The 144,179-nt window shown below is 33.1% G+C and overlaps 1 protein-coding gene across 2 annotated transcripts; it reads right to left on the reverse strand.

Moving 5' to 3' along the window:
- Positions 1–12,780: 12,780 nt before the first annotated feature.
- ADGRL4 (adhesion G protein-coupled receptor L4) lies at positions 12,781–117,660 on the reverse strand. Of its 2 annotated transcripts, XM_019743359.2 has the most exons (16): positions 117,476–117,660; positions 115,959–116,108; positions 67,729–67,881; positions 60,762–60,911; positions 60,301–60,371; positions 59,298–59,477; positions 59,007–59,190; positions 57,800–57,916; positions 51,570–51,775; positions 46,735–46,908; positions 45,309–45,512; positions 43,060–43,280; positions 42,863–42,929; positions 16,096–16,187; positions 14,602–14,770; positions 12,781–14,236 (listed from the first exon to the last, which is right to left on the reverse strand). In XM_019743359.2, the coding sequence occupies exons 1-16, from the start codon at positions 117,495–117,497 to the stop codon at positions 14,174–14,176; spliced, it is 2,223 nt and encodes a 740-aa protein (XP_019598918.2). In that variant the 5' UTR covers positions 117,498–117,660; the 3' UTR covers positions 12,781–14,173. The 2 variants fall into 2 exon arrangements, with proteins under 2 accessions (XP_019598918.2, XP_074191099.1); XM_074334998.1 differs by lacking the exon at positions 67,729–67,881 and having other exon boundaries at positions 117,476–117,630.
- Between the last annotated feature and the right edge of the window lie 26,519 nt (positions 117,661–144,179).

Consider the following 144,179-nt stretch of genomic DNA (forward strand, 5'->3'; position numbering starts at 1 on the left):
GACCTTTAGTCTCCAGCTCCTCCTAGAGATTGAGCTAATACCTTTAATCTTTAGTCCCTCTGGAGCTCAGAACCAATATGGTGTGGCCCAAATCTCCCATGATAAATCATGTTGTTATGCTGTCTGGTGACCAAAGTCCCTGGCAGAACATTCCAGGAACTTGAAGATCACCTTCCAGACACTGATGGCAAAGCTCAGACCTCTCTTTGGGTAAGATTAGTTCTTCACTACACATCATATAGTATAAGACAAAAAAATTATATTAAGTTTAAATGTCATGAAATAGAATTTAAATATGCATGGTAGTGACAATATTTACCGGTGCTATAAAAATATAGACTTTGAGACTTGTAAAAAACTTGTTGTATTTCCTTTTCTGTCAGAAAATTGATAGTAAGTTAAAATATGTTTAAATATTTTGGAGCAGAAACTTTTTAATAAGAAAAATGGTATGCAATATATGGTGATGGAAAGAGAAATGTCTCTGAGTGGTGAACACATATTGTGATAAATAGATGCTATATTACAGAATTATACACCTGAAATCTATGTAACTTTACTAACAAACTTTAATTTAAAAAAAAGAGAAAGAAAGAAAACTGGTTAATTTTTGTCCTTAGGCATTTTAGTTGGTAAATTATTTCTGTGTTATTACATACCAGTCTGTACAGGATATTGTTTATCTCTAACATGGTAAGAAAATGAAGAACCCCACACATGGTCTTTCCCTCATAAAAGTATTCTTCTCAAAAGGTGGCAGTTCTTTAAAGTTAGCTATCCATTCCTTGCTTATAGTATATAGTATTATTTTGTGTGTGTCTGTTTTTGAATTACTATATAAAAGTCTTCTCATTGGTATCCGTCAGCTTACAATACTTTTAAATAGCACCTCAAAACAAATTTAATTAAAATCAAAATAGCTGTCTTCATTTCACTCAATCACATTAATTTCTATAGTGCCACAAAAAGGCAATCACCACTTACTTTAAGGTTTAGCTTATTAGAGAGAGAGTGCTAAAGGAAGCTGGCTAATTTTTGAGTAGCGGCTATTTTTCCTTTAAAAATAAGCGGCTTAAGCTATGGCTGAAGCCACATGATGATGTGTGTCATGCTCACTGGCTGTGTTACTTGGATGATTTCAGAGAAAAACACTATTTGAACATAGGATTTTTCACTCCTCTGCCTATTATCTCAAGCTACCCATGCTGGGTCTATAGGGTGATTATGTCTGATTCAGTAGTCTGTAATATTCTCATCTTACATGGAAGTGTTGCATACAAATCATCCATTAATAGGGTAGAATAGAAGATATCATTGAATGCTAATTTAAGATTCGGTAGATGCCTTTTCAATTTTGCATAGCTTCAGGGGAGGCATCCCTGAAAACTGCTTTCATTTAAAGTTTCTTTCATTTCCTCACTAATTCATAAATTTATTTTCCCTTAAACATAACTGCATCATTTTCCTTTCTCTTTGGTACACTGTTGCAGTGAAGCAGAGACTGAAAAGGTCTTTAATATCATGGATAGTACCCATATTATTTTTGAGTCAGTCATTTTGTATTGAAAAAAATTTCACAACTAGATCCAGCCTTGATGAAATCTAGTCGTAGTGCAGTACAATCTGTTTTAGTTCATAGCTTTTTGACTCAGGTTGTCATGTAAAGGGAAAATATGTCATAGTTTAAGTTTGGTCTCTCTAAATAACCCAAACTTTTGAAATAGATACCTTATATTTATAAACTTACCCTAATTTTTCTAACAGTAAATATTTGTCCTTTTTTTTTTTTTCTAGTCAAAATACTATGAAGAAATAATATTCTTTAAGCAGCATCAATTAGAGCAGTCTCAGAGCTGGCTACAATTACATAACATTAAATATACTGGAGCATGCATTCATTTATTTACTAAATATTAGTTAATTCACATTAGCTTAGAAAATATTACATTATTGTTAGTCTTGTAATTATTAGATTTAGAATCATAATTATATTAAGTAATACAACATAATCCATATGCTATTTATGGAAAGAAAATATGTTCACCTAAATTTTAGAATTATAGTGTTTTGTTTTGTTTTTGCGAACTAAATATTTGCAGGTATGTTCTAAACTTGAAACTGATGTTTAGCAAGTGAGTTAAAGAAGGACATTTGTAGATTTTTATACTTATTTTAGTTTTTATACTTAAAACTTTGAATTTAGTATTAAGATCAATTTCTTTGCAAAAGTTTATCTTGCTTGATATTTGTCTGTATATTGACAGGGAGGATTTTAAATAAACTATTTTTATGCTATGTATACAGAGTTGAACTCTGGGCTCTCAATCATCCAGTCATTTGTTATGTTCTCTGTTAAAGATTTCCTTAGTTTGCCTCTTAATAAAACTATTGAGTTCCCTTTTGTTATTGTTATTTTTACAAAGGAACACCAACTATATTCCTGGATTGATTGAATGCAAAGAGATATTATTTCATATCTCACAGGTATTTGGCTTAGAGTTTATTCTCAAATAGAATATCGCTCAATATTTATGAACAACTCAACTGATGGAGTCAGTAATTGTGGATAAGTGACAGTAGTAGGATGTGAAAATTCGGTATGGTATCACATCAGTACTCTCCAATCTTTGTTCTCTGAGGTATCTCGGATGTTAATTGGTATACACAAGGTGGGGAAAAAATATTCTGAGCTTAAAAATATATGGCAAAACTATGCTAAACTAATGTCAACATTTTGGTTTGTGTGTTTTTTAAAACAGCAGTAATTCTCAAAAGTTTTTATCTATTAAAAAAATTGACAGGCTGATTCAGAGTCAGTGGTGGAATTGGGCAGTAGATATGGACAAAATTTTACTTAGGGAATGCCTTTATTATTTTATTTTTCAAAGATGGCCCTATCCGTTTTAATCAGATAGTAGTGTTCAGAATACTTGGATATAGTATGAGAAATACTGATATTGGCATGAATTTTTAAATTTACCTCTGGATTAGGATATAATAGTAAAAATAGTTACCTAGGTCATATAACTTGAGACTTTTATAGCTTTTATTGCTTTAACTGAATTGTTCTGTAGTATGATTTCATTGGCTTATATTCAAGGGCACTTCGGAAAACTGTCCTATGAAGTTCATTGCTTTGTCTAATGTAAGGATATTATTATGATATATAGATATTGGCAAGAACATAAAGCTGTGGCGGGTTGTATTTTCCCAAAATGACCTCAATATATTTCCCATCTCCATATGCTCTTATGCAATGTGACCTTGTCATTTCTCCATTAAAAGGTGAATGTCTTTCTCCAACCCTTTAAATCTGGGTGGGCTTTGTGACTGACTGCTTTGGCAGAAGTAAACTGCATGGCTTCAGAGGTTAGGTGGTAAGAAGTCTTTCAACCTTTACGGGGACATTTTTGGAATGTTTGCTTTTGTAATACTCTCTCAAGGACCCCAGAATCTATGCTGTGTGAAAGCCAAATGGCATGGAGAGTCCATGAATGGATGTTGGCTGGCAGCTTCTGTTGAGATTGCAGTGGACAACCATGTTAGATGGCTGCAACCCCAGTGGACATCTGACTGCAGCTTCATAAGAAACCCTAGGTGAAGGATACCCTACTAAGCCCAATCAACCAACAGAAATATGAGAAACAATAATACATCATTTTTAAGGCACTAGGTTTTGGAGTGGTGTTGTTACAGAGGAACAGAAAACAGGACAGAACTTGAGTGAGTAAAACACTCCTGTTTTACTAAAGTTTTTCCCTCTATTTTTTGACTATACCTTTGAATCAACTCTCATGTGCTTGACATTTATTCTATCTAGTTTACAGTTTATACATCTTTTTAAAGGGCCTAAAATTCATTTTGTAAGAAGTTTGAATGTACAAAATTCTTTGTGCGTAAAATTCATATCATGTCCAAGTCAGAAATTCTATATTTTCCACATACTATTTCTGAGTTTTATAAAAGCAGTGGAGGCATTCTAAAAAACAACATTGTATTTCTGGTCTCAAGGAAACAGAGATTTGGTGAGCAGGAAGGTGTTTCTATTCTACTTTTGCAACAAGCAGAAAAAAAATGTTCCACTATGTATTCAAGCTATTTATGCAAATCTATTTGGAGAAAAAAAATCACACAATGCTAAACATGTCTTATACTTTAACACAAAGAAAAATAAACAACTACGTTTCTGACCTCTGAGGCATTCTTTACCAGAAGGATGAGGTATGCAAATGAAGGTGACAGATATAACAAAATGTCTGAATTCCTAAATTAGCAACTAATAGAATTCTTAGTTCATTTATCTCAGAAATTTGCAATATCTAGTTTACTAAATGTGGAAACTAGAAATTACCTTTATATAATAATAAAGACATCTTATTGTTCAGGAAACAATGCTAAACATTTAAATAACATTAAAAAAATAGGTAAAAACCAAATGCTTTCTACATATGAATAACAGGCATTTATTAAAGAATATTTTTTTCTACTGAAGATTCCTATATTATTTTTTTCCCTCAAGTATTAAAATAGCTCATTTGCTTTTGCTCTTAAAGGAATCAAGACTGTTTTAAAGGAGCATGGTTTCCATGTTTTACATTAGGCGAGAGCAAATGAAATAAACATGCAGAGTCCTGAACAAAGAATATGAAACACCCAAACAACGCCAGTATACATTTCTCTCTCATTTATAGAGATATATGAAAAGGGGAGAATACCCGATTATCATTGCTTATATACACTGTTTAAAGAAGAGATTTTAATTTTTCAAGTTCATGTCAATGCTAATAGTGTGTATATTTAAATGTATATATATATACATTTAAATATATATGTATACATTTAAATATATAGATGTATATATACACATCTTTGTACAGGAAAGCCGTTTTAATCAAATTGTAGGACATTATCTCTGCAGGCGCAGAGATTTTACATGTATGGAACAGCATGGGGCTGGGGTAGGCCACCCCAACTCCAAAGAACTCAATAATATTGAATATTTTAAATTCTCTCTGAAGTCCTACTAGCTTCACAATGGATGGCAGTGAGATTTGGGGTTAGAGGTTTTGAATGAGGAAAGACAGAGGTTGGGAAGGTAGATTGGGAGGTGGTAGAAAATAGAGAAGGTAAACCTACAATTTGATTTTATCATTACTGATTTTTAATTTTTACTGTTTCCTTGCCTGTTTCAGAAATAACTTGCTGATAAATCAATAATGTGGAATTCCTCCCTCTGTGCAAGAGATTTGTGCCTATTTTATATTAGTTTGCTTTTCACTAGTAAATTCCACTATATACCTAGAATTGGTACCTAGTAGGTGCACAATCAATAGCTGTTCACTCAGGTTATAATAAAAATAGCTAATACTTCGATGTCACTTGCTATGTGCTAAGCACGGTTATAATTATCTTCCATTTATTAAGTGATTTTATTCACATAACATCATTATGAGGTAGGTACTATTGTTGTCTGCATTTCCTAGATGAGAAAGCGAGGCACAGGGCCATAACTTGCCTGAGATCACGTATTTCACTGGTGGTAGAAATGGAATTCTCGCCCAGGCAATCCGACTGCAGAGACTCTGTGTGCATCTGCAACACTGCACTGCCGCTCTGAAAATGAAAGGTCTAAGATGTGAGGGGTGGTTGTTTATTTACACATTCCTTTAGGAGAATCTGAGAAATTGATCTGAGTGGGAAGATCAAATTGGCAAGCATTTAGGTGGTTCTGCAGAGGAGTTGGCGGCACTCAAGGAACAAGAAGCGATGTTTTGAATAATTACTTTCCTCACTCGGTCACCTAAGGTCTTGCAGAAAAGCCTCCTGCATTAGATTGAGTGAAAGATGTAGTTGTCATGATTGCCGAGTGGGTTGAAGTGACAGAATAAATGACCTCGCCGGAACAGTGCCGCTCTCCAGGAGCCAGGCTGCACAGAAGACCTGGGGAATTTTAGGGTAATTTGAACAATATTTGCAGTGGTGGCAGCACATGGTTCTTTCTTCCCAGCAGGCAGCAGTAGCAGGGAGTCCTTTTTAGGCCTCTGTTCTTATCACCTAAAACTTCCAAAGCTTAACTGACTGCCAGGATAATTAACCCCCCCTGCATACTGAAAGTTCTTTTAGATCCACTTCTGATACATTAAGGGAAAGAAAGAAAATAATCATTTTCAGGTTGAGCAGGCCGGCCTTGGATGCTGATATATAGCAAATTGCAGCCCAATAGGAGATGAAACCACATTTCTTAGGGACAATTTTGAAAGAAACCTATTATTTTTTCCCTTATTTTGAGTATAGAAAATTGTAATATAATTTATAGATTTTATTATTTACAATGCCTCAAAATGGGGGGTTAATTAGAATCATGGTACATTGGCACCTGAAGAGATCCATTGCAGCTAAACTAATCCTCTCATTTTATATGAATCATAACTATAATACAGAATTACGGTGTATAAAATCTGAATGAAATATCAAGTAAAATGTTCTGTACTTTCAGGTTGCCTACCAATCATAAGGCTTGCTCAAACCTTCAATCTAAGGTAAATAATTCAAATCCTTTTCACTTACATGAAAATGCTTAAGGAGCTTTGTGGATCTCAAATCCATAATACTGAATAGTTACAAGAAATAACAAACAAATCTATATCAATGAAAGGATTATGGTGTTTTGGCTAATCAACAGGGGTCTTTATCAATTGTAGGGGAAAAAAAAGTTGGCATTTGGTATTTTCAGCAGCAAAACTAAGCCACATAGCCTGGAGAACATTATTTCTGAAAGATATCAAAGTCTTCTAATATATTATTGCATTAACCCAGATTGCATACCAGCAGTGCAAATTGTGGTCCATTCTCAATATGTAATGTTATTCAGTCACTAAAAAGAATGAATGGGTATACCTGTTAGCTTTCTAAGAAAGCAAAGCAGGTAACAGTCATGTTTTTATAATGTAATCTTGTAATAATGAGTTGAATATGGGGATATGAACAAAAAGAAAAATATGACAGAAGATATAAGAGATAGCTAAAACAAATTGCCTGGTTGAGGGTGTGGGTGGGGATTGGGTGATAGAAATGAACCTGCAAGGAAAGCACAAAAAAAGAAGAAAAACATTTTCCTTTAAAATATATGAAAGGCACTTACTTCAAAATGCGTATGCATGTAGAAAGACATTTTAAAAAGCATGTCATGCTTCCTCCATCCCTGAAAGAACATAGGTGTAAATGAATATTGTCCTTATATTATATAAGTTTATAGCTGTTGAACAGTGGATCATGCCCTGGACTTAGAGAACTGAAACCTTGGGTATGAATCCCATCACTTTAACTTCCAAATTGAGGGAGTCTGAGCAAAGTTTTCAGAGTCGCATGGGGAAACAGAAATAGCTGGAGCTTTCAGTTTGAACGTTAACTTTTCAAGTGCCTACCTGCGTAACATTGAGCACTTTTCACATTAAAAAATGAGGATAGTATGCTATTCTAGACATCTACTAATGTTGTCATAATTGGCAGTATTTCATCTTTTCTTTTGGCTGAGTAATATTCCATTGTATATATGTACCACATCTTTATCCATTCATCCATCAACAGACATCCAGGCTGCCTCCAGATCTTGTCCATTGTAAACAATGCTGCAGTGACCATATAGATGCACACGTCCCATTGAAGTAGCTTTTTGGTTTTCTTTGCATAAATACCCAGAAGTGGGATTACTGGGTCCTTCTTTGTCTCTTGCCATGCCCTTTGTTTTAATGTCTATTTTGTCTGATAGAAGTATTGCTCCCCCAATTTTTTGTTGTTGTTTTTCATTTCTATTTTTACGAAATATCTTTTTTGAGCCCTTTACTTTTCATCTGCATGTGTCTTTCAATCTGAAGTGAGTCTCTTGCAGGCAGGATATATAAAGGTTTTGTTTTCTTCTCCATTCAGCCCTCCTATGTCTTTTGATTGAGCATTTAATCCATTTACATTGAAAGTAATTGTTGATAGATATGTAGCTATTGCCATTTTATTATTCATAATTTTGATTTTTTTTTTTTTTGGGGGGGAATCCTTCTAAGATTCCATGTAATACTGGTTTGGTGGTCATGAACTCCTTTAGCTTTTTCTTGTGTAAGAAGCTCTTTGTTTGTCCTTCAAATTTAAATGATAGCCTTGCTGAGTAAAGTAATCTTGGTTGTAGGCCATTGAATATTTTATGCCAGTCCCTTCTGGCCTGCAAAGTTTTCTTGAGTAATCAGCTGACAATTTTACGGGAGCTCCCTTATAAATTACTGGTTAGCTTTCTCTTGCTGCCCTTAGGATTCTCTCTTTGTCTTTAATCTTTGCCATTTAATTGGGCCTGTTTGGGTGCATCTTGTTTGGGACTCTCTGCGTTTCCTGGGCTTGTATGTCTGTGTCTTTTGCCAGGTTAGAAAAGTTTTCAGTCATTATTTCTTTAAATAGGTTCTCAATTCGTTGCTTTCTCTCTTCTCCTTCCGGTACTCCTGTGATACGAATGTTGTTGTGCTTGATGTTGTCCCAGAGGTCTCTTAAACTATCCTCATATTTTTTTTTCCTTTTTCTTTTTCTTTTTGCTGTTCTGATTGAGTGTTTACTGCTACCTTGTCTTTCAAATTGCTGATTCGATCCTCTGCTTCATCTAGTCAGCTGGTGATTCCTTTTAGTGAAGACTTCATTTCAGCTATTGTATTCTTCATTTCTGACTGGTTCTTTTTTATGGTGTTATATCTTTTTATAATGCTTGCTATCTCTTTGTTGAAGTTCTCACTAAGTTTCTTGAACTTCCTTATAACGATTGCTTTGAACTCTGTATCCAGATGGTTTTTTGCCTCCATTTTGTTTGGTGATTTTTCTGGAGTTTTCTCTTCTTTCATTTGAGATTCATTTCTTTGTTTCCTTATTTTGGCTGCCTGTTTGTTTCTATGTATTAGGTAGTTCTGCTATGTCTCCCACTCTTGGCCAGGTGGCCTTATGTAGTAGGTGCTCTGTGGGGCCCTGTCACAGTCTCCCTGGTCACCTGTTCTGGGAGCTCCAAGAGTGTCCCTTGTGTGGGTTGTGTGTGCCTTCCTATTATAGTTGAACCTTGATTGCTGTTAGGACATCAGTGGATGGGATTGACCCTCAGGCTGACTGGTTGTGGCGTTTTGCCATTTCCACAGTGTATAGGCTGGTGTGTGCGGAGCTTACCCCATTGAGTGGGATTTGCTCCAGTGGGTTCTAGTGTCTATCGAGACTGTCCTTTGGGTATGCCCTTTGTGTTGCTAATTGGGTGGTGGTCTGCTGTGGTCTGAAGCGAACCTCCAAATATGTTAGTTCTGGGGCCTCTTTGAAAGAGCTTCAGTGCAGGCCAAGGTCACCCACTGCCTGTCACCAGATGGAGACTACCTGGTATGAGCTAAAAGCAATCCATGGTTATTTGCTGCCTGTGCTAAAGTTCGAGGCACATGGGAAAGGCCATACTGGGAACCAAGGGTTACTGCTACCAGTACCGGGCCTGGGGTACCTCCGCAAAAAGCCAGGACACCTGATGTCAGCACCCACCTGCTGATTTCCTTAAGGTTCAGCCATGGATAAAGTTTCATGAGGTACATAAGTTGGGTAAGCCAGGGTCTCGGAGTCACTGGAGTGGGAAGAGTTGTGGTCACCAGGTTAATATAGATTCTGGTTTGGTGCCAGTGCAGAGCCTGGACTTACTCAACAACAGTCTCAGAGCACGCTGAGGCCAGTCACTGCCTCACTGCCTGCCTGGGGCCTGTGGACTCCAATAGTTTTCCAAAACGAGTGTAATATGGGTGGGCTGGCTGCTCACCAAGAAAATGCTTTTTGCATTGGGGGAGTTGGATAAGGTGGGGTCCCATTGGAGCTCACCAGACCAATCAGATTCAGATTTGGCTCTGTGGGGGAGGGCTCAACATATTAAAGATGCTAACTGCCTGCCAGCTGCATGGGAGAAGTACCCCACACAGGGAAAATGGTGACTGTCCTCCAGCCCTCGTACTGAGGCCACACACCTCAGTCTGCCCTCCATATGCCTCCAATACCTCACCCCTCACCCCCTGAGTCATCATCTCTTAGCTGGAGCCCAGAGAGTGCTTGCAAGCGAGTGAGTCTGTGTGTGGGACTTTTAAGACTATGTCTGGGTCTCCTTCAGCCTTCCATCCCACCTGTTCAATTAGATTCCCACTGTTTTTCACAGTCAGATGTTGTGGGGGCTCCTCTTTTCTACACCAGTATTTGGAGCTGGGGAGACTGGTATGGGGCTGGGGTCCCTTGCTGCTTGAGGGGGACCTCCACAGTTGAGATATCCCTCCCTATTCTCAACTGCCACACGAGGTTTAGGGCTAGCCCATTTTGCATCTCCATCCCTCCTACTAGTTTCTATGTGATTTCTTCTTTATATTCTTAGTTATAAAACTTCTGTTCAGCTAGACTTCAGATTGTTCTCCGGGTTGATTGTTGTATAATTTAGTTGTAATTTTAATGTGTTCATGGAAGGAAGCAGGCATAGTGTTTATCTACTCTACCACCTTGGATCTCTCCAAGAATATTATTGATACATAGACAAAAGGCTCATATTTTATAAGGCATTGAAGATAGGTACAATAAGTTAGATTGACTGTATAGAAAATTAAGAAATGCAGAGCTATCATTTAACTTTAGGAGGTATCATTGAATTAAGTGAAAGACTGAAGGAATGATGTCATCATCAAATTAGTATGTATGGTTTGTTGGTTATGCCTTGCATGCAGATTGTGGAGTATCTGCTTATAGACTTTCTTATACTTTGTCTAATTGTTATATTGTGTGTAAATATATTTTTCTTAACCACAGTGTAATCAGTAAATCAGTATATATATATGTTGTTATAGGGTCTCTAGTAAACAGCAAGTTTTCACACAGGGAATTATTTCATACTTCTTTGGTGTCCATTCATCTCATCATTTGAGGCCAAACTTAATGTACTGTTTCTTTGATTGCATCTCTTGATATCCTATAGCCCTCATTTCATACCCATTAGTTTATGAAGAACAGTTTGTAAATTAATATTTATTAATGAATTTGTGATATATTTTAGTTGTTGAGAAAGTTGAGTCTCAAATCTTAATATTTACCCCACTCAGTATCAAATGAGGAAGTTATACATGAAGAATAACAGCCAAATGGATAATGAAGTACTACAGTATTAGTTGTTTGACAAGCTCCTTACAAATCCCTAAAGGAGTTCTTTTCTGGATAGAGTTGAAGCCATAATATGAGCTGAAGTCTACACTGGTAGTCTAATTCCTCTGCCTGCTCCACTTCACCAATTTGAAATTGTTTAGCTATCCCTTCCCACCTGACTTCCTAGCAGTTAAAGACAAGCATACAGGGCTTTACCTGAGAAAATCTGTTCACCCAGTGGATTTTCAATATGAAATACCTAAAGCAAAAGAGTAAAAAGCAGATTGTTCAGAGGGTCCAGACCCTCTTATCACATCAGTCACATGGTCACAAGACAGCAGAAGGCAGTAATATTGACTCAGGAAGCAAACAAGAGAAGGTCCCTGCTTTAAAGGAACAAAACTTGGTAGAATGAATGTCGTCAGGTCAGGCTAACTAATTGCAATACATTGTGATAAATGTTGAAATTGATAAATACTAGATGAAGTGGTAACACAAAAGTGGAAGAGATTAATTCCTTATGTGAATCAAGGAAGGCTTCATAGAGAATGATATATTAGGGTTGAGTAGATCTTTCAGAGTAATGATGGTAATAAGGAGAAAATTCCAGAAATAGGGGATTTGGTAAACCATAGTAAGTTTGGGAAGATAAACAGTTTAGTATGACTGAAGAAACTTTCATAGGGCAAAAGTGTAAACCAGGGAGGTAAGTTGATGTGAGATGGTCTGAAATCTTGTGCTAAAAAATATAGTTTTTATCCAATGATATCTAGGGGAGGGTTGATGAAAATAAGATGTTGGAATTAAGGTTTGTCCTAATGATATGAATAGTTGCTTATCTCTGAAAAGTTATTGTACAAATATTTCCATACTATTTATTTTCTATGGTTATTGTAACAAATTATCAAAAATTCTTCAATGAACTTGTGACAAATTATTAACCAAACTTGGTGGCTTAAAGCAATATACATTTATTATCTTGCAGTTCTGAGGTTAGAAGTTGGAATTGGGTCTTCCTGGGCTGAAATAAAGATATCAGCAGGACTGACTTCCTTCTAGTAGCTCTAGGGTGAAAATCCATTTCCTTGCCTTTTTCAGTTTATAGAGGCTATCCACATTCCTCAGTTTGTGAACTATTTCCATCTTTAAAGCCAGCAATGTCTGGTTGAACATGTCTCATGTTGATCCTTTGCACAGGCTCCCTGTTTTGCCTCCCTCTTTCACTTATAAGAAATCTTGTGATTACATTGGGCCTACCAGTTAATCCAGGATAATCTCCCCACGGCAAAATTCAGCTGATTAGCAACCATAATTCTCCTTTCCATGCAGTATAACATTGTCATACGTTCTGAAGATTAGAGTGTGGCCATTTTGGACAGTCATTATTCTACCGACCACTCTTAATTTTGTATACATTGATTGAACAGATTACTTTTCAATATCACATTCCTAGAACACCTTCCTATAATGACAATGATAATAATAGGTCATAGGCTTACCAGATAAGAGATCAAAACTATAATGAAAAGTTATTATTACAAATCCTCTAAAAATGTGTAAGATGTATTGGCAGGTAGCTGATCTTTCTCAACAAAATGACTCAGCAAGGCAGTAGCAGGATTCATTTAGATAACATTTTATTTGTTAGAGCAAGATTTGACAGACTTCATTTCAACAGCTGAAGAAATTAATTTAAAATCACAATGTTTAGTGTATTGGCATACTTTTACAGGTAGGTGCAGGGTGTAGAACAATGACATATTTTTGAAATCTAGTCACTGCTTCTACATTTTAATGAGAAGATTTGAGGATAGATAGAAGCCATACATTTAAGCAGATATGCTTTAGTAGATAGTGGAAAACTGTCATAAAATTGATCCACTGTGAAAATTTCTAGAGTTCTTAGTGATTTCTTTGTTATAAATAACACTTTTAAGTGTGTACTTTTCTGAACAGAAAAAAAATAACTATTCACTTTATGAATACTTTTATATTTACAATGCCCTTTTCAAAATAGTAAGTTAAATGGGAATACTGTGATGTGAACTACAATACTTCTAAAATTAAAAACATAAAGAACTCAAATATACTAGTCTAATGAGAAATATTTTTGACTGCACTGAAAGGTTACAGAATAGAATATTTCAGCTTTATTTACAGGCGTAAACATTTACAAGCATGGACAATATTATATTTTGACACATTTATGTATTACTGATTAAGCTCTTGAAATCAAAATCTGTGAAATAAGTACAGAAATAGCATATACCTTATTCTAATATTAACCTAAAACAGAACAGAAATGTATGTTTTTTTTCTTTTGTAAAGTTTGTGGTTTTTAGAATATTAGAAAAGAAAATGGAGGTCCATTTTATTATAGTAGAAATACAAGTCCAAGTTATTATAGTAGAAATTTATGTTTAGAACAATTCACAAAATGGTAATATGTGTTTATTCAATTCTTTATTTTATCTCCATAATTTTTCATCTAGTTTACCAAAAAGAACGAGTTTACTCAAAATACATCCCATTGTTATAATAGCCATTCTCTTTTTACTGTTTTATATTCTGCCCTTTCATTCTCTTATGTTCCACTTTCTGTAACAGAGCTCATTACCAAGGTGATAGGAGACTAGTTTCAAAGGCAACATAAGTCAAAAAAATCAAGCCAGTGGTTTCCTTCAGGACATTCATATATTTCTAGAGTTAGAAAAATTTTTCCTTGGGCACAGTGATATCACTCTCAAGAAACCAATTACTTTCCAAATATTTGCAACACTATTTTTGACATAGCTAACTTAGTCATACAGGGAAGTATACTATAGCTATACGGTATATAATATCTCCTATATACAGTTCCTACACTGTAAACAAAAAAACTGGTTTAAAATATTTGATTATCTGGTAATTGACAGTTGGATAATTTTTTTGAGTCATTTTTATACATTGGCCATCCATCCACAGCTTGGCTTTTTATTTTTGTGTAGCAATAATTAACCATAGTTCCTTCTGTTTACCTTAAACATCCAAAACAACAAGGGACATTTTTGAACAATCTATAATATTCTTCTTGGATCTAAAAAAAAAGGGAAAAGAGAAAGGAAGAGAAATGTTCAACATAACTGCAACAATCACATCAAATTATTTTCAAATCACATTAAATTTTTATATTTGTTTTCCTAAATTATTAATGATTTCTGATTACCTGTGAGAATATGCTCAAGTGAATATAAGCTATGTTTATATTCTTAATAGCAAGTTTTGTAAAAGTATGTTTTCCTAAACATAGCTAGATGTTCTGACTTTTTTGATACTGAAATGTACTGCATAAAGGCAATAAAGGCACAAGTCATGAATCTATGATAATAAGAATTTTTATCACTTTGGTAACCTATGGTACATGAGTATACTATAGAGTTGACCAAAATAGCAAATGCTTACCTTTCTAGATAAAACACACAGGAATAAAAAAATGAACATCCCCTGGAAGGCATTGCTGATGGTGAAGAGGTAAGCTGTCACCACTGATGCATGTACAACATGGAGAACCCCAAAGATCCAGGTGGTGCCAAGAAGGAATAGGAGAGCAAGGGCTCCTCTGGCACAAGACCTAGAACATATGTGAAATGTTCCAATTAAGACACTAACATATACTCAGCACACCCACAAATTCCTCAAATTATGTGGGAAATGAGTTTTTTGGTATAACCAACCTTTTGGAAAGACCAGTAACAATTTTGAAGCTGACAAACTGTGCGACAGTTACATGGGACAGCCTTTAGGGTATGCTGCAACACTGTGGCAGGATGTGCTTCCCAAATCACGACAGTATTATTAAAATATAGCATTTTTCAAGGAATTTCCTTAATCTTCAAATATTTTTATCTGGTGAACTGCAGTGTGTATGCTTTGATTTCAAATCTAATGTTGCAGTAATTCCCGAAGGTAAGACATATATCTGTTTGGCAATATTTTCTTTCAGAAACCTTGAAAAGTATACCATGTAGTCTGGGGTCACACATGTGCATGACATCAAAGGAAACTTCTATTTTCCTTTCAGGTTTAGTAGAGAAGAAAGTGTAAGATATAAAACTAGATTTTTTTAAAGCTTTTACAATACCATTACCTCAAAATAAATTCATGTCAGAATACTGATATCTTAAAAATAATACATGTGCATACTCTTACATATTCTCAGCTTATTGCCTATGACTTTGAGTAAAATAATATTTAGTCCTGCTCACTGAGGACACTGTTAAAATAATCTCATGATTATTTTCTCATTTATTCTTAGTCTAAGCATTCTTTACTGCAGAAGATGTTTTAGCAGTGTACCTCAGAAAATGAGTCATTTTTAACTTTATTAAAACCAGCACACTACGTGAAACTATGAATGGTAAGGAATACAGAAAAGTAATCGATCAAACACTTGCTAAATCCTACCTATAAATCTTGTGCAAGGTATTGAAACTACAGGAGTGTTCTCAAGCAACCCAAACATAAGTTGTGTCTGATGGTCCCTATAGTACACTTCAGTTTTTCTTGAACAAACTATTTTCACAGTTTCAATAAATCAGTTTAAATAGAGGGGGGTTGAAGGGAAAATCATGGCAGCATGCAAACTAGGAAACACAAGAAAGAATCATAGTTATAAAGCTTTGAAAAATGTTTTGCAAAAGAGAATCACTAAAGCCTACTTTTGCTTAAAATAGTCATCATCTTTTCTTTCACAGGGGAGTATGTTTAAAAGGATTGTTTTGGTTACCATTTGATCTGTAGTGATTACAGGCTTATTAAACATATTAAATGTTATTTAACAATAAGCACTTTAAAGATGGAAGAAGAAAGGGTGAAAAATCATTTTAAAAATTGTCCTTATTTGTACTTTAAGTTACTAAGGCTTTTAATCACTAAAGAAAGTAGTTTTAAAATTACCTTATGTTCTCATAGCAACTGACTTCTGGTTTCAACCCTGCAGTGTGACGAAAAACTTTGTATATGATAACTCCAAAAGCCAAGAGATTCACCTGAGGAAATAATTTCAAAGAAGAGATATTTTTCATAGTAAAGTAGATACATATAAAGGAAATAAGTGGTAAAGATTTCAAATAAACAAAAACCAGAAAATCATGGTATGTTTATATCTATTACAAGGTACAAACCTTCTGGTAAACTTTGGCAAACAAATCTGTGGTTGATCTTTATAATATCACTGAAAACTGGTAGTACAATTTGCCACATTGTATTAAGGAACCTGTTCTAGACATTTCTTCAGATATTATGCTGCCAATACTGTAATGGATATACATATTAAGATAAATCTTGGTTTGAAAAACTTTATAAACAGTTGAGAAATCAAATTTTTGTTCATTAAATTGTGTATTGTTTCTTTGAGGAGAAGTATTAGTGATAATTCTGTCAACCCTTTAAAAATTTAAACTGGAAAGAAAAATCGAAAGGAAATTAGAAAACTCAACAAAATACCCTCGATTTCTATTGCTAGAAAAAGTTTGAATGTAAATTCTTTTGTGTGGTTCATCTAGCTAGCTCTTCTAGTATTTATGTTGAGATTTACTTTCTCTTCATTTAACTTTAATCAATAAATAAACATTTGTTTGAAGGTATATACATTTTATTGATAAACATTTGTCATTCTATTATTATATTTCCTAATATGGGCTAAAGAGAGTATACAAATTTACACCCCTTTTAAAGTGACTGTATTATGAAAAGTTTCCTCTTCTTTTCTTTCCTTATATTTTTGAAAACCTGTAAATCATATTTGCAGTGTCAGAAGACTAATTGAGGGGTATATTTTAAGTGAATATCTATTTCAATATGAGCATACCAATACTGTAAAACATTAAATATTATAAAATAATTTGTAGATTACTCCTTTATTGAATACATTAATCCAAACAGATATTTCAAAAGCCATTTTATAGTAACTTTAGCAAAGTGCAATACTTTAATTTTCAGCTAATTCTTACATTAGTATTTCTAAAGCTTGGAAAAATTCTGTTTTTTCTTCTATAATATATTCTAAGGACTTTCATAGTTTCTCAAAATGAAGTTTAATGATTACTATTATAAAAAGCAGTATGCAACAATGGGTGAGATAATTTCATGTTGTCACTTCTCCATGGAGAGGTCTTGAGAGTAAAAACTTAGAGGAATAAGGATCTAGTTCCTTCTTCCTGCTTCCAAATGTTTATTAATTCTAATGATATGATTAACTAATTCTAATTACATTAATCTTCCATACAAAGAAAAGACCAGCAATTGCAGGGAGGAGATAAAATATATTTAAATTAATTTTTTAACAGTTTCACTTTACTATGTGCTCATATAATTAACTGAAATAACAATTTAATAATTAATTTTATAAATAGTCTTTACAGCTTATGAAAAAGTGATGCATAGTATTTTCTAGGTTTCTATAACTATAGCTTCTTTAAATAAATTTGGAGACAGTATTGTATTTAATTTTATAAAAATATCCATATTTTTAAATAATAAAAAGTATTAACATTTGGTTAGTATAAATAATATATTCAAAATATTATTGGTTTTAAAATCTTCAAAGAATTTTTGTGAGGTGTTTATATTGAACTTGTTATCTCAACAAAGAAAGACTTATAAGATAAAAGAAGTTTAAATGATAAATGTTCTCTAATGCATAATTTTTCCACATAAGTAATTTATAATATTTATTAAATAAACTTCCACAGACTCCTGCTTTTGATAATACAAATTTGAAAAATAGTTGTTCATACTGCTTTGGTTTTTCAGAAGTGCAGATATATTTTGGATATGCTCTTCTACATCATACGCTTAAATAGTGAAGAATAGAAATGGAACATTTCCTAGGGGTGATCCAGTTCTGGAAAGTACATATTTTTCCTTTACAAAAGGGAAAATGTTTACATAGTTATGAAAACCAGGTGCTGCTGCACAAGTAAGAGACTAATTCTTACACCATTAACTCATATTTTCCCAATTGTAAGGGAGAACAGATTAAAATATTTTTATCAAAAGGTGTTATGGTAGTGAAAACAATCACAAATACATCGATTGTGATATCTATATTCATGGATAATAATACAAATATATGGACCTTTTCATTTGCACTTATTCTAAATGTTTTATAAAGGGTCTATTAAGTGCCTGGTACATATTAGTGAATAAAACAGACATTGTCCTTGATTCTCATAAACTTATTAAGAAAATAGATGGTAAACAAATTTGCAACTAAATAGGTACAAATCTACAAACTGTGATATAGGCCATTAAGTTACAAATTTAAACTATTAGGAGAGACAAAATGTGTATGAATTAGAATGAAGGTTTGGGAAATATCTCTCCTAAAATTTAGCATTTAAACCAGAACCTGATGCTTTATAAATATTAGCAGATCAAGAATGAGGGGAGAAAGGCATTCTATGAAGGAAAAAACATTGTAGAAAAGGCCAATGAGGCTTGAGGGAGTTGAGAATGTGGTATGTCTTTAAGGAATTAACAGTGGCTGGGGTATAGTAAACAAAGGAAAGAGTTGCATGATGCAAGGTGGCTGACGTAGAGATAAAAGTACTTAGATTTTACCCTAAATGCAAAGGTTTTTATTTATTCTTTCACTCAGGAATTACTTATATCCTACAAGTCTTTTCCTCAAGGAACTTACAGTATAATGGAGACGATGACCAGTCAACAGGAAAGTATAACACTCTTCAATAAGTGCCATGCAGTTTGCACAACAAAGTAAAAGAACAGAGGATGATGCCCTTATTTATGGTTTGTAAGCCAATCTTGAATGACTGGTAGAACAAAAGAAGGGCAACCTAGAGAAAATAAGTGATCACTCAAGATCTTCGTCAATAGATCTACCTACTGTGTTTCCACAAAAATAAGACCTAACCGGACCATCAGCTCTAATGCATCTTTTGGAGCAAAAATTAATATAAGACCTGGTATTATATATTATATTATATTACATTATATTATATTATATTATATAACACCCGGTCTTACAGTAAAATAAGACAGGGTATTATATTAATTTTTTCTCCAAAAGACGCATTAGATTGGATGGTCTGGCTAGGTCTTATTTTCAGGGAAACATGGTATGTACACTCATTTCCCAGATGATCAGATCCAATGGCTCAAAATACTATCTGTAGGTCCTATCTGACCTCTCCACTTGGAAAGCTAATAGGCATCCTGTGCTAAAAATATCAAAAACCAAACTGCTATTCTTTCCTCAAAGAACCTATTCTTGCTGTAATCTTCCCCACTTTTGGGGGCTGGGGGGAGATGTAGCTCATCCTTCTAGTAGATCAGGCTTATTTATCAGCAAACCCTTCACCTCTCCCTTCAAAACATATTCAGAATACAACCACCACTCACTGTTTTCCCAGCTCCTATTCTGAAAGAGACCACCCTTGTGCCTCTCCTGGGCTATTATTGTACAAGCCTCCTAATTGGTCTCCTCTCTTCCAGCCTTGCCTTCCAACAACCTCTTCTCATTACACAGTCAGATTGATCCCTGTAAAATGTTAAGTCAGACCAGTTCTCTATTCAGAACCCTCCAGTGGCTTTCCTATCTCAGAGTTAAACCTGAAGATCTCATAATGGCCTCTAAGGTTTGAAATGGTATACCTCTTCCCTGGAGTCTTAACTTCATTCTCTGATCACTTCACTCCACTCACACTGGGTTCTCTGTCCTTCCTCTAGTACACCAAGCAGGCCTTTGAGCGTTTGTACTTTCTGGGCCCTCAGATATTCCTATAGTTCATTCCCTCACCATCTCTTCTTAAATGCTGCTTATTTACAGACTGCCTCCCAGTGTACCTTTATCTGAAACCCACATGATAAATTAGACCTGAAATCAATTCTATGGAAATGTAGGAAATGATGGTTTTCTTTACCATGTTGGACAATGTGTATTCTGTATGCCAACATGTTTATCCTTTGTGTTTATCACTAGAAAACTAACAGACTCTCCTTGACCAAAGTTGAGTCAGGTTCCTCTGATCCCTCTTCTCATCTAGGCTTTGACCTTAGGTTCAGTGTCTATTCTTGAGGACTCCAGTTTTAGTAAGAATCCTGCTAAGTCATCCTAAGAGGGGATCCTCCCACTGTTGACATTTGATTCCTCATTCCCCAGATCATGATATCTGATCATGGTGGTTTGCCTTTCAGCAAGAATATTGTTTAAGTAAGAATTCTCCTTAACTTTGATGTCACCTCTTAGTAAATTTCCATCTACCAACCCCTTCACCCACGCCCCCAACATACAACCTGTTCCTTGGTTATAATCCCCAGATATATTTTGTATTCAGAGTTGGCCCAAATCTCTCTCCCATATTGTGATAGTCTTGACATCTATCACAAGTAGTCCTGAACAAAGTCTTTCCTACCATTTTAACAAGTGTCAGAATAATTTTTTCTTTAATTAAACTCAGAGCTAAATCCAACATTATGTTACAATATTCCTCAAATTTGGAGTAACTGGAAAAGCCTACATTTGCTCCGTTTACACTGCCTGCATTCTCTCTTACTCATAAATATACAAGATACTTTTAATCCCCTTTCTAACAGAATAAAAAACCACAAAGTAAGAATCAACATATCCTAAATGCACATGAGTTTATTTACTTAGAGGTAGAAATTAAATTGAAACTCTGCATTTTACTTGGTATGGAAAAGTATATTTTGAGAAGGAAGTTTTATAAAAATAAGTATGAATAGTCTGAGAGGAGACAAAAGCAAAAACTCAAAACAAAATTATATAGAATTGAAAAGTATTTCTGATAATAAGTAATAGTTCACAATTATTTAAGAAGTAATGACTTTGAGGATAGAGAGAAAAGTATTTGTATTTCAGGTTAAATAGTTGGAAATATATTATTTGCACTGTGCTTACAGGCAATGGCTACATCAATGATAACTGACTTGAGTATGTGAGTAATTTTTTTCAATATAAGAAAACAACATTAACCTTAGGAAAATGGTGCCTTTAAAATCATTCACACATTTGTTCATTAGTGTTCACCTATATATGCTGGTTTTATTAGCTGTTTTACCCCTATTATTTAGCTCTAAATGTTAGTGCCACAAATGCACAGGGATTAATGACTTACAAATGAACAAAGTCATTCATGGTCATTTTTGTCTCAGTTTAAAAGAAACGAAACAGGTTTATCTTGTCAAGTAGGAGTCCATAATACTTTTTTAGGAATAAACAAGGCAAGGACATTAGATGGCAAACATAAGAACTCTGAAATTCATCGCTGTACTTTAGAATACAAAAGAGAGTGAAAATAGCTGTGAAGAAAAATAATCATTCAAAGTCATGAAAACTTAACCCTTGAGAGAAAAATATTTTAAATTTAAAATCATTCCCCTTGCTTCATCTTAAGGGATATTTATACAGAGATCTGTTTCTTAACTTCATTGATATATGCAGTTACTTCAAAGTTTGGCACACATGTTCTGATGTTTGACAGAGAGCGATAAAATTTTTTACGTCTTACCTTTTTTAAACAAGAAATTTAAATAGAGAAGCTGGGGAAAGAGCGGGAGCTAATTCTGAAAGATTCAGACCTACAGGTACATTCAACCCAAGGGCTTCACATTCAGACTTCAAAATGAAGCATCCCAATCAGTCATTTTTCCTTTCTTAGTCTTTTCCTCAATAATTGATGAAGCCATTTATATGCTGATGTCAGATCTCAGCAAAAAGAATGAGAAAATTTCTCTTATAGCACTTTTAGACCTGGCTTTAATTTTTCATATATATCAAACAGAAACTGGTTCATTTAAGAATGTGTCATGATCACAACTATTATGTCCTTTCAAATAGTTTTATTGTCTTTAAATTAACTAGCCTAGGACATATCCGCTTCTGCCATGGATAAAGGGTGGGTTTCTACTGGCCTACAGAGAGGCCATAAAAAAATCAACTCATTCTTATTCCCTAGACCCCTGCAGAGATAGCTAAGTGATTTTTAATCTAAGCTGTAAAATGAAAAGTATGATGTATTAATTTTTAAAAAATTGTCTGCTAGGTAGATTGGAATCAAATAGTTAGAATTTTGTTTTCTGTCTGATTTTGTTTTTTTCTTTTTTGATTATTTCCCAATTGGAATTACCCTTTAAATGCCTTAGTTATCATGCTAATCCCATATCATAGCAGTATGTGGTGAGTCAAATAATGTCCCTCCTCCAAAAAATGTCCACACCCTAATGTCTTGAATCTGTGAATATGGCAAAAGGAATTATATACTCTATAATTATAGTGTTTCCCATTTAAATAAAAATTTAAAATCCAGTTTAAAATAAATACTAATTTATCAACAACTCATATTTATTATTGATTTTCTAGATATCTGGTGAACAGTCAATTATATAAAAATTTCTTTATCATTTGTGGATTCTGCTTCTATGTTTCTTAAAATAAAAAGATCAAGAAAAATTATAACTAGTACATGACTTTGTTTTCAGGTAGTCTTAAATGAAGTTTGTATAATACTTTTGAGTACCTGTCACATTTTCTTCTCTATAATAACTATCTTTATAGGTCCTTCTCATAGGGTTGTCAGATTAGTAAATTAAAACACAGGATGTCAGGTAAATTAGAATTTCAGATATACAACAAATATTAACAAATAATTTTTTTTTAGTATAACTATGTCCCATGCAATATTCGGGACATACTTATACTTCAAAAATTGTTTATCTGAAATTCAAATTCACTGAGCATCTGTATTTTGTATGGCAACTGTTAACTTTTATAGCTTTCAAATTATTTTCACATCTGATCCTTCTTATAATCTGAGGACACTGGCTTCGTAGTAGAAAACCCCAAGGACATCACCCTTTCCACACAGGCTGGTCTATAACTATTTGAAAAGAGATCTCAAAGGAAGACGGGGTACATTTTCAGATGCTGGAACTGTTTGGAATCTGAACATGTGTGTATGTGCTAAGCCTGATAAAATGTCCTAAAAGTATATAGCAGATGAAAACACCTATAAAAGGTTTGAGTAAAGAATACACCCAGGCTTGGCAGAGCTCCTCAACTTTGGCAGCCTCTTGTGTGCCTGCTGAAGCTGTGCCAGGAAGGCACTTGCTAAAAAACTTTTGGTAATAAAGTAATAATTAGAAATTAAATTTTCAAAGCTTAGATATGAAATTATATTAATATCAATTTAGTGAAAACTGACAGAAATGATAATGCTACAGTGTTGGCCTACTGTCAGAATTCTGGAGTGGAATAACTTTTTCCCCTACATATGTTACATGACACTGCTAGGAAGCATTTCTCTCCTAATTTCACAAGCCTCAACTTGTCTAACATTCCCTGGGCTCAGGATTTAGCATCCTTGGATATATCTATAGAACTACTGTGTTTCCCTGAAAATAAGACCTAGCCAGACCATCAGCTCTAACAGGTATTTTGGAGCAAAAATTAATATAAGACCCGATATTATATTATATTATATTACCCTGTCTTATAGTAAAATAAGACTGGGTCTTGTATTATATTATATAGGACCCGGTCTTATAATAAAATAAGACCAGGTCTTATATTAATTTTTGTTCCAAAAGACGCATTAGAGCTGATGGTCCATCTAGGTCTTATTTTCGGGGAAACATGGTAAGAGTGAGAGACTCCTCCACTGAGATTGTTAACACACCGTTTAGGAGGGAGCAGACTACAGAGAAATGGAAGTGTATGAAATGAAAGAGAAATAAAATTATATGAAAAAAATACACAAAGAGTAATATGAAACATATTGAAACATCTGAAACAATCTGAAAATATAATAACATATAATCAAATATTTAGGTAGGTTCTACATATCATAAGAGGAGATAGCCCTTATAGATTACTCTGGGATATTAACAGTTTTTATGATATTTCACTAATCTCTTATGGTTTACACTTTAGAAAACAGCAGTGCTCTCCACCCAGGCATTGACTGCTGTGTTATACAACTGGATGAATTGTTGTTCTGGAATAAAATGCATTTTTTCACATACTTAATAACTACTGTAATATTGAGACTCAAGTCAATGACAAAAAATAATATTTATTGAGTATTTTCTGTGTGCCAGGCACTATTCCAAGTCTTTTCTATTTATTAATTCAATTAACCCTCATGCCAACTTTATGGGGTTTTTATTCTTATTCTTAATATTATCATTATCATTATCATTGCATTTATGGCAATAGAGGCATAGAAAGGTCATATGACTCTCCCTAGGTGACACAGTTAGGAAGTAGCTGAGCTAAGTAGGATTCATAGCTAGTAGACAGGTTCCAGAGTTTATGGTCCTAAGAACTTTACAAGACTATCAAACTACAGATGAAACACCTGTAAAGAGAAGTTAAATTGATATCTAAAATTTTAATAATTTAGACATTTATTGATACTAACTGCTAATAGTTACTGCATTTTAAAAGTGGTTCAGAGTAGAAGAGTAGAATATTAATGAGTAGTGATATGGTTCACTATTTAGCATTAGTGTTCCCTGAACTTCAGATACCAGTGGAAGGCCTTGTTAACACTGAACAGGATTTAGTGTGTTATGTCATTTATCCCCAGTGGAGATATCTGTCTTCACTGTTATCTGTGGTCAAAGGATATAAGAAGCTGGTAGTTTTTGTGGTCTTGAACAAGAGCTTTCTAACCCTGAGAGTTTGAATGTGGTTACTGGTTCAGGTCAGTGGCCTCCAAAGTGCAATGCCAAAATAATACATTGGGGCACAGGAAAAATATATTAGAATTCTCGCTAATATTTTTCTAAGGAAAATATTAAGGTTTACTATTTAAAATACAGATAATACTGATGCCCTAGCTTTTAACATGTCGAATAGAATCACATGTAAGATACAAGCCATTTGGAGAGATGAGTGATTATTCCTAAAATTAGAGACGTTTACCCCTTTTATTATCTCAGTCACTGCAATATATTGTATGTGTGCCTATTAGGTGGATTTCAGATCACATTATGTAGTTTCATTAAAATAACTCTAATAAAATGAAACAAAAAAGACCCAAGACACTTCCAAGTGCACTGTGGTTTAAAATTGATACTGATAAAGAATATACAAATGGGAAAATGACAGACTGACATTTTCCTTACTCTCAGAGTGAATTATTTGCCAGCCAAGTTGCAAGTACATGTAAGTCAGCCAGGTTAAAATCCAGGAAGATCTAATCAGATTTAATAAAATATTTTTTAAAAATTCAAATTATTAAGGGGACTGTTTGAGGTATGCATTTAGATCCACAGTTTTCAATCATATTTTAAGTCAGGCATAGTCAAAATAAACATAATTTTTCTAAAGTCAATCATACATGTTTAGATGTTTCTTCTAACGTTTTCTACTTTATAGTGAGAGTTTTAAAAAGTCACATACCATCGAAGAAAACTCTGCTGTTTATGATGAAGTAAATTAACTGAAATAATACATGAAAAATAATATGGTACACACTTAAATGCATTCCCTGTATAAATTTAAATACACAGTTTTGCAGTAATATTATTGTGAACTACAATTAGAAAATAATAGTATAGATTTGAAGAAATAAGTATTAGAACAGAGTAGTTAGGATGGCATATTACTACATAGTCATATTAAAGTACAGATTTAATGTACCTTTGTGAAGTTTCAGCTCTGATAGCCATTCAAACCAAGAATTAAAATAAACTGAATTTAGATCTATACATTTGAATAGCTGTATTAAAAGCATAATCAATATTTCATTAAAAATGGAACACAAATATTTTAGTGAGGATCATATTAAATACATTTAAATATTGTTTTTATCTTTAATCTTTTAAAATATGTTTTCAAGTATGTTTTATAATATACATTGTATGTATAACATATAATGTAATGTACATAAAACATTAGCAAACTAGTAGATGTATAAAATTTTTCAAGATGAAAACCTATGTTTTTTGAGGTACATATATTTTACTGATGGGCTCTTTGGTCAAAAGAGTTTTGAGACCATTGCCTTATATGCTTTGCTTTGACAGTTTCAAAAGCAACAGAAGCATCTTCAAAATAAAGAAAATAAATGGACTCTGGAGCCACACTTCATGGATGCAAATTCCAGCTCTGACACTTACTAACTGGGCAATTTATTTAATTCCTTGTATTTCACTTCCTTTGTCTGTAAAATATGGATAAGATTAGTACTTATATGGTTGTCGTATATACTAAATAACATAATTAATGTAAAGCATTTAGAATAGTGCTCAATATATAAAATCTCAACACACATAAATTATCACCACCGATGGTTATTATGTTCACATGAAAAAATGTTCTTCCAAATAGTCTTGAATATTGAAGTACCCAACAATGAATCTAACATATATTTATTCAATAGTTGATAAGCATATTTTGTGTTATAGTTTCATTGGACCTGTAAACAGCACGTAAAACTATCAGAACTTACATCTGTAAGTCTTTATTTTGTGTAACATGTTCTTAGTAGAAAAAAATATCTTTTCCTACTTTCAGGACTTTCCTCTAAAATAATGTCAGCAAAATGAATCCTTAAGGAGATAAAATTCAATAATAAGTCAAGCATTTATAATTTATGTAAACTTTTTCTTATTGTTGTTGAAACTCCACTAGAGTAGAACTAAAAATTCCAGGTAAAAAAATCTGGCTGTCTTCAAAAATTTTACAGAAAAGGAATGAGTAGCTATATTTAAAAGGGCAATCCATAGGTAAAATTACCACATGCTTAAATATAAGAAATGTTTTAAATGAATCCAACATATTCTGGGATATTTTATGGGAGGCAGAACTTATCTTTTCTTACATCACTCTAGTATAGAATGGGGTAGCAAATTTTTTCTGTAAAGGGCCAGATATTAAATAGTTTAGGTTTTTGAGGACCATATGATCTCTATTACAACTATTCAACTCTGCCCTACCTACCATTAAACCAGCCTTTGACAATTTGCAAACAAATGAATGTGACTGTATTGCAATAAAACTTCATTTACAAAAATAGGCTGTGGCCATTGATGACTCCTGGTCTAGAATTCAAGACCCATAAAGATAAATATTTTTTTCTATATTATTTACTGATGTATCCCCAAGGCCTAGAACAGTATGTTATATAAAATATGTTCAATACACATTTCTTAAATGAATAAAAGTATCAAGGTTGGTATACCCAAATCCCAGGTATCCTTAATGGCCTATGTAAAAGAGCATTCAGCCATTAATTTGATTAAAAAATTTTGAAATTATATATATGTAATTTATATTATATATATAAATTTATATTAAGTATATATAAATACATATATATATAATTAATATATGGAAGTATATATATTATATAATATATATTAAATATATATGTTTAATATATATAAATTTATATCTCATATCTTTCCACATATCCTGAGGCAATAGTGAAATAATTATTTTATTATGGGCAAAATCCCATTCCAATATTTAATCACCTTAGGCATTAAAAAGTTATTTATGCTTCTTATTTTTAACATGTTTCTATTAGGAATATTTTAATAGCTGATTTTTTAGTGTTTAAAAGAATAATTTGCTTGTCTCTTAAACAGAATCAAAAGTTGGGCAGAACTAGAAATTTATAAACATGAAGGATAAAGTGACCTCCATGAGTGTAAGTGACTTTCATGGGCCTATTTTTATAGCTGGTTTTAACTGCAGATGATTATAAGCCATAGAAAGATACTAGAAAAGGAACAAAGGTGAAGGAGAAAAATTTTGTATGAAGAGTATTTACAATTCTTAGATTTAATGTAATAATGAAACTGAGTGATAAAATCTCTTTTGTTAAAATATAAGCAAGGTAATATGTTCCTTGTATACACATGCTGTACAAAATGAGGACAGGTTAGTAAGCACGAACACAGTTTATACAAACTTATATAAATCATTTGTTACTCAGCATCTATGATAGAACTTGTAAAATTCAATTTAAAGATGTATCTAAAGTTATCACAAATTTAAAAAGTGAAAATACAAAAAGAGATATAAGATTGTCCCTAAAATTATTAAAAGGAAAGTTCCCTTTTTTGACTTTTAAAGGATGCTGTTATTCTTTTAATTTCCTTTTTTTTTTTTTGTTTTGTTTTAATAGTAGCTGCGTATATAGAGTTGGCATTATTGTCTTCATGTACATATTAGAAATGCAGTAACTAGAAAGAACCCATGTGTAGGGAAGATGTTGAAGAAAATTTGCCTTCATTGGTTGATGTGAGCTTTTGTCTATTAGCTTTTATCTGTTCCTGTATGTGAGGTGATTTCTGTGCTGTGATCAAGGGGTTGAGTAAATTTCCTCTTTGGTCTCATTCTCCCAATCGGGGAGACATGAGATGAGGTTGCTTTTGTCTGTGCTGTGAGGTGATGGTTAGCTTAGGGTTAAAGGAATTCTTGATCAGGGGTTGAGAGAATTCCCTCTTTGTTCTGTCTGTTTCACCCACATCAGCAGATGAAGTGAAGAAGTAGCTAAGTTATATCAGGATGACGTGACAGGCACATTGCCAGGCCTTGTTGCTTATCCAGATGAATTGGCCCTTTGGCCAGATGGGCAACATTCATGTCAGTAACTGCCCTCCCCGAAACTGGTCATTCCCAGAGGGGGAGGCAGGAACAAGAAACTTGGCTAAGGTACATCTGAGAAAATATATAAGACAGACCTCAGATGGCAGTGTAATTATTATTTTTTCATTTGTCATTGGTGATTCTTCATCATTTTAACATTCTGGAAACTTCCAGCAACTTGCAGCTTACAACACCCGGAGATGTCCTGATTTCCAGCCGCAGACCTGGTGAGGTCTGGCTGGTTCCCGACCTCTCCACTATTGTTCCCCATGGATAACCTTCTTGAAAAGTGTTAATATTTTAGAAGCTTTTATGCAGCTTGCAGCTAACAGCATCAGAATGTGCCCTAACTTCCAGCAACAACAATTGCAACAACAACAGCAACAGCAGCAACATTCTTGAGAACTTGTTAGCATCTTAAAAACTTATATGCAGCTTGCAGCTTACAGCATCAGAAGACACCTTGACTTCTAGCAGCAGCAGCAACAACAACAACAATGGCAATGGGAACAGCAGCAACATTCTTGGGAACTAGCAAGCAGTGCTGTGGGAGATGCCTGAGTTTCTCTCCACTACAGACCTGGCGAGGTTTTGATTTATGACTTTTCCAGTGCTGTTCTCAGGCTTGGTGAGCTTTTGGCATCTACTGTAACAGTTACTATCTTATAAAGCTTATTACCGCTTTTGAACATGCCTTATTAATGTTATTTGTATATTTAGCTAAGTGATTTTTGATCAATAGTAAACATGTTGAGGTCTCTTAAACTTATATGTATACTCCTATGACATGACATTGTTATCAAGGTATATAGTTTAGTCTTAACCACCTTTACTTTCTGTCATTAGCACATTCTATTAATTGCTTTTGTATTTTACTATTGCATATTGCTAAATAAGTTGATTGGATATTGCTAAATAAATAAATTCATTAGCCCCTCTCTAGTGTGTCCCAACCCTTTCTTTTCCCTGCTTGTCATCACACCATGGTGTGGTGTTTTTCCCAATCATATAGCTTTTGAAAACTTCTGCCATTATTTGTCCAGGACCTTATTTTATTCAGTTAATCATAAAATGTCAATGTTAGAATTCCTAGTGAAAATGTCATAAATAGATTAATGTAGATAGATATACGAGGTGTGATCAAACAATACAGTGAATATTTAAATTAAAAAAATTATAGTAAAAGACACATTGCCATTAATCCCCCTCAAAATACCCCCGCCCCCCCCAATCCCCACTTCAAACACACTTATCCCATCGTTCTTGCCATTTTCTGAAGCAGTTTTGGAAGTCTTCTTTCGTGAGTCTTCAGTTGCACTGTGTTGGCTGCCTCAAGGTCCTGAATCATTTTGACTTTGGGGAAGAGCCAGAAGTCGCACGGTGCCAGATCTGGTGAATAAGGTGGATGAGGACACACTGTAATATTTTTATTTGACAGAAATTGTCATATACCAGAAGCGATGTGTGACACAGAGCACTGTCATGATGAAGGATGATTTACGGCATACTTTAAAACACAGTTTCTCTCAACCGTAGCTCACACCTGACTGACTGCACAGAACAAATTGAAACTTGTCACACATTGTTACTAAGGTTTGAGGCACCACTTCTCATATTGAAGATCCCTGCCTTTCTGTTGGATGGCACTTGGCAGCAGCATTTGGCATATGTTTTGATATCAATGGAAAGTCTCCGTGTCACTCATCACTTTTGATATGGCAATTTCAGTCAAATAAAAATATTACAGTGTGTTCTCATCCATCTTGTTTACCAGATCTGGCACCGTGCAACTTCCGGCTCTTTCCCAAAGTCAAAATGACCATGAAAGGAAACCGTTTTGAATCGATTCAAGACATTGAGGCAGCCATGAAAGCGCAACTAAAGACATGAAAGAGGACTTCCTGAACTGCTTCAGAAAGTGGCAAGAACAATGGAATAAGTATGTTCCAAGCGAGGGGGAGTATTTTGAGGGGGAATATGGAAGTGTATATTTTACTGTAATAATTATTTTTTAATTTAAACATTCTTTTTTTTTTTTTTTTTTTAATCATCACAACTCATAGCAATCATTCCTAAGGAGAAAAGGAATAAAGGAAAAGTGTTACACTATAATGAATGCTTCACATGTTATCTTTTCTGTTAAATCTTTTCAAAGTAATTTCATTTCCTTGATGATGACTTCTGTCTTTTAGTTTCCTTTACAGGAAAGAAATTGACATTTTTGACTACTGTGCTTGGTGCATCATTTATTTATTCATCCAACAATATTACTTGAGTGATTAGTACCTGGTAAACCTTAAGGATAATATAGTGAGAGAAATTCCATAAGGTTTTCCTCTCATAGAGCTTACAGTCTCCTGGAGAAGACAGATATGAATCAGTTTTTAATGAGTTATTCACACTAGCATGCATGTCATTTTAAATTGAGGATACTATTCAAAAAGAAAACAAAAGGGGCTTCTATGAAGGCATATAACAAAAAGATTTATTATAGACTGTTAAGCCAGGGACTACTTTCCTCAGGAAGTGATGTCTGAATTGTTATCTGAAAGACAAACAGGAGTTAACTGGATGAAGGGATGGCCATAAGGAAGTGACAGTGAGTGTTTTAGTGCAGAGGTGCTGAGATGGGAAGGTACATAGAACCTATTAAAAACTGCATAGCAGCCAATGTGATTAAAACACAAAAGCCCATGGGAAGGTCTTGTGAGATGAGGCTGAGCAGTCGACAGGGGCCAGAACATGCAGTGCCTCCTAGATAGTGTCCACTTTTTCCCTATTTTCCAGGGCTAGTATTTTTCATGTATATTGCCCAGAGTTCTGTTCAGTTCAGCACTTACCTGAGTTTTTTATTTGTTTACATCTTATTAAAATAAACTCAGATAGGTTTGGTAAGCTTCACTTCCAGCTTCTGCCATGTCTCCTGGGTTACTGTCTGAGAGCACATGTACAGTGACCAATCTGACTTTCCCATGTGCTTACTTATGGAAGATAATCTGTAAAATCCACCTCTCTTTCCACAACCTATCCAGACATAAAGTACCACCTTACATTCAAATAAGCTCAAGCACGAGTGGTTCGGAACAGCTACCTTCTTCCTGTATCAGGGAGTAATAGAAGAAGGGTTCCAAATGGCTGTCATTGTCAGGCACATGGTGCTCTATTCCAAATAATTTTTACCTTGTAGAAAAAAATAGATTTTTTAATAGAGATGTTTTATAGGTCCACAGCATAATGAAACCAGTTGGAAGTATTTTTACCACCCACTTTAACTCTCAAAAAGTCTAAATTTTGAAGAAAATAATATCACTCTTATCATAGGCTTTGTTAAAGGTTTTAGACTTGCCCCAAAGAGCAATGTAAAGTCAGGAAAGATGTAAACACAAGGTGAAGAAATGAAGAAATAGATTGGCTTTTCCAAAATATTATCTCAAACTTACTAATATGTTGTTTTAGAGTGCTTTATTTACACGTCACCTTCATATACTTTTAGAGAGCAAGGTTTGGTTCTCCATTTATCTCCCCTTAGTTCCTATCACAGACTTATTTGGGGCTTTAATAGTTGATAAAGGTTTGACATATTCTGAAATATTAAAAATATTACACTTATTTTTCCTCAGGTTTTTTTTTTCCTTTTCACACTACCTGTACTTTTATTTTGGTTTAATACTACCTGTTTTAGTATAGTAATATTAATTACAGAAAATTATAAGGATTTTTCAAAGAACCCAAAAGAGCATTTTTTTCCTAAAGAAAATAAACCTGCTAATTAGAATTATAAAATTAAGGTCAATTTAAATAGATGAAGATTTTAGCTAACCTTTTAGTTTTTCTCAATGAAAGAAAATGAAGAAAAAAAGGAATATGAGCAATTAGGGCATTGGAAATTACTTAATGATAAATATCAATTAAAAGACAGTAAACATCCAGACTATCTGTATTCCATATATTGATCTATAATTTGATCTAATCAGGATTTGAGGTAGGATATTTTGATTAGTTGTATATTCTTGGCAAGTGTTTAGATAAAGCAATACAAAATGGGAAAGAAATATTACAGCAGACAAGATTTTCTTCATTTTCAACAAGATGGGAAGTAACTTATTTTGACATCTTTACTAAGTAAACTAAAGAATTGAAAGTTCATAAATAATTTTTAGAAGATCTGCAGTTGTTAGGTCTCTCACAACTCACCTCAAAATGATTTGTGGAATTTGGGAAATAGGAACAAGTTTTCCAAGGACCTAACAAAGATCTACTCCTTTTAATTTCATTTGCATGGGAAGATGGAAAGGATATGTGGTAGTGAAATAGCACAGACTAAATTTAAACCACATGAGCTCGACTCTACCTCTCAGTAGCAGGGTGATCCTGAGTAAATTGCTTAATCTCTCTAAGCCTTAGTTTCCACTTACTTAAAATACAAAGTGGTGGCTCTTATCCAAATAAGTGTATGAATTAAGTCCTAACAACTAAAGGCTGTGCTCTAACACTGAACAACGTTGGCTTCTTGTTTTGATCAGATACCATCAGGGGGCATATTTTTTTCATCAGAAGGAATTTTAAATGTTCTTTTCTTGGGAAGCCCTGAAACTACACATGGCGACATTTTCATATGAGAAACAGAAATCAAGACAGAGACACAGAGATAGTCCATTCTTTTAGAATGAGTAATTTGTCTTTTGCAGAGAATACTGAAGGAGAAAGAGGGACACGATAAATACTTATAGGGAAGATTAAATATTTTCAGATGTGTAGAGCAAGAGCTCTGCAAAAGCTAATAAAGACTGAATCAAAGATGGGCTCACTGTTCTTGCAGATCAGCTTGGGCAGGGACACTGTGTTATGCTCAGAGGGTGATGAGAAGTATAAGAATAATCAGAACATGGACTATGCTCTTGGTCAAATTTAACAGTTTTATAAATTCTTAGTAGAAGCTTGAAGGTCTTATCTGTTAGCTATATAAGCGTGCACATAATTTGCTTGAGTGTAACCAGTTCTTCTCAAGTAATTAGTACACTTATTTAAAAAGCTATACATAGCAGAACCCCCACTGGTATATATCAATACATATGTGAAAATCTAGTGGAAAATATAGATTTCCCACTAGATTTTCATCAATCTAGTGAAAATCTAGTAAAACACATCTCTTACTAAATGTTATTACTATTTTTATCTTGATGTATTACTGGTTTGTGATGTATTACTGGTTTTTGAGGTATTACCAAGATTTACAAGGATTTTGTAAAGCCTAAAAGACTATACAAATGTAAAGTGAAGAACAATTCCAATGATTATTTTAGTCTACCAACATAGTATTTCTCTTTCGCCATGTAGCATCCATCACTGTAAAGCTACAGGTATAAGAAAATAACAGTGATGAACTTTACCTTGGCCTGTTATTTCTAATTAGGTTTGAGAAACCCAAGAGACTTTTTTTTTTCCATTTTTTTTCTAGATATCTAATTTCTATGAGGTTATTCAATTTTTATGAAATTTTCTAGTAGGCGTCCCAAGGAGATGATCTGTGAAGGTATTGCCAGTAAGAATATAATTCCCATGTATGGGAATACTTTGAAAACTACAAATGTATTATTTATTTTAAGTTGTTTTTTAACTCCACTTTTTCTTTTTAAAATTCTAGCTACCTATTGTTTCATGAAGGTCAGAATAATATGAAAAAAAGTAGCTAAATGTTACAGGCACTGAAATGCTTATTAATACATAATATGGAGAAAAGGTTAGAATATTAAAGTACCTTGAACTACAGTGGTCACTAAAAGATGCATCTAATAAATATGATACCCTTAAATTAAAACATGTAAGTGAAATGTTGATGCTGTCATCTATAACATTTAAAATTTATAATGGGTAGTGTTTCTAATATAGCTTCAATAGCATTATCTAAAAGACATTGCCCAAACCATGATTTTAATTCTTTTTAACATATTTATGCCATTTAAAGAAAGCTGCAAATGAACTCCTGTACAAGAAACTTACTATCCAAGTCTAAACTGCAGGTTTCCAATGAAAAGAATTGGGAATATCGTTGCCCATGGGACATTTAGTTGTGTCTGGGGGCAATTTGTGCTGTCATATACAGGCAGTGGTGGTGGTGCTACTGGCATCTGGTGATGCAGCCAAACTCCCTATAGCACAGGACATCCCCCACAACAAAGGTGAGGTCCAGATGTCAATGGTGCCACTCTTGCAGAACTGTGGTGTATCAAAACCCTTCTTGTGGGTTTAAACATTCCAGTTTAGCCATTTAGATACCACAGTAGATAATAATATCTAGTGTTGATAAAAATGTCAGAAAAAGAACAATCTCATATATTGTTGATGGAAGTATTAATTAAAGTCAATGTTTTAGAGGCAATTTGTAATTTAAAAATCTACCTCTACTTGCATTTCTATTTTTAAGAAGCAATTCCTAACAACTATACATTATGGATATATGTAACTGTATTAGAACAAGGATTCTCTATGCAGTATTATTTGTAATAAGTAAATATTGGAAACAAATTAAATGTTTATCAATAAAGAAGTGGTTAAATAAATTAGAGTATACCCGTAATAGGCAATGATAAAAAAACCACGGTAGAATTGTGTATTCTAACAAGGAAGGATGGATATGATATATTGCAAGTTATAAATATAATCATTCAGGTTGTTTAAATTTCTAATCAACAATTTTTCTTAAATTTATATAAATTTATATTCGTGTGTGTGTGTGTGTGTGTGTGTGTGTATAACAAAGGTCTGGAAGAAATAGAGTAAATAGAATAAATATATAGAATAAGAGTAGTCATGAGAATATGAGTATGGGATAAAATGTTCATTTTTTTTACACAGTATTGTAATATTTGCATTTCAAGTTTAGGAAATTTTTGAAATAAAAAATGTAATAAGAATATATCACATAATGATAAATATACATAGCAAAGGTCCATCTTGTAAGGATTATGTGAGCAATTGATTTTTCCTGGTGAAAGAGAATTAAGAGATTTTAGATAGAAAGAACACTTAGAGGAGGCCACTACAAAAATTGAGTGGAATTCTGGCCAAACCTATAAAAAAGTGGGTAAGAGTATAAGAGTAACAATGTAGAAACACTCAATCATAAGGGTTGTAATTTAAATTAAAATGAAAGCTCACATTTTTTAAAGAAAATGCCTTATTGGATATAGTTTAATTAGTATTTGCCTCAATCAAGGAAACTCTATTCTTCAATAGTGAACGTGTCTATGAAAGACTTCAATTTCTACTTAAAAGTTAAATTATTTTCCAAACTCTTTTTCTTATTTGTGTACTTGAGTCTAATTTTGCACATTTTTAGATGAAAGAACTCTGCATTAAAGATTAAAAATATTGAAAAAAGAAATACATTATGGAAATTATCTTTAGTTTGCAGCTTGCTTTACAAAGATTCGAAGCCTCTTTCTTACACAGTCCAATCTTTCAAAAGCATAGCTAGGTCTTTTCATGTATGGTTACAATCTTAACATTCTAAATGTAGTGACTCTCAGATAGAATCAGTGGGGTCACTAGTTCATACTTTGGAATTCTGAGAGATCCTTAATGTTAATGAGTCAACACCTGAGGAAGAACTTTCATTTGATCAATGCAGGAAATGTTGCTGCTCAAATACCTAAATCATTAACACATATCAGAGTAGATTAAAAGCTTGAGTATTCCTTTGAAACAACATAACTAAGGGTAGAAAAAGCCATCAGCACTGAACTAAATCAGTTCTTATTTATTTACATATTGTCTTAAAGGCATTTTACATTATAATCTTAAACCAGATATGCTCCAGGGCTCCATTCATAAAAACAAGCAAATACCATTTACAGGATTTAGTCCTTACTCTGTAGAAGATTAGTTACAAATCTGGAAAGGTTTTCATCATGTTGTATATTAATTAATAATGAGATTTTAGGCAGCAGAGTTTTGCACAAAGTGGTAAGATTATTGAGTGCAAAGGACCAAGAAAATACCCAAGGGACAGCAAGTATTCTAATGAGGATAAAGCTCTTGGAGGAGTTGTTTTGTGGAGATATGCAGTGTGAAAAAAGGCTGAACATAGGAAAAGTTCAGCTAGAATACTGAGAATGTTATATACCAGCCTATGGCATTTGGACTACAGGCAAAGGAACTATCAGCAGGGAATTAAGAAGGCAGACCATAGATTCAATTTCATAAATGTGAGTTCCTACTCAGGTATTTACTAGGTATTGGGCAAACTGTGTAATTATTCTATGCCTCAATTTCTCCAACTTCAAAATAAGATAAATTGTATACATACACACACACACACACACACACACACATCATTTTGAGTTGTTTGATCGATTAAATTAAATGTGCTAACACATGGAGAATGTTTAGGTTAGTGCCAGGAATATACTAAGACTTAACATTAACATTCTTATTATTCTTATTCATAGTTCCCATTATCTGAGCTGAGTTTATTATTATGGATAGATTAAAATGAAATGGAAATTAGATTTGTATGGAATCACAAAAGATCACAAATAGCCAAAGCAACCTAAGGAAAAAAAATAAAACAAAGCAAAAATCAATGAGGCTGGAGGTATTAGACTCCCTGATTTCAATTTAGACTACAAAGCAACAATAATCAAAACAGCATGGTATTGGCAGAAAAACAGACACACAGACTAATGGAATAGAACTGAGATCCCAGAAATAAACCCACATATACATGGGCAGACAATTTTCAACAAAGGAGCCAAAAACATACAATGAAGAAAAGACAGCCTCTTCAATAAATGATGCTGGGAGAATTGCAAAGCCATGTGTGAAAGAATGAAACTAGACTGCTATTTGTCATCGTATATCAAAATTAATTCAAAATGGATCAAAGATCTAAACATAAGAACTGAAACAATAAATTGCATAGAAGAAAGCATAGGTACTAAACTTATGGACCTTGGGTTCAGAGAGGATTTTATGAATTTGATCTCAAAGGCAAGGGAAGTAAAAGCAAAAGTAAGTGACTGGGCATAGTTTAGTGGTTACCAGTGGGTAAGCGGGGAGGGGAGTAGTAGATGAGGGTAAAGGGGATCAAATATATGTGAAGGAAAAAGAACTGACTGTGGGTGGTGAACACACAATGTGATATATAGATGATGTATTACAGAGTTGTACACCTGAAATCTATGTAACTTTACTAACAATTGTCACCCCAATAAATTTTAATTAAAAAAATAAGTGAATGGGACTATGTCAGACTCAAAAGTCTACACATAAACAAAACAAAAGAAACCATAAACAAAACAAAGAGGCAACCAACTGAATGGGAGAAGATATTTGCAAACAACGCTTCCAATAAGGGGCTAATATCCAAAATATATAAGGAACTCAACAACAACAAAAAACCAAACAATCCAATTAAAAAATGTGCAGAGGACCTGAGAGATACTTCTCCCAAGAAGATATGTAAATGGCCAACAGACATATGAAAAAATGCTAAACTTCACTAGCTATTAGGGAAATGCAAATCAAAACCACAATGAGATACCTCCTCATGCCTGTTAGAATGGCTATCATCAACAAGACAAGTAACAATGAGTGCTGGAGAGGACTTGGAGAAAAAGGAACCCTCATACACTGTTGATGAGAAAGCAGATTGGTGCCGCCACTATGGAAAACAGTATGGAGGTTCCTCAAAAAATTAAGAATAGAATTACCACGCAACTGAGCAATCCCTATTTTGAGTACTCAAAAAATCTGAAAACATTTATCCATAAAGATATATGTACCCCTATGTTTATTGCAACATTATTCACAGTGGATATGACATGGAAATAACCAAAGTGTCCTTCGATAGACCACTGGATAAAGATGTGGTACATATATACAATGGAACATTACTTGGCCATAAGAAAAGATAAAATACTGCCATTTGCGATAACATAGATGGATCTTGAGATTCTCATGCTAAGTGAAATAAACCAACAGAAAAACTCAAGAGCTTCATGATTTTACTCATATGTGGAATATAAAACTGAAAGCAACAAAGGAACAAGACAAAGAAACAAAAACTCATAGACACAGATAAAGTTTAGTGGTTATCAGAGGGCAAGAGAGGAGAGTGGGAGGTAAAAAAGGGAAAAGTGGTCAAATATATGGTGATGGAAGGAGAACTGACACTGGGTGGTGAACACACAATGTAATATATAGGTAATGTATTAGAGAAATGTGCTCTTTGAACCTATATAATTTTACTAAACAATGTCACCCCAATAAATTTAATTTGAAAAAAAGACTTTAAAAAAGAATGAAATGGTAGAGAATGGCAGACGAAAGAAAGGTTGGAAGGCAACTGCAAAAGAGACATGGTAAAAGGAAAAGGTAGTCTACATTAAGACAGAAAGAATTTTTAATTCTAATGTTAATACTATCTGTAGACTTAGAGCATTGGGCCAGTCACTTAACATTTTTAATCAAACCTTATTTTCTGTTAACTATAAAATGGGATAATAATGTGAATGATTTAAGGAGATTGCATATTACAAATTAGCTGTGTGTTTCAAAAGCAGTAGCTGTTCAATATATCATAAATTTAAAAAAAAATCCTGTTGTTATTAATACTAGAATCTTAGTAATGGATAGCAATAGTTTGACTATGAAAGTAGAGAAGAAATGAAAGTATTTATGGAGGTAAATTTTAATGTGTAATTAATGACATTTAAACTAGGGAGTGATGAATCTATGAAAAGATGATTCTTGAATATTTTTAATAACAGATGATAATTTTGTTATTTTTGGTATTGCCTTATTTATAATGGCAACTATTTTGACTGTGCCCTTTGTTTGCCTTTAAAGGGAATCTGGCAAGTTTACAAGGCAGCTTGGTAGACACTTAAGTCCACATTAAGAATCCATTGCATTTGAAGCAAAATTTGCTTATTGCGCCACCCATAAACAAGTTCCTCCATCTCAATGAAGACTTGCTGAATGATTGTTATAGCCCATATTGATCTTTCCCACATCTCATCAGTGTCACTTATATTTTATTATATATTGTTTTTTGTCATTTGTTTTTTCTTGCTTTCTCCTCATTAATACTACAGTAGATATGGGATACTTTTTATGTTTTCTTTATTCTCCCGTCATACCCACACCATCCAATTAATATGATAATTATATGGCTTGGCATCTTTACCTATCAGAATGTCCCCAAACATTGTATATTGATTTTCAATTCAGTAGAGCTGCGTAGATGAGTGTGGGGGTAGTGTGGTTGGTTCTAGGGCACTGTCCTTCCATTGACAAAGCCCAACTCCTCTGCTGTTGGGGCTTAGAAGGATCTGATCATTTCTTGGTGATAGAAGGAACTTCATAACATCATTTTGATTTAGTTTGGTTCTTATTGCTGGTAATCTTGGCTTATATGATGACCTCTACTTAGATAGTATATGTTATTTTTGATGTTTATAGTATTGCCTTTCCATCTTGGCCCCTTCCATTCTTCAGAGAAGGACAGTCATATCACCATCTAACCTCACATCCCTATTCAACCAATTCTCATAAGTGTGCATGACTTCACTTGACCTGGCAACCTTCCAGGTAGCCCTAAAACTTATCTCCACTTCTCTAACTTTTCTTTGCTTATGGAATAGCTGAAGTCTTTGAGTGTATCCCCATCATTTTATTCCTAAGCATGCTGTATAATAATCCTTTCCTTCCCTGTTGTCAGGGGACACTCCAGTAAGCATGCAGCTTGTAAGAAACTCCCAACAAAAACAAGTCTAGTGTCTATGTTCACATTTGGCCCAGCATCAAGGGACATCTGTCAAGCTTTCATAAAAATGTGCTCATCATGAAAATTCTGTCAACTGGCATTCCATATAACACTAGGATGATAGTTTTACTCTTACTATTTCTGATTCCATTCTCTACAAACCTTTGAATATTCCTCCACAACTTCTCTTTAAGAGAAAGGGGAACTCTTATCTTTTTTCTCACTGGTAGGGAAAATAAAAGATTTTCAAAGAGAATATCATGCTCTCCCAAAGGCCCAGGACTCCTACCTCTGAGCCACCAGCCACTGTGCCTCCACTCTCCAGGTCTCTTACTGGGCTACAGGAGGTCCTATCGTCTCTTTGTAAGACCCATGTGATGTGTCAGGCCCAACCTGTGGGTGGCCCTTTTTCAAATGTTTGGTGTTCAACATTTCTTTTACTTCATCTTGGAACAAAATATTATTCTGTGACAATGGGAAAAGTTTCACCTCTAATGTTGTGTCATACAGCTGTGTAGTAGTATAGTAGTAGTAGTAGTAATAGTAATAGTAATAGTAGTCATAGTAGTAGTAAGCCAGCATTAGCACAGAAAACCAGGAATACTAGAGTAAATGAATTCATTTCGATTCAATTCAGTAATTATTTAAGGAATTTATGCAGTTTTTGAAGATACTCAAAACGATAAACAGTTTTTTGGGTAAAACTGAGGTGCCTTATACATTTCTTAAGTACCCTGACCTTCTGGTTAAAAGTAATGATTGTCATCCTGAAACTGTATGAAAGATAAATTGGTTCATTAATTCCAGACTAGGACAGTGTGACATTGGTTCAGTTAGGGTACTAAGAAAGCCTGTAAGACTCATGTTTAGATAAGCTCATCTAAAGTCCATGGACTTCGCTGTAAGACAATCCAAAGTTACCATTTCCTTTACATAAGCAAAAACAAAAACAAAAAAAATTCAGAGAGCATTATCCATTTTTTACTTCAGATAAATAGGCTCCTATTTTTCCTGTTTTCAGTATAATTTCTAGCCCACTATTTTCATCTAAACTATAAGCATCATATATCCACAGAACTTTCACTTGTATGAAAGAATGTCAGAGATTGTCTACTGTAGAGAGGGGTTCAGTAAAATTAGAATGTGTAGAAAGTGTTGACACAGTACTCATATCAGGGCAACATATGAAAATGTGTAAATGGGATACTATTCAGTCTGTATTCTTATGTAGGTTGAAAATTCTGGAATTGCAATAAGCTAACTGAAATTATTTCAGCTGAAATCTAGCCAATTAAAAAAAATATATAACTAGATTCATTGTGAGAATTATAAACACTTTTCTGTGATAATGGTAAAATATAGTCTCTGAATGCATTTTATTTCACCCACAGCATTAAAAAATAAATCTTGATGAAAATTGTCCACTTTGCATTTCAAAATTTCTCTATTTAGCAGCATCCTCACAACCATAAAAATAAACATGGGAAAAGAATGAGAGAAAAATACTTTTAAGAAAAGATAGCTAGCTTATGGTCAAAACATGTGGGACAAAGTTGTCCAAAATATTGTCACAACTCCTCCACTGATAATTCATTCCATTCTAGAACCATGTCAGACCTCCCAGATTCATTGACAGACTGTTATATTCAGAATGGCTTTGAAAACTTACAGCCCTTAGAAATGCTCTTGAGACATATAAAAATGTCTTTACTTAGAGTGGAACATATAATACCTGCCAAATTTGTAGGTTTGAAACCACTTCCAATAAGAATTAAAAGGCCCTCTTCCTAGCTGAAATAGGACTATCAATATATGACTTGTCTGCTCATGAGAAATAGCGGGTTCTGTCTCAGACATTGCAATTTAGTGTAAAATCACTTTCATGATAACAGGGTACACAGGATGATAAAACAACAAAGATGACAGTCTAATCTTCAAAGATCACTGATCATCAATAGAATATTAAAGGACAAAAACATCTGAAGTGCCAGATTATCAGCTGGTTGGAATACTCTCAGTATTGGGGTATGCTGAGATACTGCTGATAAGTGAAAAATGTTTTTCCTATATGTTATGTGGAAACATATTCTCTCTAGGATGGGTAAATTAATTGTATTCACTTTGAATTTGAGAAGTATATATTTTTTCTCAATAGTGATACAATATATTTAAATGTTAATAAATGATATACTGTAAAGTGTTCAAAATCATTTCTTCCTTTAGAGTAATGCCTGATTGCTGAAATTTTTAAGCACCCTTTAATTATCAGTTTTTTGAATTCTAACAACAATTTTAAATATACGTACAAGAATGATTAGACATGCTGGTCCTATAAAACTCCAAATAAAGTTGTTTTCTGTGCTAAGCCAACATCTGAAAAGTAAATAAGAAATAAAAATCTATAAATGTGTTTGTATGTACTTTAACAAAACAAAATTTTCAGTGATACTACAAAGCATATTCAGACTTACAATTCAAATACTTTAAGATCATCTTAACTTACACTTTGGTGGTGCCGTAATATCTATAACCTAATGATGCTGAAAATCCAACTACCACAGCTGGGCTGAGATAACCAAAGATATAAAAATTCTTGTGCAAAAATCCCTTGTTGTAGATGACTCCTACCACAATGAGATAAAGGTGGATGCCTTCAATGCACATCCATGCAAAGGCAGCTAGAAAGAAGTAATGCAGCAGGCCAGCAATGATTGAACAGAAGAGCTAGAAATCAAAGAAAGAAAAAAAATGAGAAATGCTTGCTTTAACACTATTATAACATAAAATCTTACTTTCTCTACAAATTATGCCACCTTATATCATGCTTGATCACATTAAAATATTCCTGTCAAGTGTCAATTTTTAAAGATGTACCACTTCCAGCTGATTTAAAAAGAACTGTATTTCATCAATATAAAATATTCACCAATCCTGTGACAGAACTAAGTTACTGGTTTTGTCCACTTGTACTTTTTTATCCATTTATATTGTGTGATAAATTGTGGATTTACATGTAAACAATGATATCTTAATGAAAATGTTATGATTTAACTTGATTTCTGTTTTAGAGATGCCTTTATTTTATTCATGCTTACTGCATAAAAATACTCTAATATTATGCTAAATAAAACATATCTTAAGTAGCAAACATTTAATTTACAAAATATCCATTGAAGAATCACTTTAAGTTATAAGATTACCGGGTAAATTTCAGGTGAATTTGTCAGTGAAATATTATCTATTAGTATTTACTTTACATCTATAACTGTAGCTAGGCTTATAAGAATTAACAGAAAAAGAAGTAGTTACACACTTCTGTATTAATAGAACTAACATGACCTATTACTGGAGAGATAACATACTCATAATACACACATATCTATTGCACTTATTAAAATTGAATATAATCTAGCACAATGAGATTACGTGCTGAAATATGTTAGAGAGTGGTATATAAGGTTGGAAACACAGAAATCATTAATGATTAAGATTTGGGAATCATTTTAGTGAGAAAGTGGGATTTGAAATATGGCTTGAAATGGGAAAAATTTGCTAGGTGAAATAGAATTGAACATGAATGGTATAAAGGATACTTTTGCAGTGAAAATGATGGTGGGATGAAATTGAAGGAGGAAATAGGTATTGGAGGATAGTGGGAGATACGTAAAATTGAAAGGTGTTCTGAATAAAACTCCAAAAAAAATTTAAAAACACAACAGGGAGATCTAGTGTATACTATTTAAAACAGATGTTTTGTGACATCTACTTCAGGAGAAAACTTTGGTAACTGATGGTTAGATTCGGTACTTGAAAGATTTCTAATAACAATGGAAATATGGAAGCAATTTAATTTTTTTGCAGCCGTGGGAATGCACCTCTCCAGGCTCCAATGAAGGGCTGTGGCCTAGGGCTCCAGCTGCTGCACTAGGAAAGCTGTGTTTATGTCTTCCTCTGGCAGCTGCCAGCCAATGACTGAGTGCAGCAATGCTTGCTAAAACTTTCCTGTATTTGAGAGACAGAGGATTCCTCTGCCCTGTGACTTTGGCTCAAGGTCTTCTCAAAGGGCTCCTTGACAACCATGCTGAACTTTCTTTAGAATTGCTCTGCTGTGTAAAATGCTTCCACCCATTCATCCTTTCTTTCTTCTCTCCCTCACTTGGAGTCAGACCTATAGATTAGTCTGATGGCTCTCAAAGTCTCTCCCCAATTTCTTCCACAATCATTTTGCCTAATAAATGCATTGCATGTTTAATTCCATTTTAGTGTCTGCTTCTAGAAGGACCCAGACAAACGCAATATGGTATTTGATAAGGCCCTCAATCAATTATGGTGGAAAATCAGTAGTTAGGAAAGTGGACTACTAGGTAGAACAAATTTATCATAGTTCAACCTATGAACCTTAGCTGCTATGTTCAATCCCCATGTTACTATAAACTTTATTTAGAATTCTCTGTCTCCCCTCTACCTTTGTTTAATGGCCATGTGAAAACAAAACAAAGAAAGTTATTTCTTCGGTTCGTTGCAAGGCTTTCGTTTGTCCCAATACTTCATTACAATGAGAGACATTGTGGTTAAGGAAATTGATAGGCAGGTTGATTAGATATATTAGCATTATCAAACTTAGAAAAGACTTAAGTGTATAGAGTTTATGCCCCATTAAACCCTTAAATATAATTCATGTTTCTGTGACATATATATTTAGGAAAGTACAAATTTAAAAATAAAAATACAGAGGTAAAGAGGTCTACATACCTTATTAGAATTGGTATTGATCCCAACAAGAAAAACAAGTTCAGCAAGGAATAGGTTACAGCAAAGATTTTTGTGAATTGTCGTCCTGGTGCTTTGAATTTCACTGAAGAACCAGAAGGTAAAAATGCATATGGCCAAGCAAATCAGTGAAATAATTATTCCTAGTTGAGTGATCCTTGTAAGAATATTATAATCTTTAATACCCTAAGGGAAAATAATAATAAAGCTGTTAAGAGAATAACTCAGTAACTTATCAAAGGAACTACAACATATAATGAACTTCCTTTTTTGGTGAAACATTAATCAAAATGTTCATAAAATGTAAAAATACAAATGTGCATTTAGATGACTTTTGAAAATGTTCAATATTCAGAAAAGATTGCTATAAATCACATGTCACTTTAACAGTTCTGTAATTAGTGATTTTTTTCTAGGCATAGTATACATATTAGTATATGGTTTAACAATGTTATCATCAATTTCATGATATTAGAATGGCAATTCATTATTATACAGTGAAAATGGTTAATTAAAGCAGATTTATCAGTGGAAAGAACAAGTCATTCCTATGCAGTGATTCATCTAAAACACATTAACAAAGGTATTAGAAATGCTGAATATATAGAATATCAAAACAGTCTAGCTGAGAGACTAACATGAGAAAGATTGATTTTATTCTACTTAGATGAATACTTATTTTAAACATACAGAATAGAGGCTTTTTTGCTTACTTAACATTCAGAAAAAAATCATCTTTATGACTGACATGATTAGGTGGATTTATTTGGCCACTTTATATACTTGACAGGTTCTAAGTATATATAGAAATAAACCTGTAATCCATGAAGATTATTGTACAGAGATATAAAATAAGATATACATAATGTAAAAGCAAGATGTTACTGATGTGAAATACATATTATGAAGCTATTCACCTTAGAGAGATTTTTCATGTTTAAAATCTTGTGGGGTTCTACATTATTAAAACATGGTATTTATAAATGTACTAATGCTTATTGATCAGGTATCAAATTTTTCATGAATTTGTCATTGGTAACAATAAACTTTCAACACAAAGCCAAAAGCCCATAAAGTCCATTGTACAGTAAAATGTATAAATGGTCCTTAAAAGCACATTAAAAACAAAGAGTCAATGGACAGATACTTAACATGCAATCTACTACATATTGCAAACTAGGTAAGTCCTAGACTAAAAATAATCTAAAATCCAGACTAGATATGTCATAGAAGTCAGGTAAGAAAAACAAAGACTAAAAAAGATAATGTTGGGGTTTTATCAATTAATTTAATGTGCTATTTACAACTGAGGAAAGCATATAAAATTATTCTCTTGAATGACATTAAAAACAACAAAAACAATGAAACACATGCAGATTTACAAATACGAAGTGGAAAATAGCCTTACAATGGAAGTACCAGAAGACATCAAAATTGCAAAATGTGTCAGGTGATTACAGCTGCATGAGGTGTGGGTCTCATTTGAATATGTCAGCTCACAGCCCTCTGAAGACCAGTTGCCATCCATAGTGTCAGGCAAGTAGTTCCAAAATGCACACTGACTCCTATATTTATCTGCGATCTGAAAAAGAGACATTTTACTGATGGAAAAAAAAGAAAAAGTTACACATATGGTATCACTTTGTCATATTAAAAATACCACTTTGCATATCAATATAAATAAAACCTTGTCTAAAAAGTGAAGCATAAAATCAATGCTAATAAATGAATGCTGCTGTTAGCTAAAAGAATTAAAGTTTACATTGCAATAGTGCAATATTTTACATTGCAATAGTGCAATATTTTATCAACCCTGTGTCCCTAAAGTTGTGAAAATTATTATCAAATGAGATCATGTATGTGTCATTTAGAACAGTGCATGACACAAATAATTATCATATAATCTCCATTCAATAAATATTTATTGAATATATTCTAGATATTAGTTGTTGATCCCAGTACTAAAAACACAACACTGGAAAAAAAGAAAAAGAAAAAGTGTTTGCATTGTTGAACTTACATTCTTGCGAGGAGCTGAGAAATTTTTAAAAAAGAAAAATAAACCAGGGGGAAAAAAAAAGAAAAGCAGGATGGATGTTGATCTTGAAGAGGCTTTTCCCATATTATGTCTAAGCTGTCTAAGCCTCAGTGAAGTGAGAGAGGGAGCCTTGAAGACTTGGGAAGAGAAGATTTCAGACGGTTGGAATGGAAAATGGAAAAGGTTGTGGTGAGATTGCACAGGGTCTTCTAGAAACATGTAGAAACCAGGGTAGTTAGAGCACAATGAATGTAGACAAAGGGTAGATTAGACAGGATGATCAGATTACTAGGTGGTTGCTCAATAAATAGTAGAGTTTTCTTTACCATATATTTATTTTAACTAATCTCCACACAATACCTAATATTCCAAAAATGTTAATAATAATTTAGCCATAGAATGTTGAACACCCTATTTCTGTATCTTGCAGGAAAAAAAAAAAAAAAGATTTATAATTATATAACAGTTTACAGTTTAAACAGGTGTTTTCTCACCGACTTTGTTTAATTTGACCCTCAAAAGGGTCCTGTGAAGTAGGTATTGTGTTCAGAGGCTAAGAAATGGCTAGAGATATATTCAAGACTAACCATTCGTAAGTGGAGTAGCATAGAATCAAACCCAAAACTTCACACAACAATTTATTAAACAAAACATTAGTTGAGTATCAAGTAAGGGATAGACTTTGTGTGAGGAGCCAGAGATTCTCTGTTAAAAATATACAGCATCTGCGCTCAAGGATGATAGAAACTCACATGATTTTAATACACTCAGACAATTGATTTAATTGGATATATGCAAAACCCAACACTTGGGTCAGCAGTTGGAGCACTGGTGAAAGACTAAATTAGAATGGAGGGAATCTGGGAAGACAGTGATTGAGCTAAAATTGGAGAGATGACAAGAAGTTTTTTAAAGAGGTCAAGGTATGTGAAGAAAATTGAAACTCTATATCCATTTCTCCCCAAAACAGCCAGGAAAATGCCCAGTCCCTCTCTTGTAGGAAATCACATAATCCAGAGGAAACAGAGGGCCTCTAGAAATGGGAAGCCAGAATCAGCTGAGAGGATGAGTGTCATTCAAAAAACAGGGGGAGAAATACTGCACCCGTTAAATGAAATTAAGGTAAAAAAAATATAAGGTTTTTAGTGGTAATTAAGTATACAGTTGAAATAAAAATGTTAGCAGAATAAAAACATTAAAAATGGAAAACAAAATAAAACTAAAACAAAAAATACCTAGAGTCTTGGCTGGGAAGTCTAATTCTCGAGTAATAGGAATAACAGGAAAAGAGAACAGGAACACTGGAAAGGAAGAAATTAGCAAAGATATAATATTACAAAATTCCCTAGAACTGAAGGCCATACATTTTCAGATTAACAGATTCACATAATGCCTAGTAGAAGTAATGAAGAATGACCTACACCTACGTTCATCTTAGATCAGAATTCTGAGAATAAAGATAAGATCTCAAAAATTTGAGAGAAAGGGACTGATTACACGCAAAAGACTGCAAATTTTAAGTAAAATATTAATTGCATTAACTTCTCCAGGTTAACCTTACAAGCTAGAAGACAACCTTCCTCAAGTTCTAAAAAATTTTAAAGAAAAAATATTTACAATTTATAACACTAGTTCATGAAATTTACCAAACAAGTGTTAGGATAAGATACCTTAAAAAATTGGTCTTCTGTGCAATTTTCTCAAGAGACACTGATGAATATGCTTTAAATACAGACATAAACCAAGAAAGAGGACACATCGGTGGAAGGAGATATTGAATCTGTCACAGGAGAGAGGTGAGTTGCGTGTCCAGGATGATGCTGAAAGGTGTGTTCAGACTGATAGCTGTGCCACAGACTGAAGAGTAAACCACCTGGATAGGATCATGTTTACAGAGACCTAGGTAGGATGCCTTCAGGACATTCCATTAGCTGATACACAATTTTATGTGTCTGACTATTTTGCGAGAAGATATATAGTATGTCAGAAAGTTTAAGAATGAATTAGTAATGGATAAATAGAAATTTAAGCAAGCTAAATTAGAAGAATTTACTAACACCAGGAAAATGGTTCAGCCTCGTGATTCAGCTGTGAATAACACATAATAAATTATAATAATATGCACATTGAAAACAGATTTAGCCAAAAATTTGAGGTAAGCATGGGAGGATGGATAGTTGGGGGAGTTTTTGTATCACAGGGGAAGATGTGTGTAGGAAAACTATATTTAAATTTTCCATAGATGAAAGTCAATAGCTAATACCTATGTTTTAGAAGCTTAAAATAAGAGGCTTTATTGAGTTTTTGGTCAAGGAGATACTGGGCCAGTGGTGAGTGTTTTTCCCTTCTTTGTATGAAGCCAGAAACTTGAGCCTATTTGTTAGTGGAGACACTGGCACTAATATTGAGAGATCCAGGAGAGATGAGATAATGGACGAAGCGTAATTTTTTGCGAGGCAGCTGGAGGAGGGATTCAGAGAACAACATTGAGCAGGAGAGTATCATAGCTGCTGAAAGCATGCATTCTGGAGGAAGATTTCCTGGGAATAACACTTTGTTCTACTAGTTTACTGCAAGTGACCATGGGCAGTTATTTCATCTCTGAGTCTCAGTTTCCTATCTATAAAATGAAAATAATAGTACGTACCTCATAGGGCTCTTGTGATAATAAGTTGTTTTTGATTTTTACATAAAGAATGTAGAACAAGGTCTCATATAAGCATTGTTAAAGTACTGGTTACTATCATCATTATTAATATTATTATGACAACTACTATTAATATTCCTCTGAGGTAATAGAGAAGTATATACTAATTGGTGAAATTACAAAAAAATTATTAAGGAATCAGGAAACTGAAGGTGTTATATATGAGATAGTTTTGATTTTCTCAGAGAAAATGGAGTAGGATCCAAATTTTATTCTCAGGGAGGGGAACCATGCATTAGACAGGTGTGTTATCAAAGGAAAATGATGAAATTTTGTGATGGTCATTATTCTGAATTGGAAAAAGATTTGAACAGAGAGGCGGATTAAGGACAATAAAGTTTTCCCATTAATTACGGTGAAGAATTTTTGTTTAAATGTGTCTAGTTGCTGGGTCAAACATATTGGTGAAGTGGATTGTCCTTGGCATCGTTTCAGCTGCTAAAACATTCACTAATAAAACCTCTACAAAAATCATCAAACTATGTAAAAGAAGGTGTTGGGTTTCTAGTGTCAGAAATATCATTTGCATTAGCATCTGAAAATATCTAAGTTTAGTTTCCTTTCTTATACATTTCACACCTAGTTCTCGCAACATAATACCCATTGATGTTTAGGTTTGAGCTACTATTTTCTTGCATTCTCCTGCATTTAGTTTCTACATTAGACTTTTTTATTTATAGTTTCTACTTACCCAAATTTATATTGTGGGTAAGCATATATGTTCCTCTACTTCCTTCCCTCCCCCGTAAACATGTCAATGTAACTGGCCAGCTTCAAGGCTCTCCAAATGGAGCATCAGAGATATTTAAATCCTGTACTAGGACTGAAATTCGACTGAAAGCCCCCCCCCCCCCCCCAAAGCTTAAACTGTAAAAAGGCAGAAATCTATGACTTTTGGGTTTTCTCATTCATTTTTAGGTATATAAAAGAAATGAATACTTGGTTATTTCTAATCACATTCGTTTATTGTATGGTTTTAATTATATATGAGTTTGAAAAAAGATTTAGAATAATAATAAAATAGTAAAATGGTCTGTTAATTTCTTTATGAAATATTATAAACGTTATCTGTGATTTTGTTTTAATCAGCACCCAAATCTGTACAAATATTATTTTAAATGGCAATTACTAACCAAACACTGCCTTCATTACACAAGTGACATTTATCTCTTTGACATCGATACATTTTTATAACTCATTTCTTAAAGGTATAGAGTCTCCAAAATGAACAATTTATGTACTTAAAAAATAAAACTAAAGCATAGCTTAATTTCAGAGAATCAAGTATGTGAAACTCTGGTATTTGTTAGATAGTTTAAAGAGCACTGAAAGTATGAAATTATTTTTTAGAAAAATTAGTTTTAAACACTTTATTATTTTAATTTTAAATCTGTATTTTTAAACTAAAGAACTCACATATAATTAAAGTGACATCACAAAAAATGTCTACTTCTCTGAATGTTTCATGATCATAATAATCACCAGAAAAACAACTTACCTTTATGTGACTTAATGTAAATGTTATTTTTTCAAATTCATACAGTGTGGGTGGGTTCGAGCTAATTGAGACAGAAATTATTGATGAGATGACTCTTTCTTCCTCTTCAGAATTATCATAACTTTGAGGTTCCAATAAGAATTTGTCAGATGATGAAAACAAGGGACCAATACTCTTATAATATAAAAACACAACTGCAACATTGCCTATCAAACAAATAAGTGCATTTGGTGAAATTTTTATAAACAGAAATATATAAACTATTAATATAAACATAACAATTGAACAGACAACATTTTTATTCTAAGGGAGTCATACAAATGCCCAGATATTAAAATTTGGATCATAATAACTCCATGCCTACGTCATCAAACTGTATTAAGACGTATTCTTTGACCTTTATGTCTCTGAAACTGATCATGGACTGTAGCACCCCCTTTGCAAAAACTATATTTAGAAGAATAATATTCCTAGGTAAATTTATATCCAAGTGTTGACTAACAATCAAGGTGAAAAGTGTAGTCACATAAAAGATAAATTAGTTATTACTTTGGTATGTGTAAGTACATGAGTTAGAAAGATATGGACAGAAAATTATCAGAGACTTAACAGTAGTAAGAAAGTTTACAATTGAACAGGTTGTGAGATCCCACTGAGTTCAACCTCATGCCCACTGAAATGTTTTCTATTTAATATTGATGGAATATAACTAGGCAGTCTCAGGGTAGGAAATTTATTATTTTTCAAGGCGGTCATTTATCTGTACCATTCATTCTCCCCAAATGTGGTGCATCAATCAGCATACACGTATAACCCAATATTAGAAAGGACTTTCATCAGTACAGACTATCATGTGACTATTTTTTTCTTAGCTTGGACATTAAACTTATATTAATGGATCTCAAACTGGCTTGGTTTTTGTAGCAGCTCATTATCACTGGTATTAAGTATGTGGATGACTCAACATCTAGACTTATTATCTTTTAAGTTTCTGTTGTTATTTAGGTCATATTCCTCCTCTATTTATTGTACAGAATTATGGACACTAAATTTCGGACTTTACATTTAGAATTTACTCTTGGAATCAGGAGTTCTGCTTTCAATCATTGCTCCTACTTGTGTGGCTATGGATAAAGCAGCTACTTTGAACTTCAGCTTTCTCACTTATCAAATGATGGAGGTAATAGTTACCCTAGCTATTTGTTAGGATAAGGTGGAGACCAAATGAAAGTGCATGAGAAAGTCTTCTGCAAAGTTTGACATACTATATTATTATGATCATTGTTATAGTTATTAACTAGAAACATTATATGTTTGTGTTAGATTCTTGGACAACAGAGGAAGAACTCCATCATATTCATTTGTTCCCTCAACTTTGTGATATTACCAAATAATTTAAAAAGCATTAATTAAAATCATAAACACAATGTTGCTAATAATGAAAACAATAGACTGTGAAACAAAGCTGGAACTTTGCACATCACAACATTGCATTAATAAATAATGTTCTTTGGATATGGTTATGTGAGCTAGAAGTTGCCAAAGTGCATTGCTTTTCATATTTTCCATCTTAATCTAAAAAGGCCTTACATAGAGTATTTCCCTGAACTTCCAGCTTAGAAAACTAATATCAAAGAAAGAAATAATGTTAGTAAAACATGATTGGGCTAGTGAAATTATGATGACTCCAGGAGATGACATAGTCTGGGCTAGTGCCCAGACTTTCTATGGACACACCAGGGCCTTAAACAGAACCTAGAATTTTTTTAGGTCAACTGGATCTAGTTCAGTTGATGAACCAGTTCATGCAATAGTGATTTCTCAGAGGTTGTAGTAGGAGACAATCAAAAATCCAATGGAGCACCAAAAAGATACGCTAGATTTTTAAAATATTTTAATTACTCTATCCTTTCTAAGGGAAAATATTTATTTAATGTCAATTTTTTACTAGGGAAAAGGAGATTCATGCCATATAGAATACTCCAAAATCCATTTTTGACACCTTTCAGAATACTATCGCAGTATTTGTCCATTCTCATCATTTTGAACCTCTTAATTCCCATGATATCTCACTAATTCTGAGCCTGATCTAACTTTTAACTCTCTTATGAAATCTGTACTTTCTCTTAGTAAATTAGGGGTCATTCATTAATGATAGGGACTAAAATTCAGCCTATAAAAATATTAAAAAATCCAGCTGTGCCAACCTTATTTTTCTACTAATGACACTATGCAGCTTTTAACTAATGCATGTTTTTATTAATTGACTTTGTCAATAAGTGAATAAACACATGTAGACATCATTGAGTGAGTTTGATCAGTTTGTTACTCTTGCCCTTATTTTTAAGATCCAACCTTGAGGAAAACAAATTTTCTCCCTCTGCTTTTTCCAGAGCTGATATTATTGTCCCTTTCAAATGTCAGAGTTTGCATGCATGATCATTAAACATAAGAAAACTACCATGTACTCAGACAGGATCTCTTCGAGATATTAATTCCATGACAATTTTATCATCTGTCACTATGATAAGTATTTTCAGTGTCTTTATTTGCAACTTCTAATCACTTCTCAAATCTTTGAAAATATAACAGTTTAACACATTCTTTGGATTTGCTCCTAAATATTATATGTGTTCTTGGTTAATTAGAATATGATCCAATATGGAAGAGCCATGGGTTCAATGGCAGTATGGCTTAGTTATTTTTGCTTTGTTTTAAAGCCATCTGTTTCTTACTTTTGAATTAAAAAACTGACAAAAAAATGGAGAGTATACTATCTATGGATTAAATAAAAGTCCCACATTAGTGTCATAAAAATTGTTTTAAAAACACATTCTTCTGAGAATGAATGCACAAGATTCTTAATAATAAAGACAACATATCTGTTTATGAAATGATGTCTATAAAAGAGACCATAAGTGTGTGATTGAATATATTTTTCATTTGTATTTATAACCACCCATACATTCTTGAGAAAAATATTATAATTCATGTTTTCCCTGGGTAATATATTTTGAACTATAGGGGAAGAACAACCACAGCAATTCTACTATCAGCAGAGATTTTTTTTCTAAGTACATTGAGCTAAGAGAGCAGAAAAATAGTTAAATTAAAAGAACAAGCTGCTAGCTTTCCTATCGTTAGGTGACAAGGAAAAGCTGGTCAGGGCCGATTTCTTTGTCAACTACCTCCCTTCCAGTGTTGGCTCTGTACTATCTGTTGATGGGCTTAGAGACAAATCTGCTAAATTCTTTGTGACCTACTTCCATTACCCATAAATTGAGGAAAATAGGTTAGTTATTAAGCTGCCTGCTAGAACTAGCATTTTCTGATTCCATTTCTTAAGAAATCCTGCCTTAGTTGAAGAGTGTAGTGTACAAATACTAAGAAATAGCAAGTAGAAGAGAAGTCCAAGCCTAAACAATAACTTTCTACCTTTTGAACATTGTCTGTATTTGTCTTCCTCACACAATCACAAATTCAGGAATATGAAGGATTATTGAAGAAAAAAATATTTAAAACTCTATGTAAATTATATTATCTATTGACTACTACAAAACAAGTAGTAAATCCATACTTCCTTGTATATTTTCCTTAAAATCTTAATGGTATCAGACAGTTACGGATGTTAGAGGTAAGACAAGAAGGATGTAGATATTGTCAACTAAGTGTCTCCCCAGTTATTGAAGAGGCTTTCATTTCTCCATTGTATGTTTTTGAATCCTTTGTCAAAAATTTTCTGCCCATGTATATGTGGGTCTATTTCTGGGTTCTCAATTCTATTCCATTGGTCTGTGTGTCTGTTTTTCTGCCAGTACCAAGCTGTTTTGATTATTGTTACTATGTAGTAAAAATTGAAGTCAGAGAGTTGGTACCTCCAGCCTTGTTCTTTTTTCTTAGGTTACGTTGGCTATTCAGGGTCTTTTGTGACTCCATACAAATCTGATGATTTTTTTGTTCTATTTCTTGAAAACATACCATTGGGATTTTGATGGGGATTATATTAAACCTTATTGCTTTGAGTATTATGGCCATTTTAACTATGTTGATTGTTCCAATCCATGAACACAGAATATCTTTCCATTTCTTTGTATCTTCTTCAATTTCTTTTAAAAATGTCTTCTATTTTTCAGTATATAAGTCCTTCACATACCATATTTCCCCGAAAATAAGACCAGGTCTTATATTAATTTTTGCTCCAAAAGACACATTAGGGTATATTTTCAAAGGATGTCTTATTTTTCATATACAACAATCTATATTTATTCAAATATAGTCATGTCATCTTCTTCTGGAACATTGTCATAACATACTAAATGTGTCTGTCTGTCTGACGATCTTAACTGGGGCTATTTTCAGGGTAGATCTTATTTTCGCAGAAACATGGTGCTTTGTTAAGTTTATTCCTAGGTATTTTATTCCTTTTGTTGCAATTGCAAAAATTATTTTTTTTCTTTTTTTTCTCTGAAGTTTCATTTTTTGTATATAGGAATACAATGGATTTTTATACATTGATTTTGTATCCTGCAACTTCACTGTATTTGTTTATTGTTTCTAACAGTTTTTGGTGGAGTCTTTAGGGTTTTCCATATAAAGAATCATGTCATCTGCAAAAAGTGACAATTTAACTTCTCCTTTTCCAGTTCAGATGCCTTTTATTTCTTTCTCTTGTCTATTGCTCTGGCTAGGACTTCCAATATTATGTTGAATAACAGTGATGACAAATCTGTTATCACTAGTGCGGGGAAATTAGAAAGCCACAAGCAAAAGAATGAAACTAGACTGCTTTCTGTCACCATGTACCAAAATTAACCCAAAATGGATCAAATCTAAACATTGGACAGGTTGTGAAACAATAAATTGCATAGAAGAAAGCATACGCACTAAACTTATGGACCTTGTGTTCAGAGAGGATTTTTATGAATTTGACTCCAAAGGCAAGGGAAGTAAAAACAAATATTAATGAATGGGGTTATATCAAACTAAAAAGCTTCTGCACAGCAAAATAAACTATCAACGAAACAAAGAGGCAAACAACTGAATGGGAGAAGATATTTGCAAACAACACCTCCAATAAGGGGCTAATATCCAAAATATATAAAGAACTCATAGAACCCAACAAGAAAAAAAAACTAAAAACAATCCAATTAAAAAACGGGCAGAGGCCCTGAACAGAAAATTCTCCTAAGAACACAATGGCCAACAGATATATGAAAAAATGCTCAGCATCACTAGCTATTAGGGAAAATAAATCAATGCAACAATGAAATACCACCTCATACCTTTTAGAATGGCTATCATCAACAAGACAAGTAATAAAAAGTGTTGTAGAGGCTGTGGAGAAAAAGCAACCCTCATACACTGCTGGTTGGAATGTAAATTGATATAATCACTATGGAAAACAGTATGTAGGTTCCTCAAAAAATTAAGAAATACCATACAACCCAGCAATTCATTTTCTACTCCAAAAATCTGAAAACATTTATCTGTAAAACTATATGTTACCACAGTGTTCAATGCAGCACTATTCATGGCCAAGACATGGAAACAACCGAAGTGTCCTTTGATAGATGATTGGATAAAGAAGATGTGGTACATATACACAATGGAATATTACTTGGCCATAAGAAAAGGTGAAATACAGTACTGCCATTTGGGACAACATGGATGGATCTTGAGTTCATCATGCTAAGTAAAATAAACCGAAAAGAAAAAGTCGAGAACCACAGAACTTCACTCATATGTGGGATAAAAAACTAAAAGCAACCAATATACAAGACAAACTAAAACTCAAAGACACAGACAACAGTTTAGTGGTTACCAGAAGGTATGAGGGGGGCAGTGGTAGAAGAGGGAAAAGGGGGTCAAACAAATGTATGGTGATGGAAGGAGAACTGACACTGGGTGGTGAACAGAAAATGCAATATATAAATGATGTATTATAGAAATATACACTTGAAACTTATATAATTCTACTAAGTAATGTCACCCCAATAAATTTAATAAATAAAAAAATAAATAATTAAAAAATAAAAATAAAAGAAAATTCTCCCCAGGTATTTATATCAGAATAAAAATCTCAAGTACAAATACAGAAATTCTGTATGTAAACATCAAATATTTTTCTATAGGAAACCACACACGTTATATGTACATATGATACAATCAAATGCATGACAAGTATTTATTGCAAATCATTGACGTTGTATATAAGATTGTCAAAATACTACCATTTGAATCATCTGCAGTTTTTCTCTTTGGAAATATCTTTATGTAATCTCTGTCCACGTTCATATGGGGATGTATATGTTTCATGTGATGTGAGTCAATAAAGAAAGCTTTGAGAGCTGAAAGAAAACCATGAATATCATAAATTCCTTGAAGTTAGTTTAATCAATGTTTTTATTTAATTGAAGATAATTTCATCTGTCAATATTGGACTTCAACTTTTTATTTATGGTAGAATGAACATATTCTGAACATGTTTTCACATTATAATTTCTATCTTAAAATCTGATTCAAGTTTAAATTTTTTATTTTACTATAACACTCATGGTTTATATTTATGAAATAAAAGATAAAACATGTATGAATGCAAGGGAGCTATGTGACATAATTACCAAACCAAAGAATAAGAACTATGACATCTTAGAGGATGATGTCTACTATAAAATTTACTATCTAGAGATGGATTGAATTAAATTCTTGAAGGATAGTTTCCTTACCTGGTATTTTTTCACCCTTCTCATGCAGGAACGTCATAGAAATGTACACTTTTATATATGTCACAATGCTTGCTACCTTAATTTTGAGTTAAATGGTGAATTCAGATGAGATAATGATTTTTGTATATCTACTGTTGCCTAGCAGGATGTCACCCGGAAAATATAGTAGAGATAGAGGTAATGATTCTTTCAGAAATTGTACCTTGTTTCCTCAGAACAACTTTACGGGCATCTTCAATTTGATCCAAGATTCCTAATGTTTTAAGTATGAAATTGCATAAAGCAAGAAACATTCTAATTTAATATGTTGATTGATTTATATCATCAAAAGGCAAAGAATTCCTAAAGAGAAATTTAAATATACTACATCCAGAAAATCTGTCTGTCACTATCATTGGTCAAGGTAGAGCCTAACAAGTCATGAGATGACTAACTCAAAATGGCAAAGGAGTAATGTACGCTGAGCATTTAAGTGCTAAGCAATTCAGGAACAGGAAAAGGTGGAGATTGTAGGAATGAGGCAATGCTTATGTATTCATCGTTTTTATTCATCCTTCATTCATATCGCTCTTGTAATATGCATCACCATTCATTTCTACATCGATAAAACAAATGCCAATTTCATTAACAGTATTTTAAAGACTTTCCTTCCCTTTTGAGAATGGCTTGTTTGAAAAATACTATTGCTTTGAAACTGACCGGGGCTTCTTACCTACATCACTTGAATTAGTATCAAACTGAGTGGTCTTTTGAAAGTTCTGAGATATACTTAAAGTAGTTTGTTCTGCCACATGCATCAGTTTTGTAAGATGAGTTCTTCTACGATTTGTAGGTAACTTGTCCCAAGCTATAAATGTTTCCTTTTGAACAAAATTATTCACAGTTCTTATAAATTCCTGTGGGAAAAAAGTATCTTTTAAAAATGTTGGAATATTACATTAATCACAGATGTAAGGAAAATTTTAAAGCTCAATAATACTGAGTTAAAGTTCAAAATACTTACAGCAAGAGTTGAATTAGAAAGGGTGTCCTTGTCTGAGTTAGTACTATTCATGTAACCCAGTAATGGTGATGATTTTGCTAATATTTCTATATATGTAATTATATCCATCGGTGAAAGATTTTTTACAGAATTTCTATAGACTTCTTGCAGCAAAGCCACAGGTTGGTCTATTCGTCTAATCTGAACAAAAATGAATCCAGAGAAAGGAAACCAGTTTAGAGTACTACTGGATCTTTTCAAGAATACAATTTGCATGTTAAATTTATTCTGAGTCTTGTTTTCTTGCCCTGTACGTTAATAAGTTACCAGATTAAACCCAAATGATAACATGCAGCAGTGAAACCCGAAATTATTTACAAAAGGCTGACAAGTACACTTAAAATCATAGAAATTACTTCAGAAAAGAAGCAACATGCTTGAATTGATAATTTTAAAAAGTAGCTTTTGAAAGTTATAATAATCATAACTTAATATGAATTAGATTTTAATCAACCAGAGAAAATTCTTTACAATGTGATAAAAAGGAAATTTGCTTTAGCTGATTGTTAATTAGTTATGTTGAGATTCACCCTTTCAATCACATGACAGTAATTTTATGGATGTCCTACTTTTTCTTTACTTTTTGAAATATTTACTTTAGAGTACAAAATCTAGTTTCATTTAGCTATGGCTCCTTAGAGTGTGGCAATGGGCCTGGGGTCAAAATGTGTTTTTGCTATTTTATTCATCAACTTTCTTTACATGTTGAAAAGAATTTTCCAGTATATTGAATAGTTTAAAAGTAGCATAAGTTAAATAGGTAAAATTCTTCCTCAATTGGGGATTTTCTAATTAATCCTATTGTGTCTCAAATAAAATACTTAGATCTCTGTACGTAAATAGTTTCAATTCTACATGAAGTTCACCTGCTTGTTACTGTTTTTAAAATTTGACATTAGAAAAATTTTAATTAAAACCAAAATATTAAAATAAAATGCATTTTTAATTCAACTAGTCTACTTACTTTTGTTAATGTTTTGTCAATATTTGCAGCAATACAGTCATTATCTAAATGACAATCTGCATTCACATTTTCTGTAGAAAAAGAAAATATACAGTAAATTTTAAAATATTTCCCCTAAGATGATTATATTGATTCTAAAGATTTTTCTTAGTTATTTAAACATTTAAAACATTTAAAAATTTTATTCAAAATGAAATTTATTCATTTTTATTCATTAAAATACACAATATTTTATGAAAGATGTAAGAATGTAGTTAGCCTAAAGAAAGCTGTTAACTACATAAAATATGTGATCTACATATTCCATTAAATAAAACAATATTTTTCTTATTTTATTTTAAGACAATAAAGGATTACTGGCACATCTTTTGGAAGGTGTAGCTCTTTGATACTTCACAACTGTGTACTATATATTTTATATAGTTCTTTGGTAATACATAAAATTTAATAACATAATTTACCTTGGCAGTAAGTGCCATCATTAGGTGTGAACTTTGTGTTTCCTGTGGATGTCTGGTAACCTTCTTTGCAGGAGCAGTTATACCCACCATCCACGTTTTCACATACTGCATGATCACCACAGGCAACTGATTCACTACACTCATCTATATCTGGAAATATTTGAACAATTAGCAATTTTATTTAGTACTCATAATGTTGCTTACACTGTTAATAATATTACATACAGTTAGTGATTTCATAACAAATTTCCAAAAATGCAAGGAAAATCCCATCATTTGGGAAAAAAATGACAGAGCAAACTTGGCTGCATATATTTATCTAACCCTGATTTGGCCAATCCATTTTGACAATGTATTAAACATATTATTCACGATCTAAACTCTTGAATTGTTTTCTGAATAGCATGATTCAACAATAAAGTCATTAAAGACATTTTCATCATTGACTGTGCAAAATTTAGTTCTAATTTAATAAAAACCTAATTTTTAAAATACTTTGTTTTCTAGTATTAAACTACATTTATTATAACAATTCAATTTAGATAAATCTGGATGATAAAAAAGAGTAGTGCCCTTTCTTTCCAAAGCTTCATTTCTGCATGTAAGTTAACTTAACATTCAGATGTAGCAGAATGTGTGATTCGACTCCCTTAAAATTTTACCATAATTTATTACTTTAGTTCAGGTTATATTCTATTATGATTCTTAATACATACTTGTTTTAGATAAAGCAACAAATTATACAGAATTAACTCTTAGATTTTCAGTAGCCATAATTCAAAGGCCACAATAAAACTTACAGGTTTTAAGCTCACATAATTTATACTCTTAATTTAAAATTTTATATACTATAGTGAAATATGTCTTAAATAAAGTATAAATACTCTGACAGTAGGCAGAGTCCCAATAGAGAAAAAGTACAAGGAACTGATAAGTACAGATTGTTACTTTAAACAAATACAAAGATTTTTGTGTTCCCAGCATAGCTCTGACATCTTAAGCTACTCTATGTTAGAGTAATGAATAAATCTGTACTCTAAAGTATACAATTTGATTTTTAAACAACTAATAGAGGTTCACAGTACCATTTGCCACAAAAAGGGGGGGGTTGATCATAGTCCAATTTAAAAACGCCATCTAGTTAGTTTTCTTAAATATAGCTGATCCTAATTTTTCACTTTTAAAATGCAAAAAAAAAAAAAATACAGGAAAGCATTAAAACTCATACCACCAAAAACTGAAAAATGACAATAACATCTTGCCAGATTCTTGAAGAAATTTCAATTAGCTAATAAAGGTGATGGTACCAGATTTAAGGACAATTAAAAGATCTGAAAAAAAGGTAGAAAATCCCTTGTTCTTCTGCCAAATCTATGTATTCATGATCTATACTACCCAGAAATCTGAGTACACTATTTTTAAAGAAATAGAAATGCCATTCTAGATCTTCACCCTCTTCCTATCATTTCTACATATATGTGTTCAGAAACTCAAAAAAAAAAAAAAAAAAAAAAAAAGGAAAAAGGAAAAAAGAAAAAGAGAGAGAAAATAAAGTAGCAGATGAGTAATTGCAGGTTGATTGTTAGAATACGGAGAACCATTGGGGAAAGGTTGTGCTGAAGAAAAGAACCCAGGTGGGAGAGCAGACTAAGGTTGTTATTTTTCATGAAATCAATAAAGTGAGGAAAAAAAATATTACAAAGCCAAAGACTAGTCTTTTTTGGAGCATTGCTAAAGAAGTAGAATGTGCTGTATCCAAAAAGGGAAAACACCCCAAAGAAGGTGTGAACAGACCGATGAAGTATCACAAAAAGAATAATTTCTTTCATGGACAAGAAAGCTATGTTTTTGAATACCCACGTTTCATGTTTTTGGATGCCTTCTATGGCGTAACAGGAAACCAGATGTTGATATTCTCAATTTGAAAATTATTTAAAGGTGCAACATTTCTTGGGAACAGTGTCCCACACCCAATCTTTGAGCAACATACAAATCTTGGCTCTACAAACTCAATTTCCATCTTCCCTCCTGTACTTTGAACACAGGTGTACACAATCTTGGTACTCACAACTGACTGTGTTTCAGCTTTCCTCCCCACCCTGTGGTGTTTATGTTGGGGTCTTTGCTCTAGTTCAAGTCCTTCACCATCACTCACTCAGCTAGTTCGTATTCCAGGATGTCAGACTTGGACCAAGTAGGGTATTTCAACTTCTGAATTCACCAATTAATGAAATGGTAATCTGTAAAATGAGGTAGTAATCCTGGGAGACTAGCATTCAAAATTGGGTGTATGCAAATTTGAATAGACTGACTACAAATGTTACAGAATTAAATATCCTACCAAAGTAATGTTTTTCAAACTTTAATCGTCTCATCAATGTTTTCCAAATTGTTTATACTTTTCTCGTTTATACTTTATATCACCATAACTTTTTTCTAAAATGTGGACGTGAGGTTTGTTATCCTTTTCACTCTAGGCCTCGGAAGTAGAGTTTATTGAGTTTAACTTATTAATGAAATGTGTGACTACCACAACTGGCTGTGTGCCAGCGTACACAAAAGCTTCCACTACTCAGTTTATCATTCTATGCCCCTTTGTTACCTAGTAATATAGAGAGAATCATAAAATAGTGAAACATATCCCATGCCCAAATGGGATGAAACTGGCTTAGCCACCATGAATGGGACTGCCATTTTGCAGCAAGATCCACACTGACTTTTCTTGCAATCTCCTGCAGGGCCTAATTGGCTTGGATCTAATACAACCACTATGGAAGCTCCCTGCCTATATAATACTCATTAGCTTTATGACCTTGGGTAATACTATAAAAAAATATCTTTTAACTCCAAAGTATTCTTTTTCCTAACAAATGAGGAAATATATGGTGTTTGGAGTAGTGCCTAAGATGTAGTAGGTGCCTGATATTATAAATAAAAATCAGGTCCACTGATCCTATTTATATGTTTTCATAATAGCAGGAGCCCTATGAATATGTAGGTTTAGAGAAAACAGATTGATAATGAGTGTCTCATTTGATTGCCATGTGTTGGTACTTCCCAGAGCTATAATAGAGAAAAAGAACGCTCTCCCTTATTTTAATGAAAACTAAATTACTACTATGTAATTATTTCTGTTGGATTAGAATTGACCTACCATTTTTTTAATTAAGATTTTATTGTTGGAAGTTGAACAGGACTTTATTGGGGAACAGTGTATACTTCTAGGACTTTTTTTGTAAGTCAAGTTGTTGTCCTTTCAGTCTTAGTTGTGGAGGGCACAGCTCAGCTTCAGGTACAGTTGCCATTACTAGTTGCAGGGGGCGTATCCCACCATCCCTTGTGGGAGTTGAACTGGCAACCTTGTGGTTCAGAGGATGCGCTCCAACCAACTGAGCCATTCGGGAGGTCAGCGGCAGCTCACCTCAAGGTGCCGTGTTCAATCTTAGTTGCAGGGGACGCTGCCCACCATCCCTTGCGGGACACGAGGAATTGAACTGGCAACCTTCCCACTGGCCCATGTGGGAATCGAACCGGCTGCCTTCGGAGTTAGGAGCATGGAGCTCTAACCACCTGAGCCACCGGGCCCGCCCCTGACCTACCATTTTTGACAACTGATCCATTTTTCCACTACCAACCCAACACTCGACTTAATACTGCTAACTTTATTTCTCTAAATGTAGGCACATCACAAAAATCATTTATTTGTTTTGCACATCAAAAAATTCATTTGCAATTTTTTCATTAATAATATTATGCTTTTTTTAATGTCTATAGTAAGCCAACCCAGCAGAATATTATCATAATTTTCTTTTAAAACATGGTCATATGATTGTTTTGATTCTTATAATTTTCATCAATAGCTGAATTTTCTAAAGTTGTTTAAGTCACATACTGCAAAGAAAAGATAAAATGTTCAATTACTGGAAACAATTTGCAAAGACAAAATTGAATAATTAATGCTATTCAAAGCAAGGGAAAAAATCTGAAACTATCAGAGTAACTAAGGCGATAAGACATAAAAAACAACAACAAAAAACCTACAAGCAATAAACACAGCTTTGAAGCATGCAGTAAACATGAAGGAGTCCTTGGGTTCTATTCATTTGGTCTTGGAGCGTCACTTTATTAATGGATGCCACAGTTTCCCCACTTGGGAAATGTGAGTCTAAATCTAGGTGTCTCAGAAGCATGGCATTTGAAGTTTTGTTTTACTGTTATTCCAAGGGAAAGAAAAATATGCATGGTGCTAAATCTCACTAAAAGCCTTCTGCAACAAAATTACCTTATCTGTGGAAGATAGTACTTGAATATAGACTAAAGGTAAAGAGTTTTGCTTGGGTCATTTCTTGCCGTGAATTGGAGTTTTTCATTATCTATATATACAGGTTCTTAGTGACTATAATTATCAGACATGTCAAATTTAAGTATCAGCTAAGCTGTCAAATCAGAAATAATACACTACAAGGTGATATACTAAAGTAGAAAGGGAGTAGAATTATGGTTCTCAGTTCAAATTCCCCAAGGATTATCATAGTGCACAACAAAAATTACTACAAAACTGGAAAAAAAGAAATAGTTGCTCTGCTTCTCAAAAAAGCATAATCCTTAAGGACAACAAAATTGGTTAGAAATAACACTTTTCCAGAGAATGAGCTTTTCATTGAATAATCCATCAAACAAAACAGGTAGAAACTGAAGAACTCAGTACTGAGTATTGGGTTTTAATATAGTTATTGTGTTTACTGATTACTTACAGTAGCTAAAAAGAGAATTAGCAAAAAATTAGGGCCACAGTATCTCAATAAGAAGTGAGTATGGGGGGAAAGCGCTTTAAATTGCAAGTGTATTACACCCCCACAAAATATTGGTATTAAGTCATCTATGTGTGTGTCTGTTGTCTGTGTCTGTGATTCAGTTGTTTTCTAATATAGGAATTCTCCACTTGCAAGGAACATGAACAGAAAAATATAGCCCTTTGTGAATTGAGTCATATTAAAAGTAAACATGATCAGAGGGGTAATAGATTGAGGGTATCACTTTGTGAGGGGTATAAATGTCCAACTATTACATTGTTTTGTACACCTGAAACTAAATTGAAAAAAAAAAGTAAACATGATCAGGTTAAAAAGAAAGATGTCTTCTAGAGACAAGTGGGAATTAAGAGCACAGCTACAATTGTATTACATTCCAGTGATTAAGATGTCACAAGTTAGATTTCTTATCTAACTGGAACATTTTTAGTAAAGCTAACAGAGCTACATAGTTAGAACTTAAGTACTAAAGGTAAAATACACATACTAAATGACATTCTAAGACTAGCAACAGGAGTATAAGCTCCAGAAGAACAAATAGTGAGGTGCTGTAAGTTTTCTGGGCAGAACTTCATGTTTATCCTATTTTCTGAATATATTGTAAAGCTATATTCCAATAAAATATTTTGCTGCCAACACTAAAGATGCCAACACTATTTAATGAAAATAATACTATATCTCATATTTTAAATCTTTTATGCCCTTGCAAAGCTTGTATATATAGCTGTATATATACCTGTATATATAGATAATGAAAATCATGCATTTGCATGATTCAGAACAATGTGTGAGATTTCAATGGCTTGGCCACTTCAGTCTCCTGTGGAAATAACTGTGGCTTTCTTGATATAAGACTGTGATTCTAATCCCCCTTTTATCCTAAATGAATTGGGAGTAGCCTTGCACTTCCCTTGGCTAAAAAAATGAGGAGAATAAAATCTTTACTGTTTACACAGCAGAGTAAATGTTAGGGACCATAGGTACATGAGACATGACAATTTCTTTGATACAGAGATTTCGCTGGTAAATTTTCTTTGAACATTATCCCCTGACTCCTCATGTTGTTAGTAATAACATTGCCAGACTCCTTTTTAGCTTACTGATGAGAATCTCACTGGGAAAATAATCAAAGGCCTTAGTGTGATTTAGATTAACTTGGATCTCTCTCTCTTATTTAACTACATAAAGTAGAAACAGCACATTATTCCTGAGTTCTCGTTACCCATCTACTCCTGGCTATGTGATTTAACTCTCAGGGCCTCAATTCATCTATTAATCTTGTAAATTGTATCAATCATAATTAATTTTACTAGTTGTTGGTAAACTGTACAATTTTTTGTTAGCAAACATGAGTAAGATGCTTTATAACTTATTTTCAAAGTTAAAGTCTTTGGCTCCAGAGAATTTGCCCCTGAAAATTATTCATCGTTTGAAGTTTCTAAACAATCTTTTCTTTTTTTTTTTTTTTTTTTTTGACTCCTCAGACTGTAGGATGTGATAATCAAATGTGTGGCCACATTACAATAGAAGGACATTTAAAATATCTTCTAGATACTCTCTTCAGACTCAGTATAATATTTCATTTAGGGATTGAATTGAAATTATTATCCCTCCAGAAGACATTTTAGTGAAACTGAAATGATTCTCCAATTAGAACTCTAGTGCTCAGAAAAGTTTATATGGCTCTTAAGTGTGACTAACTTTTGGCAGGAAGTAGTAAAGCACTAGGACATTTCTTTCATAAGGAATGGTTATCTGAACACATTCTAAGAAAATGTAGAATCCGTTTCAGCATGCATATTTATAAAAGCATCAATATCTTGGGATGCAAATCGTAACTTTCTTGATTTAGTAAAGTGTAAACACTTATTCTGTTGTTTGTCACCATGCTAGATCTCATAGCTTCATGAATTTTGTTTTGTAAACTCTTTTATTTTTCTCAAAAACTCTTTGATTTTTGTTATATCCTTGGATAAATATTCCATAGTAACTGATGAGTATTGCAGGTGTGAAGGAATTAATGAAATTTCTGAAAATATTTAACAACTAGGGTATAATCAAGGACTGGCAGCATTTGGTCTGAATTTTTATCTAATCTCTGGAGGTAATAAGCAATAAGAGATAGAAACAAATCTGAAGTGAGATAGTTGACTTACCTATGCAGATGGTGCCATCATTAGTGATAAACCTGTCTTGGTTACTGCTGGATCTAAAACCAGTTGCACACATACAATAATAACTTCCCTCTGTGTTAGTGCAGTTAGCATTTTCACCACAGGACTGGGTTAAATTTCCACATTCATTATCATCTGTGGAAATATAAATTTAAAACATTATTTTTGTATAATTGAGATGGATTTCTATCAGTATTTGGGAATTTTGGCTGTTAAATAGTTTAAAGTAATGCAACGTTTATTTCTAAGGAAGTTAATACTAAAGAATCCACATTGTACACTTGTTTTATTCTTGCTTATAATGTGAAACCTTCTTTGTAGTTGTAAAACAAAACAGAATCTCTTCCTTCAAAATCACTGAATATAGCTATTTAATCTATATTGGAACATATTTCATATTTTGTATGTAATTTAATTATAATAATGTCAATAAATATATACTAATTTGCTAATTTATAATATGCTTTATAATCAGTCAAAAGTATACCATAAGTTAAAAATGAAAAATCAGAGCATACAAATTGACATGCTGTAATCATGTATCATTTATTTTTATCACTTATTCCTTACAATAATTTTATATTACTGTGTCTGCATCTCTTCATTTATTCATTACTATATGCATTATATTGTCCTATGTAAGAGTATACAAATATTTAAAAAAAAGCAATTATATCATGACTCATAGTCTTTACCCTTACACTCTTATAACAAAATTTATCAGAAAAGATAGACTCATAAATCCTTTGGTAAAATCGGAAAGCAGATTTACATTATCTATCAAATGAAAATAAGTGCTTCTCAGAAGTGATTATGATGGGCTGGGGGAGATAGAGAATATTTCCTGATGCATTAAATCCTGTTGCGAGTTGAACTGTATCTCCCAAAAAGCTATATTCAAGTTGTAATCTCATGTCCACGAATGTAACTTTATTTGGAAATAGGACCTTTGCAGATGTAATAAAGTTAAGACCAGGCCATACTGGATTAGGTAGGCCCCAATGCAAAGAGGAGGGAATTTGGACATTGAGACACAGAGGAGAAGGATATGTGAAGACGGAATTAGAGATTGAAGTGATGCAGCTGTAAAATTCAAGGATAGCTGACAACTACCAGTATCTAGTGAGAGAAGGAAAGATTCTTCCCTAGACTCTTTGGAGGAAGGATGGCTCTTCTAACACCTTGATTTCTGACTTCTACCCTCCAAAACTGTCAAGAGAGTAAATCTGTATTGATTTGAGCCACTGAGTTTGTGCTAGCTTTGTAGGGCAGCCATAGAAAACTAACAGACCCAGACTGGCCAATGTAGAATAGGTAAGTATTGATTAGATAGAGAGAAGAATGGTCACTAAAGAAAGATAAAATGTTGGGCAAGGGTGCAAGCATAGGGGTGAATGAGGTATTTCTGAGGGTAGAGGGAAGCCTGGTTGAAGAGCACAGAGATAAATCATGGGAGAATAGGTGTAAAAGCAAGTCAGGTTTAAAAAATGTCTTGAATTTTAATTTTCCATTTTAATCAAACCAAGTTTTTAAAGGATGAATTTGTATAATGTTTAATTCACACACGGGCTATTGCACATATGTAGTAATAAGTAAGAGTCGGAGACTTTTTCAAACATTGATAAATATTAATTCACTTAACCCTTACGTAAGCTGTAGGAAATAGGTACCATTATTATCCTCTTGAATGAATGAGGGAAATAAGGCATAGAGAGGAAAAGTAATTTGCCAATTTCCCACAGCCATTTAGTTGCAGAGTCAGGTAGTTTGGTTCCAAAACCTGTTCTCTTAACTGTTGCATCCTGCTGCCTCTGTGAAGATAATTTTAAAAAGCCAATATATATAAGAATGTATCTAATAAATTATGGATCCGTTTTGGGAAAAGGAAAGATATTAAAGTAGTGATTTCAGAAGGAAAATGAAAACTTTATTTGCATTCTATTTTTAACTTAAATTTTATTTCTACTAATTCATTTTCAAACATTATGGTTCTAAGTATAGAAGAAGTTAACATTTGGCAGACAACTATAGGTGAATTATTTTTTTATTTGTATTTTTCAAAAATGACTATTATGGACAGGGCAGGTGGCATTGGTAAATCTTAGCCTTTGAAGATATTCAACCTATATAATTCTACTCCATAATTTTAATACTTATGTTTTATCACTTTGACTTATTATCTTAATTATAATAGGCCAGCTGCTATAAGTATATACCAACATATGATGGTTCAGCACAATAAAAGATTATTTAATGTATATATCTATATATACATATGTATTTTAATAATAAAAATATTTGTAAAGAATCTATAATGTAAGATCTCCAAATGCCCAGGGATTCCATTAGTATGGCTAAAATATTTCCATCCTAATCACAAGAAAAATATCAAATTATTTTCCCCATAATTCAGTTTTTAAAATTCCAGTGATTTAATACTGCTTATTGTAATTCTTTGAAAGAATGCTGAAAAGAAAGAATAAAAAGCATTTATAATTCTATTACATTCATCCTTTGGGGCACCTCCATTTTAAAGTTAATTCAGATGATGCAGAATATTCACTTTTGTACATGACTTCAATAGTACCATTATAGTAACATTTTTTCTTAAGAATTATTCCATGTTAATAAAAGTTATCCAAAACATTAATAAAATGATGTTATTTCATTTTATGATAAAGAAAAAAAACATATAATTTACTTCACAAAAGGCTTTCAAATATTTCAGACCTGGCCTTGACTCTTCGGTATTCCATGAGATCCAAAGCTCAACAAATGTAAGATTTTTATTATTACAAAGATTTTTTTCAACTCAAATCTATCTCATGGTAAGACTGGTAAGACCCTATGTTAGACTCCTTTCCTAAACCTGAGGCAGTCTTGCCCCTAAAACAAAGGAACTCAACATCACCTAGAGTGTCTTTTATTCTGAGCACACACCCAAATCTCTACTTTTGGCACACTACCATTTCATTTGCTTTGAAACATCAGTCAGCCCCAAAGAAGAGCATTTTCTCCGTCTAGAACAAAGGTAGGCCAGGCCTCACACCTTTTTTTTTTTCTTTCTTTTTTTTATGTTATGGCATCAGGCCTCTTTTTATCTTACCATAAGGCACCTCTCTGACATTCTGAGTTCTACTCTTTTGACCCCTTGAAAATTCTAATCTCCAGCATGTTGCTTGATACATTCTTGGGTGAATAGGTCAGCTTCAAGAGAAGAGTGTTGAGCTCCCCCTAGAGGCCAACAACTTGGAGATATGTAAGAACAAAGGCTGAGCTTTCAAAAACCTGTATAGTCCAGGCAGGTATTAACGTTTGACTCCACCACGTGCCAGACAGTAGAAGGTTGGTGTGGCTTGTGATAGTGGGAAGTTCACACCTCATCTAAAGGACTTAATTTTTAAAAAAAATTTAAAAAGCATATTTAAAACACGTTGTTCAGATTTAGCATTTGGTCAAGCATTTGTCACCCGTAAGCTGAAACATATGGAGGTTGGAGTGATTGAGGAAAATAGTTGAAAATATAATAATAAAGTAAGATAAATTGTACATGGCCTTATATAAAATACTGAAGTGTTAATACTTTATTAACGTGTGTACTTAGTTATTCATTGATCTGTTTTTGTATAGAGATATATTATGCAACTGTAATGACCATATATGTGTGTGTATATGTATATACAGAAAACAAACTTATGTTCATGTATGCATACAAAAGAAATTAGACTACTTTATTAAAATTAACTGACAGTAGCTCACAAATTGATAAAAGCATCTAAATCAAGCTAACGGAAAATATTTCACACACATTGGGTTTGATTCAATCACTCAGGTACTCAAATATTTATGGAATTTCCCAGTTCCCAAATGTGAATATGTCTATACCGGGAAATAAGTGAAAAATTAATCAAAAAGTCAAGATCTGTGCCCTGCTGTCAGAGTTCACATTTTAAAGCAAGTTAACACAGAAGCACATAATTGAGTTCTTATTAAAATAAAAAGTTTCAATTTTGATCTCAAAATTGGACTCCCTTCATAGCATACAGGGAGAAGTTTATATTAACTTTAAAAGGAATTGTGCTCTCAGATCAGTTATTGGTAGTACAGAGAATGATGAAGACTGTCTCCCTTGTGGTCTTTAGCTGCAAAAATGATATGCAAAAGTACAGTGGAAAAAAGACTCGCTAAGTCTGAGATATTGGTTGGAGCCCAAGAAAATGAGAAACTTTATATCACTTGATTGTGTTTCTAAAAACAAATTAAGGTGCCAATATGTTATTTGACTCCAACACCTTTTCAAAAGTCTTGGTAACATATTAACAGGCAAGACCAAAAAAAAGATTGATAATAATTTTTGTGTGTCTCTACTGTGTGATTTTGAGCACTTGACCTTTTAACTTCTCTATCAAGAATTTGAAAAAAAAAAAAAAAAATTTGTATCCATCTCCCAGTCTCCTGAACTGGATATACAATATGGATGAATTCCCTAATGGTGTGACTCAAATCTTGTTCCATAAAATACCACTTATCTGAAAGTAACCTCCTTTCTTCCCCTAAGATAGTGGATGGAGATAGGCAAGAAATTATTTTTGTGAATTATATATAAATTTGAATTATTTAAATTGCCTTAAATTTTCCAGTGTCCAGCTTCATAATAATTAATTTTCAAGGAGAAAGTTTCTTTGGTTGGGGATAATATAGGAAAATAGAAGCCTGCTTCTTTTGTGCTCTTATTTCCATTATTAAAATCAATTTGTCAGTTATGTTACTAACTATCTGTAGCTCCATATTTAATCCTTCTTGTGGGATTATAAAGTAAATATTTCAGATTACGATGTCACTTGTAAAATTCATTGGGGTACAGTTAAAGTGGAGATAAATTTTTAAAATTTATCAAGCACTGTTAATAAGGAGAAATAGTTGACATTCTTTCAGCAAAAATTCTTACTGGCACGTGTCTAACACACTGAGTTGAGAATTGCATCAACAAAGGCCTGCACACAGTCTGTTGTATGACAGGATCCATGTCTACTGGAGAAGACTGACAAAGACCCAAATTATTAGAAAGCAGTATGTGTAACAAATAAAAGGGCCGTTTAACAGCCCAGTGGTAACTTAGAGAAAATCATGGTTTTTCCTCAGTAAGTTTTCAAGATGAAAAGGTAACGGGGATTCACAGGGAAGGTTTAGAAGAGGAGGGGATGCTTCATCCAGGCATGTGGTATAAGAAGAATTTAGACAAAGAAGGGGAGCCACAGTAATCCATCAAGACAAAGGAAAGCATTTACCCCAATGCCCCAAGACTACAGGACCAGCATACTATAGAGAACTATATTGTTGAACACTGGGTATGAGGGCAGAGGCTGTAGGGCAGGAATCTGAACAGGTAGGCATGGTCTAACCTGGGGAAACAATTGCTAAGAGATTGGGATTATATTCAGTGGATAAAGGATGGCAATTAGCAGTTTGTCTGTAGTGGAGAAATCTGATGGGGTTTGAATTTCAAAACAGTTTTTGAAATATAAGGACAACTAGCTAAGATCCAGGTAGATCTCGTAGAATACTGCAAGCCATGAATAACTAACCAAAGCAGAATCAAAGAGAAAGGAGGATGGGCTATAGTTCAGAAATGTTTAGGTGTTAAAATCAGTGATCTGGGGAGAGAAAAGAAAGTGGGAAGGATTAAACTAGATAACATATGAATTGAAAATTGTGTGATTTGGATAATGGCTGCAGGCAGATCTTTATATTCTTATTTTTACTTTTGTATGTTTGAAAATGTTTGCAATGAAATAATTTTTAAAATATCAGTGGGGCTTGGACACTAATTGGATAGGAGTTAGTAAGAGAGGGAGAAAGCAGGAATGACTCTCAGGTGCTGACCTGGAGGGATTCGGTGGGTAAATTGATCCATTGACCAGGACAGGGAGAAGTAGAGGAGAAGCTTTGTTCAGGACTGAGAGAGTGAGTTTACTTTTAGACATGGAAAGGCTGAGGTGGCTTAGGACATTTAGATAGAGGTATCAACAGCTGGAGAGTCAGCCTTATTCCATAAATTGTTTAATCACAAGGGGGAGCTCAAGACTCCCTTCTCTTCCAGAGGACGTGCCAGAATTAAGAGCCTGGCATTTACTGGGCTCCAGTGCAAGGAGCAAGCCTGCTGTCTTCCCTTGCACTTATCTCTGATGGACTCTCTTTCCAGATTCAGCATTCTTTGATCTCAGTAATGTAAATTAACTTTGCTGTGGGCATTATTGCACTTTTGTTTTTTCCTTTTCTTTGTGCTTTGTATGCTTTTACTTGGGTTTGTGGTTTGCCTTTTCCTACCAACTGAGTGATAAAGTCCAGAGGTTAAGATGTGAGAATAGAGAAAAAGGACCAAGGAGGCCCCTTTATCTGTTTTTGTTCTCAGTGTTGGCCAGAAAAATCCTTGGAGTTCCACATGATTCAGTCCAGCTTCTCAGAAAACCACACAGAGGTTTAAAGTAATAAAAGATGTGTATCCCAGAAATATCCTTTCAGATATATTTTTGGGCAGCTTGTACCTATGGTTGGTGGTGAGTTACTCATGTAGTTATCGTGGCCTTATATTAAAAACTAGATCAGTATGATTTATGCCTCATAAAGAAGAGAGAAAACATTTTTCAAGTAGTCTGCTACATGGCTCATTTTATTTGTTACAATACACGATGATTGATATTGTCTTCATTTTGCTTATTAGTAAACTAATGCTCAAATGGTTAATTCATGCCAATTTAGAGAACCTGTTGGACACAGATTTTATTCTTAACTGCACGTCTCCAAAGACCAAGTTGTATCTTTTCATTGTAGAGTGAGGTGTACTTCATCATAAAGTGTGCTTCTAAACAAGGCACAAGTATTGGACAAATAATTCTCCAAATACAAAAGTAAATTAAGTACCCTAGTAAATGAGACATTTTTCACAACAAACCATGTAATGATATTACTTTCTGTATAATGAAGTAAACTTTCAATGTCATTGACATTTCAGAATCTGAATAAGATTTTAGTTTGTGTTCTAGTTTTCATTCTATTGACCACAAATGGGGAAAATAATTTTGAAAAGAGAAAATATTCCCCTCTCTTGTCTAGCACTTGAGATTATTATTGGTGGGGCTCAAATTAATTGTACAACTTGAAAGCTAAGGAAATTTAACAGCAGCATCACTTTTAAACATATTCTCCCTCTGGATATGATTGCCAGTACTGCTCTGTAAAAAAAAAATTTGAGCACTGAAATAACTATAACCATTATATGATTTCTTGTGAAACGGGTCCTCTATGTCAAAGGTGCAGCAATACAGAACCTTTTATTTTTTTCTACTGAAGGCAGCCTGCTGGGCTCACTTCTTTTCAGTAACACTGGCCATTCTTTTCTCATACCTAGCACTCTAATGAACTTAGAAAAATCATCATTATGAGCCTCCTCAATTATGGACTTTCTATGGTTTTATTTTTCTTGAGAATATCAAGGTAAATATATGAGGAAGGAAGTAAGAGGGAAGGAAAGGTCAGCAGAAGGAAAATTAAAAAAAAGGAGAACAGCAATGAAGCTAGAGTGGGTTCAGTCAGTTAAGAAAAGTAATATAGTTATCATTTCCTAACTGGAACTGCCATTACCATCCCATATATATATATATATATATATATATATATATAATTACATTATATTATTACATCATATATATTACATCATATATATTACATTATATATATTACATTATATATATCATATATATCATATACATATATATATATATGACAAGGAAAGGGACCAAAGGAAAGATATAACATTATATCTCTCTTCCCTGGGGGGATTTCTTCTGCATCAGAATATGAGTGTGATAAACACATAAACTGCTCCTCCCCATCTAGATTATTGATGTAGATTTATTGATGAAGAACAGATAAAAAAATGAATCCAATATTGAAGCTGTACTTCCCACTTTTCCATTGTTGACTAAAACACACCTGTACAAACCTACATTTCCCATGACCATAGAAGTAATATGTCCAATACAGTAAAGGAAAGGTCAGATATATTAAATGCAAAATATTAGAATTATGGTAAGGAAAGCAGAATTACACAAGAATAAAGGGTTTATACTGAGTATTTATTATTTTTAAAAATTTATTTAGTGGAAATGTGTTTTTTAAATTGTTGGAAGCAACGAGTATCATCTCAAGGTATTTTGAGAGGAAAAGTATGTCTTTGACTATGGATCAGATTTTGCAAAGGATATATAAGCCAGGAGAAAAACAAGTGTAAAAGGGCTGTTTTTGCATTTATTTATTTTCTGAGGGAAATGCAACACTTAAAGAAATGTTCCCATTTTATACTACTGTTTGTTTTTGTTTCTCTCTTTATAAGAATTATTAAAACACACATTTTAGAGCAAAGAAGCAAAACCAAACATAGGTAGAATAGGCAAATAGAAGGAAACCATCTTACATCTCTAGACACGAAACCACTTTTCTTGTTCATTGGATGTAGAGAATGGGATACATATTCTCACACATTTGTTTCAAATTATGAGTCAACGATTCTGAAATGTTTTTCATTCCATTGTATCTATCAACTGTAATAGTATAGATGAATAATACTCATAGTCTTTCTCTTAAGTGATGGTTATGAACTAGTTCTGAAGAAACTAGTTTTATTGATTTTTGTTTCTAGTCATGAAAGTAACACATATTCAAAGTGAAAATCAAATCACTGATAGAAAAATACTATAAAGACTTAGTTGCAAAAAAAGTTGCCAGTTTACAAAGGAAAAATTATTAAAATAGTATCAGATTCTCATTAACATGACTGAGATTGTGCTAGTCATTGAGATAAAATGACTGTGACTCTATAATTCTCTAATTATGTAAAGAAATCTTACACTCATCAGGGTGAAAAACACTTGTAGAAACACATGAATTCAGAGAGTAGATCACCCATGTACTCTGTGTGAAGATAACATTCAAGATAGTGTTCTTATCAAATAATAACAAATTTAGAAGGCAGACCTCAATGCAGGGGAAAATTAGATGGTGGAGTAGCAATGGTGGAAAATAAACCCTGTAATATATGCGTATGCTCATATAAATTCAAGTGGATGATGACTGTATGATTTTGAACGTGCAGTCTAAGAGATAATTAGGATTCTTATAAAATAGTTACTGAAAAAAACTAATAAATAGTCTGTACATAATAGAGTTCATAAGATGCATCTTATTTTGGTCAGGGTGAGGATACAGTACAGTGGGCAAGTAAAGCACACTGCAGAAAGGAATTGTTGCTGCCCAATTTTAGTAAAGTAAAAAATATGGATTTGATTATTAATATCAGGAATAGGAAATGGGCTGAAAATTCAAAATTGAATTTTCAAAAAAAAAGCACAAGGAAAAAGGGATGTAAAGTAAACTGACAGTCAAAATTAAGAGAAAAAAATGAAACTATAAAAACAAAATAGCTAACATGAAATAATTTTCGTGGAATAAAAATATCAGTTAAATAATGGAAAAGAACATATTTTCCCATCACACGACATAATTTATTAGATTAGATTACAGATAAAATCCAGTTATATTTTGTTAATCATAAACAGAAGAGTTTAAATTAAAGCAACCTTGAAAATAAATCAATGGACTAAGAAAATAGAGATGGCACCTTTGATATTAAAATATATAGCTACATCGTTGCCAGCCTGATTTAAGTATTAATGAGACCTTGTTTCCTTAATTTTAAAATGTCATACATTTTAATGGCCCTTCATCAATGTAATAAAAAATTTTGAAAAAAATCAACTATATCCAATCTACACTTACTGAAAGTTTAAGCATGTACGCATATAGCAACATACCATTTTCTTTTCTGTGTCATAAAATAGACTAATCCTTTTTCACATTATATTCTAATATTAGTTGAAATTACCTTGACATCCAACAGTACTACTATCATTATGATATGTTGTCTTCCATAACTCATGATTACAACCTTGACCTCTACATTCACTACATTTATGTGTGACGGATGTTATTGAAATGCAAAACTATCAGAGTTTTGTCAGCATTTTCTCTAACTAAACTAGGAATTTGCTTCTTTTCTTTTTGTTGCGTTGTATAGCACTGAAAATATACATAACTTTCCCAACACTCAGTTTAGGGTTCTGACAGATAATTGTCCCATGCCTGAAAGATATTCTTTCCCAATGCCTACATTGGTTACACCATCTTGACATAGCTTTGCACATTTTATTATACTTTCCCAGAGATACGACTGTGTTAATATCTGAGCAAAAATGGCAACTTATTTCTCTATCAGCCAATGAGTTCATCTTGATATCAGAATGTTAATATTAGAAAATAATATTTATCTAATGTTCAAGTTTGTTACTTTTTTACTTTTGGTAAGGAAAGAGCCTAACACTCATTTTTTTCAAATCCCTTAATCTAGCTCAGTTTCCACTTATTTTTTAATTCTTCCATGCTAAATTAGGTTGCCCCACTATTATTTTTCATAATACATAATATAGAATAGTATTGCTGACAACAATGAATTAAATTAGGTATCAATAGCATAAAAAGTTAAGAAACTTTTTTTATTAAAAGTATCTTATATTTTAGAAAAAAATGAAAAACTGCTAGATAATGCGTAGAACACAGAAGAAATAAAAAATCATAATGGTAATTTTATAGCCTTTGGACAATAGAAATGAGTATATAACTCACAAACACAAAATAGAAATATCTGATTGCTCTATAAATACACATTCATTCTTACTGATAAACAAAAACGCTAAGTTAAACCAGCAAGTACAGGCCCATTATTATCTATGAAATTTGCAAAGTATATAAAAATTGTTAGCACTGTTTTAAACCTAGAAATTTGTTGTTATTTTGTGACTAATAAATAATCAAATTGGTTATGACACCATCCCACGCTGTATTCTCTATTTGCCAGTACAAAACATTTTTAAACCAGACAGGCATAAAACAGACAGAGCAAAGACACGTGAATATCTTCCTTAACATCTTACTCCAATCCTGCCTCCACTCTGACCTTTGGATATGTGTTTCTCCCGGGGAAAGTGTCAGAACAGTGTATGGAGTGGTGGGCAAGCTGGTATCAGGACATTTTTTAAAAAAGCAATTAACAGAAGTTATGAAATTCAATTTGTATTTCCTTTGATTTTATTGGTCTGGGCTCATTTTATGTAACTTGAACATTTTAATTTCCTGTAACTGTATAAAATGGCCATATATTTTTTTTTTTTTTCACCCCAGGAATCTCCCTCCTAGGTAATAATTTGAAGGTTCAGGGATCTGGCAAAAGTTATGTACAAGAATATTCACTGAAGTAATATAATAATAAGAATATGCAAGAGCCTAATTACCCAATAAACATATTTTAAATTATCTGATACCTTACAGCCATTCAAAATAACACTTTGAAGAATACTGGCTAAATTTAGATAATGTCCATAGTTTAATAAGCGAAACATCCTGAAAAACACAAAGATGAATTCCACCTCCTATTGCTTACTAATTAGTTGAAATATCTCTGGCATCTTTTAAGAAAAAATGTTTTCCTAGAATCATATCTTCATATGAACTATTTCTATGAAATAAAAATATGGCTTTTCTAAAAAGCATCTGCTTGCAGCATGATTTTTCTAAAACTATTAAATTTTGCAAAAGCTATTCAGACTTTTTTTGAACTGTATGTGTATCCATGACAGTTTATGATTTTATTCGTATGCATTGTACATGGTAAATAATATCTAGAGTTTAAAATTATCACACAAATACCACAAACATTTCACTTAGGTTTCTGGTAACCATAGGGCTTTGGAATATACCATTAATCTGACAATAAATATTCCTTGCTCTTGAAACCATAATTATAGACCTGACACCCTTATTGAGTGACCTAATATAATTACCCTGTATCCTAGACCATGTAGATCTCAGAGCCAACTGGGATTGGGATGAGGAGTTAGAAAATTTGAGACACTGTCCTAACTCGTCCACTTTACTGTGTATTTCCTAGGATAATGATTTGCAATTTTTTTAAGACAGTTGATTATAGTAAGAAGGGCATTTTACAAATAAATTGAAACTTTTCAAAAAAATACTATCTTCTGTCATTTACAGTGCTCTGATAATTTTTGATTCTGTATTATTTCAGTATGGTTTAAAATGCTGGTCATGATCTATCATATTGATGATGTGCCCTCCTTACAGGTCATTAACTGAAGTTTGGACAGGCATAGATGGCTCAAGTCACTTGATTCTGTTTAGTCTAAGTTCCACCCTCTAGGACACCATTTGTTGATGACCTGCTGTATGTCAGAGGTTAAACAATGCTTTTCATTGGCAGTTACAACAACCCTGGAGCACAGACATCAGGGCCCATATATAGCCCTCATGTCCTTGATATGGCACCATAAGAAAAGTGTGCCCTCTCTGGTTGGACACAGCTTTGCAGGCAAGGGAGTAGGTGAACATATGGAGCCTTTGCACCAATTTGCAAAAGCATCCCTTCCTCTGTGAGAAAGCAGTTCTGCATCATGGTACAGAGCATGGGCAGGGTTTCGGGCTGTACGGTATCGGCATTTAACACCTCCCTAATATTCCTCAGCAGTCCTTTGTCCTTCTTCTTAGAGACCACTTTCACTCCCTGTGTTCATCTGTTACCTCTGCGGACACGTCTACGTTTTTTTTCCCCTCTATCCTTGATCTCTCTCTGAATTTTAATTCAATAGCTACTAGATATTCTCACCTCTCCTAACACTTCCCTATATTAAATATAAAAAGTTTTAATGTTTTACCATCCTCTTCAAAAATAACAGACAGCTTTCCTCCCTCAAGTTCTTTTTGTCCACACCATTATTTCACAAATCCTCCTGCAGACCTATGGTGAAGACACCTTTGATTCCTTTCTCTACCCTGTCTTCTCCATCCAAGCATAAACTTTACTTTGACAATGTCAGAATGACCTCTTTTTCTTTAGATAGTACCAATAAAATACATCAAACATTCTTCAAAACCCATCGTGAAATGTCATAGGTATTTTGTTTTATAATTAATTAATATACATATGTATGTACACGTCTGTGTGTATATAATACACATGATTTTTATTTGTTGAAAGAAAAGAATACAGACATTTAATTTCATGAGTTTTCTGGTAATACATCTTTTCAAATATGACAGATACCTCACTATGTACGAAATGAAGTACAATAATGGTGAGGCTGTATTTAAAATCTATGGTTACATAAAACTAATCACATAACAGATTTTGAGGAATTGATTTTTCAAGGAAAAACCATGAATTATTGATATTTGTATTTTCAGACGTGTACATGTCTGGCACATAGTAGATGCACAATAAGTGCTTATTCATTGAGGAGACTGCAATATTGAGTCTTCTTGTTTGCACCCGTATCTGAGTATGTCGTACACCTTTTATTGACAACTTGTTTAAAATTTGGTATGCAAATTTGGTATGATGACAGGTGTAAATCATATTAGTGTTCCTATTGAAATACAGAAGCTATGATGCTCAATAGGAAATACATAACTCTACATTTCCTTTGTCCCAACCCTGCTCTGCTCCTTTGCACCTGTCTGTTTTCCCCATCGCATCCCAAACACCTCTCAGCCCAGGAAGGAGCTAAGGAGACCTTGCTTATTAGGAGTATTCTCATTCCCTGGGTGCTGCCAACATTATCTTTCTCTGTCTGTTAAAGTCTCTTTAGTGAGATGGAAAACTCTGATTGGATTAGGATATTTGAGGTCTACTTTGGGACTGTGAAAAATGAATCTTGTGTTCCTGGTTTTTATATTAACAGGATTAAAAATGAAATTTCTTTATATTTTAAGACAAATCTGCCTTTATCCTAAAACACACCACAAAACTATTATTCTATCATTTATGTCTCGCTGGTCTCAAATCACCACTCACTTGACTGTTTCACATGATTTCTTAGTAAAAAAAGATAAATATAAATTTACACATAACAAAATCAAGGCCTCAAGAAATAATTAAAGCATGTAAAGAAAAACTGTTTAATGGGGCATATAATAAACATATGGACATTCTTTGATTCTTAGAAGAGTTCATTGAATTAAAAATTGTTGCTATTCAAAAAAGAAATGAGTAATTTATAGCTATTTAAATTCAAAATGATACTAGGGGTAATCAAATATCACACTTCCAGCCCTAAAATAATTCCCTGAAGGGTCAGGTAGAAATTGCTTTTCTCCATCAGTTTTGCAGCCTTATACCAGTAGTTAGGTACAGTGAGCTGTGTGAAGATGATTTGGCTAAATCATTTGGCTTGGGAAAAGACATGGTGCCTTATTTTCTGGACCACTGATCTGACCCAATATGGGATGGTTAAACTGATTATATAACTTGAGATATGAATACTTAAGAGCAAAGGAGACTGATTTAAAAACTTTGTCGCACTTAAAAATGAAGTTTCAAGATCAGAGTAATCTGGTATTACTGTATAATGTACATTGCTTTATAATTCTAGTGCTTTTCTAGCTCAGAGTATGCAGTTACTGTGATTTTTTAATGTTTAATAATATCCTTTTATGACAAGCCACTGAAGTCTTAGAGGTATCTCATTTTTACTTCGGACACTATTTCTGATCAAAGTACAAAACAGAAAAGGATGCAATAATAACCTTAGAATTAAATTGTTTACATCCCCAAGTATGATGCAAAAGTAAGTGAAAACAGCAAGGGCATTCTAGGCAGTTTGGATTAGGCTGCATTCCTACTATCTACTTAAAATGTTTTCATGTTTCTTTACCCCTTAGCACTATTGTTAGCAATGTCATTTCAAAACCCAGTAAAATTCTTCCATTTAAGTTATTATTATTTTTTTTTTGTCTAAAATGTTTCATCAATCATCGTAAAACTGTACCCTGTCATAGGGTAATTGCAAATTGTCGTGCCAAAAAAAGGGCATCTACATATCCTCCTCCCAATCTTCTCCATACTGAGCAAGGATGACAGACAGTTTATTAGTTAAGATACTTTTAAACTCATAAAATAAAATACTGTTCTCTGCTTCTGTGATGTTTTCTGTTACAGTATCAAAGTTGTTTCTTTCAAAGTCCATTTAAAGATGGCTGCAATAACAGTTAGTTATTATGCCTAATGCTTTTTCTGTACAGACTTATTGAAAATGGCAACTTCTTGGTTCTGGCTAAATGACTCATACTTCATATTTTGGAAGAGGAAATATATGTAATCAGAATACAATTCTGCTTATTGGTGTGTTAAAAAATATGAAAACTCTAAGTTGGAAAGACAAACCATAGTCCTGGATTTATTTACAACCAGTTCCCCCCCACCCCCAGGCAAGTCAATTAGCTCTATTTGGTGTCTTTGTTTTCTCACCTAAAAATGGTGAGATTAATACTGAACTTTTCTAAATTTCTTTGGAATTGTTTTCCATAATAAACGAGATAGGAATTGTAAATGGACTTGAACAAGTAAAACTGTGAAGCTATTTTATTCATAGTATTTTAATTATTAAAAATAGGAATTTGCCTAACTTATAATATAGAAATCAAATTAGTGCTTCTGATTGTCTAGTCCAGAGTTCTGATAAAATGAAAATGTATAGTTTAGGAGATTCCTTTTTTAACACAAAAGCTACAATTGTTTAATTTTTTTTCAGTTTTTAAAATCATCACACTTAAATGTGACTCAAAAACTATAATCTCTATAATATTTTGTTATAAGAACAAAATTTAAGTGAAAATTTAACCGATGATTCAATTTTAACTGTGCCAGAAAAGGAGATGTTTGGAGCACTAACTCTTTGTACTTGCTTGTTGATAGCATGTGAACCTTGCAAGCTAACATAAAAGTAAATAATATGGAACCACATGCTAACATTTCAGTTTTTATAGTATTCCTGGAGATTTCCAAACAAAAAAGTGTCGATTTAGAAAGAAAAATGGAGCATGTCCTTATCTCATAACCCAGCAATTTTGTAGCAAACAATAAAATGATTTACCAAGGACAAGTATAAATAGACTCCTCTTTTAAATAAGTTACTCCAAAGGCCAATAACTGGAAAGAACAGAGATTGTAAGTATTAAAAACTGCTGTACCTGTTTCCACCTATTTCTTATAAGAAAGTAATCATTAATACTAATTGAGCACTAATTCTATGCTAGGCAGTTACATTTAACTGTGTTACTTAAATATTAAAACAAACCTTTGAAATAATAGTTCCTCTATGTTATAGATGAAAGTACTACTGAAAGCACAGAGATGTTAAACAGCACACAGGAAGACACATAGCATTAGAGTGTCAGAGCTGGATTATAAGTGTGACAGCTGAACTGACACGAAAATACCAACCAAGATTTATATTATCTCCAATGAACATGGTGGCAAAGAACTATTCACCAATGAGAAAATAAAATTTGTTTCAGTTTAATACTGATAGCACAGAACCTCCCCCCATCAACCCCCAACCCTCCCAACCCCCCCAAAAAAAATTTAAAAATGAAGTTGCTGTTTGGAATCCTTGTTGAAAAGAGCCATCACGAGATTGGGGGAAAAAAAAAACACAGACTTAAAAGTCATGTAGAACAGAGTGCAAATCTTATGTGACTTGTCCAAAGTTTAATTTTGCCATCAGCAGAATAAAATTAATGATGTCCAATGTAGGGTTATTGTTAAGATTAATAGACTGTGTAGATACCTGACCACTGTGCTATACACCTGAAGCTGAAGTTGAATAATATTGAATGTCAGCTATAACAACTATAACTATACATATTCACAGGATGTGGAGTGCAGCATGGGGAATATAGTCCATGGAACTGTAAGAGACATATACGATGTCAGAGAAGTAGTAGACTGCGGGGTTACCACTTTGTGAGGGGAGTGAATGTATAACTATTACATTATTTTGTACACCTGAAACTAATAAAAAATTATTAAAGAACAATGATTAGGCATAGCACAGAGATTATTTAGGGCAGTGAAAACGGTCTGTATGATACCATAATGGTGAATAGGTATCATTACACATTTTTTGACACCCATAGAGTGTACAACACCAAGATGAACTCTAATATGAACGATGGATTTCGCGTGATACTGATGTGTCCATGTAGGCTCATCGATTGTAACAAATGTACGACTCTGCTGGGGATGTTGAAAACGCAGAAGGCTGTTCAAGTGTGAGGTTAGGGGGTGTGTGGGGCCTGTCTGTACTTTCCTCTCATTTTGTTATGAATCTAAAACTGCTTAAAAAATAGAATTTAAAATATATATATATATCCTCGGGTAATACTTGGCACACTAGAGTTTTGCTATACAAATGTTATGAACAATAAAGCATATTAACTTTTGAATAAATATGCAAGAAAGTAAATAATTATTTTTAACCCACTGCTTAGGTTATAAAATTCTACCTCTGTTTATGGTAAGCATGTATTTATCACCATATCTTATCATCATAATGAAAAAGTCTGACTGGATTTTATAACAGTATAAATGCTTAGGTTAGGTCTAATATTTATAGTCAAATAAATAGACAGTTAATAGAAACTTACACAGTACTGCATAATTCTAAGACTATAATTAATAGATTTCATTATAAATGTTATTGATTCATATGTTTTCTAGTGCAGCACAATAAGAACAAATGGAAATTACAAATATGTTAAAAAGAATAAAATCCAAGACACGAGGATGTTACGTAAAAAGTAGTTTCAGTCTTATAGCAAACCTTTATAATTTTAGGACGCTATACAGTCACCACTAGTACGGTGATACTGTGTTTCCCCGAAAGTAAGACCTAGCTGGACAATCAGCTCTAATGCGTCTTTTGGAGCAAAAATTACTATAAGACCCTGTATTATATATTATACTATACTATACTATACTATACTATACTATACTATACTATACTATACTATACTATACTATACTATACTATACTATATAGACCCGGTCTCATAGTAAAATAAGACCTGATCTTATATAAATTTTTGCTCCAAAAGATGCATTAGAGCTGATTGTCTGGCTAGGTCTTATTTTTGGGGAAACATGGTATGAATTTGTTGACTTATAAAGGTAACATGTTGAGAAATAAAATTTATTATTTGAAAGATGAGGAGGGCAGTGTTGTCCATTTGGTTTCACAAAGGTAATTTGCTTATTGTCAAAACTTCCTCAAATTCTACACAACAGTTCTGTTTTCTGATTAATTTCTCAAATTGTAAGATCTGCACATAATTTCATGGTCAACATACATCTGGATATGTCCCCCTCTCCCCCCCGAAAGTTTTTTGTACCTAGTGAAACTCCATCAGTTGTTGTGGCCTAGTCCATTACGTACCAAAAGTGAGGGAAGTCTGGTTGAGGAATACAATAGCAAGTGGACCCTTTCCCACCAGCTGTGGGCTTCTCAGCTCTGAGTGGGACTGAATTCAGATGCAAAGCATATACTGCTGGGGTTTTAAAGGAACCCAGAAAGGTGGCACCCTTAGGTGGTTGTCCTTTGCATTTTCTCTCATTTTTCTCCCCCTACTCCTTTGTTTTCCTTTTAGATTTAGTCTTTTCTTACCTTACTAGCTAGTTTTTAAAACCAGGTTTTAAATTTTGGTTCAGATTTTAGAATTAAACCAAGAACTATTTTACCACCTAGTTTATATGTTTTTAAAATGAATTTATTTTTACTCCCTGTAACAGAGCAAGTATCTATAAGAGTAACTCCCTTCATGTATGTATAGGCATTATACATAAACTATATATAGGAAAAGATTGCCTTCAGTTCTAAAGAAATAAAGGATTCTGACCTGCTTATAATTTAAAATAGCATTTTAAAAACTTTCACATAAATACACATGGTTTTGAAAGATATTCTTATGACTATTTGACTTAAAGTTTCAAATGGAGATATTTTATGAGAAAGTTCAGTATATTGAAAATACAATTTAAATAAATGTAACATATCAATTTCTCTTCACTGATATGAGTATATCATATATTAAAATAATTAAATGTCAATAGAAGTAAGTAAAGAAGGAAACATAGTATTTATATGTTAGTTTAAACACACAAAACCCATTTTTCAACAATTTTTACCATCTAAAATCTTTATGATAAATTAACCTGCTTGTTATTTTTCTCCACTTGTAAAATGTGCTAAAATATCCATTAGTGCTAATGGGGTTTTATTTCATGTTGTCTTTCTCATATATATTCATATTCTATAATTCTCCTTTTCACTAACTCTGAGAAGACTTGACTACTACATAAATTAAGGTTAGAGTAACAAAATCTTTGGGTAGTTATTCACAAACTTTAAGTTGGGTTGTATTATTTCACTTTTGAGAACATATTGATAATAATATTTAGAGAAAAATATACTGTCTTTTCTTTGCTTGATCAGTATATTGAACACACACACACACACACACACACACACACACACACACACCTCCTTCCCGCACCCCACACTAGCAGGCACAACCACAGCTATCCTCCCCACGTAACACTGCCTGCCCTACTGTTCCCTCAAATATACACACAAAACAAATATTTTTTTATTATTTTGCAATTTGTCTTTAATGTCTTCTTCTCTTGGGTAACTACTCTGATTTTAAATTATTATTTAATAATTACTTATAAATGTGTGGGGAATTGGGAGAAAAAAAATCACAGTCCTGTATTATGTTTCCTTGTGGATACAGGTAAATTTCAGGGCATGAAATTTAGGATATGCCTGTGGATACAGGTGAATTTCAGTACCATAAACTATTTTTATCTACTTTTCCAGATATTTATTGGCAATCCAACGGTGCCATTTGGCTTTAAAATATTTTTATATTGTCTCTTTAAAAAATATGATTCCGTAATCCTATGAAGTTAAAAAATAAATTAATAAAATGGATCCAGTGATACTTTCACTTTTATACAGTATTATACCAAAGGAAATACACTCAGTTAATGTATTAATTTGTTATTGTTGCTATAACAAATTGCCACACATTTGGGGGCTATAAACAACACATTTATTTTCTTACAGTTTTAGATGCTGAAGTCTGAAATGGCTCGTACCTGGCTAAAATATGTCGATGGAGCTGAATTCCCTTCAAGAAGTTCTAGGGGAGATTCCATTTTTTTTGTCTTTGGCTTTTAAAGCCTGCCAGCATCCCTTGGCTCATGGCCAACCTTCCATTATCAAAGCAGAAATGGCTAGTTGAGTCTTTCTCATATCTCATCACTCTGACACTGACATGTCTGCCTCCCTCTTCCATATTTTAGGACACTTGTGAGATTACTTTGGGCCCTCTGAGATATCCTAGGATAATTGCCCTATTTTAAGGTCACATGATTAGCAACTTACTTCTATATGCAACTTTAATTTCTTCTTGCCATGTAACATAATATACTTACAGGTTCCAAGGACTAGGGCATGGGTAATTTGGGGGCCATTACTGTGCCTACCATAGTTACTTATTTCATATGGTGAAGAAATACTAACAAAAGTAGCAAATAGACTGTGTGGTCAGGCGACAACATTTGTTTTTCATATCCTATTACAACCACAGTCAGAAAAGAAAAAAATGGATAAATAAATTAACTTTTCTCTCTAGCACACACAAAAATTGGGAGTTTACATGATTATCAAACAATCCTTACTCTTGATCACCATTTGTTTCTGGATGTAACTCTAATAAAGAGAACCCAAATGGTTTCTGAGTTATAATTCTGATGAAGGAAACAATTATTGCTCAGAACAAATACCTCATGAAAAATTAATGATATGACAATTATAGCATAGAAAAAATGATAGTGAAAATGTTTAGTTAAAATACAAAATGATGAGCAAATAAAGTTGTCAAATTTCAGAACAGAAAGAAGATAAGCTTACACTAATATCACATTCTCATTTTACAAATAAATCTGATATGCCTATGTCACCCAGATGGCTAGTGAGAGAAGCCTAGGTATTAAGATATCTTTGCCATCTATACAATTATATGTTCATCTCAACTCTGTATCATCCTTATGAGGACCCTTTTATATGAAATCTTAACTTGGCCATTTACAATTAGACTGGAGTTGACGTCTGACTTTGCCACTGCTGTAATTTCTTTGGCTTTCTCTAAAATGAAGATAAGAATCTAACTCAGGATTTTCTTGATATTTAAATAAAATATTACATATAAAACACTTAAGCCAACATCTGAATAGAGTGTATTTGTCAAAATATTTTGGTAGCTAACCTCTATGGAGTCATTATTTTGTGCCAGGCAGTGTACTAGAAGTAATTACTGTTATAGACATTTTGTGGATAATGAATGCCAAATCAACCTGATGCTTGTATCTAAAAGAAATATATTTATAGAAACATAAAGTTTTGAAACACTTTTTTTACACAAAATATTTTGATTACATATGCATAAAGGTGAACAAAATAAAGATGTATAGTCAGTTGTTTACAAACAATATAAATGTCCATCAATAGTGAATGATTAGTAAATTGTGAATATTACTCAGAAAGGAAAAGGAAGAAAGTATCAATGCATCCCACAACATGGATGAATATCAAAATCATTATGCTGAGAAAAAGAAGCCATATTCAAAAAAGCACATAGATCTAGTATATAGTGACAGAATTTCAATCAAGGGTTGTCTCAGGCTTGGTTTAAGGGTGGGAAAAATTGACTATGATGAATTATATGGGAACTTTTTTGGGGTATGGAAATGTTCTATATATTGATTGTGGCCTTATACATTTATCAAAAATGATATTATACATTTATCAAAACTCATCAATATATTTAAAACAGGTGAATATTATTGCATGCAAATTACACCACAATAAAGTTGATTTTTAAAAAAAAATGAAAAAGGCTAAATACTTCTAACATACTCTTGAAGAGAAGAAAATAAGATGGGATGACTTTAACAGTAGAGACCAACTTTAGGTTATAGTAAGACCATATAGTGCTGATGCAAGGTAGAAAAAGATATGAATAAAATAGAGAACCCAGAAACAGATCCACATGAAAATATGTGTGTACGTAGTAGTAGTAGTAATAGCAGTAGTAGCATGTGTGAGTATTAGTGAGTAGTGTGGAGAATAAGTGCTATTTTTCATCTAACCCTATTAGAACCTAGCTATAGACTATCTATGCTAGTGAATATGATTTACAACAGAGGAATAAACTTTACCTAGAATTAGTTAGCAAAGTATAACATAATTAAAACACTTGACAGTCACCCTTATCATGTATTTGTGGTGGAAGATACTAGCTAATAAAAATAGCCCACGAGACCTGAAAAGAAATTCATTAAATAAAAAAATGACAAATAACTAATCTTTCTGAATTAATATCCATATTAATAGTATTTTCTCTACAAAATTTTACAGCCATATAAATTTCCGTAACCTTGATCATATCTCATTTATCTTGTCTATGTGGAAAAGTTTTGAGGATCAGCTTCTTTGGCATCCAAAATAACAAGACTTCCACTTAGCTCTTGGAGTCTAAGTTATATATCAAATCACCGGCATCAGAGTTTTCTTTCAGTTTAACAGTACCCATCATGATCCATAGTCCTGACTCTCATCTCTGTGCCTATTGTCAGGCCCCAGATTTCTGGAGCTTGAGGGAGTCTTGGGGGATTTTCTTGCCCTCAAAGGATTGACATAGATCATATATTGGCATAATTACACACACAATTTTTGTGTTAAAATGTTAAAATTTTTGTGTTTAAATGTTACCCTATAGCTGGCACTATAAAAATGAAAGGCATTATCTGCCCACAAGAATGTGGAAGATGAAAAGCTACAATTTCCACGTAGAAAATTGCCTGCAATAATCAATGCTTCAATTCCTCTCCTATATAATTCTTCAGACCATTGTTTCCAGATTTTTCTGTTTTTATTATCATCCTTTTCTCATAACCTTACTCTTCAACATATATGATAGATACTTCCCTTTGAGAAGAATTCCCTAAGAGACCTTACTCCAATTTACACATATGAACAACAGCAGACTAACTTTTATCAAGTACTTTCCAGGTGCTGAAATATACAAGTGCTTTACATACATTATTTCAATTGATCCTTAAAAAAAATTTCTGTGGATTGGATTTTATTAGTTCTATTTGACCAGTTGAAATTAGACTAAAAGAGGTTGACTTTTCAAAGTTTACAAAGCTGGAAAGCCTGGAGTTAGGACTAAGACCACAAATTAATCTAATGCCAAAGATCATATCCTTTTTTTCCTTCTTTATCCTAACATGTATGGTATAGTATAGTACAAATATTAGATTGATAACTAATATTGACATTCTATATTTTAATGTTTTTTGATTGTCAATACTTATTTATCACTACCAGCAGCCATTTCTAGAATCAGTTATGAGTTAAATTCAACAAAAACACCTCTCTAAATGTGCCTAACCTAAACTTAGAAAACACCATAGTCGTCTGTAGACCCTGCATAATTATCTCCCTAATGTGGCTAGCCTTCCTAAGAGCGTAAAAACATTTATTATAATTTGTAAATGGTTAACCTGACCCTCAAAAACAAATATTGTTCACACAGTCATGAGAGCTATAGACCCAAAACATAAATGTCACCATGTACTTTCACCACTTAAACATTCTTTGTTTTCAAAATTAACTTCAAATTCCATATATTTAAGTCCATTTCCCATAGCTTGATACTGAAGTTCCTTCACAATCCAACCCTTGGTTACATCTGTCTTCTCACCCCTCCCTTGTAGTCAATATTCCAGATCTCTGAAGTACATGAAGATTTTTAAACGACTCATGTTTCTCATTTTCAGATCCGTTAAACACACTGCTCTGACACATTATTCTTAACCTCACTTTAATAAATAATACCAATGCTTTAGGACACAGCTCAGATTTCATCTTTTTCCAGCAGCCTTCCTAATTTCTCATCTGCACGTGTGTGTGAGTACACACACAACGGTTGGAAGGCATTCCCTTCTCCCATGTGCTATCTCTTCATATTGTGAGTATTTATTTTGAGTTCCAATCCTCTTTATTTACCTTATGACTTTTTCACTTGGCTCTTCTTCTGAAGAGTAAAGACATCTTTGTTTCTTTCTGGTGCTTAATATTGTTTTAGTTAAGAATAGACACAATAAATATTTAGTTGAAAAACACTGCTTCTTACAATTGAACATTGTCTGCGATAGAGACCTATAAATCAAGCCCATTTGAGTGTTTCACTGAAAAATAGTGCTGACTTCTACAATTAAAAGAATTTTACTTAATATTCCTAAAACAGAAAATTTTACACCCACTGAGGAGTTAAAGCTTTATAGTAAAGTAATAAAATTTAGAAGAAATCTTTAGTAATTAGTTTACCATTGAGAGTACTAACCACAGCCTAATGGAATTTATGAGTAGTGCTGAAGAAATATTTTATTTCTTCACAGAATTACGAGGCTGGAAATAAACCAAAAAGGTCACTTAGTTCATGTCTCATGTATAAATCATCTCAGAGAAATGAGAGGCTATACTATTTGTAAAAACCTCCAGAAAAATAAATACGGCAACTTCTCTTTGTATCCATTCCAGTACTTAACACCTTTCACTCCAAAAATTTCTCCCTCAATGTAACCTAAATTTCTATTGCTAGAATTTAAACTTATTTCCTCTTGTACTATCACTGTTTCAACTTGAGAATAACACATTAATCTTCTTCATGTGAGCAACTCGTACAGTGTAGTCTATTACTGGAGCCCTGAGTACTTCTTTTGTCTCAGGTTGAATAGTCATTTCCAAAATTGTATTAATCCTTGTGCCACCACTTGGAAATCTTACTGAAGGCATCAGCCTCTCTCTATAAGAGCTTTCTGATTTTTCCTTCTGCCCTGCAACAAGCCCTTCCCCTAACAGCAGTCATATTATCGTGCAAACTTCAAAGACGATAGAATAAAACAAATCTATTCAAAGCAAAATAGATTAATTAATATGAAGTCACAATAGAGAAAGGATTGGTTGCAATGAAGCCGCGATTATATCATGCCCATTCCCTTCACGATGTTTGAGATTTTGTGTTGATTTAATCCACTACTGACTTAGGTATAAAAGTTAAATTTTAACTATTTTCACCTGTAAAACAGTTACAATAAAAACATCTACAACATAGAATTGATAATAATAACATGACTGAATTAAAAGAGTTATTTCATTAAGTAGGTGCTCAGTAAAAGTTAGTTATTATTAGTAGCATTTTTTAGTAGTATCCATGGTCTTTTACTTTACTTAAACATATAAACCATATTATATCATTTTAATTCTCAAAAAAAGCTCTGAAATGACTAGGAATATGGTCTTACAGAAACAAAAGCCTATTCGATATCCTGGTTTTCCTCAGTTTTATGAAAGTGGCTGCTAAGGATCATTATCACTCTGTTCCATGTGTATTATAATTTATTTTCAACTTTCACTTTTTACCTCTATTTTTAGTTGTTTTTGCAATCTGTCTCACCTGTCTACTTCGCTTCCCTTGAGTTCAACCTTCAGGAGCTTCTAGGAAATATGAAAGTACAATATTCTCCTTTGAGCCTTACATCATTTTTGTGTTCATATATTTTCGTTAAATAGTACTTTTTGACATTTTTTTTCTGTTTTGATATGCAATCCTGAACTTAAGCTTAAGAGAAATTTCTGACTTGAAAATCAGACCTATATTTCCCATATTTTCACACACCATTCCAAAATATGTGTGTAAGTTTTGTTAGAACCAGACAATCCCTTGCTCTAACATTCTCTCAAGAAAGATAGGCCAACAGTTCACACCAAAATGGCCTTACAATCAAGGCACAAACCGGGACGGTGAGAAATCAAAGCAAACAGACTAATTATAGATCATGAAAGGTGCTTTAACTGTAAGTAACACAAAACCCCTTTCAAAATGACTTAAACCATAAGACAATTATCTCACAAAAGAAAAAGTATTGTAGTTGAGTAACTATAGGGTTGATTAATTTAGGAGCACAACCATGTCATCAAAGTTATTTCTTCTTTCTGTAAAAAAAAAAAAAATATACAAGATAGATAGATATGAAAAAATTACCTAACATGTAGCACATATAAATAAAGAGATGGAAAATGAACAGAGTTTAAGAGGCATGAAGGCTAGAAAGAAAAACATCTGACTAGAATTACAAGAGTAAGTGAGGGAGAATCATTATTTTATGAGCTAAGATAAAACTTTTACAGAATTGAAGACAAGAAAGTTTAAAGTCAGGAAATACAAGTTTAAGCAAGAAAATGAAAAGAAATTTAAGCCTGAACATATCACAATGAAATGGCAGAGACAATCTTATAAATGGATGATTTTATAAATAGTATTTTGGACATGTTAGGACAAAGTGACGTGGTGACTATCTCCAAGCCAGGAACCTCAGACTACCAGCCCCCAGAACTGTGAGAAAGAAATTTCTGTTTTTAAAGCCACCCAGTCTATGGGATTTTGTATGGCAGCCCAAGCAAATTAGCACACACAGCTACAGAGAAACGATAAGATAGATGGTGAACAAAGATAGATGATGACAGACTTTTTTAATAGTGACAACTAGAAAATAATATAACATATACCTTCACAGTTCTTAGGGAAAATTATCTCTTTATTTGATTGTTACATTAAATTAAAGAACAAGAAAAAAATACAGACACATTCAGGTAATTAGAGAAGATATTTTTTAATACCCAGAAATGGAAAATCAATAGTGAAAATTACTCAAGTGAAGCAATAAAACCTTTTAAACATAAAATCAAGACTAAACTTCTATGGGAATTGTGGTAAAACAGAATATCAATAGTATAATTCCTGACAAAGTGAAAATTGTGTGAGCAACAAAACCAGGTAAAGAAGGAAGGGAATGGGAAAAGAAGAGTTAGCACGTAATTGATTCATTATTTGTAGCAGCAGACAAACCAGTACTGTCTGAAATTAAAACAAGTGGATAAAAAAATTACCTCAGCAGTCTGATTCTATTTATATATATTTTTTCTTATATTTACACAGTTACTTTAAAATTCAGTTTTCTCTGCTGGTTAAAAAAACACTATGCAATCAGCAATACTTTCAACTTCATTTCAGTTTCTTTTTCCATCTGTTAACGTCTAGTAAATTGAGAGTGGGCACCATTCAGTAAAAAAATAACCCAACTGATATAATAGTTTATTTATTTATAGTTTCCCTTATCTATAATATCCTTTTGTAGTCGTCCAGAGAAAAATCCCAGAGTAATGTTTATTAAATACGTAAGATCAAGTTTGGGATGGGGATGGAGAACTGAAATGATTTTTTTTTTTTTTACTTTTTAAATGCTTGAAATTTTTATAACACATAAATGTCACTTTTATGAAAACAAAAATGTTATTCTAAAGTAATATTTATATAAAAAAACTAGAGTTTATTCTTTATTTGATAAATTTAGCGATGATATCTTAATTTTGACCTTTCTGTTGTTTTGCACAACTAACACTGTGCTTCCTCCAATATAACTTCAGATTGGTTGATAGCTATTATATAATCTCTCATTTCACATATAAGTGAAGATGAAAGATAAAAATTACACATAAAGAGGTCCTCTTAGATGGTGGAAAATATGAGTGGCAAAGCTTAAGAAATATATGAAAAAAAGATTAATATTTAAGTTTCATATAGCAGAACTATGATTAATTGCCTTTTTGGAAATAAAATATGAAATAAAAATGTCAATTTAAAAAAAAGTACTATGCATCACGTAAAAGAAGATAAAAATATGAATAATAAAATAGTGACAACTACATGTCTATCAACAATTACTTTAAATGTAAATGGATTAAATGCTCCAATCAAAAGACAATAGGGTAGCTGAATGGATTTGAAAAAAAGCCCCCTACATATGCTGCCTATAAGAGACTCACTTCATATTGGAACACACACACACAGACTGAAAATAAAAAGATGGAAAAAATATTTCATGAAGATGGAAATGGAAAACAAAAACAAAAAACCTGGGTAGCTTTTTTACACCAGACAAAACAAATTTTAAAACAAAGGCTATAACAAGAGACAAAGAAGGACCCTCTAATTACACTTCTGGGTATTTATCCAAAGAAACCAAAAATATTGATTCAAAAAGACATATGCATCCATATAGTCATTGAAGCATTATTTACAATAGCCCAAATATGGAAGCAACCTAAGTGTCCATCAATAGATGAATGGATAAAGAAGAAGGGGTACAATGCAAAAAGACATATGCATCCATATATACAATGGAATGTTACTCAGCCAAAAAAACAGAATGAAATCTTGCCATCTGCAACAACATGAATGGAGAAAGTCAGACAGAGAAAGACAAATACCACATGATTTCACTTATATATGGAAAAAAAACCCCAAAATAAATGCAGAAACAACACAGAAGCAAACTCATAGATACAGAGAACATTTTGATGATTGCCAGATGGGAGGGGGTTTGGGGGAATGGGTGAAAAAGGGGAAGGGATTAAAAGTACAAATAGGTAATTACAAAATAGTCATGAGGATGTAAAGTACAGCATAGAGAATATAGTCAGTAATATTGTAATAACTATGTATGGTGTCAGATGGGTACTAGATTTATTAGGGTAGTTGCTTTGTAAGTTACATAAATGTCTAATCACTATGCATACACCTGAAACTGATATAATATTGTATGTCAACTGTAATTGAAAAATACAAAAAATATTGAAAAAAATATTTAAAAAAGAAAAAAATAGTTTCAAAATCTTTGACTCATCATAGCTAAAAGCAGCCGGTATCCTATTCAAATGACTGTGAACACTCTAAGTTAATGCCGCAAAAGATTATAAAAAAATAGAAAAAAAAGTGTATCTTGGAAAAGAGATTGGATAAAGAGTCTTAAAAATGAATTTGACCATAAGGGAGTTGTTCTGTAGCCATATGATGCTTTGAAGGCACTTTAATCTCAATACAAAAATAGATAAATCATGGCATGATGGTATCATTTAAAAAGCATGCTTTGGAAGGAGCTGTCAGTGCTATTTTTAATAGTAAATTTTCAATCTCATGAATTTTTTTTCCACCACCAAGAATATTAGTTAAAAGTAGCTGCACATCTCAGTATCTAAATCAATAACTAACAGAAAGCATAATAATTACACTTTCCATGCATGATTTAAGACAGCTACACAGTATATATATTTGACAAGCTCCCATGGTATACTTATCAAAGAGGACCTCATCAGTACCAGTTGTTTCCAAATTACAGTGGAGAAAACGTACCCCAAAGTGCATGTGAAAAAAGCCACTGATATACAAGAAAAAATGTTAACATTTCGTCATTTATTTATATATTTTTCTTTTTCCATTTCCATTTTGGGGTATTTTATAATGTAGACTGGTGTGAATATAATTAAACAAACGTACACACATTGGATATGATGTCAGTCTGAAAAATTCTAATTTACAGCATGAATGGAGGATTAGATAAAAATTCACATCATTAATTAGAGTGGGATTGATCCCATGACAATCTTAATTATTTGGTAGTTATTGCTCAATACACTGTTCTGAGAAAATTCTAAGACAATGTTCATTTAATGTGGGTAAGGGATACTGCTATGAATTGAATGTTTGTGTCTTCCCAAAAATCACATATTTAAGCCCTAATCCCCACTGTGATGTTGGTATTTGGAGGAAGGGACTTTGGGAGGTAAGTAGGTCATGAGTGTTAAGCCCTCATGAATAAAATTAGTGCCCTTTTAAGGGGCTAATGGGACTAGAGTGTTCCCTCTCTGCCATGTGAGGGTACAAAGAGCAAATGGCCATCTGCAAACCAGGAAGAGTGTTTTCACCAGACACCTATTCTGCTGTCACCTTGATCTTAAACTCAGCCTCCAGAACTGTTTCACCTAAATGTTTGTTGTTTAAACCACCCAGTCTATGGTATGTGTTATAGCAGCCCAACCTGCCTCAGATAAAAGACGTGGTGGTTATTTGTGAGAGAAGATAGGAAGTGTGGTATCACTGGAACCACCATCTGGCATCCTGCTTTAGGCACTAGCAAATACTGCTTGGTTATTTCACATGGATAAGTTCTTTGTTGCTGTCCTTTCCTTTTAATATTGTAAGACTCTTGTCATTTTCCTAGGCAGGCCACATTTATTCCCTTTTTTGTCCCCATCACTCAAGAATTTGAAATAGCATGTGAGGATGCTCTAGATGCCAAGTTTGTGCCTGTGCCTACGAGTAAGCCAGAAATCTTCTGCTCTAAATCTTCACTGAGCCTGGGGGCCTTCTCCAGTGTTCATGATCCCAACCATTGTTGTCTTCTTCAGTAAACTTATACTTCTTACTAGTCTTTTATTTTCTACTCTTTTTCTACTCAATTCTTCCCAACATCTTGTACATTTGGTTGATTTCTATATTGGCTTTCTGTTTACCTTCATAGCCAAACTACTTAAAATAATTTCTTCACTTCTCACTTCACTTCACTGCTCAGCCCATTCTAGGTTAGATTGAATCTTCAAAACTTCACCAAAGTAGTTTTTGCTAGAGTCACCATTGATCTCTATTATTAAAAGAGCTAGCCCAAGTTTTCCAATTTTCATTGGGCCTTTCAGTAGCATTTGAAACCGAGAACTCTCCCTTTCTCTTGATATACCCATCCCCTCAACTTTAATGATAACACACAAGCTCTACCTACCTTCAAGGCTGCATTTCAAATTCCTCTATGTTAGTTTTCTTTTCTCTACTAATTAAAGATTGGAATCTCTTGGGACTTGGGCTCCATTCCACTTTATTTTCATTCTATGATCTTTCTTACGTGATCTCTGTTGGTAATCGTATTTACTTACATGGCTTCCATTAACACCAACATTCTGCTAATGAGTCCAAAAATTTTCTGTCTACTCAAGAGTTTTCCAAGTTTTTGGCCATACTGTCTCCTCTTAGATGTATGATTAGCATGTCAGACACACTATGTCCAAAACAGAACTAATCATTTTTCTTTATATTCCCTTTTCTCAAATGCATAAACATCCTCCCAATTGTTCATACTACAGACCTAGGAGAAATCTTTTCACATCTCCCTGCTTCTCATGTGGAGAATCCAAAGCATCATCAAAACCTATAGATCTTTACAGTTTACTTATCACTCCTATCTGCTTTCTTCCATCCTTTTGGTGACTAATCTTGACTAAGCCAATATTCTCTCTCTTCCTGACTAATGCAACAGCCTCAATCTGATAAGGTTGCATTCACCTTTACTGGCCTCCAGTTCATTTTCTTTGTAGAGAAAAAGGTGATTTTCAAAAATGCAAATAGCTGAGAATGGAATCCAGTTTTTCTATGGCTATCTATACAATATGGCCACTGATCAAATTTTTAGATACATTTTCTATAATTGCAGCACGTCACAAAGTATAATTCAGCAACTTATTTTTGTTTTAGGAACTTGCATTTCTTTGTCATGCATTAGAGCTTTCATAAGTGTGTATAATGAACACCCCTGCCTCCCATTTCTATTCTTATGTACATACTCCATCTAACTAATTCTCAGCTCAGCCCTCAGCTTAGTCACTGTATCCTTATGAAGCATCCATGACCACTCACACCACTCAAATAATTAAATAATCATTTCTATAATTGTGTTTTTAATGTTTTCTTTCCTTCTAGAATTCATGAGAGACATATATTATTGTTCACTGCTTTATAGTTATCCCTATATAGTGCCTGATGTATCATAGGTGCTCACCAACTATTATTTGAGTGAGTGAATGCATGAATTAATGAAAGGAAAATTAGACAAAAGAGCTTCCAAACCAATTCAACCTGACTATTCTATTGTTTTTATATTTATGATACAGTATTTTTTATCATATTACTTAAATATATTTTTAAATGGCAACTGCATTTTTGCGTCTATAATTTTGGAATATTGACAATTTAGAATGACAGTTGCAAAATGTATTAGAATTCAAAATAACAAACTTAAAAGTGAGGACTCTAAGTCATAACCTAGTACTTTCTTGCCAAATTACAAAATGAAAGTAATGAAAAACAAATGTTATTATATCGAGAGTATAAACACTGTATTTCAGGACTTTCTAAAAAAGTTAAATTGATCATCAGCCTTTGGTAATAATTTTGAAATGAAAGTTTTAAGAAAGTTCTGGAGGAATAGATTTAGACTTAGAAGAGCCTGATGGGAGTTTTCATCACTGGCCAAGTGCAAAAAGTCTGTTTTGACTTTTTAAAAACATTAAGTTGAGATTTAGTTTCAAAAGGATGTCTTTTCATTTTTAATCAATTGGATTTGTATTTAGCTTCCCTACTTTTCATTTATTGGGAAGGTTTCCAAGAAATTATAGAAGGTTTAAATGCAATGAGTAAATATTTGATAATATTTGATCATCTTGGGTTGACATAAGTTAAACTGTAACTCAGAAATGTTGCTGAACTGAATAAAGATGTCTTGACATATTTCCATTCAAATCTATCATTATTCAGGATGAGATATTATACTGGTGAATGCTTGAACAGCCACAGAAGAGTAATTCCAATCATTCCTCTCAACCAGTTCCTGTCAATGAACACACATCATTTCTCCCAGGCACTGAAAATCCTGGTAAGTGTGGTCTATGGAGTTATTCTATGGATCCATGATTTCTCTCAGAGTTTAAGAATCTACCTGGAGATTATATTGAGAGGCAAGACACCAAATTCCCATCTTTGAAACACAGTTGTGTCAAATGTCAATCCTTCCACTCTGCAAATTATTTTTCCTTACATATTTCTCAGAATGATCTTATGCTTTGAAAAATGAATCTTATTATTATATATAATGATCTTATTATATATGGAGTGATCTTATTATATACAATGATATTATTATATAAACACAAATATATATATATACATATACATATATATATATATATACATACATATATTTCTCTATTCTAATATGCTTTATACCAAAGTATCCTGCAATCTTTCTATGAAATTGCATAAATAATAATTAAAAGAAACTTTATATATGGAAATATTTCTCATCTATTTTTCTGTGTGTCTAGCTATCTGTCTTCATATACTTTTAATTAGCTAATTTTAGTGGGAGATTTGTTAATCCAAACAAAAATATTTAAAATTTCATAATACAGAGATTTATTCAAGTTTTCATGTAAACCCTATTGTTTTCAAGCAGTAAAACTTGTGATGGACATTAGCATATTTCAATCATGTTAAATACTCAGTAAATAAAAGAAACTGTTTTCTGATAAGCTTTTTAAATTTGTTTCTTACTATGCTTTATATCCTCTATTAGGTAGCATGCTTTCAATGCTAAATATTTTTAAAATAATTTTGTTCATTGGAATATATATATAAAATTTGGGAGTAGTTCCCAGATATTCCTTTTAAATATGCTTCTACTTTAAATTTAGTCTTCTGTCATGCTGAGGTGATTGGCATAAAGAAAATTTGATGGAACTTACTCTTTAAAAAAAGTAGGTGATTTAAAACTTTTTTCCCCTCCAAACAGAGTGAGCCTAAACCGTAAGTTCAAAATTAATAAACTGTTAACGAATAGGGAGTAATATGCCCTTACTCCAGGGATATGCTGAAGTGTAGATATGCATTGCTGTTCCTGGTGTTTGGGAAAAACAGACATCTTGTTACTATTATATGTATGATGTTAGCCACAGATCCTAGCTGCCTAGATGATCATAATCTGGTTTTCCGGATGGTTTGGGAATATAGAAAGAGAATGAACCTACCAAAAACAGTTTGGCAGAATGTGATTGACAGATTTACATTAATAGCAGTTATCACTTCTTGAGGCGTTTCTATATTGCCAGTATCATATCTAAGTGTTTTATTTGTATTATCTTCTTCAAGCTTCAAAAATTTTGATTTTGATAAAACTATTTATATTCCAAATATGTAGAAAATGGTACAAATTTGACAGTGTATAAATGAGAAAACCAGGGTTTGATCACGCAAATGATTTCCTCAGAGGTTTTGCTCTTCAATGGTCCTGCCTCCTACAATAAACTGTGATTCTACTTTGATCAATTTTAGTTGAAATTGTCGTAGTGTCTGAATCTCAAAACTTGAGGCTAAGATTTTCATAGTGGGTCTGTCTCCATCATAGTGCTTCATCTTCTGAAAGCAACTTTGACACAAACAATACCATTGTTTCTCTCTTATATTTATTATCTGTACTTGATATCCTAATTTTGAACACTTATGATGGTTTCAAATTTGTGTTTTAAATTCTGCTGTCTAGGTGTATCATATTGTATCATATTTCTATTCAATTTAAAATATTCTAAGAGCAATTACCTTTCCATTAATAAAGAAATTGATCTGCAAATGCTAAGACAGTAGTAGTACTAAGCCCTAGGATCACAATTTAAGAATCACTGGAATCTTTTATTGAAACTGTATCACCAATAATTGATAAGACTTAGGTTTTCTCTTCTCAGCATAATAATGAAATTGCACTACGGGTTATAATCTAAAGTCTTGCTTAAATTCAGATTAACTCTACTTATTTATTCTTAAAGCAACCATTTGATTTTTTTTCAGAGGAAAAGTATAAAGAGATTATTGACTATGAAACAACAATTAATACCTCTACTGAAAATTTTCTGACATATTTGTCTACTAATAAACTGAAATTCAAAGTCCAAAACACATTTGAAAAAACATTCTTCTCCACATGGTGCTCTATTACGAAACTGCTGCAATGAACATAACGTTAGTTGAACAAACATAACACTATAATCAAGCATCTGCTTGCCTCCTGCTTTGCATATACAACAGAGATTTGTTGTACTTTTTAAAGTTTTCTCAATAGATTTCTGTGTTTATAAAGGTCCAGAAATTATCTTCAGAACTTACCTCCATATGGCACCAGGAAACCAGGCATAACAACCTTTCTGACACAGAGGGTAGACTACTCTCTTATTTCAAACTATAAAAAAAAATTGCCACAAATGCAACACTATCAAGCTAGTGTTAGATCCACCTCAAATTCTGTTCAACCTAATCAAAATTGATTTAGTTGTCTATACATGTCAACTTTAATTATAAAAAAATGCACAAGAAACAGCACACTCCTTCCCAATTTGAACTGTAATTGTTAAACACAGCTTCAATTATATTTTTCAGGCTCAATTCTTTAAGATTCAAGATGTTCTTGTTCAGCGGAGGGCCAACTGCATATAGTCACCGAACAAATATGACCCAAATTTTGGTTCTGATGTTATATCCACAAAAGAGAAATAAAGTGAAGACATCCACTGGCAGGATAATTATTGTATAGATAACTGATCTGGTTAGTCATGTCCAAAGAATCTCATGGAAATGATATATTTTGGCATTCTTTGGGAAGATTTTACAAATTTCACAACTTGTTTTAACTCTCCTCTGCAATCCATTTTTTGCCTATGTAAATACAACCCGAGTCAATATCTGTTAAATAAGCTATCTGTTAAACAAACATTTAAGACATGTGGCGAACACTGACAACATAACTACTTTCATTCTATTGTAACTTCTTCAAAACTACAATCTAAAATGCATTCAACAATTTAAATAACAAATAACCTTTATTGAGGTCTAAATGAAGCCCATGTGCACACACTTTCATAATTTTACTTTATAAATATAACCTTTAAAATATTAGAAAATATAAAGTACTATATTAATCTATAAGTAATATCACTGTTAAAGAAATTAAAGGGCTACACTTTCAATACAGTGAACCAACTAAACATACTGTCAATTATATAAAACCTACTTGTTATGCAATAGAGGGAGATTATTCAGACCCTGCAGTAGCAAAAAGTAGTTTCCTTCCTTACAACGGTAACAATGACTAACCTGTGAGTGTTATGTGAAGAAATGATATGATTCTCAGTATGTTTGATTCCTTAAACTTAGTCAAGACACATTGCCAGATATTTCAATTAATGTGTAGCAAGGTCACAAAATCAATTTCTTATCAGCCAATAACAGTCATACAAGTAAATTTTATTTTCAAACCATAATCTCTAAATTAAATCTGTGTACCTAAAAAATGTAGTACAGAAACTCAGTCATTGGGTTTTCTACCCGATAGCATTTTCACAAATGGTATGACTTTGTATGCTATATATAGCCTACAATGTTTCGCTAGATTCTAATCTTAGAGAACCTCATTATCTTCTTCCATTGCAAATAAAAGACCAAAGTATTAATTTCATGCTTAAAATAAGTACAAGGTTTAAACAGTTTTGACATTGTATCTTCTAGCAATTTATTTGGGAGGTTTTACACAAATATGAAGAGAATCCATGAAACGGTATACTAATCCAGATCTCTTGGTAATATCAATATCTGAACATAAAATTCCAAGAGAAATCATGTTAATATGGAAAATAGCATTACCTTGCAGTAAATCCCCTATAAAGGGCCTTTGCAAGAATTGAGCTTGTCTGACCAATGACACTCAAGATAATCACGTTTTTAATGAAAACTCTTTGACTTGAATATTGACTACATCATGTATTATATAGTCATGTGTTGGAATTCTTTCTCTGTGTTCCAATTTCTTTAAACATAATTTTTTTTTGTCCTAATATCCTTATTCTTAACCTACTCACAGCTACATGAGACTGCAGTAACTTAAGGGCCGGTTCCCTTTCTCTTAATGGCAATAGACCAAAATAGTTAAAGGAGCTGAAATGTTTAAATAATCTTGCCTAAATGTTTTAATATTCAGCAAATCACAATTTTCATGCCAGACAAATATGCTTTGTTCTATGTTTCTTTAATATTCCAAATGTTTGATGCATTTATACAAATGCTGTATAATATACACTACACAGTATTATTTTCTCATATAGCTGACTAACGAATCTATTGTAAATTCAGATCCTTTGGACCAGTTTGATGTTTGATGGTTGGTAAAATACAGGATATAAAATCATATCTCAAGAAGACAGGAAGAAGAAATTATCTGAAATAATAAATTAGAGTTTTTAAAACCATTTTCTCCACATCCTCCTACACATGTAATCTTTTTGTTGATTTCAGCACTGCTAAATGGAATGAAAATAATCTTTCCTAGAGCAAGGAAGTGAATCATTCTTGGGAAGAGTTAAAACACATTTAAAAAAATTAAACAAAACATTTTTTTTTTGGATGGAGACAATATTTTCTTCATAATCTTTATATTTGGAAGTACCAAAATTCTAATGAAATAATTTAAAATTATAGAGGGTAAGAATATTTTTCTTCCTAATTCATTCATGAGATCAAATGAATGATCCATTTTAATCAAGTTTAGAGATTTATAAAAAACAACATAAAGTTTGTTTTAATAACAGTCCTTCACTTTGTGCATATTAATGCAGAGAAACATAAAACTTCTTAAATAGGTAACTGAACATTAAACACAGTTTCATGTAAATTGTATTTAAAAAGATTAGTTCATTGGAAGGAACGATAAATGTGAGACAGGCATTTTCAATAATGCATAGACTAAATATTTTTGTAACTAGAAAAAGAACTGTCAAAGTACTAATATAATTAGAAGTAAAAAAATCATTTTTCTAATTTCACAATTCCTAGGATTTTTTTTTTAAAGGTGTATTTAATATATAGGATGCAGAAGAAAATACATAGTCAACATGACTCCTGGAACTCTGAAGATTAAGGCCAGGGTCCCTCAAAAACAGGAGGCCATCACAACGGATTACTGCGAATATTGCACCTGACCCTGCCTTAGGACATATTGCTTCCTAATTCATGAAAAGGTTCAGAACAGCAATAGATAAATGAATGAAAATGCTGTTTTGAATAGTTGGTCACTCAAAATAATGTATAAAAACCAATAGTTTCTAGAAAACCAATGTAAAATTTATGATGCTAACTGATCATTCATGAAAGTTATCCATCTGGCAATTAGGGTGGTGCAAAAGTAATTGTGGTTTTTGCAATTATTTTTAACCTTTTAAACAGCAATTACTTTTGCACCAACCTAATATAATTGCTACTCTTCATTTATAGCTAAATATTTGGGATGGGATTACACCTAAGGTAATCTTGTTATATTGGGTCTTAACAATGTACAAAATTCAACCAGATATGAGTGCTGATTCACGCAAGCAGGAATATCATTCACAGTATCTTAAAAAAATTCAGCATAGGCAGGAATAATAATAATTGGGCAACAACTAATCAGAATAACCACTCAAAATCTATCCATAGTATTTTATAGATTGGATCCAAGGATACAATAAAGAATAAGAATTAGTCACTATCCTCAAACAGCAATCATTGATAAGATTCCCCAGGTACTACTGAAAAACAGGCAGACCCTATCAAAACTTACTCCAATATTACGTATTAATGCAAAAATGAAAGGGAATTATGAGGATAATATGAAAAAAACAACCAATTGTCCTTAGCAGATAGAAATAAGAAAGGCCTTGCAAAGAAAATGATATGTGTATTGGGTCTTAGACAATAAATCTCAGCTTATAATATTTCTAACATAAAAAGTGTCCAGTTTCTCCCTGCACACTTGATTATTCTGTCTCATTTATTGAGCCTGACACAAAGCATTTTGATGCCTGGAATTATGTAATCCTCAGAATGGAGACACTTGGCTACAAGTTTCCAGCTGAGAGGACTGCCCCTCTGATCAATTTCATTTTCACTATCCCTGGCTCATCATGCACTCATAAACAAATCATCAAAGTTCTTTTGAATTGTAACATAAGGTGAAGTTCCATTTTGTAGCATTTTGTTCCAGATGTTAGTTAAAGGGTAATTATAAAATCACATGAATCAAAATCTTCCTCCCCTCAAATGGATATGCATACCATCTAATTCAAAGGGGGTTCTTGCAATCACATACAGCAGTGACTAAACCTCTCCCAGAGGAGAACAGATATAAAAATCAAGGTTTTGCAGCCTTTTGGTTTGTTTTTAATGGTTCAAGTGACTCTGCTATAGTACTTCTCTTGCTGATTATATTAGATTTAATACCTTACTTCTCAGCACTGTAACTGAAGAGGGTTCAGAACTGAAAATTGGCCCAGAAATTCCTTATGAAGAAAGAAGCCACCAGAGAAAACATGGAAAATATTTTCATTTATGTGCCAACCTCTACTGATTTGTAGCATCTGCCAGGAGAAGAACTTTGAGGTCATATCCAGGCTCAGCAGAAAAGAATATCACAACATGTCATTGTGACTAGGGAGGAGGGAAGCAGACAAACTAGGTTGAAAGCATTGCCTGCAGTGGTCATGCCAGCTAGAGATCAGAGTTAAGAACAGTGTAGTGCAGTGTAAAGTGCATTGAGTTTAGAGGCAAGAGACCAAAATCCGCATCTATTTCACTTCTATATTTCACATTGAGCCCCAAACCCAGGCTTTACCCTAAAAACAGATGAACTAGAAACTGACTACAGGTTAAATCAATGTCTCACAATAATAGAATCAAGTATTTTAAAGCAAATAGAGACATTAATAACAATCTTAGTTCAATCTGGTCATTTTACACAGAAATTGAGGCTGGAATGGTCTCTGTGACTTACCATGAGAATCCTAGTTGTATGGGGCTAGAATATAGACCTTAGCACAGTAGAATTAGAATTTGTTAGAGAATCTAGTTCTGAGGGCATGCCATACTAGGAGGTTCCACGTTATAGGGCTGGGTCTTAGTTACTGAGATACGAGAATATAAGATGGGATCCAATAATGGTACCTGGAGGATAACACTTTGGTGTAGAAATTATTTATTTTTATCATGATGAGGTAATACCACAGTAATTCTAAAATATGCCCCCCTTCCTTAAGCTAAAATTAGTCTGAGAAAAGGGATTAAATGAAGTAGGGGTTAAATGAAAGTAGATGAATGTAGAAATGGAGGCCCAAAGGATTGATAAAAACTCTTCTTGTGGTGGTCATCTCTGGATTTTGGTTGCTTGGCATCTATTCATGCTCCTGATGATAACAGTAACCCAAATGTCCTTTTAAAAGCACTGTCTCCCACTCTATCCCCATGTTTTGAGTAGGTTTTCACTTAGGATCCAGGAACGGAGCAGCTTGTATATTTCATTATTATTTAGGGACATATAGGTAATAAATGACTTGAATATAGTAATAAAAAAGAAAGATTACAACATAAACTATACTGCTCTTTTATAGCAGTATATCAAAAGATATCAAAGATATTCCTCAAACATTATTTGAAAAGTAAGGTGCAAACATATTCTACAGAAGACTGGCGGGTATTAGAGTGCTTTTTAAATTGAAGACTCATGTCTTTCTAAAGCTCTGGGAAATTGTCTTATGTCTTTTATTATTTGTTCTGCTAAATCTTGTCTGATTCCTTCTTCAATAAGACTGCTATTTGATGGACATTAGGTTCTCCATGTTCAGTTCTCTGTTTCTCAGTTTTGTTCTCATATTTTTCATCTTTGCTTTTTAGATATGCAATTCTGTGGATATTATTATTTTTATTTTTTCTATTGTACATTATCACCTCATTTTTGGTAATATATTTTTATTAGAGGGTAAAAATATATTGGGTTTGTTTGTCAGGAACAAGCAAAAGTATTAGCCAGTGAATTTATAAAATCACTTGGGGAAAATAGACAACATAAGGACGAGACTGTAGATAATTACACAGAAGTTATAAGTTCAACCAAAAGGGGCAGAGTTTCTTCAACAACAACGTAGTATTTCTGATTACCACATATGGGCTCCGTCTCCATTTTAATGACATGGCAATGTGAAAAACCATAAGCAAATCATGCAATTAAGGACAGAAAACACATTGGTTACCTAGTTTCACCTTTGAGATAAATAAATTAGGGGAAGAATTTGGGAGAGGTCCGCTCATAGGCAATGGAAAAGATCACAAGGGGATGAAATTAAATTATTACAAAATGGAGGATTGAATTGCTTTGATGAGCTCAAAAATATCTTGACTAACGCAGTCCTGGTGTTTCTTCCACTGATGTGTTAAAAAAAAAAAAAGTTATTTGTAGCCTTTCTGCTCTATGTGTGATCATCCTTGTAGAAGAAGAAACCCAGGAACGGAGACTTTAGCCTCAATATTCCGGTGGTTTTACGGCATTGGTTTGTGTTACTGACAATTTTATCAGCTTATTGTCTTGGTGCCTCTTGCTACCAAGAGAGGAACAAGAGGAGAAAGAAGGTACCAAGAACTGAGCAACACAAAGGTTATAGAATTTATCGAAGAAGAAAGTATTTTTGTGGTGTGGTAGCTCTTTTGTACATAGAAGCCTATTTTACTTTTGTTTGTTTGGGTGCGAAATTTTCCAGAATCTCTGTGAGGCTATAAATTGTACTTTTTCCCTCTACGTTTTTTTCTCCTCCTAAAGTATAATTTTCCAGGCCATTGTTTTATTTATTCATCTTTGTGTTTATATCATTGGCTTTTCTCCAATGACTACTTATCCTTAAATGACCCTCATGTTTATAATCAAAACAATGTTGATTATTACAAGTATTTGGCCCAGATTTTTTCTGTCAGCCTTTACAACCTCTTTAGTGCAAGATAATTCAGAGTTATCTGTATACCTGGATGGGGTACAGCAGCTTTCAGACCTTATTCCAGGTAGCAGAGGTAGGGGTTATGTAGAAAGGTGGCATTAATGTTTGCACTCAAGAGTTCCCTCCAGGCAGATGACAAAATTTCCTTTGGGAGTATTTTCTTGGCTTTATCTGGGAGCAAACACCAATGGGGAATAGGGAGTCTGACCTGTGTGGCCTTTGGAAAATCATATCTCAACAATTGTCGTCTAGATTTCCACTCCCTTTCTGAGAAGGGGATAGCATACCATCACCACAAGGAAAAGTCACCATTTTCACTGCAGCCTTCTCTACATTCCCCAAAATACCCCCTTTTGTTGCACTGGATTCTGCTTTGAGAAATTCACTCAATTTACAGATTTCTCATGGCTCAGATTTCTCATGGCTCCATTGATTTTATTGTCACTACACTGGGCTTGACGGAGGTGGATAAAAGGAGGAATTAAAAAAATAATTATGCCCAATTAAAATATTGGAACATAGTTTTAACTTCCCTGCACTTATTCCTATGGCATTATAAATATGCATAACACACACACACACACACACACACACACACACACACACATATTATTTTATCAATCCTTTTGATAATGTAGCGGGAAAGAAAGCAGATTTGAGGTTGAAGGGGTAGAACCAAAATAATTTATTTTTATCTCAATGAGATTCAATTTTCTTATTTACAGACTTACCTTACATAGTAGTTTGAGGGTCATGTGAGGCAATTGTTTGAATGTAATTTTTCTGGGAGAATTATTTAATCTATAAATTGAGGATAATATTAGCCTTTATTTCAGAGAGTTGTTACGAGGATTAAATTCATAAATTCATGTAAAAAGATTAGAGTAGAGCCTAGCTCACAGAAATCACTAAAATTAACTTCAATATTATTACTCTTTTTTGTGAATAAGCTATAAATCTGAAAGTTACTTATTTAAGCATTAAAGAGACTAAATAAGGAAGAGAGAAATAATGGGAAAATAAGTAATCAGAAGACTGGTTCATTTGTTGGAAATGGCTGTGAAGTAGGCTGATGCCCTACAAAACTGGGACTATAGATAACTGACATTCCAGAACAAAGGAAATGTCAATTTTGCAAAATAAACTTAGCAATCTTAAAATATTAACAAAAGAGTAGCATTATAATAAACAAAGCAGAAAAATTGAGACTCAGTGAGTTGCTTTGTGATATTGAAGGTGCTATCTCTATGATCTCTTTGCTCTTCTTTCTACCAGTATTTTTCTAGAGGATTAAAATTCCACATTTAGAGCACCATTTTTATTTAATTTTAATATCCTAGCAGCTCCTAAAGATATTGCTGAACAGAAAATATAAGATGGTATAAGTGCCATGTTCATTTCACATGCAAAATTAAAACTGATTTTTGGAAAACAATCTCTAATTTTTATTGTTATTGACACCTTATCATCAGTAGCACATATTATAATGAGTTAATATTTTAGCCTGAAGTAAAAACAAACAAAAAAGTAGTATACCTCACCTGGGAAAAGTCAGTAATTAAAAATATCAAATCAGACGGTAAGTCTTATTTGTGAATGATTTCACACAGAATTTTGAATAACTCTTTTTGATTGTTGAAATTAGGACTCAGAAGCTGTGTGTATATTTTGCTATTTCAGTTTAATTTTCTGTGCCATTATTTAGTTATTTGATGTTACTTTTCTGATTCTAAACATGTAATGAACTCATCTAGATGATACCGATTTAAAAATGATTAAAAATAAATGAGACTTCTACATGGAGAAAAATTTTCTTGATGTTTCATTGTAGATGATTTGGCAAAACCCCAAATCACATGTCCATATTAAAGCTTTCTTTAAGATCTCAAGATATTTCTTAGTTTGTATCTCATTAATTCTCATAATTGTCCTGCGAGATAAACATGGAGCGGAACAACATGAAAAAAAAAAAAAAAAAAAAGATTCCTGAAACTTAGTCTGCAAAAAACAACATTGTTAAATCAGATCAGAGAAATGTTTAATTTTAAAACTGTGGAGCTGATCAGCAAAACTCAAATGACACAAGTCCTTCTTTCTGTCTCATTTAAAAAAATAAAATATTAGCTTAAAGGAAGTTTTTATTATCACTTATTGTTTTCTTTTTCTTTTTCTATATGTTGAATAAATTTGCAGTCTTATGAAGTGGATATTTTTGAGGACATTCTGCCTAATTATTGTGGTAGATTTTGTTCTCTCAATTGTGTGGCCCTTTTTGTCAACAGACAAAAGAGGTCATATTTCTAGTACAAGGAAAAAGATTTATGAAATTGGCAACGGTGTTTTATTTATTTGGATGAAGTTCACAGAAATCATGCATCCTGGTATGCAAGCCTTAGGTTGATTTAGGCTATTATGTCTTACGGTTTCCATTCAGTACAAGACTTCCCAAGGAAATATGCACCTCACTTTAAACAAATCTGATTTACAACTATATAGAAGCACATCAGAGTTTCTAGTTTTTCAATTTTTTGCTAGTATTCATTTATTAGAAGTTTCTCTGGACTATGTATAACTACATTTGTGTTACAAAAAAACATTTCCTTTCTCAATAATTTTTAGTAACATATTACATATGAAGGAAGATGTATGTGTGATGTTATTGAGGTATATATTTCCAATTCTTCAAACATTCTTAAAATATTTCTTAAAAATCAGGAGTCACCTCCTTCTGAGGATTGGAATAAGAATGAAAGAGGAGAGAGAGAAAAGGCAGGAAGGGAGGAAGAAAAGACAATGCTGGCCCAGGCTGCTACTTAACCTCCTATTTCCATTAATAACACAAAAAATGTAATAAACATAAAAGGACAAGAAAAGTTGCAGATGAGCTACCAGGAGAGTTGACAATGTCTTATGTGAAATGAAAACTAATATTCAAAGGATACCCATTTGAAGTCTTATGACAAAAAGGCAAGATTTAAAAGACACTGAAAAATAACTGTTCTAGAAGGACCTGATCCAGGAAGTTTTGACCCATTCTACATTCTAGGCATATAACTTCACAGCAGTTATATATGGATACAATTAGAGATAATTTGTGAACTTCAACTTCTGTCATTTTAGTTCCAAACTGTCTCAATAAATCCCTAACTTTGGTAACCAGACTATTTAATTTGTCAGGAATGGCAAAACTAGGCTGATAGACCATCTTTTTTGGTAGCAGAAATATAATGTTGTCATACTAAGTAATTAGGAGTACCAGTTTCTAAATTTTCTAAACTATAATAGATTTCCAGCATGGAAGAGACAGAACGAATATTCCAATTGTTAAAATAAGTAAATGACTTTTTTCTCTTTCTTGGTCACTTAAAAAAAAAAAGACAATTATGGTGTTTTCTCGTATAAGAAAATGTTTGGTTTGTTTCCCAAAGTGCACTGATATATTTTTATGACATTTTCTCTACATTGTAATGGTTATTTTAGAAGATATTTAGATAGTAACAGTGTGGTTAATATATTTCTGAATAAGCTCACAGATACTTAGAATCCAGTTTAACAATGAACTAGGTTTATCTTTGCTAGTTTTAAAGCTAAATATATTAACAATGTTCTTTGGAAGTGGATTCATGAAGAACAGATAATGTTTATGAGACAAATGCATGAAAATAATGCACCTATCTTTAAACAAATAGCAGAATGTGTACGTCCAAATGAAAGATAACAATTCGGAAGCCAGTATATTATTCCAGTTATCTTACTATTATAAGTAAGATATTATAAGCAATATCAAAATACTTCAAAACTTTTAAAAGTATCTTTATCCTATGCTACTCATGCAAAATATTTTATCTCATATTACTTTATAAGCACATACCATTTTCTTAAAACCACTTTGGGAATTAATGTCCACTTTACCCATCCAATTTGGCTAAAAGTTCTTAGCTGTTTTTAGAAATTAAATCCAATCTCACTATCATTGAGGATAAATTATATATATAACATGAAGAAGGGGTCTCATCAAATTTTCAGTACTGGCAACATCATTGTAATAATTAAACAAACTTACATAGATACTTATTTGAGAAAGAAATGGAAGCTCCTCATTAGCACATGTGATTCTGGCATGTTTGTTTTTAAAAAATCATTCACGTATATGAGGTGATTACACCTTATAAAAGTCAAAAGTATATATATATATGTCATATCTATCATATAGGTGTAACTATATGTACCATACTTAAATATGAAATACCAGAGTAATGTGGTGCAAAGAAGAGTTAGAATTATTTTTCTGGTCAATTTCTGTTATGAAAATTATCAAATTATCACTTGGTTAAATATTTAAAACTGGAGTTATTCATAGTTTAGATAGCATATCTAATTGTGTTAATTGATGCGTATACACATGACATAACACAGACACAAACACTTTGTATGCATTGCATCTGTTCTGATGACTATTGTTTTGCCCATTCTGATGAGTCTCCTTCTTTTTACTACAGAACCAATTGTTATGGAAGCAATTGCATGTCCTCAGCACGTCTATTTTATTCCAGGCGGAATTATGCTAGTGCATTATTTGAATTATTCTTACTCCCACATTCTGAACCCATAGGCTATTTTTTCTTCTTGACTCTTAGTTTTTGTGACATGATTTTCTCTACCTTTACCAGTGTCATACTGCTCTCTAGTTTATTATAATATTCTTCCAGTTGAGTTTTATACACATATGTATGATTATTTGATGATAACGAAAACTTGCTTTTTAAACGTAATGTATGTGTCCCTGAGTGTGGCCCTGAAGACTTCATTATTTTCTGTAAAGTGCTTGTGATGTTGTTCATAATAGGCATGAAAAGTCCCAAGCTATGACAATATTTTTATACATGGACACAAGCTGGCAATTACATCCTTTCTGACTGTTCCTAGGACAACTGTTTTTCTCGCCTCATTCTGATTCCATAAAACTTCCAATAAAACAGCCCCACTTAATGCGTTGCATGAGAGTAGAGAGACTATCTCTTCCACCCATTGTCACATCCAAACACACACTGTAGTGCATTCTTCCCTTTGCTCTTGCTTCTCACTTCTTCCAGCTCAGTTTACTCCAACTCAAGCAACTTCATGTTGTAGATATACACAGATTCTTTCAACGCTTCCAACCTTCCCTTTCATTGTTAGCACTTTCCTAGTTACCTGAAGGAGGAGGGATCTCTCACTCCCTATATTCATGATAATTATGCACCAGAGGGTAACCAAAACTGTACTGAGAAGCATTCGGTATAGCAATAGTAATATATGTTTAAAAAGCTAAAATAACCTACATTTTAGGGTTAGATATCACCAATGATTTCAAAAGCCTTTAAACATACCTCAATGTTTCTACATAAACTTCTCTATCTCCTGTCTTATCCTCACATGTACCAGCATAAAGATAGGTGCATAAATAAATTCCCGTTAATACCCAGAATTCTTGACCCAGTGCACCATTAAGCAATCGTAGCTTTGTTCTACATTTTCAAAATATTGAACAGATTATAATGGAGGGTTTGGTCTTACTATATAGTGCATATTTAATCTTTTTAACAAGCTTATCAAATTGAATTATGAGATACAACTTGTTTATGCTATAAGCAAATACATGAAATATTATCCATGTACAACATCCTGGCTTAATTACAAAAAGTCTATGTTACTTTAAATACATTTAAGGATATAATACCACACAGTTCTAATTTGAAGTTGCCATTTAGTTATATTTTAAACACTATTTTACATGACTTGAAACTTTTTCTCTCTCTTCTACACCATATGTTCTATTGATCCAGTTAAAACCAGATCCTACCAAAAATGAAAGAGTGAACAAAGAAAGATTGAGTGATGCTTGAGGAAAGAGGAGGCGTGGTGGTGATGGTACAGACCGCAGACAAAATATTACTTAAATTTGATTATCAGATGATGTTATGTGTATAGAGCCAATGGCTAAATTGCACCCTGGAAGGATCCTTACTAGCATTCTTGCTCTGGGCTCTAGCCTGAAGTTCTATAATGAGATTTACTTTTTCACAAAATAATGCATTTTCAAAACTCTCTTCTCTCCCTTTTCCTCTCCCTCTCTCATCCCCCCTCCCCTACATCCATGGCATGCAGGATAAAACTTCAAATCTCTTAATATTAACCTCAAATTTAGGAAAACAAGTACTAAAGAAAGTATCTGAGCACAACCTATACTGGTAGAGTCTGGACTTCATGAATTTTCTATACTTTTGTTTTCAAAGGTATTGACTCTGCTCTCTGCAACTCAGTTTCCCCGCTTAAGTTCAAGGACAATCTTTAATATTCACACCAAAAATAAGATATACATGGAATCATCACAAATATTTCATCAAGTATACGTTTTGACATGGGAAATTCAAACTTATTGTTTAATTAATTAAGCTTTTTTAAAATCCATAGCATGAAATCAAACAGTATAATGTAAAACAACTTAATTTCTGGAGAAGGAAAAAATAATTACATCAAAATTTAATTTTACAATAAAATCTAAAAGAAGTAATAAAGATTGTTTACCTTCACAAATTGTGACACCGTTTCCTGAAAATCCCATGTTGCAGTAACAGCCTTCCATTCCATTCCGTATTTCACATTTTGCATTTGGAAGACAAGGTGTCTTGGTGCAATTTTGAGCGTAGAAACAATTCAGCAAAGTGGAAAAACCCACTAAAGAAAAAGGAGAAATACATATTTTCAGAAAGAAAAAGAAAAGTCTCCCCTCATCGTTCAGTTAAATTACTGAACACAAATACAAATAGTCTTCTCTCTTTCCATTTATATTTTAAGAATTTCCCAAGGGAGCATTTAGCAAAATAACAGCAGAAGCTTGAGTAAGCAAAAGATTAAGGCATTTCTTCAAACTCAGTGTTTTTCAAAGAAATCTCCACAAAGCTAAAAGTTAGTAAACAACCCAGGTTTACAAAGAAAACAGCATTCTGAGATCATTGGACCATAGTATCACCCTTCACCCTGAGGTGAGATACTTTTAAAGGTAACTGCATGATTGTAAAGCAATTTCCCTCCTCTGGGAATGATACTGTTCTAAACTCACAGTAAGTTGAGTGTTTGGGTCTTTTAAAATTCAAATTTGTGTTATTTTAAGAGGAAGAGCAACAAATCATAACATCCAGAAGGACACATGCAATTACTATATTTTGTATGTTCTAATGATCTTTTTAAATTCTGACTTTTCCATTAAAAAAATCTTTTACATTTTCTCCCATTAGGGGAAATTAAAATAAAACTCAACAGACTGGTTAAAGATTGATCTTCCAGAAATGGAACACCACACAAACATGGCCAACAAAATGCAGCATAGAAGAGAACAAGACTTATTTTAGAGCCACTGAAAATGAAGTTGGAAATGGTATTTTGTGGGCTCTTAGAAAAAAATAAGGAAAATCATAGGCCGTTCCTTTTTTAATGTTGTCTAAGATCTCAAAACAATTCTGCTTGGGGATGGACAGTTATGAGACATGAAAGTAATTAAAAAAAAATATTTTCAGTCACTTCTGAGATAAATTGTCCTTACTGATAACAAGAGATCCTTAAACATTTGATTCTAAATGCCAGCTTCACATAGAGTTGTATATACTGTCTAAACCATAATGAATTCGTCTTTCAAGGATGTGATTTATTATCTTTCTGCACTGGATCATCAAAATCGTATTTTTAATGAACCCAAAGTCTGGGCTGGCAGTTCCCTTAAAATTCCAAGAAAGCTCTCACAAGTGTTAATGGTTCTGATTCCCCAAATTTCTTAAGGAGGTGGGGGGTTTAGAAGAAAGTTCAAAGTGTGAGACTTGGGGGTTTGAGGGACTTGGTTAGCAGGAACAAAAGGTGACTTTGTCCCTGGGCACTGAATATTGAATTTCCAAGTTGAAAGGCCAGGGAGAAAAACATCCTGAGAAGGTCTGCGTCAATTCTCATTGGAGACTTGGCCATATGCCCTTGGCACGTGAGTTCCACCTCGGAAAAATCCCATTCCCTATAAGTATAGGCAACCTCAGAGACCAGGGGCGCTGGGCACTCACCTAGGAGCGGGAGGAGTTTCATTGGCGGTGGCCGCGGTGGTGGCGGTGGCGGGAGCGCGACAGGGTGTGTGGCCGTGTACCCAGGACGGGACGCAGCTGGGCGGGCGCGGCAGGGTCCCGGCTCCGTCCCCCGTGACGCGCCAGCTTCCTCCGGACACTTTCCGGCCTCTTTTGTGTGAGTGTGTGTGTCAAGCCCTGAGTCTGCTGGTCTTGTCCGGCCCCCAGCCCCTTCCCCCACGCCACCGTAACTTCATTCCCTGCCTCTTGGCTACCAACCTCCAGCACTCTTGCAGACCCTTTGCGGCATCATTTTGCCCCCCAGGTGCAGCGACCAGAGTGCCACCCTCAAGGCCTGTGCTCAGTAGCTTTATAAAGCGCTTCAGAGACCCATGTAGTGTCTCTCCTGAGAGAGCATCCAGAGCTGCATAGATCTTAGGGGTCCTTCCAACAGCCTAAATTCCAGGACATTGCAGTTCTTTTATTTACCAGTAAATTTCTATAAAGAACTGCAGGCCAAGAAGTAGGCAGGAGCCCTGACTTCAAACAATGGGGCTCTCATTGCCAGTATTCAGTCCTCACCTAGGTGGGGCTCAAGGTACCAAAGTGTAAAGTAAGGACATTCTCTACCTTGACTAGAGGTTAGGGTTGTTCCTAAAACGACTGAGTAAAAACAAACAAACAAAAAAACCCACCAAGTTTCAAGAATTAAACGGCTATGGAAGTACAAAATGTTATTTCCCGTTTTCAATGAAAAGTTACCCATATTCTCACCCTCCACCTCTGAACGTCTGGTGCATCAGGTATAGTCTTCCTTTTGTGTGTTCCATATATGAGGTCCTTATACAGAAACTGATGATTCAGGTTGAGTTGAGACTTAGAAACAATTCTCGCTTAAAAATTAAAAATAACTGGCAGGCAAGGCTAACTAACCTATAATGACAGAAAGCAGATCAGTTTTTGCCTCATTGGGATGGGAAGTGGGGATTTACTACACAGAGGCATAAAGGAAAATTTGTGGGGCAGTGGAAAAATTCTACATCTTGAACGTGTGCATTTATCAGAACTCATTGAACTCTACTCTTACAATTGGTGCATTTATTGTATGTAAATTATATTTCAATAAAGTTGATTTAAAGAAATGACTAATGTTTGTGCCATCAATATAAGTCATTTTACCTTTAACCAGTTTGGCATGGCTTTGTCATATTTCATTCACATTCTGTTTAACAAACCTCTACTGAGAATCTTCTCTGTATAGGGTGTACCCTCGCAAAGATGAACGAGACATGGCCCTTGAACTCCAAGATTATAAACTAGTAAGGCAACAGCTAAAGCTAGTTACCATGACAGGAGTAACAATGAGATAAGTACTTGTGGATAGGCATATTTTCCTGGCTATCCATTTCCTTTCTAGCTTAATTTAATTCCTGCAAAAAGCTTCTGAGAGTAGTACCAACCAGAACAGATAAGGGAAATGAAGAGGAACAGAGGTGTCCTGTGACTTGCCCACAGTCACAGTCTAAGCGACTGGCTTTAATTCGAACCCAGGCTATTTTTCTCCTGAGTCGGCGATTTCAGTCACCCTACTATATTCCTGCTATAGTGCACCTTCAGGAGGATGTTGCAAAAATGAGGAGTCACCAGTCACTGCATTTCAGTCTGGAAAGGTAATTAAAATGCTCTAAATGCCAAAAACAAAAAAAGAAGATTTGGGTTTATTCGTGGATAATTGGTTTTCTTTTAATGATTTTCTTTTTTCTTTGCTCCCTTTTTTAAAAAAAACAAAACAAAACAAAAACAAAAACAAAAAACTGGACAGTGATTCAGTGAAAAAAACTCTGGCAGCAGTCCGAATGAGGGATGTTAAGGAGACATCAAAGGCAGGGAAGCCAGTATAGTCCAGGAAATAGACTAGGAATGCCTGAACAAGGGCAAGAGTATTTGGATGGGGAGATAGGGACAGATTCCAGAAAGGATTAGATAAAGACAAAGTGATGTCAGGTTGACTTGTTAAGGTTAAGGGATATGTTTGAGACAGAGAGAGTATAGAGGTTCTCTAGTTGTATGAACAAAGAAGGTTGGAGTCATTGAAAAGATAGGATGAAGAGTCACTTCGAAGGAAAAAAAAAAAAAGCTGTACATGTAATGAGTCCACTTTATAATATAAAGTTCAAGGTATTCTATGACATACTTGTACTCTATTTATATGAAGACAGTTATTTCCAAAGTCATTGAATATACTCATCCTTCAAAAGGCACGAACATAGACATATATTATTTTCTGAGACATTTTATGAACAGAAACAGTGCTTATTTTTAAAATCATTACCTTAAAATAGTTTACAAATCAGCTACACATGCTTATTCTTTATTATTATCCTAAAGCTAATAGAAGTAGCCAATTAAAAAAATGTTGTTCTTCTCTAACATTGCTTAATAATTAGCAAAAGTAAATTAAAACTTAATTAAAAATATTTTCCAAACTTTCCTTTGCATGTGTGTTAATAAAAAGTAAAAGTTTATTCATACATTTTATCAAGAAAGTACAAGATAACAGGCAAACATGAAGTGTTTAAGTGATGCTTATACTTTTAATGTTGTTCTTTGTAAAAATCAAAATTACTTAAAAAAGTATTACTTAGAGAGGTTTATATTTTAAGGAACAGATATGAGGTAATAACTGCATAGTTTTGGATCCATTGTTGAAAAAGAAATATTTAAAATTTTCAATCTGAAGAAATATTTTAATTATAAGTGAGAGAAAGGCATATTTGAAAGAAATATAGAACTGTAAATTTAAACTTTTATCAACAATCTTCACTTGGGTACCAGTGAGACATGTCTAACTTTTGAAGATACAACAATTACTTAGAGCTTGATTTTGGCCTAAGTATAACACATGGAAGTTAAGTCATTTGCTGCCTACCCAGTTATGGTTTTAATATACTACTATAAACACTCATCTTACAATGTGAGATATTATCACATCTATGATTAGTTCTGTCTTAGGTCTGTCTATAAGAGGCCAAATTCGACAGGGTTTCCATGAAAGGTTCTCGGTCAGGTTGAAGTTTGCTATGGAAATTATTCACTGTGAAGACCCAGGTTTAGTTCTAGCTTTTATTTTCAATATATTCGTCAACCTCTTTGGGGACCATTTCACCCACTATAACATGGAAATAGCAATGCCTGCCCGACTAGATCACAGCTGATTGCTAAAGTTATTAACATACATGTCAGAACTAACTGGGTATTCCATACCTTTAATATTTAACACATCTAAATATAGAAATGAGTGCTCAAGTGATATGGAGACCTTCTCCAAAGGTGTATTTATGGTGCCCACAGGGACTGGCACCAGGAACCTATGCAGTTTATGGAGCCCCCTCCTGAGGCCTCTGTGAGAGCGTCTAATTCCTCACCTAAGTGTTAATAGTGTGATTGGATTCTAAGTGTTTGACTAGCTTTGTGATTATGCCGCTAAGTATTGTTATTACTCACAAATCATTCTATTTTTCTCAACTTATGGAAACTCTTAACCAATTAGTTAATGTAAGTAGTTCCTCATTCCTTCATATTATCTCTATTCCCGTTGTACCATCAATAGTATTACAATTTACCAGATAGATTTTTCCACCACAGGTCAATTTTAGACAAACCCAGCATTAACAATGTACATTTAAGAAAAGGTTAAAAAAAAATAAAAGGAAAATTGAGTTATATGTAAGGTTAGGAAGAGTAATCTGATTCCAACACACTCAATGTTGAAACCAAGGAAATCTACCAAAGTAGGACATCAGCCCCCTACACCCCAAATAACGGTACTTCCATAAATAGGTAAGGATTGAAATTCCACAAGGTGGACTTGTCTGTTAATGGTTCTTACTCTGGTCTCTTAGAACTCAAATGTAAGAAACGTTTTTTTTTTTTCCTCCATGACACCTCAGATAGTGCCTTGAGGATAAAAGGTATGTAATAAGAAATGTGCTGATCAAACGAATAAATCAATCAATGAATATCTAGAACAGTGCATAATAAAATTTATCAAAAATGGAATCTTTATTTTTGGAGATTAACAGGAAATTGTTTGCTTCAGGGGTCTTATATCTAGGTTTCTAAATACATTTCATGTCATTGGAATATAACAAATCTCAATCTTTTGTATTTATATTTTTAAAAAGCCAGGAGAACCCTTAGTTATTTGTAATTCATGGTTCCCAAACAGTAGAACTATGTTTTTTTTTTCTCTTTGTCTAGTGTTAAACTTACAGTCTTAAGTAGTCAAGATGCTATGATTTTTCAAACCTAGCTATCTGAAAATTTGTGTCTTTCTAATCTATATAGAGCCTATTTAATGTCTGTCAAAATTTTGTGTCCAATATAAACTATGATGTTCAATACACATTTCCACTTAGGCATTTTTAATAACTTCATCCTCTAAAATCAACAAAAAAAATAACCCTCTTTAGTATTTAAGAGAACATTTAAAAATTGAGTTTCCAAAGCTATGAACAGAAATATTATTTGATTAGCTTTTATGCTACTAGTTTTTTTAGTGGAAGGGGGTGCAAAGAGCATCTGGTAATTTTCAAAGTTGACTGGAAGGGAGGAGATCTGAGTTCCTTCCCAGTCTGATCATTCAATTGTTTTGTGACCTTAAGAAAACTCACTAATTCTTTCCATTATTCTGCTTAACATTTGAGAATGTTTCTGTTTTGTATGATTTTTTTTCTCTCTCCTATGGTTCCTGTTCATAAAGATTCATAAATTAACATCCAGTCAGGAACTGATATTTTTGAGCCGGGCATTGATTAAAAAATTTTAAAAAATGTGCATTATGCTGATTGTTTACATTGTAACTGACTTCTAAATTATTTTATTAATGTATTTTCCTTTCTTTGGACCTTTTCCATGTTATAAAAATGTTAAACTGACCTCATTTTTTAAAAAGGGTGGCACTTTTAAACTATAAGCCATGCTAAAATCACCTTCTATTTAATACTGTTAAACTTTGTAGCTATGATTTTAACATGGAGCATTGATTTATTCATAGTTAATTGTTCTTCTTCATTGAGTTGTCCTAAATAGTATCCTGAGAGGTTACAGACACCATCAGGATGTACGAGTAATTTAAATTATTTATTTAGGTATGTAATACATTGCACTTTACATTTCATCTACCTTTGTGTTCTTCAATCACTAGTTCATTAAACCTTCTTAAAATTCCCCATGATTGCTCAATTTTTTTAGGAAAATTAAACACTATAATTATGTATTGTCCGCATAGTTCAGCTACTTGTTAATCGCGATCATCCATTATTATTAACATCTATATTGAAGATACAAGTCTCTGGTTCAGATCTCCAGGGAACATTATTATTAACTTCCTACCACTTTGAAAATTATCTTTTTTATTCTTACTCTTTACTTTCTATAATGTCAGAAATCTTTAATCTCAGAGAAAATTTAATTTTCCATTGTAATCTATTTTATTAATATCATTCTTTGAGAAGGGATTGACTTAAAAAATAGAAAGCTATTTGGAAGTCTAAATAAAATATGTTAGCTTATAATCATTTGTAATTTACCTCACTTTAAAAAGTCTGTCATTAAAGGTGGACATTAGGCCATGAGTTTTCCCCATATCTCCATTTTTAGCCAGAAATGCATATGAAGAGTACTATTTCCAACCAATTGCTAATATACTTTTGCCTACTTAAACAATTTTAAGGATAACCATTTTCTCTGCTAATAGTCACTGACATAAAGGCATCGTTGTCACATAATTTATTAATTAACATTTTAAAACAAGGGCTAAGATATAGTTTAGTTTTCATATATGCCTTAAAAATTATTCACAAACCAGTGGCACTAGTTTCTCTTCCAAAATTCTTAAATATTGATTTTGCAAATTTTAGATATACCAAATACTACTATTTTTCTTTTTTTGGTAACATAGTATAATGTCATTTTTAGAAATCTATCAAAACAAAATTGTTTAAGATGCAAAGAATAATGATATGAGACAGTTCTCACATTATTTTGTTTTTGTGACAAATGTGATTGCTGAGCCTAGAACACTGGGAGAATGAAAAGTTTTGGTTTTTCTTTTTTATTAGTAGATATTTAGGTATTTATAAGTACCTTTTCTAGTAATACATATGTTTAAAATGAAAAGAATTCTAAACTATAATTGTTATGACATTGTTTACATGTGAAATTATTTACATAATTCAAAAGTTGTGAAAGATAAAAGTGACAGTTAAATTATCATAAAAAATTGACCTTTTAATCCTGAGGTTGAGATTCTTTCAGTGTTATTTCATTTTGCCTAATTAAATTGAAAGACAAAAATAAATTTCCAATGTAAGCAGTTAACATTTATGTTAATATAGGTACTTCCTCTCCTTTAAAAAAATTGAGCTACATATTAAACAGTTTCTTAAGTATTTTTAATTTGATTTCTATTGTTATTCTATACTATTGGCCAGTTTTCTTTTTTGATTATTTTTAATTTATTTTTATTAATTTCAGTGATCTATTATTAAAATCTTCTAAATATGTCCCTCATAACCCCCATATTTGAGAGAATAAAAGAGTTTTATGTAAATTGTGTAAGAAAGTAATTTTGAAACTTTATAATAATATGTGTCACTTTAAAACTTAATCCGATATTGACTGTCTTCTTTTTGTTTTTGAAGGCTGAGATTAATATGCATTGCTTATACCTTTAGTTCTTAGATTGTTAAGGTTGATTTATACAATTTTTAAGTGATGTTTCTTGTTTACAGAGTCCTGTTGTCCATTACGATAGCATTTGAGAGGAACCATATGATTACGATCTTAGAGGTTGTCCTGTAAATATACCAATTTTGTTCCATTTCTATACTATCCTGTCAATAGAATGGCTAAATCTCATCTTCTCTTTTTCTTTCTTTTTTTTTCTAAAGGACTTATAAAGCTGTCAACAAAATGGATTAATTTTTGTACCTCTGTCATTATAAAGTGTTCAATTCTAAAAAAAAGAGCTATCCTTGAATTTAACCTTATATTTACACTGTGGATAAAGTTACTGAGAGATAATATGCCAGAAGGACTTAACTGCTTTATCACAATCTTTAAATAGTAACCTCCTGGTTCATGTTGATTGCTACATAGCACTGAAAAAGTATGTATATGGTAAGATAATTTGCCCGGATGTAATTTTTAATGTGTATTATCTAACTCTCAACCTAACAATCTGTTATTAGAGTATCAAATCACTCTAATACTGAAGCATCTCCAAATATTATTATCCAAAAAAGCAATAGTCTGTATAACATGTGTAATAATTAACTGAGACACTAGGAACAATGGAATAGAAAATAATTTCGAAGTGCTCTGCTCTATCTGGAAAACTGTACTCCAGTTCACATTTATCACTGCTACAATCATATCCGCATTGGCTTCCAGTGACTTTGTATGCCCAAGGGATGTCAGACTTCTTTATCTTCTGCAGCCAAAGGCATTGCTTCATATACCTGGCCTGATAATCTATATCAGGACAGGAAGCAGAGCACTGTCCATCTTTGACCTTCCTGCTTTTACATGTGCCTTCAAAACAGTTGAAATGGCCTCTGTTTTATAATGCATTTTAAAAAAAGAAGAAAAAGGAAAAAACAAACATTTATGATAAAGGGAAACTATTCTAATTAGGTAATTGGAATCAGATTGCAAAAAATAAAGTAGATAAAGCTTCCATCTGATGAGTAAGTCCTAAGACAAAGGCGCTTAGCATTATTCTAGAGCATTATTCTAGTAGAGCTCACTCTGCATTTCCCTTAGTAGCTATAGAAAGGTTTGGTCTTTCATGAGAAAACACACACTGACAGGGTAGTTAATGTATATAAAGGTGACTTTTTTTTTTTCCATTTAAAGAAAGAAGCAAATAATTCAAGTATTAATATAATTGCTCAATGTTGCTTTCAGGTGTAGCATCAGATATCCTCTATTTATTCATTTATTCTCCACCCATTGTTACTGAGTGTCTGCTCTATGGCATATTCTGTGTGACAGTCTGAAGATTCAAAATTGTAACATTCAGAAACATCCCCAAATGATGCTAGGGTCTAACTGTAGGTTTTCTGGACAGTGAGCCAGCTGGGATTTGAAGACTCCTCCCTGCTTTCTTCATTAGGAGGGGTTTTGCCAAACCTAACTTCCTACAAGACCCCAACATGGGAGATACTTTCTCAGAGGAGTCTTGTTAACAACTGATGTCAAAAATTTAGATCCTGGCACTTATCAACACAATTATCAACTGACAATTTCTTCCTCTACAACTGAGAAATCGATCTCATACTCACCCCATTAAAAGGGAAAGCTTCTCCATGAGAAGACACATCATGTGTGCTTCATGTATAGCAAGGCCTCAACCAGCAGCCCTCCCCTGGGCATGATGGGAAGACTGGAGGGCCTGTGCCTTCTCTTCTATTGCTGACCTTGGGATTGTGAATTTATCTGGATAGGTGGTTTACTGGACACACGTTGTAGGTTTGAAGTCCAGTGAAGGGGACTCAGTCCTCTGTTCTCCGTTCTTATAGCACGATTCTAAGAAAATGGCTTTTTCAGAGGGCAGCAGGCTCCTGGGAGTCTACAAATTTAGCTTTATATACCAGCTGCCTAACATTGGTTTTGACTATTAGGCCCTTGGGAGGTTACAACTCTTCCTGTGGGTGGTTGAGGTAGGAAAGAAAAACTTCCTCCTGATGGAAAGCAAATCCTTAATCCAAGCTATCTTAAGTAACCAAAATGAATCCTCGGGGTAACTTTCAGGCAGTCCTGCGCCTCATAGCATAAAAGTTGGCATGGCATATTCCTGACCTCAGTAATTCTAGAGTTAAGCAAGGGTAAACCAGAACCTTAATACAAAGAACTAATTATCAGTAGTGGTACAAATAATGTATCTTTCCATGAAGGTATGGCAGGGATTGCTGGCTGCTTCCTAAACATATGTATATTTTTTTCATCTGTACTTGAAGCTGTGAAGTTGGCCTACTAAAATAAAAATTGCATTTTCTAGTCTATCTTGCATCTGGGACTACTGAGACTAAGTTTTGACCTTTGAGGTATGAGCACCAGCTTTGAATTTCTCTTTTGGAAATGTTTAAATAGACTAATTTTTTCTTCCTGCTTCTTCCATCTGCTACTAATGACACAGTGGTAAAAACCAGAATATTAGCCGCGGTCTTGGTCTAGGAGAAAGAGCTGCAGCTTCCTTTGCTGAAGTGATAAACTAGAGTCCTCTTTGAGGACAGACAGCAGATCCAGTGCCATGTTCCAGAATGGGCCACCCCTAGCTTTCTTTAATGTGAGACAAATAACCTTACCTTGATTAAACCATTGTTGTTTTGAGGTTTACTCTTAAACATAGGTAAACCTAATCCTAACTGAAAATATTTTCTGAACTATCAATGATCTAGAATTGAGAGAGCTGGAGATGAGGACATGATTGTTATACACTAGGACAAAAGCATCGTTACCATGGCAGTCTGCAAATGTACTCTTTGTACCAACATAATGCCTAGCATTGACCTAATTTGTTCTTGACCAGGTAATGACCAGAGATTGTCAGCAAAGGAAAACAGATGCACAGGCAGGAAGTAGGGACACTAGGATAAGACGATGCTACCACATGACACTGAACTATAGCTTAGGGAATTAAATACACATACACACACACACACACACACACACACACACTCACACAACACATGAAAATATACGAGGTCTGAGAATTAAGTTCGCAAACTTGTTGCAATGATGTTACTAACCTTTTTTTGATATCAGAGGGATTATTCATTATGAATTTGTTCCCATTGAACAAACCGTCAACCACGTTTACTATTTGGAAGTGCTGAAAAGGCTGCATGAAAAAGTTAGATGACCTGAACTTTTCACTAACGATTCATGGCTCTTGCATCATGACACTGCACCTGCTCACACGGCACTGTCTGTGAGGGAGTTTTGAGCCAGTAAACAAATAATTGTATTCAAACACCCTCCTACTTGCCTGATCTGGCCCCCAATGACTTCTTCCTTTTCCTGAAGATAAAGGAAATATTGAAAGGAAGACATTTTGATGACATTCAGGACATCAAGTGTAATAGGATGGCATTCCAGAAAAAGAGTTTCAAAATAGTTTTGAAGGGTGGACTAGGTGCTGGCATCGGTGCATAGCTTCCCAAAGGGAGTGCTTTGAAGGTGACTGTAGTGATATTCAGCAATGAGGTATGTAGCACTTTTTCTAGGATGAGTCACGAACTTAATTGTCAGAGTACATACATTATCCATGTATATACATATCTATGTGTATGTACAAGGTGTTATTGAAAAATATGGTAAATGTTTAAATTGAAAAAAAATTACAGTAAAAGATGCAGTGGCATTAGTCCCCTCAAAATATTCCCCCTTGTTTCGAACACACTTATCCCATCATCCTTGCCACTTTCTGAAGCAGTTCTGGAAGTCCTCTTTCATGAGTGTCTTTGGTTACGCTGTTGTGGCTGCCTCGAAGTCCTGAATCGATTCAAAACGTTTACTTTTCATGGCCATTTTGACTTTGGGGAAGAGCCAGAAGGTAGTTGCACAGTGCTAGGTCCAGTGAATAAGGTGGATGAAGACACACTGTAATTTTTTTTATTTGACAGAAATTGCCGTATACCAGAAGCGATACGTGACACGGAGTATTGTCATGATGGAGAATGATTTATGGCATACGTTAAAACACCTTCTCTGAACTGTGGTTCACACCCAACCTACTGCACTGAACAAGTTGAAAATTGTCACACGCTTACTAAGGTTTAACATGCTGCTCCCGTATTGAAATCTCTGCTTTTCCGTTGGATGGCATTTGGCAGCAGTATTCACCGTAATTTTTAATCACACCTTGTTTGTGCATACTGCAGTTCCTCGAATAATGTTTCATTCAACATCCTTTTGTTATAATGTAGATGAGGGGGAAAAAACAATTCTGGCTGGGGCCACTGTCTGTGTGGAGTTTGCACATTATCCCATGTCTGCGTGAGTTTTCTTTGGGATTCCGGTTTCCTCTCACATCCCAAAGATGTGCAGTTGGGTGAATTGGTATGTTTATATTGTCCAGGTCTGAGTGGTGGGTGGTGTGAGTACACCCTGCGATGGAAGGGCATCCTGTCCAGGGTTGGTCCTGCCTTGTGCCCTGAGCTGCCCCAAAAGGCTCTGGCAACCTGAGACCCTAATCTAGAATAAGCAGTTGGAAAAGAATTATCTTTCTTGTTTTTATTAATCTTTCTTAAGTGTATGTAAAGTTCCCGTTTATTTCAATGTTTAATATTGGAAGTGTAGAGGGTGCTGTTTTTGTGACCAGAAATATGCCACAGAAAATTAAGTCTTATTTATATCAATTAGCCTATGGTAAAATTATTAATAGTTTCCTTACACGTTGTTTCACATAAAGTCAGTTTCCAAGAACCTATCGATGACATTAAGTAAGGACTTACTATATATGTATATTTCTAGATAAACACATGTATGTTAAATTTTTGAAACTGTAACTGCTTTTCATACATAAGTACAACAATATCAAAATTAGAATCTTTATTTTCATATTTTTTCATTTATTTATTGAATCTAGGAATTAAAACAAAATTAGGGCAAATAAGTTTTTTCCTCAAAATTTATTATGGGATAATGCTTTAATTTTGGATGTCTATTCAAATGCTTTGAGCATATTGAACTTATTATAATAGATTCTCACATTATAAATTAAATTAAAGAGCTCATCCCTGAAGAAAATATAAATGCTACATGCAAACACCTCAGCGAAGCAAGCCCAAATCCAAGTGTTTAAATGCTCATGACTCCATCTTCTGAATGCTTCGTTTACTCTATTAAAAATGATGACAAACCTTCAAAATTTCAAAGAAATCTACAAGGACTTTTTCAATCAAATGGTTACTGAAACATTTCTAGAGAGTTGACATGGTTACTTAGATATATTACGAAGATGGTCATTAAAAAATAAGAGTACTTATAAGCATAATATAAAAGCATCCCAGGATGCTATAAGTGATAATGGAAATTTTTGGTAATTTATAACTATCACATGGTGTCTTTGTAAACACAATCCCAGGCTTTGAGTGAAGCAAATGTGGCTTTTTGATAAAGTCTTTTGGTTTCTAGGTAGTTGACATCTTAAGTGAAATCCTTAGAACTAATAGCTTTATTAGTAAAATTGTCAGTTCTGGTTTTACTTTCAAATGCAATTATTTGATAACGTTAGCTTACTGATATTGGTGGATTTTCATAGAAGGATAAAAAGTAGAGAATATTTTGATCTTTATAAGAAGTCTCTGTAATTTTATCAAGAACATGGAATTTTTTGCTATATGAGTATATCAAAATTTATTTTGCATAATCATAAATAAACTTTTTAAAAAACAATTCATTTTATCTTACAAATTTGATGATATTGATAAGATTGATCAACAATGATTTGGGGGAAAATACGAAGAAAAGTTTTATGTGCCTAGTTCAGTTATAAATAAAATGCAGATTCAATATAATGGTTAATTAAGGAAGAAAATAAGAATAGTCTACAAGTCTTTTCACATTTTGAGTGCACATTAGTGATGAGGAAGGCCATTTGCTCTGTGATTTACAATTGTTTATGGAATTTAATTTCTTCATTCTCCATGTCTCTTTGATTTTATCTGTCTTGACTCTTACGCTGCCTGCCTCAGTAATGCTGTTTATATAGAATGCCCCACATTAGACAGTAAGCTCCACCAGGGACAAACCCTGTCTTGTGCAGTTATCTATACGTAATTTGAGTCAAATCCTATGCTCACTCATTGCCATACACTGTGAAAATCTATCATGTAGATATTGTTACAGCAGCAATGCCTAGTGCCTCAGAATGCCTGACACAAGTGGTCTCATACTGCAAATTCTCTGAAGCTCTTATTTGATTAAGTAGTTAAACAAACTGAACAAAACAAAATCAAACACCTAAGCTGATTTGGAGAGGAATTTTCAGCATTTATCAACAGCCTTAAAAGTATTCTCACCTTTTGACTCAGTAGTTCCTAGTCTTTACATATATACTGAAAAAACAAAAAACATCCCTAAATTTTGACATGTTTTATGCACCAAAGTAATTACAGCTACTTTAATTATAGTATTCAAATATTAAAAACAATTTAAAAACTCAACAAAAAGGAAATAAGGGAACTATGTCACAACTAGTCAATGTTATATGATATGGACATACATAATTAGTGATAGTAATAGTAGGGCAACATGGTTAGTTTGGTGTTTCATTTTTATTTTTGGCTAATTCCAAAATGCTGATATCAGTGCTATTCTTTTATTTAAAAAAAGTTTTAAATTCAAATAAAAATTGACATAATGAAGCATTTTCAGTAAGCCAAAAATAATATAAAGTGAAAAATAGATTTAATTATTAAATATTTAAAAAATGGTATTTGATTTTTTTTTTTAAAAAAAAGCACTATCTTAAAAAAAATGTCAATATCATCAGTGTTCATTAATGAGTATTTTTGTGTGTAGATTATTACCTGCTGCTGAAGAAGCTTTTTCTGACATAAGTCAAGACAATGATGCAGAGACAGGCTATAACATAATTCCAAATATGTTATTCCAAATCTTTCTTTAAATAATACATCCCTTAGTTGATAACTTTGAAGAGACCATTTAAAATAAGATTTTAGGTTTTTCTTCTTTTTTTTTCCCCCTGACTCTGAAAACATTTTATTGATTGCAAGCCATATATATATATATGGAGCATAGGATATAATAATTATATATATATATATATGGAGCATAGGATTTAATAATTTTATATATATATATATATATATATATATATATATAACAAAGAACAGTTCTCTGGTTTTTCATTTTCTGTAATTTTATCATACATAAATGGAAGTTTTGATGCAGACTTACCTATATAGCAGTTTTAATACTGCATGTTTGTATTCCATTTATTTGGAATACTTTCGAAGTAGAGTAAGAGTTGTCCTTACAAAAGAAGATTTGCAATATCACAAAATATTTGCCTATTTAGACTCACTGGCACAGAACTGGCTAGGTTTATCGATTAGAAATTGACTTGTATTTTCAAATTAATTATATAAGAGAGTCACTGAACATCACCTGAATAAAATAATTGTACGGATTTCAGATTTTTAAAATGTCAACAGGATGGCATAATGCTCACAAAACAGATGAGTGTATTAATTCTTAAAAATAGCCCCACGTACTCAAATAACCATATACCGTAAGTATCACAAACACTATTTTAAGTGCTGCTTATAAAGAATATTCGATGACATGGAAGATTAGTATGGCATAATTTTAAGCAAAGAACAGAAATACACCAATTTGAATATATAAAACTACTAATGATAATTGATATGTGGTAAGTATTTGTTATATACCAGCCACTTTAAAACATTTTGTGTATATAAATTCATGTACATTTTGAGGTAACTCCATAAGCTAAATGTGCATTAGCGTTTTAAGAATGAATATCTGAAGCTTACCCAGAATAAAATGTGTCCAATATCATCTATTGGTGAGTGGCAGTGTCTGGATCCCATCTCATACATAGCCCATGGTTTCACCTGTCAAATTAGTATTTTAAAACTGGTTTGCCAGCAACCCGTATGAGATTTTTTAGGATTGCAAACTCAGTATGTGGATACATATGCATAAACAGACACCTAACTTGGTATATAGAAACATATAACTTTAAAGAGTACCATATACTAACTTACTCATCCTTTTTAGCTTGTGTTCAGCAATTTGTTTCTGTATTTTGACAAAGGAGATCCACCTCTTCCTGTCAGAACAACAGGAAAACAAACTTCCTCTTTCCAGGAGTGGTCTCAAGAAGTTGCCAAACATCTTGGCCAATTTGTCAGAAAAACATCCGAATATCAGTTATGGAAAAATCAGTTACTGTTTTACACAAAATGACCTGGTATCCTATAGATAAAACTAAACTGTTCTTCTTAACATGTTTACTTATCTAGAGGTCTATTTTCTGACTAACATTCTAGTTGACTCACATAGATATCACTGTTCAAATCAAACATGTTACAGGAAGCAAGTTACTTAGTGGAGTAGAGTTCAAAAACGAATAGATCTGGAGTTGCATTCTGAGGAAATTTCTGGCCTTATCCTCAAGTATGCTTGCTACACAGCTCCCATAGAGGCAAAATCACAACACGATTTCAGATGTTCGTAACAAGACATGTTTTCCTTCATATCTTGAATATTTATTGAGCACCTAAGAACAATGCACTATGCAAGGTAATGCGGATTTAACAGTGAACAAGATGAAGCTTGATGAAGCTTATGTCTGCACTGTTTCTACTGTCATGCTTCAACTATAACCCTAACACCTAGAACTACTTACTTGGATGTGCCATTGGACTGTCTAAAACAGTTTCCAAAATTAAACTTCTCCTCTTCTACCCCAAACAACACATTGGAAAACTGTCTACTTCCATATTTAAGTTAAGGATAATTCCATCCTGTTACTTGAGACACAAGCCCTGAAATCACCCTTGACTGTTCTCTCTTATACCCAACGTCTAACCCATCAGCACATTCTGTGAGCTCTACCTTGAGAATATATTGAGAATCCTTTTACATTTCACTGCCACCACCACCTTGACCCTGGTCCAAGCCATCAACCATCTCTCTCCTGGGTGTCTCCGTACATCTCTTAACTGGACTTTCTATTCTCACCTTTGGCCCTCATACAATCTGGACTCAATACAGCAGTTAGAGTGATCTTTAAAAATGCAACTTGTATCATGACACACTCTGCTGAAAACCATCTAATGACAATCTATATTCATTCAGAATTGAAACAAAATTTCTTCCACTGTCCTGCAGAGCCATATATAATTTGGGCTCATTTTTACCTCTCTAACTTCACCTCCTATAATTCTTCCATACTGCTCCCCCATTCAACTCCATTAATGCTGGCATCTTTGGGGAATCTATTCTTACAAGTTCCCCATCTCACAATGTTTTTCTCCTACTTTTCACATGGATTTGTCTTAGTCACCTGCTCAGCATTGACATGTTACTTTTGCACTTCAGGTATTTGCTGAAATGTTACTTTTTAAATGACTTTTCCTGACTACTTTAAAACCATAATATTAAAGTTATTACTTCTTTCCCCCTTTTTTATTCTTTATTTTTCTCCGCGGCATTTACTGCCATCTGAGAAAATAAGAATTGTAATTCTGTATAGATATAGATATATGCAGTCTGACAATTAAGTTCAAGAACTCATCCTAGAAAAAGTGCTACATACCTCATTGCTGAATATCACGACAGTCACATTTGAAGTGTTCCCTTTGGGAAACTATGCACCTACACCTGTGCCTAGTCCACCCTTCAAAGCAATTTGGGAACTCTTTTTCTGGAATGGTCATCAGAGCAGTCGTCATATTACCCTTGACGTCCTGAAAGTCATCAAAATGTCATCCTTTCAATATTTTCTTTATCTTCATGGAAAGAAATAAGTCGAAGTAATTGGGGGCCAGATCAGGTGAGTACAGAGGGTGTTTGAATACAGTTATTTGATTACTGGCTAAAAACTCCCTCAGACAGTGCAATGTGAGCTGGTGCATTGTTGTGATGAAACAGCCATGAATTTTTGGCGAAAAGTTCAGGTCGTTTAATTTTTCCACGCAGCCTTTTCAGCACTTCCAAATAGTAAACTTAGTTAACTATTAGTCCAGTTGGTACAAATTTATAATGAGTAATCCCTCTGATATCAAAAAAGGTTAGCAGCATTGTTGCAACAAGTTCTTGAACTTGATTGTCAGACTGCATATATATAGATATCTAGGTATATCTCTGTATATTCTTTCCTGATGGACTATAAATCCATAAAAGTGGAGAATTTGGTCTAATATGAACTCTTTACTGTTGGACCCACAGCATGTCAACAGTACTGGCATATAACAAACAATAAATATTCATTGAAGGATTAAATCTATTAGCCAATAAATACATCCATCAAATTTGAATGGTAAATGAATAAAGACCTTGTGAACGACTAAGACAGAGAAGATTGTTGCTTTCTGAAGTTCACAGTCTAGAAGGAGAGATTATTAAACAAAGAAAAACTACATATATGTATATATATGTAGTTTTTATATACATATATACGTACTTGCACATGTACATGTATATGTATACAGACACACCTATGAAAAATTAATTGGATCCATTGTAGAAAATTGAGTATGTTAGTTGCCTTGAATGAGCTGCCTGCCACAAATTTCTTTACATTAGGGATGAAGATTCTTCCTGAAAGAGCACCTATCCTAAAAGAGCAGGGCATAAGGCAAACAAATTTGTGACATTACCACATTTATGGAACAGACCACAAAACCATTCCCATTTCTGTTATGACCTGCTGATTTTAGAAATTTTAGAAACATATCAAGAAAAAACACAAGGTGCCTTGAAGTATATAATACAATTTGGAAGACCTGTATGGAAAATATAAAATTGTAATAGAAGTCTTTATAGAAAATTTAAATGACTCAGTGATATAAACCTGTCATTTCTCCATAAAATGATTATACATTGTAGCAAATATCATTCTTCATTAGTAATGCTTGCTTTAAAATTAAGGAAAGAAACATAAGGACTATAGTCTATATTGTAATACTCATGTATGGTGTCATATGGGTACTAAATTTAGCGGGGTGATCATTTCAAAAGGTACATAAATGTCTAATTACTATCTTGCACCTGAAACTAATATAATATTGTATGTCAACTGTTATTTAAAGAAGGATGGAAGGGAGGAAGGAAGGAAAGAAGGAAGAAAAAAGAAAAGACCGAAATTCCTTTTATTTTCACTTCTTTGATACATTGTACTGAAAGCCTGGCCAAAAGAGTAAGAAAGAAAAACTACAATGTATTAAGAGAAAAGAACAAACAAAACTGCTATCATATATATATATATATATATATATATATATATATATATATATATATCTTACAGCATATACATTATTAGAAATTAGAAGAATTGACAAAGTCTAGATAATCAATATATAAAAATCAACTGCATTTTGCTACAATAAAATAGTACTATTTACCCTATCAACAAAAATGTTACCTTGGAATATATAATACAATTTGGAAGAACTGTATGGAAAATATTATGAAATTTTAATGGAAGTCTTTATAGAAAATTTAAATGAATCAAGAAATGTAAGCCTGTAATTTCTCTACAAACTGATTTATATATTCAATTAAATTGGAAAAAAATCTGAATCGCTTTAAAAAACAAAATATAATTGTCTCAACTTTGTTGGGACGTAGGTTAGCAACAGTATCAAGTGTTGGTGTGGAAGTAGATCAAGTAAAATTTTGTACTTTGCTATATTCACTTAGGAAAAAAAAAAGAAGCTAATATCTACCTCTCAGTGATTCTATTTTTAGATATGTAGCCAGAGAAACTGTTGTATATGAGCCCTGGGAGACAGATGCAAAAATGTTCATAGCAGTTTTATATGTAATTCCAAAAACAAACAAATAAAAAGCAAGAAATTGGAAACTAACTTCCTGAATATAGGAAGAGAACTGATAAATAACTGAAGTACATTTACATAACGGAATATTTTACAGTAATGAAAATAAGTGAAACAAAAAAATAGAACAAATGGATAAGTATTAGAAACATAATGAGGAGAGAAAAATCAAGTCACAGAAGCTGACATAAGTTACAATGCCATTTTTATAAATCTCAAAAAAACAAGTAAATTCACTTATTATTCAGGAATAGATATCTGTATGTTAAAACCATAAAGAACAAGGGAATCTTACTTAAAAAAAAATGTAGCACAGTGTTTCCTTCTGGGTGATAGACAAAAATGAAAGATATAAGAGTACAGAGAGCGTATGTGATGGTATGTAGTTTATTATTATGCTGTATAGCTTGTATATACTTGTACACGTTCTTTCATCTGTATCAAATATTTCATAATGAAATGAATGAGTGAAATATGAACAAAAGAATAAAGTTGTGAGTGAATAATGCTTGCTGTACATGAAAGAGGGTCTATATTCTAGATTTAATAATCACATCATGTAACTTATTTTTCCTGTGCTGCAGATCCATGATGGTCATCTCTGTCTCTTTAAAGCTCTTAAAGCATTTATCGTAGCTATATCCACTAAGTAGGCAGCCAACGAATATTACATGGTTGCAATTGTGACATTTTTGCTTATATTAAGTTCCATTGTGTTCCTTAGGCTGGTGTCACTTGAACAACTAGTGCTCTGTTTAACAATCCTAGGAGGGCTGAATTGCAATGAGCCACATTTTTTTCAGTCTGAGTCAGTATGAGTTTCATGATTAATTACATATAAAGAACAACTTTTTTTTAGTTCAATAAATTTCACACCTGACCTTTTCATTAGAGTCCATACATCGTTAAATTAAGCACCTTTAAACTAGGAATTATGATGTTCTTTATGAATATTCTTATAAAATTTCAAGAGAATATGTTATTCATGCTGTCCTAACATAATTTAAAAATGTTCATTTTTATACATGTGTATAATTAGGAGGAAATTAATGATCAGTTGTTATAGGATTGTTTGGAGGTATTTTTAAAGAAATTATTAATCCTTGCAAATACTTGGTCTGTACTCAGTAAAAAAGCTGTGTTAACATTTTTTTTGACAAGAAAATTTGATATGATTGTATGATACGAATATTTAGAAACACTGCCATAGACTACTTCACCACTCAAAAAAAAAAAAAAAAGCACTGAAATAATTATCTCTAGAGCAAAGAGGCACCACACTCTAGCTAATTATTGACATGTTTCTTCTTAGGAGCCATACATCACAGCTAGTGGTTAAAAGCACACATATTCAGAAAGCCTGGGATTGAATCTTGCTTTTGAAACTTACACGTTTTTTGATTTTGGTCAACTGAGTCTTGGGTTTTATCAAGGAGTATAAAGACTATATCAGCCTAATAGTTTGCTTTGAGCATTAAATGAGATAATACATATCGAACACAATTCCTACGTGTAATAATTTTCAATAATGGCAGGAATTTGGGATCATTATTTCATAATAGACCTGCAAATACTATAGTGGAATACTTCCAAATTGCACCCAGTTGACAATAGACTTGATTAATAAGGAAATAGAAAAGCAATTTTAGATATAAAATTTAGCTTTCTGGAATGAAATAGATTTTAGCTCAAAGATTGTGTTTATGACTACAGCTAGACAAAATTATGAAGTAGGCAAATTTGGTCTCATTCTAACTTCACTCCTATTTTTGCTATTCCTTTGATTTGTACCCTTGACTAGGTTCCCAGTCTCTAGCCCTCTTCCAGGCATCAACCACCCTTCTCTAATTCTGACCCATTACATTATTGTGTGCATAATATGTATTATTACATTAGCTAATAATAACTGAACCTATGCAATGATATTTAAGGTTTTATATCAAAACACAAAAAGAGTGACTCACAGAAGGTGACATTTTAGGACTAAATAGATCCGTAGAGGATAGGTTCTCATTATAAGTTGGCTGTTCTATCTCCCCCTTTGGCTGTGGGTGAGGTAATTACGATACATATCTCTACATCTATACCTATTATTTCTCTTTTGGATTCTTTTGACCAGTTAGTAAAGACCTCAAAGTCATTTTGTGTGCATATGCAAAATGTAACCAAATAAGCTTTTGATTGTGTTCAGTTTGATTTATCTCCCCCATTTTTTCCTTCTTATTTCTTCTTAGGGTGATAAAAAAACTGTGGCAACACTTAGCATCATACCTTCTCACAGTAACACGCATAGGCTGAAAGAGGACATGTCTGTCTTAGTATAGCCATTTTTAAGTTTCTTCTAAGCTTTTCTAGAACCCCACTGCTTATAGATGCCCCCTGCATGTTGTCCAATATCACTTCATGCAGCCATTGTTAAAGTGATGAGTGCTCAGAAGAATGGAAGCTTCCTTCCTGGCTAGAGGCACCCTTCCAGCTTGGGCAGAGACAGCTGGTTTCTACTATGGTAAACCTTTTCTGCCATGCCACCCTCTGCTCTCCAGATCACATACTCTGGGCAACATTCCCTAAGGATTTCTCACAGATTGAGGCACTTTGTGCATGCATTTCTCATGGAATATTAAACATACTTCTATTACATCATGTCTACACAGTATGCAAATTGAATAGTAACTGTCTCGTCAATAAAATGTGAGCTCCTAAGGGCCTGGACTGTCTCTTTCTCATTTTCGCATTCCCAGAGCCTGGCGTAGGAGGTTCTTCACGTCTAATGAAGAGAGTAATAAACTATGAGATTGAATGTTCCGCCTTCACCAAAGAATATTTTTATTTTGGAGACTGTCATTTATCAGTATATGTATTTATCTCTATAGTATCAGTGTATATATTTATCTCTAGAGCTCTTCTTGGACACACATGGTCTTAAAATAACTCTTTCTGAATGTCAATAGCTATTAAGAGAATACCGAAATGAAATCAAATATAGATAATAAAAATTTCTCTACTGTTTAAGCATTTGGATTTTGAACATTAGACTTATATTTATTTCTAAAATGTTTGAGGAGAAACAATGGAAATTTTATCAGTGACTCAGGCAGCGGAAAGAATCAGTATTTCCTGCAAAATCAGCCAAATGATCCCAAAAATGTAGTTGTACGAAAGTAGAGTGAAAAATGCAGCAACTATTGCCTAAATCACGGTCAAACTTCCTTCCTCTCTAGTTTAGCTGGAGTATTCTGACCTCTGTGTATTTTTTCACTTCTTTACCTTTTGATTTCAAATATTAAAATCAGTAATAAAAATGCTTACCAGTTTGTAGTAGTAATTTCAAATTTCTAACTTCCTTTGCAATATATACTGTAGCTCAAATGTTTCCTCTTGAATCACTATCTAGTTCGTGATAAATTGCTGTGATAAAAGTGCTTCATCTGGTGAGAAGAAGTGACTATTCATTTCATTAATGCACATCATATCTGTCATTTTCAATCCCAAAATACTTAGTCACAGTACAGAATATAAACCTTATAGAGTAAGTCTATGAAGTATGTTTTTATTTTAAGAGTCACTATCTATGATGTAATTTGGAATACTGGAATGATTAGATCAGTCTTTTATTTATTTTTTTCTTTTCTTTTCTGTCACCACTAAAGAATAAGCTCCACGCTATAGAAATGTCAACTTCTACATTCCCTGATAAAATAAACGACATTTCCAGGATTTATTCTAAACTCAGATTGTGAGGGTGGGGACTGATTCCCATTCATACACAGTTAAATAATGCTTTTTGATTGATAAGCACTACCTATTTTCTATTGACTTAAGAAAAGGGCATTTAAAACAGAAAAAAAGTGTCACAGGAAATTTGGGTGGTACCCTGTTAATTCAAATAATTTAAGACTTAAAATAATTATATAAAGGAAGGAAACAGATACCAACTTTTGAAAAACGAGTCTACACTACCTAGCATGGTGATCATAAATAATGTACATTCAGATATATTTTAATGCATAAATGTTGATAAATGGGTGACACAAATATGCTTTTTTTTTCACAAAAGAAAACTTTGTTCACCATATTGAAATAAATTTTTGGCAGGAAAATTACAAAAAATAGTATATTTGTTAACAAAGTACATTCTCTTTCATTCTTTCTTTATATCAAATGACACTCCTAAAGAAAAAGGTCTAAATAATTGTGAGTATAGAAACAGAAGTCCAGTAAATCATCTTAAATATTTTTAGTAAAGTGTACATTTAGAGTACTGAATCTAGGGAATATTTAAATAAGTTAAGATGGAATTATTTTAAAAATTATTTACCATTGTCTATGATTAAAGCAATTGATATCTATATCTATATCTATATCTATATCTATATCTATATCTATATCTATATCTATATCTATCTATCTATCTATCTATCTATCTATATATATATATATATAGAGAGAGAGAGAGAGAGAGAGAGAAATGTACATGTAAAGATATTTTTATTTTCAGCATCCCATTAAGAAATTCATTTTTAGACAAGATTCTACGCAGTCAGAAGTTTGATTGGTTGATGAACCATCTTCATGAGGTATACAAAAACCCTGTGTGTGTGTGTGTGTGTGTGCATGTGTATCCTGGTGTATATACAGATAATTTTGTAGTATATAGACTGCTGCTTTTGAAAGTGGGTTAATGATACTTATGAGGAGGTAAAAAGTGACTATTGATCAGATGATCAGATCTGACAAAAATTTAGCCAAAAAACAAAACATTCAAGAAAATTTTTTAAACAAGCTTTTACATAATACATTATTATTAATTATAAATCATACCTAATAATATAGGTAATGATACTCTGAAGCGATATCATAAGGAAGCAGTGAAATATTATTTATTGTATTTTTATTTCACCTTTTAATAATCTATGTTTATGTTATAATTACGTATGTATGTGTATGCATTTTATGTTATATAAGAGGTTAATTTTGGATGTTATTATAGAGATAGATAGATAGATAGATAGATAGATAGATAGATAGATAGATGATAGAAAAAATATGTAATGGGTATTGTGAGTCTAATGACAGAATTTCAGAGGCAACTGATATGTGTATATTATAGAGATTTGATGGAGCTTCAGAACCTGGCAAGAGTTTGTAGAGATGTCAGGAAGCCTCAAAATTTCCTGCAATTGTATGCAAATCTAAATGCATGTGCTGACCTGTATGTTTCTAAAGAGAGTCTACAGAGCAGTCATGACATTATCATGGAAACAATGACTCATTTTAACTTAAAAGAAGCCACATGTTATCCAACCCTTATGGATTTAAACTGAATAATATTTAAATATATTGGAAACATGTATTTGGTAGGTGTTAGAATGTTTCAATACATTTTTAATAAATTGGTTTTATTGCAAAAAAGTAAGTCTTCATAGAATGATATAGGTTGCAAAAATATATAATCATGCCAATTGCCTGAAATGGATCAAATAACAGGTGTGACAACTGATAGCTAAAATGATATTAATAGAAATTCATAAGGTAAAATTTCATTTTTCTTTTCCATTTTGTCATCAAAAATACATGGTAGACAGTGTAAAGTGAAAACAGATGAAATGAATTTCCACATGGGTTATGCCAAGTTTCATCTTCTCAGTGAGTTCTTAGGAAGTGTAGAATCCATTCTGTGAATATGACTGGAATCTGCAGAATCTGTGAATGACTTCATTCTGCCAACTGACAAACTGCTCAGTGTGTTGGAATACAGCAAGGGAGGTTTGTTTATTAGGGCATCAGGATTCTTTTTCTTCCCACATCTTTCCTCTCTTCTCCTTCCCTACTTCTTCCCTGCTTCTCTCCTCTCCCCCTCCTCCCTCTCTCCCCCTCTCCTCCCTTTTCCTTCCTTCTCCTCCCTGTCTCCTTCCAGGTCTCTCTTCCTCCCTCCCTCCCTTCCTTTCAGTTCACTTCATGATTCAAAAAATTACAATGCTTTTAAAAACTATTGTCATGATATTTATTTTCATAAATGTTGTAAAACGTAGATATTACAATGCCATAGATGTGTTCTGAGTTAAAAGACAATTGCAGGTTACCAAAATAGGGATTAGAGTCTGTCCAGGAATAAGTCTGAAAACGATAGTCTCTCCTCATGCTGTATGCTAATAATATTTTAGCAGTTTATGTACTGTTACTTCCTCTCAACCAAAAAAAAAAAAAAAAAGGAATACCCTACAAGTTGTCACAAACTTTCTATCTAAGCTGAGCTTACTGAAAGAAGTAAATACATCTCACTGTGTCTTAATGTATGGTACCCATTCAGTTACCTGCAGTTCATTCCAATGTATTAGTTTTCACCAGGTAATAAATAATAGAGATTTTAAAAAATCGAGGTAATAGTCAAATGTCTTTGACATATAGACATGATACACAGTCTCTATCATTCAATTTCAAATTTTATGAATGACATCCAAATCGATGACAGTCATATAACATGGAAATTCAGGATTACAACTGTAGATTGTTTCTAAAATATTTATTTTTATGGTATCTTAAAACAACCTCAAGAAAGGATTATTCTAAGGAAATCATGCAACTCAACAACAAAAAACAAACAACCCAATTGAAAAATGGGCAGAGAACCTGAAGAGACATTTCTCCAAAGAGGACATACAAATGGCAAATAGACATATGAAAAAATGCTCAACATCACTAATCATCAAAGAAATGCAAATAAAAACCACAATGAGATATCACCTCACCCCAGTCAGAATGGCTATCATCAACAACACAAATAGTAACAAGTGTTGGAGAGGCTGTGGAGAAAAAGGAACCCTCATACACTGTTGGTGGGCATGCAGACTGGTGCAGCAGTTATGGAAGGCAGTGTGGAGGTTCCTCAAAAAATTACGAATAGAATACAACATGACCCAGCAATCCCTCTCCTGGGTATCTACACCAAAAATCTGAAAACGTTTATACATAAAGACACGTGTGTTGCAATGTTAATTGCAGCTTTGTTTACGGTGACCAAGACATGGAAACAAACAAAATGTCCTTCGATAGATGAATGGACAAAGAAGTTGTGGTACATATACACAATGGAATACTATTTGGCGGTAAGAAAAGATGACATAGGAACATTTGTGACAACATGGATGGATCTTGAGAGTATAATGCTAAGCGAAATAAGTCAGACAGAAAAAGCAGAGAACCATATGATTTCACTGATATGTAGTATATAAACCAAAAACAACAAAAGACCAAGACAAACAAATGAGAAACAAAAACTCATAGACACAGACAATAGTTTAGTGGTTACCAGAGGGCAAAGGGAGAGAGGGGTTGGAGATGAGGGTAAGAGGGATCAACAATATGGTGATGGAAGGAGAACTGACTCTGGGTGGTGAACACACAATGGGATTTATAGATGATGTAATACAGAATTGTACACCTGAAATCTATGTAATTTTACTAACAATTTTCACCCCAATAAATTAAAAAAAAAAGAGGATTATTCTTTTGAATTGAAGAAATAATAATACAAGATATCTAAAATCAATTGATATTAATAGTATGTGTACATATTTATTAAGTGAATTAATTGGCTTTAAAATAAAATATGAATATGATTAAACTTGATTCTGATCAACTCTAGAGGTTTTATGGTTAGAATGTGATTTATGTACTCATATTTCAACTCAGAGAAAAATGAATAATCTTAAATATCCTAATAATTGTATGTAATTTTTAAGTCTGATATATTGTTTGAAATGCAAGTGCAGTTTACTAAGAAGTGCCAAACATCTTAAAATTTAAATGATCCTTTTTTCATTATTTGCTAACAATGTTTAATGAAGAATAAACAAATAGAATTAGTTTTCTTGTGTTTACATATTAATATGTGGGATAAAACATTTCAAAATTTGTATATTTTAATCCTTTAACTCATGGGGAATTTTATTGTAATAGAAATCAGAATGCTTTCTGATCAATGATTTTTGTTTTCATTTTTGAGAGAATGTTTTAGAAGAATCCTGAAAACTTTCATTCTCTTGGGATGAAAAAAATTTGGACTCTAGCCCCAGTTGAGCATC

This window comes from Rhinolophus sinicus, linkage group LG06 (genome assembly GCF_036562045.2).
Source record: "Rhinolophus sinicus isolate RSC01 linkage group LG06, ASM3656204v1, whole genome shotgun sequence".
Taxonomy (NCBI): Eukaryota; Metazoa; Chordata; class Mammalia; order Chiroptera; family Rhinolophidae; genus Rhinolophus; species Rhinolophus sinicus.

Excerpts from the sequence above, each read along its gene's own strand:
- ADGRL4 (XM_019743359.2), bottom strand. The coding sequence starts at position 117,497 with ATGAAACTCCTCCCGCTCCTAG. Across the intron at positions 45,513-46,734 it reads TGTCTTCTGGTACTTCCATT|GGTATTAAAGATTATAATAT; the intron begins GTAAGGCTATTT and ends ATTTTCCCTTAG. Across the intron at positions 16,188-42,862 it reads CAGCATGTCTAATCATTCTT|GTGAATCTCTTGGCTTTTGG; the intron begins GTACGTATATTT and ends TTATTTCCTCAG.